At 42.9% G+C, this 124,020-nt stretch overlaps 3 protein-coding genes across 8 annotated transcripts; 2 read left to right on the plus strand and 1 right to left on the minus strand.

Annotated features, from left to right (window-relative positions):
- Positions 1–1,147: 1,147 nt before the first annotated feature.
- On the plus strand, positions 1,148–11,034 carry LOC147894640 (uncharacterized). 4 transcript variants are annotated; one of them, XM_087384995.1, is made up of 7 exons: positions 1,148–1,605; positions 1,804–1,891; positions 1,969–2,048; positions 2,178–2,234; positions 3,081–3,275; positions 3,354–3,431; positions 10,524–11,034. In XM_087384995.1, the coding sequence occupies exons 1-7, from the start codon at positions 1,504–1,506 to the stop codon at positions 10,665–10,667; spliced, it is 744 nt and encodes a 247-aa protein (XP_087241121.1). In that variant the 5' UTR covers positions 1,148–1,503; the 3' UTR covers positions 10,668–11,034. The 4 variants fall into 4 exon arrangements, with proteins under 4 accessions (XP_087241121.1, XP_087241122.1, XP_087241123.1 ...); XM_087384996.1 differs by having other exon boundaries at positions 10,576–10,920; XM_087384997.1 differs by lacking the exon at positions 10,524–11,034 and adding an exon at positions 10,276–10,475.
- Positions 11,035–46,640: 35,606 nt separating this feature from the next.
- LOC147894641 (light-inducible protein CPRF2-like) lies at positions 46,641–51,373 on the plus strand. Of its 3 annotated transcripts, none has more exons than XM_087385111.1 (8): positions 46,641–47,590; positions 47,687–47,868; positions 48,705–48,780; positions 48,978–49,194; positions 49,393–49,468; positions 49,593–49,718; positions 49,856–49,892; positions 50,020–51,373. In XM_087385111.1, exons 1-8 carry the CDS (start codon positions 47,044–47,046, stop codon positions 50,250–50,252), a joined length of 1,494 nt encoding a protein of 497 aa, XP_087241237.1. In that variant the 5' UTR covers positions 46,641–47,043; the 3' UTR covers positions 50,253–51,373. The 3 variants fall into 3 exon arrangements, with proteins under 3 accessions (XP_087241237.1, XP_087241238.1, XP_087241236.1); XM_087385112.1 differs by having other exon boundaries at positions 46,641–47,458; XM_087385110.1 differs by having other exon boundaries at positions 46,641–47,868.
- A 24,137-nt stretch (positions 51,374–75,510) lies between these two features.
- LOC147894642 (DEAD-box ATP-dependent RNA helicase 20-like) lies at positions 75,511–115,755 on the minus strand. The gene is made up of 14 exons (XM_087385094.1): positions 115,144–115,755; positions 103,997–104,089; positions 103,698–103,862; positions 103,493–103,588; positions 102,533–102,607; positions 102,251–102,412; positions 101,862–101,942; positions 101,654–101,752; positions 95,645–95,740; positions 95,414–95,545; positions 76,622–76,696; positions 76,344–76,433; positions 76,184–76,258; positions 75,511–76,069 (listed from the first exon to the last, which is right to left on the minus strand). The coding sequence occupies exons 1-14, from the start codon at positions 115,486–115,488 to the stop codon at positions 75,887–75,889; spliced, it is 1,767 nt and encodes a 588-aa protein (XP_087241220.1). The 5' UTR covers positions 115,489–115,755; the 3' UTR covers positions 75,511–75,886.
- Positions 115,756–124,020: the final 8,265 nt, after the last annotated feature.

The following is a 124,020-nucleotide window of genomic DNA, read 5'->3' on the forward strand; positions in this document are numbered from 1 at the left end:
TCTAGCACATCACTCATCCGAAAATCAGGATCCTGTACTTCCTACTTGACTTCAACCAATAATTCTCCACCTGCACAATCGCAAAGAAATTTGTAAGCTAAATACCATATATAATTGCACGAGATTGCTAAGATTACTGCCTTCTAACTACACGCGTACGACGAATCCCACCAATTCTATTTTCCACTTTTTCTTCGCCACTTCGCCAACGGGTATGTTACCAGATTCCAAGTACTTTTCGAATTCTGCAAGGAAGGAAACAGAAACAGATATCAGACTCTGCATTGAAATGTTTATCTGAAGTAGAAGATGAAATTCAAAGACAAACTACCCTCTTCAAACTTGATGCTATCACTGTCCATGGATTCTGAAGGGATGACTGGCTCCAAGGCCATCGCAAGGATACGGAACAGATTTTTGAAGATCAAAAGTCGATTTCGAGGCAACGTAACGACTGTAGAACAAGGTGTATGGACTGACAATTCGTAAGCGAGGCACTCCCTGTTATATCTGTGCTTGTCGAGACGATCTTCGAGTAGCTCTTCGCAAATCCAGGTCGATGTTTGCTGGCAAGTGCAAGGTTCTACCAATAGATGAATGGCACAAACACAGAATACCATAACGAGAGATCCAACAGCGCTGGCAGCTCGATCCACCCATTCATGGACACCTCCGAACGGAAAAGCAGGGATAACCCAACAAAATAGGTGGCCTCTCCCCTTCATAGCATTCACGGCTTCTTACGTCCACGAAAAGCTACCAAACCTTCGATTTTAATTCGTTCTTCGACGTCTGAGCTGCCAATCGACTCTCACCTCCACGAAAAGCTGGAAAACCTTAGACTTTCATTCGTTCTTCAACGTGAGACCTGCATCGATGCACTGCAATTGGGATGTTCCCGCTTGAAGTTTCCGTCGTGTCTGGATACCGAGAAGACGGAGCATGTGACTCTCCTTCTATTTGGAGAAGCTGAATGCATGCAGCTTTTTCCGGGATTGGAGGACAACTCTACCAAATGACGTGAGAGTTTACCTGGCAGTAGCAGATCATGGCAGGAACAGACGCTTGCCCAGAATACAGCGGCGCAGTAGGACGAGCACGTGCTTTGTGATTGGTTGTACGATTACGATAGCCTCTCCCTCCAACGAGTAAAGCTCCGAACGTTGCGGCTATGGCGTCGTCTCTCTCCATCCCCTTTCCTAATTCCTGCTCTCCTACCCTCTGCTCTTCTCCATCCCACTCGCACCATCCTTTTCCCTTCCCTCTCTTTCTCTGCCTCTGATTTCCCTTCTTGCCGTCTCCTCCGCAGTTTCATCCGTCCATAGTTGCATCAGTTTGTGGAATATACACTCCCTTCGTCGTCTTCCCTTCTGAGATCTCATTGCTTCCGACTCCAAATCTTCCCCTCTTCCAATTTGTCGAAAATTCCTGTCCTGCAGCTCGCTCCTTTCCTCACTGTACAGTATTCGGTCACTTCGAACGACTGACCTGACTCTGCTCTTGATGGAAGGAAAAAAGACGGATGTCGATTTGTATACCGTCCTCGGTGTGCAAAAGAGCTGTTCTGCTTCGGAGGTCCGAAACGCGTATAAAAAATTGGCCATGGTACATTTCTGCTCTGCGCTTGTGAGAAATACAACACAGACACACACACACACACACACACACACATACACACATACAAAAAAAAACAAAACCTAGCACGCACAAGAAGGGACTCCTTGAGAGCTCGAATGCTCCGGCAGATTGTTTAGGTTTGGAAAATGTGACTGAACAAGCGTGACAATTTTGTATCATGGGTAGAAATGGCATCCCGACAAATGTTCTGCTGGAGATTTAGCACTTGCTGAGGCGAAGCTCAAGTTTCAGGCCATACACGAGGCATACATGGGTACGGGAGTCATTTCCTCAGAGAAATGTCCATGTTCCATGAAGCTGAATCTCGCTTCTAATTTGCTCGTTTTTCAGTACTCTCGGATGACAACAAAAGGTGCTGGTACGACGCTGGACTGTATGAAGCAGACGAGACACTCGAAAATGCAGATTACGTAAGTTTCTGCTTGCCGGCTGATGCTGCTTCTGATAGTTTGTAGGTATCCTTCCTTTTCTGTGGCCTTCGGAGAGTTTAAGAGTCGCTGTTCACATCAAGGTCGTATTATGCTTCCGTTGCTATTCAGGGAATGAAGGATTTTATCCAAGAGCTCGCGGAAGTTACGAGGAAAACTCAATCACAGGTTGGTTGGCTCTTGTCTACGTACATCATCGCCCTCGCCCTTTACGGCATGGGTACGGATGTTTTTTCTGAAGGCGCATCCCACCGCGGGCTCTGTATCTATCCATGGGTTGCAGGAAAAGTCAAGTTTGATAATTTAGTTGCGTGTTTTGGTTTCGGTTTCGAATACATTCTCAAAACAATGGGCTTGAGCGTCAAACCTAAAGAAATCACTTCCTACAAATTTTTATTCAAGCCCGCATTTTTTCTCCTGCGCCGAAGTAGTATGTTAGTTGTAGTGGCTACATCTTCCTCAGAGAACAGATGTGAACGACCAAGAACAGTTGTGAATTTACACCTAGTGGACGGTTCTTGTTTCCCCCCGCGCCCCCGTTTTGGGTTCTCTCTCTCTCTCTCTCTCTCCCTCTATAACTGAATATTTCTTCCTTCCAAATACTCTGTACTCTCATATGTATGCAAATACGTACGTACGTACGTACTCACATTTTTAAGTGTGCGTGTATGTACATACATCTCTCCCCCCCCCCCTTTGTATGTGTGTGTTTTGTGTGTGCGCGCGCACTTGCGCCCACTGCCACCTTCACGAGAAGAAGCCCTTTAGCTCAGTTAGTTGCTATATTCTACATTCACATAGTGATACTCTTTTCATGTGTAACTCTGCTATTGATCATTTGCGCAGGATCGATCGTTTCTCACACCTTTTGGGATATCTCAAAGAGATTACTTGTGGCTATATTATCCCCTAGAATTGCTGTTATGGCATGAGATTCCTTGTACTCAATTGAGATTTCATTTTTGCATCTGAGAGAATTTGAGATTAATTGTTGAAGATGGCTGGCATATGCAGAGAAGTAGATGTGAGAGTCTTGGGGAACTAAGAGACCTTTTTATGAATATCTTTGATGGAGACATTTTCAATCAAGTCCGCGATCAGAGGGCTTCATCGTCAGACCACTCTTCTTCCAAAAGAACCTTACAAGAAGAGCACCTTTACCACACTGCCAAACTTGGAAGCTTCCAGGCAACTGGCTTTTGTGTCGGAGTGAGTACTTCTCAGATTCACCTTACCAACTTTGCGAAGGTCATGTTAATTATGTACTTATTGTCTGCTCTATCTCAGTCTAATGGAGCTTCATCAAGCGGAGCACGTAAAGGAAAGCAAAAGTTTACCAGGAAGCACAAGTCTGGGCATTTTGAGGTAAAGCTTCTCACATTTGTGTTTGACTATGAGGTCTTCTTGCAGGAATATTGTCAATGAAAAGTAACTAATGATCACCTATATTTAAGTCTCATACTATTTCAAAGTGTTAGGAACCCTGGCATGCCTTTGTGTGCACTCTTATGCAAGTTTGAGCCTGAGGGTTCATGTGACAAACTGTGTAGACCTGCCACCTGTAGGGAAGTGCTCTCCTAGTCAAATTTTAATTTGCTACTGAGTTGAAATGGGATTGATCTGATTTCCTTTGGGGCATCCTGGGGCGCACACAAGCATTTTCTTACACAAACGGTACCCTGCCATAGCTACATATGCAATCCATAGAGGTTATATCAGTCATACTCTGACTTCTATTGTCAGAAAAAAAAGGAGTTTGAAGAGGCTGTGATCGGGTTATGTAGTGCAAGCGTTCAGCTCAGGTTGAATGATGTGCAACAAGGGAAAATGGTGGCTGGATGGATTATAGTTATTAGTTGCATGAAATGAAACTTTTGTTTCAAGCACGTTCCAAATTTTGAAAAAAAGGGGTGTTTTTGTCACTTTAATGGGAAATTGCATGCATTACAGTTAGTGATCGAGTTGTGTCTCATGCAGGAACTTACATATCACAAATAAGATTCCTTCCAATGATTTTCGATAGCAAAAACATTGTAATGTAATGATCATACATGTGATATGAGGTGTGTGATGTGTCGATTGCCAAACTCTATCACATCCATTTGTTAAAATTTTGAAAGACTAGCACAAGCAAACCAAAAGTACCTGGGCTATGAACCTCGAAGAACCGAGTAGACACATTGCTAAATTGCTTAGCAAATCCAAAAGTCGTCCAAACTTGGAGAAAAAAACAATAGCAGTACGGGGCATTGTGTTTTAACAGTAGCTGAAGACTAAGCACACTGAATGGTCTGACCATTGAATGCAAAAGTAAAACTACTAGCTATAAAACGTCCATCATTGGACTGAGGAATTCAAGATCGAGAATAACAGAAGTAAAGACAACTATTGAGAGAATATATAGTGTCTGCCATCTGGTCCTCAGTCTGTAGACCTCCGTTAAGGGGGGAAACTCAAGACTCAAGTCCACTGATGATACTTCTACTCTGGATGAAGGTACTAAAGTTAAATTTCTTTTGCTTGTAAGCGTAGACTCTAGAGTATACACAATCGAGTGTCTCCAAATTTTTACTTAATCATGTGCATGAATGTGCATTCAATTCAAATTGCTCCTTTATAGTTGTATGTACATTGGGAGAACTCAAAAGCAGCCTGCTGCAAGGGACAGGAGCAGTGGCCAAATGTTTCCCACCTGATACTACATGTCTCTCGCTATCTGGAAGGCTAAACTCCTGCAAAGGCTCCTGCAACGGACCAAGGCATCCTCTAGTCACTGCTGTGCACTGTGCAGTAAGGAACACTCCTTAGCAGTCTACCATCTGGTAGTCAATTTGGCATCCTTACTGTCATAGCCCATGGCATGACTCAGCTGCCTGTGTGGCAGCCACAGCAGCAAAAGGCAGACGCAGCAGTTCCAGGAGCCATCAGCGAGGCAGCCATGTGACAGCAGCAGAGATGTGACAGGCCCAGAACAGGTCGGGCAGGACAGCAGAAGGCGGCATCCAGTCAGCTGCTGGCATGTGGCAATCAGATGTGCTCCTGACTAGTTCGGGCCAGGCTCGTCGGCCAGGGTTCAGATCTAGTCCACCGTCTTTAGTCTGGTCGGCCTATTTAGGCAACAGTTGTGCAATATATCTTATGGATATCCAGTCTATTGAGGAGACCAGAGATATTGGGGGGGTCCGAGGCTCAGGCGGAGTTGCAGTACTCTTCCGTTCAGCACTCATTAGTCTGATATCCGTGGTCAGACGGGATGTTCACGCCCGTTACCTATGGCTCCGCTTACGACGCCCTTCCACATGCGACCTTTTTATTGCAGTCTGCTACTTCCCCCCTTGAGACATCACACTTTGCACGGGTGCTACGCGAGGATACGGGGGTATCCCCCTATTTAGATCTCCACCCAGACATTGTGGAGTTTGCTAGACGCGGAGAGGTCCTCCTAGTTGGGGATTTCAACGCACGGACAGGCACACATCAGACATCCCTCCTGGATTTCCACTCAGATCCGGTCCTATTACCTGAGATGGACATAGAGGACTCGGGCTTCCCCCGCTCCTCGGCCAACAGTCGAGCCCCCATTACTGCATATGGGCAGGCTCTTTTGGATCTTGGACGTATACATGATCTGGTCATCTACAATGGACTAGATCGGTGGCCCACCTCCTCTGGTTTCACATGTTTCCCACATGGCGGAGGAGCCAGTGTCGTCGACTACATTTTGGGATCTCTTGCTTTAGCCTCACAGATCACTGACTTCCGTACCGCACCCTTATCCCCAGGAGCCGACCACACTTACCTTTTCTTTCATCTCCTCATGCCTCGAGCCCCTTCCAGCCACACTCCGCACTACACCACTTATCATGATATACACTTTGATCATAACCTCTCACCTGACTACTCAGCCCACCTAGCCTCTCTCCTCAGACACATAGACACCATACCCTCTCTAGATCACCGAGCCGCCCTCATCACCCACTCTCTCCACAATGCAGCCCGCCACATCTTTCCTTACACTACTCGGTCTACCCGCCCCCCACCCGTTGGCTCCACCCCTTGTAATAGCTGGTATGATGACGAACGTAAAGCCTTACGCCCCACACTCCGACTCACGACCCAGCGAAATGCTAGGGCTGACCCACACCTCACCCGGGAATATCGCCGCCTAGTCCGTCGCAAGAAGCTAGCCTTCCTGCACCAGAATGAGGATACGCTACTAAACATCCTGTTCAGTAGCAACTCCAAGGATTTCTGGAGGAAATTTCTAGAACGCCGATCCCCTACCCCCCTCACAGACACTTCCCTCTGGCACTCCTACGCACGCACACTCTATGATATCCCTGATCAGCCCCCTCTTGACCTCTCCGCCACCCCCCGCCCCACATCTTGCACCCTTTTCACAACCGAGGGAGTCACCCACGCAGCGCACAAGCTTCACAACGGCCGAGCCAAGTATCATGAGGGCCCATGCACAGAGTTTGTCACCTATGGTATCAAAACTCTAGCCCCTATCCTGGCAACGTTGTTCAATGAAGCTGTCTGCCACGGATTCCCTAGAGCTTGGACCCTGAACACTATCACACCCATCCACAAAGCAGGAGATCCCATGGATCCAGGGAATTATAGGACCATCATGATTGGACATGTTATGTCCAAGATCTATGCATCAGTGTTAGATGGTGAGGTCAGCACTCGCGCAGAGATACGAGGCCTCAGGGCATCTGGACGGGCCGGTTTCAGGACGGATCACTCGACTTACGATCACATTTTTACACTTCGAGGGATCATTGAGGAGGCCAGACACAGGAGACAGAGAGTATACTGTTGCTTTGTGGATTTCTGCAAGGCATTCGACATTGTTCCTCAGGCCCGCCTTGTCAGACGCTTGCAAGAGTTAGGTTACGACTCGGAGGTTATATGGGCGGTAGTAACTCTCCATGAGAGGGTGACAGGCCGGGTCAGGATTGGTACCAGCTGGACCACAGAGATCACGAGCACTATAGGGGTCAAACAAGGATGTCCCTTGTCATCGACTCTATTTGGCCTCTACATCGACGAGCTCGAGACCACCATTAGGACACTCGGAGGTGCAAGCTGCTCTCTTGCGGAGGCTATCATCCAGATTCTCTTATACGCAGACGATGTAGTACTACTATCCTCCTCTGCTTCTGGTCTTCAGCGACACCTGGATGGACTTCAGATCTTCTGTGATACCCACGACTTGAAGGTGAACCTTGGGAAAACCAAGGTCATGATCTTCAACACCTCCCGACCCACTATGCACTGAGAGCAGTTCCTCTTCGCCGGCGACCCTGTTGAGATAGTCGAGTCTTATACATACCTGGGCGTTGTATTCTTAGGCCCGATCTTCACGATGCGCCCGGCCATGCAGGCCAGGATCAGTCGAGGCTATGCCGCTCTTGCCAGACTGGAGCAACAGTGCTACCACTCTCACTTTCAAGACCCGCGGACCAAGTCTCTTCTTTTTTATTCCTTGGTCCGCCCAGCAGGTATGTACGGCAGCCCATGGTGGGGGGTCGACCTTTCAGACACAGAGTGGACACGCGTCGAGCGCCTACAGATACTGATGTTTGCTCGGATGATCCGCAACAAACCATCGGTACCTCATTAGATCATCTTAGCAGAATTCGGCGCCTCACCAGTACAACTTGAGGCGGCCTTCCAGGCTATCACTTATCTACACAGGGTCAGGGACTTCAGCTCCTCTTCTGACGGTCGCTTCCGCCTACCCTGGCTAGCCCTATCCTCCTCTATGGCCTTATCCGCTGATGGGGACCAGCGATGTTGGTATAGAGGCCTTTCCAGTTGGTTCACCCAACTGGGCCTCGACATGGACCGGTTGCCTCCTTTTCAATATAGCCTCGACGCTCCACCATCCCCTTTCTCCCCCACTGACCAGGAGGTCAACCAGATCATCCGAGAGGACCTGCTCCAGCTTCACACCTGGAGGACTTGGTTTCTTCATCCCGAGCTTCCTGTGAAGCTCGATTGCTATCGCCGACACTGCCTCCAGATCTCACAGGAGGGTTTCATCATGCCCCCGGGCTATACATAGATTCATCTACCGCATGCGCTCCGGATTTCACTCAGCCAGTTTAGGGTTTCGTCACACCGATTATGGATCGAGAGTGGACGCACAGAGGGTATCCCACGAGAGAACCGCATCTGCCCACTTTGCGACCTACAGGAGATCGAGTCGGAGGAGCACTTTGCTTTCAGATGTCCTATCTATTATGCCATCCGAGGCCGGTACCACTGCCTATTCCGCGACGGATTCGGCCCCCTCACACGCATGCTGCAGTTCTTGGACCAGCGGTGCCTAGTCGCTTTCTTACATGAGATGACCCGCCACCGAGATGCATCCCTCCGGGCACGACAGCATGCGCAGCCCACACAGTGTGAGGACACTCAGCGACCCATCATTGATTTCTTCCAGTCACAGGATACCTCTCCTTAGTCTAGCCGATGACGCGGACGTGAGTGAGAGCCAAAGCCACAACAGCTACGCCAGCGGATAGACTCACACATCCGGGTCCATGACATCCCTTCTATGCTCTCAGCACGCCCTATTGGGATCACTGTCGCTCTCATTCTTCAACATAGGGCCTCTCGCCGCCCCCGACGACCGAGCTCGACTAGGCAGCGTGACGTCAGAGGCCAATCATCCATCGCAGGGTTTTTTCGACCTCCCATTTGACGGGCCCTCTATGATTGGCCTCTGACGATCACCACATGCATATATATATATTTGTATCTCCCCCCTTTTGCTCCTTTTTTTTTTGTGCCATTTTTTTGTATCATCTGGAGATAGATACACATTTTTTGCACCAGGACTAGACACACCGTCCTTCATAACTTTTTTGAAGAAACGGTTGGGCGGACCGTTTTGAGACCGCCACCGTTATGCTCATTGTACTAGTTATCTTTAGTCTCATAGACCTTTACGGTCTCCCGAAGACTTTAATAAAATTTCTTTCTTTCTCTCTCTCTCTCTCTCTCTCTCTCTCTCTCTCTCTCTCTCTGCTAGCATTCTTGCTCCCACACCCAGCAGTTAGTATGGGCACCGGTAGTGAGAGAGTGATGTGAGCTTCTTACACAGTAAGCTGCCTACATTTCTGAGAGAGGATGCAAGTTCCCTTGGTTTGCAGAATCTTTCCCATCTGCCCATATAGCCCTTGACATCTGTCCACACTAGCAACACACGCTTGCCATGGCCCATGAATCATGATTCGAAAATGTCAAGTTAAAGAATTGAGCTTTGCTTGTAAGTATTGAGTCTCTCATGGCTGCCTGTCAGCAGGAAGGCAAGTGTCCTATTTTGGGAGCATGAAACCTCAAATAATCCTGTACACAAAATCTAAGGCAAGATTACGGCCTTAGATTTGTAAGTAACTGAGAATGATGAGAAAAATGTCTACGAGGACTATCCTAGCTGCTTTTTGGTGCATGCTTGGTCATTTTGCTGCAAAATTTCTCAGGTCTCTTGTGTGACAAGTTAGCATATCTGAGACCAGTTCACCTCGTCTTTCTTTGCTTAAGCGATGCTGAATTTAATATGCTTGAGCTGGCATTGTACACTAGATTCTTTGCCAACCTACTCGGTTTTTGCAAATAATTTTATGTAGATCCCTCATGTCCATAACCAAGTTTAGCAATTTTTGTAAAAACAGATTTTGCTGCGATATGCTTAGCCTTTACAGATGTGCCATTGTGGCCTATCTCTTGCAATACCAAAAGACTGCCTGTTCTTAATGGAAAATAGTAGTCTGTTATAGATTTGTGTGTATCTGCATCGCTGGCCCAGTAAGTCTATTTTGTATCAGCACTTCTAGGCAAGAGCTAGGCCATTTCTTGTGATCGAGTCTGGCCTCAATCTCTTTAGGTCCAATATCAACACTTTTATGTTACGTGTCTCTCTTGTGATTTGTGTGTCTGTGTGAGAGAACACATGCTCACACAATTGTACATACCCACTTGCTGTCAGGCTGATGTTGTATCTTATTCCCTGCTTCCTATGATGAAGTTGATGGTTTGTAACCTTTGTCAGTTCAATATCGTGAGAAACAGATTGCACTTCTGGTTCAGTTTTCATGTGATGAGTCTGAGCATACTTTTAGTTTTGTCTGGAGACACGATGGTTTGTAAGCATTGTCGTGGCTGAGTCTTCCAGTCCAGTAAACTGAAACAGGCTTGCACATGGATGTGAAGTACTAGCAGTAGCTATTGAATCAAGCAAGCTTGAAGGGTATTGTTGCCTTCAATGTTAGAGAACTGCAATGTAAGTGGTCAAGGTATGTTAGTGAACTGATATGTAAGTCGTCAAGGTATTTCTACACCAGGATGTAGTGTTCTTTATCCTGTATGAGACTTTGCTTTTCTTCTTTCGTGCTTGGTTCTTACCATCTTTCTGATTCCTTTGCTTATTGCAAAGTGCAGGCTGATTCATGTTCTGGCTGTTATCCCTGTTTCATGTTTGTGAAATATGCAGGCTTCTTTTTCAGATTCATAAACAAAGACCTGTACTATTTCGGAAAGTTATACGATATCAGGAGGAGGATGCATTTCATTGTGCACCTGTAATTTAGCGGAGTGTGCAATTTGTTTGGAACAAGTTTGCGGTGGGGAATGCACAAACTGTATCCCCCAACTTTATCTGTGTATTGCTCATTCTAAGTTATTATTTCTATGGGCTCAGATAACTCTGTTGGCTTTGTAAGAACCCTCTACCATGGTCTTTGAGTTGTGAATCTCAGGCAGGGTGGGCTTTAGTTTACATAGCGAGGTGAGAGGATGTAATTATAGTAGTTCGAGAATTCAAGTTGATATTTACAAATTGAGGCTTTGTGTAGCTGATGTACTTTTGTGGCAAATTAGTCTACTGATGGATTGTACTTTAAAGAGAATGGCTCCTCCGTGAAGGTACTTGAGCTCAATTCAAATTGATTCATGACTCTCTCCTTTGTGAAGGTACTTGAGCTTGAGGATAATAGCAATTTGTTAAGGTAGTAAGGAAGGGCAATTGAGCTTGAATGCCAATGCCAGCTTAAAACACAATTTCCCTTAAGCTTCTGAACTCTTGAAGTTTGCTAAAAAAGTTTTCATTGTGAAAAAACACATGGCTAAAGACCAATTCAAGAATAGTGACATTGTGAGGGAAAATCGTAATTGCAAAGATCACGTTCTCTTTTTGGCCTGCCACATCTCACAGGGAAGCCTAATTGATGGCGGCCCCAGCTTGGAGAAGCGAAACTAATTTCCAATCCTTTTTTATCCCCGCCCCGTATTTCCACGTGATCTCCACCTTTTTCTCGCTCTTTTTCTTTCCAAGTCCCAGCTTACTATTTCACTCCCTACTTTTCCTCTCCCAACTATTGGTGGACTCCCAACTTACTATTTCACCCATAGGGCAGGCCGTTTGAATGAAAAAAGTCATTCAACTTGTTTAAAGCAGTACTCTCTCTCCATGTACCTAAGTGTGTGTCTCTATGTATCCTTTTTTTTGGCAGTGGAGACGGTTGGCCGTGGAGATGGTTCCTAGTACTGAGTAGTAGTTTTTATCTATGTATCCTGCTTGGTATATGGAATGAAGCAGAAGATTTTGGGAACCTTTTTTTGTGGGTGGTTCCCCCACCCTTAACCCTCCTGTCCGTTGTGAGACAGGCTTAGCAAATAGGATGGGCCAGAATCTGAGGATAAGGACATGTCATCATATGGAGCCTGATGAGGTTGCAACCTGGGTGGGGGAAGGTGTTTAAGAGCTTCTTGTTTGTGGATAGGCTTTAGTGAAATAGGGCTTAAAAGCTGCAAGGGGCAGCATGGATGGAAGCAGGCCATAGCACTAGAGGGAGAAGGAAAGTGGCAATGGTGTGCAGGTGGATTTGAGAAATGATAGTGCCCAGGGGATGACGGCTTCTGTGTGCGCGAGAGAAATGTGTAGATCAGAGAGATGTAGGGACTAGCCTTCTCCTTTAGTGCTAGCCTTTGTCATGGGTGAGTCTGCCCTTGATCTCTAGTGTCGGCAAAAACTTAGTATGAAGATCTTTGTGTAGATGGAAGCAAGTACGTGGGGTGTGTAGATATGTATATGTGTGGGCATATGTTTATACTATGGTCTATGCTATGCATGATGGAGTTTATGGTTTTCAACCTTGTGACTGTCATGAGATGGAAACTGCAGTATGTGTTGTGTTTTAGAGGATGAGTTTGGGCATGTTCCTGGATTGATTTAGATATATAGATGTAGGAGCAGCAAATTGTGATTTTTGGATAGATGATAACAGTGATTTCAAAGTGGATGGAAGTGGTTGTCTAAATGATGGAACAGACTTACAGATTATTAGGTTATATAGATGGATACGGACATCAATGGTCATGGAGAAAGTAGAGTATAATCTAGTATGAGACTAAATTGATGGAAAAATGAGTACGAGGATGATGGATAGGTTGGGAAGGAGAGAGAAGCAAAGCAAGATATTTGCTCATAAAAAGTGGATGGATAGGAGAAAAGGAGGATGCATGCTGTGCACTAGAGGGGGGTGGGGGGAGGATGGGATGGAGCCTCTTCTTAGGCATCTATACCGAGTTGCCATTGGAGGGCGAGTGCCTCCTTTGCCATGTGTCACAACTGTTTTGACCTTTCCATTCCAACTAAGTGAAGCGACCTACTGGTTGGGATCTCCTTATGAGAGTTGGTTTATGTGAGTGCAAGGCCCACTCATGTAAGCGCTTTGCATAAATTCCTATAGCATGTATGGGGAGTGTTTTGCATGCATAAACGTTGAATTGCATACTTCTCATATAGTGTGTGTGGAAGATGAAGTTCATTGGTTTAAATAAATGGCAAGCCTACTAATAACTTAATTGAAGAGATAGAGGCAAGGAAGAGCTATGTAGTTGAGAAGACTGTACAGAAGCTAATATGGCATAGGTGAATTGCATACTTCTCATATATAGTGTGTGGAAGATGAAGTTCATTGGGTTAAATAAATGGCAAGCCTACTAATAAGTTAATTGAAGAGATGTAGGCAAGGAAGAGCTATGTAGTTGAGAAGATTGTACATAAGCTAATATGGCATAGCCTAGAGTGATGTTTTGCTACTTGCATGCATGTATATTACTGAATGGAAAGCACATTGGAAGATTGTTAAGTCTCTATTTTCCATTGGTACAATGAAGGTCAAATAATTTGTATTTTGCATGGAAAAGCATGAGACGAGATTATTGAAGATTGTAGATTGCATTTTACACATGACTACTAACACTTTAAGAGGAATATCTGAATGGAATTTGAAAGAGAATCCATATCGACATGAAACGGTAGTACCCTAGAACTACTCTAAACTGTTATTGCATGTGATGAACGACATGAAACTTCAAGCAGGATCTTGCTTGTTGGAGGATCTAACCTTTAGAGCTACAAGTTTTGGAAAGCGAGTTGAGAACTCTAACTAAACAACCTCAACACTAAGCCATTAAGTAGAGAGTAACTAAATGCCACCAAGCACACAAGTCCGTAGAATCTATAGGAGATTAAGGCCACCAGCCATCGAAGATAGCGCGAGTCTCCATCCATAGAGGTAGCGGGGATTAAGCAAGACTCTCGGGCACCATATGTATAAACCACCACCATGTGAAAGGGTCCCATGCAAACAATCCACATGTTGCTCACCAACCTCCACACTTTTGAAGCTTATGAGACTTGCCTTCTTCCAACCATTATCTATCCACTTGTAAACTTTATGAAGGATTATAGTGGCATGGATGGACATGTGTTTTTCAACTAATATTAACTAGAGGACCACAAGTCGCGTTGAGGATAAGCAAAGGTTTTGGTCCTACTCATCAAATCTCCCATCATGCTACATCTCTCTGTATAATATGTATTGCCATGCACACATGCGTGATAGGGGCTCATACAGTAGGTTTTGATGCAAGAGTTTGGCCATGGCATTAGCTCGAAGGAGTTGAGACTGAAAATTTTAGAGATATGCTAGACAAAGAATGCCCCATTCACAAATGGAATCCTCTGTAAGAGCTAATGGGATTCATTTTGCAAGAGGCACACTCACCTCAAATTTCATGTTGTCGGGGGACTAGACAAGTCTAGGCTATGAACATGTGCCTCAAAGTAATGAGGACATTCCACCACAATTCGGAATTGATGTACAACAAACATAATGATCCTTGAGATGACCATCTACAACGTTGACAAGATGGAGATGCAAGGATGTGAGAATGCACTTGCTTGTAAGGTGGGGGCTCCATGTGTGTTGCTAGCATGTAACACCTGACTCAATGTGTATATTGATCAACACGTAACACACGCAAGGTGGGGCAATGTGTATTGATTGATATCTAGAATGTTGACAAGATCGAGATGCAAGGATGTGAGATTGCAAGTGTTTACAAGGTGGGGACGCAATGTGTGTATTCATTGAACCTAACACTAAAGAGCAGATCACCATTTTTTATTGTGTTAATGCAACTAGCATTCTACCTTTTCGAAAGAAATGAGGAATTCATAAGTATGTTGCGCAGGGCAAAGAGGGTGCCCTAAATGTGTGTGCAAAAAAAAGCGTGGACTATGAGTTAGATGTTTCTATGTGGTTGCACCTAATGGTTTCTCTCCCATATAGGCACTTGCTCATCATGGATGGACATGCTAGCCATGTGCATTTGCATGTGGTGGAGAAGGCAAAGGGAGGGGGGTTGGGCATTATAACCTTGCCTAAGCATACATTGTATAAGACTACAACCTCTTAATGTAGGTGTGTTTAAGTATTTCAAGCATCATCTCAAGATTGAGAGAGGCAAGTGGCAAGTTCGAAATGGCAAGTGTCAATTGCATGAGAAGCATTGCCTCCAAAGGTCCTCTAAATCCCTCAACATGCATGTTCTAAGAGCATATAATAGGATGGTTTCAAGAACTAGAATTTGATTCCAATGCCATTTGTATTTAATAGTACCTGCCCAAAACGTAGATCTAATTGTACAAATTGTTGAATCCATTCATACTTCAGAACTACAAAGTCAAGTATATTCCACTCTGACCATCGATGGGGGGCTCCAAAGGCCGTCACAAGCCTATAGTCCAATATGGTGAATGATCGTTTGGGTAGTGCAGATGGATATATCCCTTATGTACCTAGCAAAGAGGTCACAAAATGAGAGGCCAAGGAATTATATGTGGATTACACTCTGTTTCGAATTTTCACTTTTGAATACATCGTAAGCATGAAGGCAAAAATAGCCAAGAAGGACAAGAGTGTTCGCTCAAAGAGGAGAAATTCATAAGGCAAGAGAGTAGAAGAAGATAAAGGGATAGATAACAATGAAGGACAATATTATTCACACAAAAGAGGAGAAATAAAAGGCAAGTGAAAAGAAGAAGATCATGTCTTAGATGGCCCAAAAAATAAAAGTATGAGTCTTTCAACCCAAATACTACACCCCACATTGTGCTCCCATGGGCATTCCTTTCCCCTCAATAAGCATTCTAAATCCCCTTGCATTCTACTAATCATAGTTCTTAGAAGACCAGGCCGTCAGAAACCCTTTTAAGTAAAACTAAGGTCACACGTGCCCTAATATTTTTTCCATAATCTTAACGCCGCACAAACTCTCCTAAAACTGACAAGGAGAAAATTAAATTTGCATGCATCCAAATTTATAATCAATTACGTATTGTAGAAACACAAACCCAATGTACACTCACATGCATGTCATGCATATCGAGCCCAAGTGGTTCATAAAATCCTCTTTCCCTCCCCCCCCCCCCCCCAAAAAAAAAAAAACTATAGTTGATATATGTAAGGAACACCCCTTGCCATATATATTGAAGGAGGAAATGAAGGTAGACGATTTGTAATAACAAAGTTAGAGAATTGAAAAGCATGCATGAGTGAAGCTAGATGAGGGAATGCATTAAGTATGAGAATACAATTACTATCCCCCTCCTACTGTGTTGATCAACATATGAGGTTCCTTCTTTGGGCCATGATAACCAAGTTGTTGGTCCATGGTGGTTGTGCAAGTGGATGTAATGAGTAGCAAAATGGTGTATGAGATCTAGTGGTCAAAGGAGGAACAATGAGCTTGGAGCCTTGATGCGTGAGGAAATGGAGTGATTGCGGAGGCACCGTGTTGGAATTAGATAAAAATGTAGAGGTCTTAGCTAAGGGAAAGGTATGGAAGAGAGAAGGAGCAATGCATATGCTAGAGGCTCCATTCAGCCACATCAACCTCTAATAGATGTCAACATCAAGCAAACAATAAAATGAATTTTAATAAGAGATTTTCTAGTCAACAAGACGTACTAATTAGGAGGGGGCGGTGGTGGTGGTGTGGAGGACTGGTTGGTGGAGGTGCCACGTTGGAAGTAGAAGAAAGTGTAGAGGTCTCAGCTAAGGGGAAGGTATGGAAGAGAGAAGGGCCAATGCATATGCTAGAGGCTCCATTTAGCCACATCAACTTCTAATAGACGTCAACATCAAGCAAACAATAAAATGAATTCTAATAAGAGATTTTATAGCTAACAAAACATACTAATTAGGAGTGGGTGGTGGTGTGCAAGGGGTCAAATTGGCTATGGTAGTGGGATTTGGGGGCCATAAGGTAGGTGGCATAGAAGTAGCCCCTTTACCTTAGCTTGGTATATTTAGCTCCAAGCATCTTGCTTGCTAGCTAGTTGCCTTAAATGGATTAGGTAGCGAATATGATTAACATGGTTATAAGAGAGCTATGGTTAATATGATCAATTTGTAATTGCCATGCTTATAGGGGAGCATCCCTAACATTTGAAATGATGGGCGATATGCTTATGCAGAAGCCCATCCATAGAAACGGATCTAGTGATAAATGTTATGAGCAACCATTTGTAGCCAAAAATTATCATTCTTAGAGAGTAAAAGGCCAATTAGTGTCAAAAGACACAAAGTGTAAGAGGTAGAGATTAAATCCACATTTCTACCTATTAGGAATTCAGATTTGAGGAAGAGAGGAATAGGAATTTGACTTCAGAAAACCAAAAATACAAATAGAAGAAATCATTTTAATTCTTCATAGCAATACATGATTGAATCTCTCAAGAGAGAAGACTAGGAAGTTATGGGAAGTTGGAACCTCAAGGGTCGATTCACACCCCTTCACATCTCCCCATGTGACTATTCCCTAACCTTACTCTATGTGCCTAGTTATCCCCTCACGCTAGCACACCCGGTGGTTGGAATTTGAAAAATTCCAAGACCCGAACCCACCAATTTATTTGTAGGTTTAATCTAATGGAAGTTACTAGACCCCCTTCATGATGTAAACATTAAATCAATCCAAGAACATGGAGTTAGTAGAGTGAAGAGCTTGCTACAGTACCAAGGTTCAAACCATTCCCATACATAGCTGTCTAAAAAAACGAGATTATTATGCAGTAAAGTAAAACTAAGCTATAGTGCATATCATCATTATGTGAGTGTAAATACAATGCTACCATTTTATGGCAACATGCCAGGTTGGGAACTCATAAAATATGGTGTCATCTGTGTTAGTTCATACAAAATGAATAAAAAGAACCATGCATGAATAAGTATGTTCACATTCTACTAGCACAGAATGGACATATCGCTCCGATCAAGCAAATAGGAATATGTTGATGAAGCTCCAGCATCCGCAACATATGTCGGTGTAGAGTCCTCATAGAAATCCTTCATTTTTCTTTGAAAATTTTGAATTTGACTGTTGATTAAACAATAGGAATTCTAAATTCTGAATTCGATTGATTTCCATGATTGAATTTTGACTTTGGACTAGCATCCACCACATTCAAACTTTCTGGTTTTCTGTCTGAATTATTCGGAGTGTTTGAACAACATATGTTGAATTAAAGAACACAAAAATTACTGTTTTTCTATCATTCAGCCTTTCTGAACTTCCTCTTTTTGAAATCAGTTTGATAATCGGACTTTCGGACTGTTTGAAACATGCCCAAACTGCTTTCTGTGGTCGAACATACTTCTGAACTGTTTGTTGTTTTTCATGATTCCAAGCTTTGATTTGATGACCTTGATCACTTGCCAAGTGTCTACATATTTGTGGTATGAAGTAGACGTGATTTTGGAACTCCTCCAGTCTCTTCTGGCTCCTTTTGGGGCTCTTCTGTTGGGCTCTTCCACTTACTCTCATCTTTCACCTTTTGCATTTCTTCATTATCAACATTAAAATCAGCATTCTCATTGTTTGTATTGGTATTTGAATTTTCTGATTGTGCTTTTGCACTTGCATCTTGCCAAAGGTTTGGAACTATGCCAAAACATTGATCTATTTGTAAACAAAAATATGATCGCATTTCATCCTCATTTGCATCATAGAATTGATCCTCAAACTTAGTAAAATCATTATAAAACACTTCTGGTGTATCTTTCCTCAATTCTGAAAATTCTAGTTGTGAAACCACCTCAATAAGTGATTCCTTTGGACCATTGTTCTTACCATTTCTTTCACCCAATGATTTAATTATATTTTGCAATCTTCAAAGAGTTGGCCTTCAAATTTGTTTTCATCTGACTTCTTTTCTTTGTTTTCCTCACTCTCAATGTGATCATCACTTTGCCATGCATTGTGACTTGTGGATTGTAGAAAATCAACTTTTTTGTTTAAAAAACACACTCGGATGAATGGGTTAGCCTTATCCAAATAAAAAATTATTTTAGGAGGATATAAACCATATACATGACTAACTCTCAGCCATTCAACATCAATCATATCAGTCCATTTGACCTGCTTTTGAAGCTCCTCAAAACTGCCAACCGGTAGAGTGCACTGTTGCTCCCAACTAGGTCTGCATTTTGGCATAGACTAAAACATACCCAATTAATATTCAAAATACGATTGAAGTTGATGAGATTTTTGTCCATACATTCGTCTTAATACACCCCATCCCACTTGAAGAAACTCCATCATATCGGCATCCAAGGCAACATCTAAATCAGCCTCTTGACATAGGGACGGGTTGCAACAAGCTACTTGCTTTTGTAACATGTGGCTCAATGATAATGAGGGCTGAACTTGATTAGATACATCATCTTCACCTTCAAGAGAAAGTAGGAACTGATTTACCACTTCATCCTCTTCATTCATATGCTTATCAGTGAAGCATAATACCTTATTAATGACATCATGTTGTTGTATGTATGCTTATCAGTGAAGCATAATACCTCATCCATGACATCATGTTGTTGTATGTTCGGATTCTTTGGCTTCGGCTCAAGCTTATTAGCTACTTGGCAATTTGCAAATAAATTAATAAACTTCATGCATTGTGCCATACCTCTTATGGATTCAAATGCATCAGCATCTTGCAAACCATCGAGTCTTCTTGGTGTGAGGTTTACGGATAGAGAGGGCTTCTCTTGGCTTCTTTAGCTCTCGGGTTGCTCTTCTTCTTGTCCTCCTTCCATCACTACCTTGTCAACCCCTTTTGGTTGGGTTTGTGCTTGAACAAATCCTTCCAACTCAGAAGAAGCTTGGGTGGGGCCCTAAAAGGGTGTAGAGGATGATCCTAGAGAAGAAGAGGGTATCTGCATGGGAGCACCAGATGCTGATGTTTTCCTCTGTAAGAAGTTGGGCAGCTTGGCATGTTCATCTGAGATAAAACAATGACGTTTATGTCTGGAGATATCTGCATTTAGTCTCTGATGTTCAAGGTTGTATGCACTAATAAAGAAGTCAAGTCTTCTCTTTTCCTGTCCCACCATGAAGCAAACATAGCATCCGTACATATATCTTTATGATTAAATTGAAATTTATTTCTAGAGACGGAGATGAACCATAAAGCATGGGCCCTTATTAGAAACCAAGGCTTATGCCTTACTTTGCATTCATCCCCTAGTAAGATGGCTTTTCAATTTATAGGTTAACCACACTCAATCTGAATAAACTTCCATACTCTTTTGGCATGAGGGCAAGCAACAAATAAATGAAAAACATCTTCCACAGAGTAAAGGCATCTCATACATTTGACATCTCCCTTACCAATGCCGAGTCCTTTAGAGTTAAACCACACTACTTTGTGAAGGATTAACCAAGAAAGACAAGACATTTTCTTAGGCACATTGCTATCCCAAATTCTATGAAATCTAGAATACCACTTTGATCTAACATCATTCAGTTTCCATTTGTTGTTGAGGGTTCTAAATAAATCCTCCATATTTGCAGTGGGTGTTGGTATAGGCAGTAAGGAGGAGCACCCTACCTAGCTGAACTCTTTGTGTATGCAGAGGACTGAGCCTCCCTCCCAACTCACTTCTCCCTTCCATAAGTCCAATCTTTCCATGACCAATCTCTAGTATTGGTTGGTTAGGGAAAATTCCCTTCTGATTTCAAGCCAAGATTTCCATGTGAAAGCTCTTTATTCCACAGTTGACCCTAAGATTGGATACCTTTCTTGAATAAGATGGCTGCTACTGAAAACTGCTCATCTGTCAACATGCAAGATTTGAATATTGAGGACACCCAAATTGAGTCAATAGCCATAAATGTTCCTTTACCAGAGAATTGGAGGAAAGCTTTTATTTCTTCAAAAGCCCCCCAGATAGACTTCCACAAGGGACTTCCCTTGGACTTGCAGGGTTCAGGGTTAAAAAGAGTAGAGATAAAAGGGTAATTTTCCCAATTTGGAGCCCTGCAGGGTCTAATATGTCTCATATTTCTCAATAGTAGCTGAGCCCAATCCTCATCTCGATGAAGTGATGCTTTGATAACCCAAGTAGCAAAAAGCTTCTTGGCAGTAGAAGAGATGTCTATTACCCCTCATCCCCCTTCTTCTTTGGGCTTGATACAGTAGTCCCACCTTACTTTAGATATTTTATTGTTCCCTCTCCATAAGAATGATTTGCAGAATCTGATGAATCTGTCTAGACCTATTTTAGAAGGAGACCAACAGGAAAGATAAAAAATACCAATGGGGTAGAGGCAATGATTAAGGACCAACTTTCTTCCAGCCAGGTTTGCTTGGAAACTTCTCCATTTTTCTAGCTTCTTCTGAAATCTATCCATTACCCAATCCCACCTCTACTTCATTAACCTCAAATCCCATTGGAATGCCCAAAAGTCTAACAATTGACCCTTTTTGTATTTTGAGGCATCCTAAGTGTTGGAGAACCCCTTGATCCTTGCCACTGATTGTGTCATATCCTGTTTTGGAGTGGTTGATAGAAGATCCTGAGGCTTGACAAAAAACTTCAAGACAATCCATTACACATCTAACCGTTGTAGCATTAGTGAGTAGAAGTTTGACACTTGACACAAAAGATGGTCCCATACCCATGTCCTGTAGAGATTGAATTATAAACTTCCATTCTAGCCTGTCATAAGCCTTATCAAAGTCAACTTTAAGAAAGCAAATATCATGTTTAGTTTCTTTAGCATATTCACATCCTTCCCCTAAATTGATAATGGCTTCAAGAAGGTGGTGTGTCCCTTGATAAACCCCTTTTGCTCCGTGAGAATCTACTCTTTCATTTTGCTTGAATCCTAAGAGCTAAAGCTTTTGCAAAAATTGTATAGCTGCAGTTTAACATTGTTAAAGGCTTCCAGTTCTTAATCTCATCTTTGGGGCCCTCTTTAGGGATTAAATTGATGATGCCCCCATTAATGTGAAGGGGAAGAAAACCTTTCACTGAGCTTTCTTGCCATAACAGTAATAAGTTTGGGCCAACTAAATCCCAGAAAAACTTATAAAACTCAATGGGTAACACATCTTCCTCAGGTGTCTTACCATTTGCCATGACTGTCACAGCTTCTTTCAACTCTTTCAAACAACTGAAAGGTCTCTCCAAGTAGGGTAGATCAAAACATTTGACAACCTTCTCCCTTATGATTTAACATAACTGTGTTGCCCTTTGAGTGTCCTCATTAATGGGACTTGTACTAGATAGTAATTCCTGAAAATGTTGCTAGATGTATTCAATATTCTCCTTAGTGTTTGTTGAGAGCCATTTGTTCTTTTAAGAAGGGGGATCTTTTCTTGCAACCGTTTTCTTCTGATTATTCTGAATGTTTCCTTAGTGGTTCTATCAATCTTGCCTACCCACCAATCTCTAAAATATTCAGTTCCGTATGAGCCTCCACATCTCCAGATCTGGCTTTGTGCTCTAATGTCCTGATGCTATTCTGAATACTATCCATTCTTTGAGCTCTAATCTATGCTCTTTTCTTTCTAGCTGTTCTTAAAATATTCTAGGTATCCTTGACAGCATGTGTCCAAGTATCTAAAGCTGAGGAGTGCTGAGAGAAAGCACTATGCCAAGCCTTGCCGATAAGAGTTTGCACACTCTTTAGGTGGAAGAATTTAGGGTCAACTTTGAACCAAGAGGAGCTTCTCTCATCAGAGCCAAAATCACACCTAAATGAGACAGGTTTGTGATCTTACAAGCTTAAAGAGGAGTATGTTTCTAGAAATTCTCAAAGAAATATGAATGTTCAAACCTTGGGAGACATAAAACTTGTCCAATCTAGCTTCCCTTCTATTATCACCAACTTGACTATTGCACTAAGTAAAATACCTACTTGTACCCACATCAACCAACTGCCAGTGATCTTTGCACTCTTCCCAAGAAAGCAATTTAGAACCTCTGATGCATGTACACTTTCCTATCCATCTATCTGCCTTGCTCTCTACCATGTTAAAATCCCCCAGTAGAAAGCAAAGTACCATTTGCACACTGCAGAGATTCCCATAATATTCTCCTCTCCATAGTTGAGTTAGGGGCATATAGAGAAATAACTGAGAACTTAATCTCCTTCACACAACATTGCAGCATTAGCCATCTATTGTGGTCATCTATTATGACTTGTGAGATGCTATCCTTGTAATGAGATAAAATTCCAATAGCTATGCCCCCTTTGCCAACTTGACTGTTGCACTAGGTAAAATCCATACTTGTACCCACATTAACCAACTGCAAGTGATCTTTGCACTCTTCCCAAGAAAGCAATTTAGAACCTCTGATGCATGTACCCTTTCCCATCCATATGTCTGCCTTGCTCTCTACCATGTTAAAATCCCCCGTTAGAAAGAAGGTACCATCTGCACACTGGAGAGATTCCCATAATGTCCTCCTCTCCACAGCTGACTTAGGGGCATACAAAGAAATAACTGAGAACTTAATCTCCTTCACACAACATTGCAGCATTAGCCATCTATTGTGGTCATCTATTATGACTTGTGAGATGCAATTTAGAACCTCTGATGCATGTACCCTTTCCAATCCATCTGTCTACCTTGCACTCTACCATGTTAAAATCCCCCATAAGAAAGCAGGTACCATCTGCACACTGTAGAGATTCCCATAATGTCCTCCTCTCCACAGCTGAGTTAGGGGCATACAAAGAAATAACTGAGAACTTAATCTCCTTCACACAACATTGTAGTATTAGCCATCTATTATGACTTGTGAGATGTTATCCTTGTAATGAGATAAAATTCCAATAGCTATGCCCCCTTTGCCCTCCTCATGAGAAGTGTAGTACCAAAATATTCTTCTATCTATCACTTTAAGTCTATCAGCTAGATTATTCCTACAAGGTAACTTTTTGCAATGATAGGAAAAGAGGTGATAAAGAGTCAGCTCTCAACCAGAAAGCTAGCTCTTCAATTCTGCCAGGGTCCATAAGCCCTCTAACATTGAGAGTCAAGAAGGTCAACACTTTATCTAACATTTTTCTTCTGCCCCTTTTTAGCCCTAGGGTTGGGACTGTTCACTTGGACTGTAGTAGCCTTGGATTGTCTCCTCTTGTGTTGCACTACAGTGAAGGCCTTACCTTGGCTAGTGTCCTCTTGAGAAGGTGTAATGTCTGGAGTACCTTTCCCTTGCTCTTCCTCTGATTCTTCCTCACTCCCTTCTACCTTTTCCATGGCATCCTCTCTGTTAACATCTTCCTCAAACTCTTTGGACCATTGAGCCTCTATAACCATGTTATCATCCTGGCTGACCCTGTGACTATTCTCCAAACTCTCTTCTTGATCCATGAGGGGTCTAAAAGAATTTTTATTTGTTGATATTCTAAACATTGATCTGGTTTTTAATAGGGGGATTCTGAACTTTGGGTATCCACTTTTCAGTGGGAGTAGTCTGTTTAGCAGTAGGGGGTTGTGTTTCTTTGACTCTGGATCTCTCCAAAGGGTAGATTTTTACCACATGGGTGGACATCCCACATTAAAAGCAAGAGTGGGGAACATTTTTATAAGTTAGGGGCTGTTCTCTGAAAACACTACCATTTCTGTTGAGGATAGTGAAAGTCTTGGGCATCTCCTCAGCTACGTCCGTCTTTATCCAGATCTGAGGATTGCCTCTAGGATTAATAAAGTTCTCTTGCTCTACACCCATTACTTCTCCCAGTCAACAACATAAAAAAAGTTGGTTACACAAATAAAGAGGTAGATCAGGGAGCTCCACCCAAACAAGGATCTTGGTTGACCTAAGGGCATCCAGAGAAAATTCCTTGGACCACAATTCCAAGTACAAGGGTTGGTTTCTAATAGCCCATAGACCATGTTGCATAACCCTAGGAGCCATCTCAAGTTTCTCAAACAAAAAGACAAAAAATCCTTTCTTTAGGAATCTTACATTCAACACATTTATCCCTTTCCTAATCCAATTCATTCTAATCCAAGACTCAATGAAGGTAAGAGGATGTCTGACCCCAAGTAAAAAACCCACTAATGCATGAGTTCTTAGTCAGACTAAAGAGTCATGCAAGAAGGCCATTATAGTTTTACCTGCTCCATCTGTTTGATTCTCTCCATCAGACTGTTGTGCTCCACTAACATCTTGTTGTGCATCATGCTTGGATTCTAGGACTAATGGTGTTAGGAGATCTTCAGCTTCCTCCTCGTAGGTCGTGGGGAGCCTCGACTCTCCTGGAGTCTGCCTTGGATTCCGCCTATCTCCTTGTTCATCTTTGCGCACTGAGTCTCCACCACTGGTTGAGGGCAGCTCAACTCCGGTGGCATCTGTTCCACTGGCTCTACCTGTTGGGATATCTCAAGGTGTATGCCTCAGGCACACCTTATGTTTCTATGTGTGAGTGCTAGAGGCACAGTTAGGTGCCCACAAGCACAGTTAGGTGGTGGAAAAGCCACATAGGATGATTGAGTGAATCTAGGAGCAGATTGAGGAGATGATTGAGGAGCTTTGAGGTCATCAGTGATGTCAGTGACCTTGTATGAGGTGCCTACTTAAGGACCTCTTTCTTCTTCATTCTATATGCAAGTATTCTGATTTTGTGTCCACTCTACTTTTTCCTTTCAGTATTCCAACATGGTATCAGAGCCCTTTGATCCCCCTTGAGCCCATTTCTGCCACATCATCATCTTCTTCTTCTCCATTTTCCTCTTTCTTCCCAAAATCTTTGAGAGCTTGGTTCTCCATCTACAAACAGCCATTGCCCAAACCCTCTGAGCTGGAAACTCCTCTAGTATGGGCGAACTTCCACCTGCAAGCAATTGAAGAAAAAACGTCTGTGGTGGCTGCCATTCTCCAAACAGCGAATTTCTTCTGTTGCTCAATACTCCCTGCATACTCCGCCATTGCCTGAGCCCTCTTAGGAGTAGATGGGCGACCTCAAGACGAAGATTTTGAGCCATTTTTCAAGTCATTTGGTTTAGTAACGAGGGAGAAATCGTCAAAACTCAGTTTCAGCCTGTAGCAACTCTCCCGGGCAAAAGTGCGCACCATTTCGTCCAACCTCTGTGCTGGACCTTCTCTGGTATATGAGCTTTCTTTTGCTTCAGAAAGCCCTCTTTTACTTGCTTTGAAGAGTGAGCTACAAGCCCTCCAAGTTCAGCTTTTCAGTTTTGACAGTTTTGGACAAGTTTTGAAGATGATGCTACATAAAATGCTACTCTAGCATTTCTGGTCTTTTGAAGTTTTCAATAACTTCATTACAAGTGTTGCTTCAGTTTTGCTTTGATTTGCTAGACCTGGTTGTGATTGGAAAGTGTTCATTTCATCCACTTCTATGAAGCATGTAAAAGGAATCATCATTGTTTGAAATCTAGTCACTACTATTTGCTACATTAAATGCTTATATTTTGAAGCATTTCAGTTGTTATTCTAAGCCCTGTAAGAGAGAAGACACTACCCAATACTTGGGTTAGAGCCTCTCATGGCTTGCTTATGCCAAATATGTGAAAAGCCAAAACATAAAGCAATGTCTTGTTATGCTACAAAGGATGAAAATGCCAACCTGACTTCCTTATTGAAGATTGCCAAAACAATGGTTGCCAAAAAGGAAGCAAATACAGAGATCTACACTCTCATGGCACTTTTATTTAACTCCAAGAAAAAGATGAAGGTCAGACACCTAAGATATGCTTCTCTACACAACTATGGAGATGACAAGATAATTGTTCTCTTGAAGGATATGACTTTCAGATCCACTTGTTCTATCATAGTACCATCTTATAAGGCACTAGACACTGCCCATGTGGTAAGACCTTGCCTTGACATGGATATTTTGCCTCCACAAGATGAGGCATCTCATGAAGATTATGCATTTTAAACTCATCTCTATGTATGCTCCAGATCTCTCTTTTATGTCAAGGTACTCAGCCTGGATAGTCCTCCAAAATGAATGAAATAAACTATTGTGTTTTTGTGTGTTTTGTAAACACCTCTGGTCACCTTATGATGTAGGCCATGTGTATGTTTTGTTCCATGGTACCTCCTACAGACATTGTGTGCATGTACATGTAGGAGAGATAACCATTGGAAGGTCTGTTTGTATCCCTTTCTGTTTACCTTACACCCAAGGGAACCCTTGCTAGCATGAGAACCTAGCCATAGATTAATCCTTGACCACCATGAGATGGCATGAGAAACTATGAGACTAGATGTATCCTTGACATAGCCTGAGGCATTTCCTTGAGGGGGGGTTTGTTGGGATATCTCAAGGTGTATGCCTCAGGCACACCTTATGTTTCTATGTGTGAGTGCTAGAGGCACAGTTAGGTGCCCACAAGCACAGTTAGGTGGTGGAAAAGCCACATAGGATGATTGAGTGAATCTAGGAGCAGATTGAGGAGATGATTGAGGAGCTTTGAGGTCATCAGTGATGTCAGTGACCTTGTATGAGGTGCCTACTTAAGGACCTCTTTCTTCTTCATTCTATATGCAAGTATTCTGATTTTGTGTCCACTCTACTTTTTCCTTTCAGTATTCCAACACTACCTTTGTCAGTTTGATTGGCTCCTCCTTCACTACCTGGAGCATGTGCATGAGTGGTGGCAAGGCTACCGAAGGCTCCTATAGAAGCTCGAGCTTCACCGTTCCTTCCAATCCCGTTTTTGCTTTGGGGAGTCGGAGCGAAGTAGGCTTTGTATAGCTCTCTAGAGGCCAGGGGTCCATCTAGACTGGAAGTTCTAGGAGAAGGACGTGCTACTGGGGGAAGACTGAAGAAGCCCCCCCGTGGCTTCTGAGTTGTATGCGCATAAGAGGGGCGAACAACTCCTTCTCCTCTTCCTCCTCTCTCACTGCAGGGACTTGCTCGAGCTCCATAACGAGAAGAGGGTGGAACACATTCTTCCAAGGGATTAGCAACTAAAGTAGGAAAGTGCAACTCGTCTGAGATATTCAGACCCTCTAGCAGCTGGGGAGAAGCATGTGCTCCAAAGTCACGAGAGAATTCAGACAAGAAATTTGGCGCATACAAGCGGTGAGGTAAGTCAAAAGATATATCTAATGGGTTGATGGGAGATGAAGAGTATGGGTGTACAATCCTAGCATCACCCTCAAAAGCTCCTCTATCACTATCTCCATCATCCTCGATCTCCATCATACCTTGCAGTTCAAACTCCACCAAAAAAATATCCCCCAACATTTGAAATAATGGTTCATATGCTTATGCAAGAGCTGATCGATACAAATGGATCCAATGATAAAGGTAATGAGCAGGATTTTGTAGCCCAAGGTTGTCGTTCCTAGAGAGGAAAAGTCCATTTAGTGCCTAAAGGGGAAAAGCATATGCTAGAGACTCCGTGCAACCACATCAACCTCTAATAGATGTCAACATCAAGCAAACAATAAAATGAATTTTAATAAAAGATTTTCTAACTGTTAACAAAACATGCAAGAAAAGCCTAGGAATGCATGGAATAATAAAGGAAGAACTAATTTAAGGAGAAGCTAGCAATTTAGCAATGATTTTATTCATATTAGCTTTAGTGGAAATGACCTCAAAGATTGGGAAATTAAAATTAATTGTGGAGTACTAGGACATTGGAACTAGAATGTTGCAAAGAGGTTATTCTCAAGGACATAAGTCCAAATAGTCAAGCAATTATGCCTAACACAATGATCAAGATGAGACTAAACCACATGGAATTTTCATTTCCCTTTAATGAAAACAATGTCCAAGTTGGTCAATGTGACCAATCAAAACTATTCGTAGATTCTACTGCAATTGCACACATGACAAGCAACTTGGTAGATTCATTCAAGTGCAAATGCACACATGGTTGGTAGATTTAAGCACAATTGCACAAATGACAAACAACAAAGAATAGTTTTCAACTATATAAAAGAAATGAAATTCAAAGGAATATGTGTTCATAGCCAATGGACATCCATGCAAGTGCAAACAACATGTTCAACACCAATTGAAATCCAAAAGAAGATTATAAAAGATGTTTTGCATGTACCATATCATCAAAAGTTTCCACATCCTGGTTAGCAATAGCCATATCAATAGGCCACATCATTATGTGCCATCTAAGCACATTGTACCACAAATGAACACATTTGCATGGAGCATCATATGCACACACATAGTGCCATATCATCATGCATGTCATATCATCACTTGACCACTCCATGGACACACTTCAGTAAAATTTCCAATGGTTGCAACTTTTAATCCTTAAAGAATTTGGAGCTGCTATATAAAAAGCAAAAATTCTCAACAAATCGTGCTCTACGTAGTGGTCACATCAGATTTGATAGCTGACACCAACATAGTTTAGTTTTTATGAAGCCTCATCTTTCGAACCAAATCCTAATCCATTGTATCCTCTTCAATCCAACACATAAAATGAGCAAAGATAAATCATATATTGCATTTTATGTAGTCTAGTTATAGACTAGCATAGCCTTAGAAAATACCCAACTCCACTAATCCATGTGAGCCATTACTTCAAACACCCAATTAGTTACCCCAAATGTATCATCCATGCACACACACATACATCTAACATATTATCTCAGTACTTTGGCAATTGGCAATTCATCACATTAGTGATGCACTTGGAAAAGTTATCTTCTATTGGATTTAGAATAGTTGTGCATAGCTTACACTATATGTGCGACCATATAAAGTCCTTTTTTTAACTATTTTTGGTAGTGGTTCCTATAACATACATCAAATTTGTAAATCCTCTACTACATTGTTGTCATCATATAGTTGGCTTGATCTTTGAAACATCAACGTCAAGAGAGGGCCAAAGGCATACGTAACCACCTTGCCATGCATCCCTCATGAGCTCAGGCTACTGTTTATGTTTTTCTCATGAGGTCTAGCTTATTCTCTTGACCTCTTTCCATAAGAGCTCCCTCTCTGGAACCCTTCATCCCTACCACCCAAACTTCCCATGTGGGTCCTTCTCAAGGTGTCATGTGTCCTTGATGGACCTTTCATGAAATCCCTCTCCATTTGCACCTATTAATTAATGTCTAAGCTTAGGAATACCCCTAGACACTAGCCCTTTTATCCGCATGTGCAAGTATTTTCTAGCCCTCTTGATTTCCCGTCGCACCATAACCCAACCCTAGGCTTTCACAATTTGGTTGACTTAACATTCCCTCCCCTTAATAATTTTTATTGCTTGGTTTATGTCTTCCAAAACAAAATTGGCAAACCTCCTCTAGAGATTGCTTAACCTTTCTCATGTTGAACTCTCTTTAGGTCTATCTTTCCACTTAACCAGACATTCTTTATATATTGTATGCCTTGTTCTTTTCCCTTTTGTATCTGAAAATTTTCTTGTTCATGTGGTAAAGATGTAGGTTCAATTAGTTCCACTAGGATTTCATTTCCAATGAGATTGTTATCATTTCTAACTTCCTTTTTAGCCTACTTACAAGAAATCCGGATATGCTAAATGATCTATGATAGTAGCATGTATGCCCAGTAAAACACTACACACCCTTTGCATTGTAGGAGGTGGCAGCTCCAAGGTGAGCTTGATCTTGTTGTAATCCATAGAAATCGTGTCCTTGGACATAACATGGCCTAATATAACCCCATGTTTAACCCAAAGTTGTCACTTGAGAGACTTCGAGAAATCCTATAGAGGTGACACCTCTCAAAAAAAAGTCTGGGATTTTAAAGGTGATCATCCCATGTGGAATGAACACATGGGTTGTCCAAAAATTACCTCTGTGAAATTCCTCATGTACTCTTTGAAAGCTGTGATCATCAACCATTGGAATGTAGCAAGAGCATTGGTGAGCCCAAAGAGAATCATCTTGGAAGCGTATACATCCGCTCGGTGCTATGGATACTTGATTGTACCCTGAGACTCCATCCAAAAAGTTATAAGCCTCTTTCCTACAACTCTCTCTAGCACATGCTCTATAAAGAGCAATGGATAATGGTCTTCACATGTGGCAGCATTGACCTTTTTCAAATCGACACATACTCAGATTTTGCCATTCTTTTTCAAGACAATGACAATGGGTTCAATCTCATAACTGAATCTCGCATCGATGACTTTTTGTATTTCCTTCCTCACAATCGTCACATATTTGGGATTCATAGGGTAGGGCCTTTGCATCATTGGTATGATGTCATCCATCATTGGGATGGTATGTTGCACAACCTTGGGGGGCATGCCCTTCATGTTAATATACTTCCAACAAGAAAAGAAATCTTCATACTCTCATAGGGGGGCGATCAGGGCCTCTTCTTGCCCGTCGACTGCAAGGTCATCATCAATATAGACAAGTTTAGGGTCTTCATCTTCTAATGCAAGATCAATTGTCTTGACCTTAGCTGAATCATCATAACCATATTGGTTTCATTCCTCGACAGTCCTCTTGGATTTCTTGAGAAGTATTTTATGGTCTTGGACCGTATAGGCTTTGAAATGCTTGGGGACTTGGTGTAGGTCAGTCTATTCTCCTTTGTCGCCCTCCAAGCTTTTTGTTTGGTTTGCTTCTTCTTAGGATAAGCCTTCTTGTTTTTTGCCCTTAGGGCCTTGTCCTCATGTGGGGATTCATGTGCTAGTATAGGCATTTCCTCTTACTTTAGGGATCCTAAGGGACCTTAATTCTATCTACCTGGCTCCCTAGTTGGAAGAGAATTCATGGTGCGCCATGACAACACTGACTTATCTCAACTAGTGGAGGTTGGTCTTAACCTTTCTTATCCCCTTTCCACCTTTAGGTGCCTCATAATCTTAATCATATTTAATTACCCTTGAATCGTATGCCACCATCTTTGTTCCTGTCTTCTCAACTTTGTCTATGGTCGCAAGGACATGCATCCAATTTTGAGAGAACCTGGGTTCTGGCAACAGAGCATACTAGTGTTCATCCTAGTCTTGTCCTGCATCCTTCTTATTGCAGGCTTAGAACATGTTTATGAAGGTGGTCTATTGTATCGTATCAGACTTAGCTACAAATAGAGCAAATAGATTACCAGTCATGTGGTGGGCCTTCCAAGTTTAAAGATCGACCCTCATAATTTGATCATCCTTGTGTAGATAGATTAGGTTGGAGGACTAGTCATGGACTAGTCCTGCTACACACACAAAGGCCTTCCAAGAATAACATCGTAACCATCTGATTGGCCATGGAAACCATAATGATGAACTAGATATGGTATGTAAGTATGAAGTTTTTGATCTTGGTGTCCCTTTCTAGCATTTGAGGGTGGACCCCCTTGCTTGGGGTTATGGGCATTAGTGACCCACAAGAGTGATGGCCTCTCTTCCCACCGACTGAGGTGTCACTCCATCTGCCAGCTTGACTACCAGACTGGTGCTTTCAATTGCAGGCCATCCACACTTGACCCAGCACTATTTTGTGACTATGCTCAATCGTGCACCTCCATCCAAGATTGCCATGGCACTATTTTTTTGGTAGGTGATCGGGAGTATAGTATTAGTGTCATCCCTTTCAAAGTATTGGCCTAATTTATTGTCCAATATCTTTAGAAGGTTTGGCTCCTCCAAAAGGGCTTCTACTACCTTGGTAGGCACCTCCTTAGAGGTGACCATCTGTCCATTCATGAGCCATTCATACAATCAGAAAGATACCCCCAAAGGATTGGATTCCCTCTTAGTAGGGTTGCAATAGGCATTTTCACTTCAGGCAACAAGAATGTGACTAGCACAAACACATCTTGAGGTTGGGTGATAGGCTCTCGACCTTCTGACTGTGGCTCTTCAAATCCATAAAAGGACATAGGGTCCTCCTTTGTAGCTTGATGCCATGTGGGGTCCTCTTCAAACATTTTGTGCCTTAAGAGAGAACGTCCCACAAATGTGCTACCTGATTCATCCTCATTCACCTTTTCCAGAATGGGAGAGGCTTTAAGGGCTCTATTAAGGGCTTAGTAGTTTGGATGTATCATGTCCGTTCCCTTGTTGGTCTTGAGCCGTCGCTCAAATTTCTCTTGATAATCTCAAACTAGCTGTTGTGCCTCATCGAGACATTGCTTTTCAATAGTGAGACTGAGGTATTCATTATGGCTCATAGGAGTTGGGCTTTGCTTATAATGTGGGACCCCTCTAGCCCATCCTTGCCCTTAGGCCATGGTTTGGTTGGATTTGGTACTAACAGGGTGTCTCTTGAAGATGTGGAAGAAAATACATTAGCCATGTCCACATCGGACCCGCTTTGAATAATCACTCAGTCTAATCCTTGGGGCTACTTTTATAGAACCCATGCAGCTCGTATTCCTAGGTTGGATTGTGGCTGCTTTATCTTTCTTAGCCTAGCTACAAAGCTCCTTGCTTAGAGCTCTGCTGGCCTAGGCCCTAGTGATCACATTTAGAGACACCAAAGAAACTTGGCCTCTCTTGATACTCAAAAAATTAATGTTGGTCTTAGGATCCATGGCCATTCTAGGGGTCCTTCTCATTGGACAGTCCTTGTAAAGGTGGCCACCTTGCAGCTTGAATGCAATGGAACATTTGTGTTGTTGGTGGTTGTTGCAGGCAAGGGTTGATTATCCCTTTAGGGACAGGCCTTTAAAAAGTGATGTCATTGGTATATATAGCAAGCCACCAATTGGCTGGCTGGCATCGTGTAGGGACACTCACTGGCTTGGTGTGGTCCTTGATAGGTATAACACTTCATAGTGGGTCTACATGTCAAGGTATTCATATCCCAGGCTCTTTGCACATCGAGAGCCATTTGGTAAACTGAGATGTATTGTTCATCTTGCATGATGTAATGACTTATCTAACTGGACACCTTGTATAAGGGACTCTCAGTCATTTGTTGAAGGGGCATAATCTGGATCTTGCCACTCATTGGGTGGCTCTTCAATGATCACCTAGTTCATCGGGTGATCCAAGGTGGTGGAGCCCAATGAGGAAGCGTGGCAACAATTGCTCATTGCTCAGCCTCTCGTGAGACTCATAGCGGCGAGAGTTCAAATGTTTGTTCCTTGCATCATACTCCTATAAGGCCTCATTATCCTTCTAATTTACCTCATACAATTGGTTAATAGGGCTCCACATAGGACCAGCGGTGGCAAACCCCACTATAAAGCATTGACCTTATTCGTGGGCACTAGGGTACTTTGTGCACTTCCTGATGCAAATATTGGTGGAGGGCCCTTCATCTCCTAAGGCACTCCAGTTTTCCTTGCAAAGGGATTAACCAAATTGGAGTCAGACAAACCAAACCTCCCCATAAAGGTAGAGATCGATTCCCTAAGCCGCGAGGACGTGGTTGATGGTGTGGGAGATTGGGGTCTAATGGAGCTGGAGTAGGAGCCATGGGGCCCCTGATATTTGGGTTTTCACTCGCTTCTGCATCGAAGCTCATTGCATCCTCTGAGCTTGAGGTGTATGTGTATGTGGGACCGTGCACTAAGTATGAACTTAAGGCTGAGATCCGAAAAGGAATTGACATTGTGGTATTCAAGGGCTGCTTAGAATATATTAGAGGCATTGTCCTCCAGCTCTGGTTCAATTCCTAGTACTCTACTAGACCTCAAGTGCATGTATTGGTCACCCTACCAGGTTGCTCCTATTAATTTCAATCACCATGGAATTTGGGTCTTAAAGCAACGGGCCATTGTATTAGCCTTAAAGCAATGACTTGTAAGTTATTGTGTTATTTTGTCACTGCATTGTGTTAACTTTAAAGGAGAAACTTCTTAACCTGACGACTTTAATATAGTAGTGACTTCGTATGGCACCAACTTCTTAAAGCAACGACCTCTTAGCACAATGACTTGTTATAGTAGTGACTTCAAAGCCACACCATTATCCTTAAAGCAGCAACTCCTTAACGCAACAACTTTTATAGTGGCAACACTTAACACATCAGATTCTTAACACAGTCGGTTGGATATGGCAGTGACTTCTATAGCAACAACTTGGTGGTCACTGCGTTAACCCTAACACAGTGAGCTGACCTTGGATATGACAGCTGTCAATTTATTTAATGCCACATGGCAAGTATGTGAGGTAGGTGTCTGACAGAAGTTAAAGTAGTGGTTGCTACATTATTAACACGGTGACTTTGTGTACTCACTATGTTAGCTTAATGCAGCGACACATAGATTGGCTCTGTCACCGACTAGTTTTTTATTATTCTTTTGGGTTTTTGAGTTTTTGTGCAGGGTTTGTAAGCTATGGTGGGTGCTACTCTACCTAGTCTACTTACTCAAAGCTAAAAACAACAAAAAACAACAAATTGAAAGTGCAAAATGAGATGTTTTCAAAAGGGTGACATTGAAACTACTTCTAAATCCATTTTGAGGAGGAGTTTTTTGAAATTTTATTTCATGCTATGCATGTTGTATTTCCGCTTTGAGCTTGCTCTTACGGGTTTTATTCATACTTGATAGAAGTATCTTTCATATATATTTTTTAAAACACTTCTCAATCTGATTATAGCTTCATTTCTTAGTGTTTTTTGTGATGTTTGACTACATACATCCCTTAGCAATCATCTCTACTACCCATGACAAAACATGTGTGCCTCAGGATCTATGGAGCACTCTAAGGTGGATGGAACCTATGTGGAAACATGATGAAGAGAGTGCTCATGACATGTATCTCAAGTCAATTAGGTTCCAAGATAGATTAGCTTGGACTCATAAAGAGAATCTTGAGATAGTGCAAAGTGCTTGATTTATTTCCTTCAAATGAACCTCCCTTTTATAGGTGAGGGTACTTACATCCATTTTGCTTGCTCACATGTGGGATATCTCCTCCATGCCATGTGGCAGCTTACCCTTTGCTCATACCTTTGCTCTACATGTGCTCATGGCACCATATCTCTCAACACCTCCCCTTGGTGCCATGATGCTTTGGCTACTGCAAGGTGGTCAGATGTGAGTTACATTCCATCACCTCCCCTTAGTGCTTGCATTGCTACTTAAGGTGGACAAGTGTGGCTTTTACATGTCAATACCTCCCCTGGGTGCTTTCATAGCTACTCTCAGGTGGTCAGGCTTGATTTACAAAACATAGGCAAGGTTGGCAAGGTTTTGGTTTCTCAATACATTCCATTGATGTCACCTTTTGGCTCATGGCTTGATGACGACTCATTTGCTTCTTTGCTTGACGTAGCTTCATGCATGATGCTTTGTTCTTCCATGTGCCATGATGCTTTATGTGTGGATGCCATGCTTCCTGCTATGGTCATCTCATGCACTTGTGCTTTCGGCTTGCTTTTTACATCAATGTTCGCATTCATGCTTTGCTTTTCCATTTGTTGCAAAGGTCTTACCAATTGAATTCTTTCAATATTGGCAGTGTCTAATTGCATACAATGATTCTGACATGACAGGCATGTAGAGCTCGAAAAGACGATCACTTTTCATTTTTGAAGCATGTTCAAATACTTCCTGGATTGCAAGTTATGGCTTGTTGAAGCTTTTGTGAAGAAGAGGGCCTTTGATGATGTGGCACAGGGATTCACATGTTGAATTCCATACTGTGCTTAACAAGAGGCTGTGTGCTTAGGTGGCACTGTGGTGACCTTTGAACCCAAGTTGGTTAAACCCAAGGTTTACACAAACTTTACCATAGTTCAACTAACCAAGTAACTGAACCTAACCATAGTTAGCTTTGACACCTTATCTGCCACGTGGCCCTTTGTAGACTAACCCAAGGTGAGTTCTTATCTGCCACGTGTCTCTCCCTTAGGCTGCCACGTGTCCTAAGGTTAGGACCTTAGAACATGAGGAAGCTTTGAAGCTTCTCTGCGCTGTGACGATGATGGCGCTGCGGGAGGCTAGAGCTCAGCAAGTCGTCGTAGGAGCCGTTGAAGCTCGTGAGGCTTTGGAGGTTTCGTTGGTCATTCGGAAAAGGTAAGTGATCTGGAGCGTTCTCCAGCCAGTATTGCAACCCGTGGCTGTGCGCATAGCTAGTCCATCACGCTGAGACGGCATTGTATATTGCTGTTGGCTATGGAGCCGCTTCTATCGCAAGGATGTTGAGGCTGCTGGCTGGTGAGCAGTCCGTGAAGGTCACTAGGTAGCGTGGGCTTCTTGTTGAAGCTGTTGTTGCGCTTAGCTTCGTTGGAGGTCACGGGTAGGTAGGATTTGCATGTGGAAGCATTCAGGCCTGTTGTCAAAGGAGTTGTTTGCTGGAGGCATCGTTTGGGGGACTACTAGGATCAAGCTTGGAGAAGCAGGCAGCTTAGAATCTTGGAGTTAGCGGAGTCATTTGTTAGCGCAAGGAGCTGAGCGTGGGCCATCAGAAGGTTGCATATGAAGGAGAGAGGTTCGTTTATGAAGCCTTAGTTGAAGCTTTGGAGGCTGGGAGACTGTTGGAGGCGACTGCTAGAGCAGGGGCGACTTGTGGGAGTTGTTCACGTCCGAGAGCTTGATGGAGTATGCTGGGGGTCGTTGGAGAGCCAATAGGAGGTTGTTGAGCCGGTTACAAGAGTTGAAGCTACTGTCGATGATGATTCTTGGAATGACAATAGATAGGAAACTTTTCTCAAAGCTTTCAACAAATTGAACAATCAGAAAGTTTCTTTCTCACAAGCTCTCTCTAAGAAGAAGAAGAAGAAGAACTCCTCACATATCTATCTCACAAAATAGATCTCTAAAAGGAACTGTCTCTCTCTCTCTCTCTCTCTCTCTCACAGCAACAAGGATCACTCAAGCTTACAATGAATCTCTCATGAAATGGATGGACGGAAAATTTCTCTCTCAAGGGACAGAAATTTGTACTCAATCTACCACTAAACTAACCTAGGAGAAAAACATGAGCTCCTAAGACATACCTACAACTAATCTAGGAATGGAAGCAATCCTAGTGAACTACTAATGAGCTAAACTAAAAGACCTAGACCTAAGCTCTGATACCATGACAAAACATGTGTGCCTCAGGATCTATGGAGCACTCTAAGGTGGATGGAACCTATGTGGAAACATGATGAAGAGAGTGCTCATGACATGTATCTCAAGTCAATTAGGTTCCAAGATAGATTAGCTTGGACTCATAAAGAGAATCTTGAGATAGTGCAAAGTGCTTGATTTATTTCCTTCAAATGAACCTCCCTTTTATAGGTGAGGGTACTTACATCCATTTTGCTTGCTCACATGTGGGATATCTCCTCCATGCCATGTGGCAGCTTACCCTTTGCTCATACCTTTGCTCTACATGTGCTCATGGCACCATATCTCTCAACAACCCATACCTATGAATAAACACCAAAAGACAATGAAAAACAAGCTCTAATCAATCAAAATTCTTGTGAAAGGCAGAAAAGGACACCTTCTTCTTTTCCACACTCAACTTCCCCCTCACACTTCACCTATACTCCACAATCAAAGCTCCTAGTTAAGCTAGAAACAATGAGCAATGGGTGGATAACAGAAGAAGGCTTATGCATTGCAAAAGTATACCTTGAACTCCTGGCAATGATGCCAAGAATGTGGTCTCTAGTGATGACTCACATATCGTGGGGATCTTGAAGGGATGCCAAGGGAAAATCTCCTCCTAATACTCCTTGTGGGAGCAATGCAAGCATGAACCATCCTTGATTGTCACACTCAAGACTCCTAGATTGTTGCAATGTGTTTCCATGAGAGAGAAAGGGGGTGGGGAGATGGAAGAAGAGAGAGTGGGGGAGGGAAGAGAAGAGGGGAATGAAGAGGGAGTGGCAAACACAAGTGCACTCCAATGGAAGAAAGATAAGACTTAAACACTTGCATGAGAAAGAGAGAGCCTATTTTTGAACTTGTGCATACAACGATGAAGACCAAAGTTAAACATTTGGCCTTTTATACATTCCACCTTTTGAAGGGAGGGCCAAACCTATTCTTTCTCACCTCTCTCTCTCTCTTTTTACAAGCACTTGGACCATACAGCTCCAAGGTGGATCTTGTATTGTCTACCTCTCATTCTTCTCCATTCTATCTTCCAAAACATCCGTCCAGTTCCGCCTGATTGTTAACCATTCACTACAAGTGGAATAAGGTGTGGAAAGAAGAGTCATGGAGGGTTCAAGTCATTACTACTCTACAGTTGCCTTGCTAAGGCACCTGGCATATGGGAAAAAGATTGAGACTATCCACAAACATTTTCTCACTATTGAGCTAGGATTTAAAGCCCAAACTCCATACCCATCTTTCTTGCAAGGATAGGGATGATACCACATGAGGGGGAGGCATTGTGTTACAAAACATGAATCGGTATACTCTTAGAGAGGAAGAGTACAAAGAAGGATAGTGGAAGCTCACATAAGAGGATGAGAGAGAGAGAGACACCATGAGCCACATGTATCCAACTCCTACATTTGGATGTCTATTCCACACCACACACTTCAACTTGTGTGTGTACTTATACAAAGATTAGGATTAGGGTCCTCATCACTAATCCACAAGTCTGCATCCCATTGGCTTGCTAATCACCCATGCACTCTCTTGCTTCTACTAGGAAGAGATTTCAATATCCCCTCTCAATGCCAACATGTGAAACTTACATGTTGAGATTTCATACACGATTACATAGCATGCGGTAGGAAAATGCCAATGTACAAGCTAAATGTTCCTCTTTCACTTAGAGGATGAGAGTGCTCTCAACAGAAGCAAGAACGGAAGAGGGAGAGAGAGAATCAGAGAGCCACACAAGTTTTGGTGGGTGCAGAACCACCCTAATCTTCTTTTTCATACATTTATATATGTGTTTGAGTATTGTACATAACCAGGGTAAACGCACAGTAACCTTTAACCCCCACAACCTCCCACTTAAAGGACAATGTGCCTTTAAGGGAGAACAACCAATGAGCATACTATCCAATGCCCATCAATACATGAAAATGCTCAAACTACTGACTAGGTAGACTCTTCATCAGCATATCTACAGGGTTATCATCTGTATGAACCTTGACAAGCTCTATGCGCTTGTCCTCAAGTACCTCCCTGATGAAATGGTACCTGACCTCAATGTGTTTGGTCTTTGCATGAAAGATCGGATTCTATGCTAGCTGAATAGCACTCATGGAATCACTATGCAATGTCGGTACACCTGTATGAATCCCCAAATCTCCCACTAGCCGATCAAGCCATATAGCCTCCTTGCAACCCTCTGTGGCTGCAACATACTCAGCCTCTATGGTAGAAAAAGCAACGCACTTTTGTGCGCGAGACATCCATGACACTACACCACCTGTAAAGGTGAACACATAACTAGAAGTGGATCTCCTACTATCCACATGCCCTGCATAGTCTGAATTTGTGTACCCATGTACACGCATGTCTCCTCTACCAAAGTAGATGCACATCTCCTTGGTACCCTTCATGTACCTCATAATGCACTTAACTGCCCCTGGATTAGCCATATACCGGCTAACAACTCCCACTGCAAATGCAATGTCTAGTCTATTAGCTATCATAGCATACATAAGACTCCCAACTGCTGATGCATAAGGAACCTTAGCCATCATGGCCCTTTCCTCATCTGATTTGGGACTATCTGTATGACTCAGTTTCACATATGGAGGCAATGGAGTACTCACTGCCTTCCCCCCCTCCATATTGAAACGCTGCAATACTTTTGTAACATACTCTTTTTGTGAAAGCCAAAGGAGTTTCCTACTCCGATCACGTGTGATGCGCATACCAAGAATATGACCTGCAAGTCCCAAATCCTTCATATCAAAGGTCTCATGCAACTTGGCCTTTAATGCATCTAGCTCATAATTATTCTTGCTAGCCAATAGTATATCATCCACATATCTCCCACATATAGTGCCAAGATAATCAGGCTATTATCCTTAGCCCTTTTAGTGTAGAGGCAGTGATCAATGTCACTCCTTCTAAAACCCTGGGACTGAATGAAAGCATCAAACTTCTGATACCATTCTCTAAGCACTTGCTTAAGACCATAGAGACTCTTCTTCAGCTTGCAAACTAAATGCTCTTTGCCCTTTTCTTCAAAGCCTTCCGGCTGCACCATGTAAATTTCCTCATGCAAATCCCCATGCAAGAAAGCTGTCTTAACATCCATCTGCATAACTCCATATCCTCTGATGCCACTAGTCCAAGCATGCATCTAAGTGTGGTCATCTTCACAACCAGAGAGAATATCTCATCATGGAATATATATGGAAATAGAATTTTTATAGCTTTTTTTCCAGTGCGGTGGGTACCGGTTTGGAGGATAAGAAAAGTCCGTCAGATCCAACCTGTCAGAAAAGGGGGGTCGAAGACGAGCCATTGATTCGTCGAGATGGCGAGGTAGAACTCCACTCCGTGTGCACTGAAAATTTCATCTGTCCTCCATTCGACGGGTACTGGATAAATCAAAAGTCCACACCCTTCTCTTGCTTGAACCCTTTAGTGACCAAACGGGCCTTGTACCTAGGCACATCATCACCTGTGACCTTCATTTTGTAGACCCATTTACATGGCAATGCTTTCTTTCCATGTGGAAAAAAAAACAAGTCCCAAGTCTTATTCTTCATAAGTGAACTCATCTCTGATTGCATAGCATACTCCCACTTGCGTTGATCCTCATGCATCATAGCCTCTCTGTAGCAAGAGGGCTCCCCGCAATCAGTAAGCATCACATAGTCTACCCCTGGAACAAACCTATCAGGCGGTCTAGACAATCTAGATGATCTTCTCAAGGGCATCTCAGCTTGCTGTCCCACCTGCATATCAGCCATATTTGGCTCATCATTTCCACCAATAGATGATCCATCATCTACCCTTGATTGTATACCTGTGGGAGTACTTGGTGGTACCATTTCTTGCACATTTGGTGCATGGACAGCTTGCTATGTATCAACATATGCAGGTGGATTCACATCCTGGAAAGTGATTCTCCTCATTTCCACATCCCTCATGGGTGCCTTATGCATCTTCTTCTCATTGAAGACTACATCATGGCTGTGTATGATCTTCTTTGCTTCTGGATCCCAGAGACAATAGCCCATCTCTCCACTTTCACCATAACCCAGAAAGATGCATTTCCTAGACTTAGGATCTAGCTTCTTTTGAAGCTCTGTTGGCACATGTGCATATGCCTCACACCCAAATATACACAAATGAGAGTAAGAGGGCTTCTTGCCACTCCATGCTTCTTCAGGAATACCACCATCCAAACTCTTACTAGGTGATCTATTGATCACATGCACTGCAGTCTTCATTGCCTCAGCCCAAAAACCACCAAAAAGACTTGCATTGGAAAGCATGCATTGCAACCTTTCTTGAATGGTACGGTTCATTTCTGCAATTGGATTTTTCTCTGGAGTATGAGGGGATGTGAGCTCCCTCTTAATCCACGTGTATCACAGAAATGCTGAAAGTCATGAGAGAAATACTCTCCACCATTGTCAGTCCGTAGGCATTTAAGCGTTCTACCTGACTGATTCTCAACCAAGGCCAGCCATTTTTGAAGTACCTGGAACACATCACTCTTCCGAGCTATAGCATAAGCCCACACTTTCCTAGTTGCATCATCAATGAATGTCACATAGTATTCAGCCCCGCCTAATGATCGTGTAGGCATGGGACCACATACGTCTGAATGCACCAAATCAAGCTTTTCAGACTCTTTCTTTCCCCTTCTTTTATGGGCTGATTTAGTCTGCTTCCCATAGAGACAGTGCTCAGAAAATTCAAAATCAGAGAAACTCAAATGCGGTACATAACCCAAACGGCATAAGAGTTTCATTCCATTCTAGCTCATGTGCCCTAACCTGCAATGCCATAAAGAAGTGCTTGGCTGCTCGGTTATTGCAACAACATGATCAAATACCCCTGATACATGTAAGGGATACAAAGTCCCACACTTGGCACCCCTGGCCAAAAGCATAGAGCCCTTTTGAATTTTCCAACTCTGAAAGCCAAAAGTGGTGTGAAAAACAGCATCATCTAGCTGACCCACTGAAATAAGACTCTTGGTCAACTTAGGCATATGTCTCACATGTTTCAAATAAATGCAGACCCATTTGCAAAAGAAAACTTTATGTCACCTACTCCCACTATGTCACATGCATAGTCATTTCCAAGATGCACACAACCTGTCTTTCCACTGTCATAAGTGGAGAACCATTCCCTATGGGGAGTAACATGGAATGAAGCACCAGAATCCAAAATCCAATCCTGGGAATATGCATCATCTGAAGTGGTAAGCAACTCTGCAAATAAAATAGGCATGAAGAGAATGTCATTGTCACTATCATGTGTGACTGCATTGATCTCCTCGATCTTCACTTTTCCTTTGTCCTCCCTTGGACTCTCTTCCTTTTGATTTGCACCCCAATTTACATTCTTTTTCTTATCCTTTTTCTCTCTTTTCAGCTTGTAGCAATCCTTTTTCATATGGCCCTTCTTGCCACAGTGGTAACACTCAATGTTCCGTGCCCTGGATTTGCTATGAGACTTCCCTCTTTCTTGGGACTTCCCTCTGAACTATGATCTACCCCTTTGCACATTTAAGGCTGCATCCTGCTTGTTGCCATCCATAGACTTCCGTCTAATCTCCTCGGCCAACAAGCTACCCACAACATCATCAAATTTCAGTACTCCACTAGGTGCAGAGTTACTGACAGCTGTATGGAAGGTATCCCATGAGGATGGCAATGAACATAAGAGAAATATTGCCTTAGTCTCTGCATCAAAATTCATCTGCTGAGCTTGAAGCTAGTTGAAAATAATATTGAATTCATTCAAGTGAGAAGCAATGGAGACCCCTTGGGGGGGCATATCATGGCTCAAATTGCATTTAATCTATAAAGGAAGGACCAACTCTCATGAGCTAGAAGTGAAGAAAAGGGTAACTAGACGAGCAGTGAGAAACCACTAAAAATGCAACTTTGTAAAAGATATCCCATATAGGAGGCTAAAAATGAGAAACTTGCACTCCTCCATTGCTAAGCATAGGAGTGCTTTATGCAATCCATTGGATAAAACCATACATATTTGCCAACATACACCATTAAGCTAAATCTTACATATGGTATGTCTTGTAGTACAACTCAACCTAGACACATGCATTTAAATAGCAAACTTGGAAGCTAATTAAGTTTGTTGAAGATTGTTGAATTCCTTAGAATTTCTTTCAAACTATTGTTATAGAAATTATTGTATATATCACATGTTTATTCACTAACAAACCTAATGGCAAATCAAACCAATGTCATAATCCACAGATATTCAACACTTTGATATATCTATTCTGGTGATTCATATGCACCGATACCGCTTCACACACACACACACACAAAGTATAAGCTCCTTTAGGAAGCAAACAGAGCATATAATTCATTTTGACAACATATTCATATGAGATTCTTGGCATGGTATAGTGCTAATCAAGCATGCACCTTTTGGTGCCACAAGTATAATATCTTCTCATATCAAGTGGAAAACCATCTTGATTTCTTTGAAATCATTTTATAAAGTATAGGTTGCATGCAATGAGCGACATTTTTATTATTCACTTTCCACTCCTTTAATTGATAGGAATGTGCTTGTGTAATCCAATCCCTTCGTGGTCATTTTTTAGCACATTTCCCCAAGTTTTATAAATGAGTGAAAGTGACACAAGAGCATTGAAAGCAATATACATCGTTATTCACTTTCCACTACTATGATTGAAAAGGAAATTATTTGTGTAAATTCAATCTCTTTGATGTCATTTTCTTAGCACGTTTCCCCCTTTATATATTGAGAAAGTGACATATTTGTTTTGTTTTGAGTGTCGACTTTTTCTGTGTGACACACAATGGCATTGAAACCAACGAACGTCTTTATTGCCTATATTAGAAAGGTTCATACATCAAAATGCAACTAGGCTTTAAACAAAGGTTTTCCTTAGTTCTCATTCATCAATAGGATGCTCCTTGCTATACAAGTATAATATCTTCTCATATCAAGTGGAAAACCATCTTGATTTCTTTGAAATCATTTTATAAAGTATAGGTTGCATGCAATGAGCGACATTTTTATTATTCACTTTCCACTCCTTTAATTGATAGGAATGTGCTTGTGTAATCCAATCCCTTCGTGGTCATTTTTTAGCACATTTCCCCAAGTTTTATAAATGAGTGAAAGTGACACAAGAGCATTGAAAGCAATATACATCGTTATTCACTTTCCACTACTATGATTGAAAAGGAAATTATTTGTGTAAATTCAATCTCTTTGATGTCATTTTCTTAGCGCGTTTCCCCCTTTATATATTGAGAAAGTGACATATTTGTTTTGTTTTGAGTGTCGACTTTTTTTGTGTGACACACAATGGCATTGAAACCAATGAACGTCTTTATTGCCTATATTAGAAGGTTCATACATCAAAATGCAACTAGGCTTTAAACAAAGGTTTTCCTTAGTTCTCATTCATCAATAGGATGCTCCTTGCTATTCCCAACTCGTGTGAATAGGTGTAGGATAGGCTGAAGGCGACACCCTTATAGGAAGACAATACCTTTGTGTGACATATTTATTAGATGAGGCTCTATCATAAAGAGTGTGACGTGAGTGTTGGTTGGAATTAAGTGCATGTTATGAAGCCCCTAGTAAAAGAGATGGATTTTCATAATTGATTGCATCTAATTAATTCATTTAGGTGAGCATGCCTTGTTTTTGTGTGGGGCCTAAAGATGGGTGGAAACGATGCTTAAGAGGAGGAAGCGGTGTGAAGCAAGAACACATGTAGCTTTATTGTTTAGGGACAAACATTGTTGAGAGTGCCAACTTATGGTGCACAGGAAACAAGGAAGCATATGGGATTCATGTTGTGTAGACTAGAAGCTTAGGTTGTGCTTGGACAAGGAGGCAACAAAGTCACATAGGGAGGATGGTAAAAGGAATACTATGGGGGACCAAGTATAGGGAGGGTAGTAACAAGAATACTCAGAAGTTAATGGCAAATAGCATAATGGCATGTTGGATTATGATTAATTCCATGTACTGAATATTTTAAGAAATGAATTAGTAAAAAGAGGGTAGAGTATTGCTAAAGACTTTAGGGGAAGAACTTGGAATGACCTCCCAAAACCTTAGCTTGATGCAAATAGCATAATGGCATATAGGATTATGATTAATTCCATGTACTGAATATTTTAAGAAATGAATTAGTAAAAAGAGGGTAGAGTATTGCTAAAGACTTTAGGGGAAGAACTTGGAATGACCTCCCAAAACCTTAGCTTGATGCAAATAGCATAATGGCATATAGGATTATGATTAATTCCATGTACTGAATATTTTAAGAAATGAATTAGTAAAAAGAGGGTAGAGTATTGCTAAAGACTTTAGGGGAAGAACTTGGAATGACCTCCCAAAACCTTAGCTTGATGGATATTTGATCCCCCCTTTTAAATAAGTGTGTGTGAGCAAACTAGAACTGACGCAACATGTAAATAGATTCATCTGCACTAAATTATTAATGTGTGGGCAAGGTAGAAGGAATGCTCATAAGAAACATTTTTGCTTAAAAAATCACAAAACTTGGGGTTTCATATTTTTGAAGTTTTTTCTCGAGAATTCACACATTTTTAAGCTAAAATATAACTAGATTGCCTGAAATTTTGTAGATTGAGAAAATGTTTTTTCCAGCTAAAAATGAAAACGTTGCAGGTTCATTGTATATACGGCGTCTACATGTTTCCTGTGAACACCGCCATGGAGAATTCCGTCAGGCTCGAGATAAATGAGTCGTAGATTTACCATGGTAGATGATGCTTGTAAGATGGACCATATGTAAATTTAAGTTACCATAGGAGTTAAGGGATCGGACGGCTGAGATTGAATCTTAGCCAAAGGGGAGCTTTTTGTGGAGGATTATTTTTGGAAAAACAAAAGGGGGAAAAAAATAATTATATATATACACGTCATCATCTTTTTAACCTCAAGGCAAACATTGGATTCCTTACGGTTGTTCTGAGCAGACTGCACAGTTTTCCCGTCGCCATAGCTACCCCCACCCCTCAATCTGCTCCTCCCTTTCAATCTCGAAGGCATTCCCGAAATGGGCTCGCTTTCCTATTCTTCATAGAAAAGGGAGAACTTGATTCAACACTAGTCGGCTTCAAACGATAGTTCCCTCAGCGCTTCCCACCTTGGCACCCAGATTGCATTCTTCGCGGTGAAGTAGAGAACTATCGAGCTCCAACGGTCTCGGACGGGCCGTCAGCTCCTCCAGCGGCGAGCGAGAGTAGTTTTCTTCATCGTTCTCGGCCGAATTGCGGCACACAGAACGAGTGGAATTTCGAAAAGGTGCCTAACAGGCGGGATAAGCGGGGAGCGTGGGCGGGGCATGGAGCGCAACTTTTCCGTGGATGACATCCTTGGCACGTTCTGGAAATTGGACACTCAAGGCGAGGCTAACCACAGTGGAAGCTCCGGGGCTGCGGCTGCGGCTGCGGCTGTGGGTGGCCATGGCTCCAGCTTTGGACCAGACAGCGCTCTAGTCCAGGAAATCCCTTGGGTTGAGGTCCGTAAGTCAATGAGTCGGACTGATTCGGAATGGGCATTCCGAGAGTTTCTAAAGCAGCATACTTCAATTGCTGCAGCAAATCCTGATAGTACGCCATCCACTCCTAAGAAAGGAGAGGAAATCAACCGACGAGATGATCGCAGTCCTTCTGACGATCCTGCTATGGAGAAGCCTGGAATTTCCGAGGCACGAAGTGATAATCAATCTTCCAGCCTTCCGAAGGAAGAGAGCGAAGGTAGTCTGGTCACCTTTGGAACCGCTCGGTTGCCTGAGCAGGAAGTACCTGAGCAGCAAGTGGAGAAGCCTGGAATTTTCGAGGCACGAAGTGATAATCAACCTTCCACCTTTCCGAAGGAAGAGAGCGAAGGTAGTCTGGTCACCTTTGCAACTGCTGGGTTGCCTGAGCAGCAAGTGGAGAAGCCTGAGCGTAGTGATAATCAATCTTCCTCCCTTCCGAGCGAAGGTAGTCTGGTCACCTTTGGAACCGCTGGGTTGCCTGAGCAGCAAGTTTCGGGAGCATTAAATCCGTTATTCACTGGGCTACAGAACGAGCTACCGAACCTCCGTCACAGTAATCCGTATGAATATGAACATTTTCTAAAGCAGCAATTGGATATGGCGTGTGCGGCAGTCGCTTTAACACGGGTCTCTTTCTTTCTCCTTTTTCTTCTTACGATCTTTCTTCAAACTTCCCACCTTTGAGATTTAAATAATACTAAGTTTCCCAGTTTCAGCATCGCAAGTTATTTCTTTAGTGGTAGCCTTGGCCTAACAACTTCACAGTTGCAAAAAATGGGGCGGATTTACCACACCCTTTTTCCTTTGTGAAAATTATTGGTGGCCTGCCAGCCTTAGTAATGAAACTAGAAGCGAAATTACAATTTTTTTAATTGTTGCTTGTTAATTTTCTGATTGGCTAGCTTTTCTTAATAGTTAGCATCATTTTTTTTATCATTCACTCTTCCTTGTTGCTCTCCTCCTCGTTGGGCAGGCCCGTTGAATACGATTCACCTTTTTTATTTTTTGTCTTCTCAGAAAAGTTTTTATAGCCTTGGTTAGGCAGTTCTTGCAGTTGCAATTGCTCTATTTAAGGACCGTCGTCTGTAAGCCCACTGCATATTCACATGTTAGTCACAATTTAAAGTTTCTTTTGTCGGCCACTTCATGTGAATCGTGTGAGGGAACAACTTCTAGCATGCCATTTTATGTGGTCCATAGCTTGACTAATTATAGGCTTCAAAATGTTGTTGGGTTGCCTTTTATCAACTGAAGCCCACATGCTTTTTGCTGGAGTACGGAGTGGATATGGGTCTTTCATTGATAATGGTCTTATGATTCACATGTCTTTTTTAATGTTTCAATAGCTTTTTCTAAAACGTATGTTTGATATTTAAGCTATTCGATGATTTTGAGATAGTTTGATTCATGCTTTTCTGGCTAGCTCTCAAATACATGTCCCCTTTGATGTAGGTGTGCAACAGTCGCAAAAGTGGCTTGCCCAAGTTGGACCAGATGGTCACAGGCTAGCAGTCCCAAAAGTTGAACCTGGAAGCACTGGTACCTTCGTTGGTTGATAATTCTTTTCGGGATTTGCACTATTATACCTAGAAGAGGTCATGTTGTATTTGTTGAGAAGCATGAATTGCCTTAATACTAGCAGTTCCATCATAGCTACTACGCATTTTTCAGAGGGGTGTTTTTTTTGTTATCAGAGGTTAAAAACACATCTCATGGAGAATGGCTGTGAGCTGCAGAGGCCAGTTCAGCAGGACCAGTTGAGAGAAGAGCTTCTGGGCCCATAGGAATCCCGGCATTGCCTCCAAAGCCAAGAGCTGGAGCTACAGTTTCTGTCACAGCCAAGATGACTACAAGTGGTTCTTCTCGGGAGCAGTCTGATGACGAGGATGCTGAACTGGAATCAGGCCTTTGTGAGCAGAAGACGGACCCTGGTGATATCAAGCGAGTGAGAAGGTACTATGGTCTGCAATGAAATATTATCTTCTGATATTTCAATTATTATCTTCCTTGAGATGCAGGTATGTTGATCATCTTATGATGAGAGTTTGAAGATTGAAGGTCAGGCTTTTGCCAGGAAGTTGTTTGTTTATAAACTGTGCCAAGCAGGTCTGTGTAATACACACTCTCTGATGGTGATGCATGTAATGCCAGAATGCTGTCCAATAGAGAGTCGGCAAGGCGGTCTAGAAGGAGAAAGCAGGCACACCTTAGTGATTTGGAGATGCAGGTCTAGCTATAATCTTTGCCCTTCTCTTCCCTTATGAACGTTTTGGTTACAGCAATTTGCTCTATCATATATATCTTATCTCCTTGTCACACTCCTCATACTTCCATCCTGCTTAGTCTTACAGGTTGCACAGTTGAGAGTGGACAATTCTTCCTTGTTTAGACAGCTGCATGAAATCACTCAAAAGTTGAATGATGCTTTAGTGGACAACCGAGCTCTTAAATCAGATGTAGAGGCACTGAGAGCTAAGGTAAGATCTGGTTGTGAGTGTGTTTAATATCGTTTCGTAGATTTTTCATTGCTTCTCTGAAGCAATTGCAAGAGTGTTTCTGCCATTTTAGCCAGACATGATAGGACTAGGTGAAATATCATGCTCGTCTTTTGCAGGTCAAAATGGCAGAGGACTTCGTAGCAGCTGCTCCAGGTACAAGCTATTCAGTATCAAGCTCCTCACATTTATTCATAATTCGCTCTAGAATATTTACACCTGAGTGATTAGCTCATTCGCATGCTGACTCTAAAAAATGGATGCCGCACGTTCATGCATGTAGGGCGAAGACAAGTTCCAACACAAACTTCAATTGCATCATCTGTGGCACCAGTTGACTCTGATATACAGCATGTCGGGAGCAAGATGGGCCGAACCCCTTCTATGCAGCGTGTTGCAAGTCTGGAACACCTTCAGAAAAGGATAAGGGGTGGGATGCCACGTGGTTCTTTTCGTGGTGGTTGGGATGTGGATGGTCCCTCTACGGTGGAAGAAGGCTCGATAGGGGACAACTGAGCTTAGATCGCAATTCCAGCCAATAATCTGCATTTATGACAAAGTTCTCTGTTCTAACCGGAACTTTGTGACCTTGTTTTCGGGGATTCCGTTATAAGCCTATAAAGTAATTTGGACTTTTCACTGTAACAGACTACCAAATACTCCAATGTATACAGAAGTTGGTAGATCTTGGCAAGATTCTTAGAGGTATATGCAGCTCGGAGGTATTTGGATGGTAATGACTTGCTAACACTGACCTGAACTTGGCTGACAATTGTCAGTTGTGTCAGTTTGGAAGTACCCCCACCCTCTCTCTCTCTCCCCCCCTCCCCCGTTCTGCTATAAGTATATGTGTGCGTGCGCGCATGTGGGTGTGCACACCTATGTGCATTCACACGCACACATTTGTGTGTTTCACTCCCTACACCTGCATGGTGGGCTGAGTTCACGGGTACTTTGTGCATACTCTCTCATGATACATCGTGGGTGGTCGCATCCCTTTGTGTATTTTTCAGTGAATCCAGGCTGCGTATTGGGACAGTGGGACTGCTCACCAACAGCTGGTTGGACACCCTGCTGAATAATTTCACTGTGCAACATGCGATCTCAATGCTGGCAGAGGTTTAGATTCGTCCCTTGGCACTCATTAGGCAGTGGGTGAAGGACGCATAAAGCTTGGAACTATTGAAAAGGTGTTGAAAGTCAAGGTAGACGAGACAAAGCCATGTGAAATCATCAGGACCCAATGTGAAATCGTCCATGAGAACCCATGTATCGCGCGAACCTATGTATCGCTCTCTTGGCACTCGTTGATGCCCACTTATGGGCATGGTGACTTGTGAGTGTCCAAGTAACTTGGAACATGTGTTGCCTCTCATCAATGCTTGAACCATCATTTTTGTGTGTTGTTACTCTGTAGAGGCAATGTATTTTTTGATTTGAGATTTGGAGGGAAACCTTTGGTTAACCTTTGGGTCCTTTTGCACCGATAGTTAGGTTATGTTAGTGAGGTTAACATAACCACTTTTGTTGACTTAAATTTAACAAGGGCATTTCCATTGGTACCCACTATGTTATGCACTAAGTGGACTTGGCTAAAACTTTCGACAATGGATTTTTCTTCTCAAGGCCTTTCAAGTGAGTACCCTGTTGTATAGTTCTGAGTTGATCTTGACCATGAAAATTTCATAACAAGAATCTTGCTTAAATGGCATTCCCACTGCTCACTAGTAAATTTTTGCATTTCAACTTTCTCTCCTTAAAGTATGTCTTTTGGGGGGTTAAATTTACAAGCATTTTTAATAAGAAGTTATGAGATCTAATTTAACTAGACTCTCTAAATGCCACTATGTAAACACACCATTAATCACCTTAAATAGTGCTCCTTAAGTGGTAGTAGGAAATAGTCCTTTGTCTCTTGCATTTCAGAAATAGGAAGGTACATGGCCCCAAGGCCCTGATGTCTTTTCTAAATCGAAAACCTTGATCGCCACTAAACGTTGCTGGTTCCTGAGCTCATTTCGATTGCTTCAGTACTCGAAAAGTAATCTATCTGCCTCCAATCCAACCGAAAAGGTCTTCCCCAAAAGTCTGTCTGCTGTGGGATAGACCGAAGGAAATGCCAAAGGCCCTCGATTTGTTCATGCCCAACGGTTGGTCCATTTTTGTTGAGGTGCGGTTTGGCATCTTCCCAGATGCCTGCTATTTCTGCAAGAAAAGAGGCCATTTTGCAAGAGAGTGCCTGTAGAGGGGTGGTCTTGAGAATGAAGAAACGGAGAAGACTATCGCGGCTGGCTGGTGCGACCGAGTTGAGGATTGCTTGCTCTCCCCTGGGTGGAGGATTGCCCGTCAGATCTTCTTCACGGAGCCCCGTCCTCGAGTGTGCACCAACAGACAAAAGCTTCTGACGGAACCGAAGGTCAGAAAGGTGAAGGTGTGTCCAAAAGTAAGGAGGGTGTGCAAAAGAAGAAGGATGAGAGAAACGGCAAGCATGCATCGCATGGGCTTGAACCGACACCAAAGAAACCTGAGCCGTTGCGTGCTGTCAAGAACCGAGCGAGGAAGGGTTCCTTCGTCAATTTGTACGCCCCGTTGGCGGAAGGGATGGATTAAGAAATGCACGATGATGGTGACTGATGGGCAGAATAGAAGGCCATAGCTGGTCTTCATGTCCTGGAATGTCAGGGGTGCATGCGCTTTTTGGAAACAACAGGTCATAAGGAATATGTTGCATAAGTACAGACCATGTTGCTTGGCTTTGCAGGAGCTAAAAGCTGGGCTTAGGCCGCTTGACGAACTTCAGACATCGAGTTATGTTTGCATCAGTAATTGTCCTCAGACAGGGAAAGGCGGAACTTCTTTACTTCTCAGATTGTTAAGGTTGTGTCAATAGATAAAGATGATAACGGGGATACATTTTGATTAATGTGTGCATGCAAGAGCTTACCTTCTCAGTTGTTGATGTCTATGCACCGAACAGCTCAACTCAAAGAGCTAGCTTATGGGATCGATTAACATTGGCTGTGGCTGAAAGAATGCTATTCTCTTAGGGGACTGGAGCAATGTCAATCTATGAAGGGTCGCTCGCATGAGGGTTCGGGCATGCCTCTAAACTGGAAGAGGAGCCTGGCAGCATTTTAAATCCGTATGTAGACTAGTGGACTGGACTAGTTTTGAGATGCTAAAGAACCTACAAGTTTTCACCTGGCACAATAATCATGGAGATGATATTTGGCGTGCAGCCCGCCCCGATAGAATATACTTCAGCCAAGGTGGATGGTGGCTGAGCCCTTCCCTTCACGGTAAAGTACTTCTGGACTATTATTCCTCTGATCATCTTCCTATCATGCTAGGGTTTGATACGTTGGAAGTCGAGGCAACCAATAAAGGACCGATCCCTTTTAAGTGGATTTCCTCTTTGATGGGTTGGAGAGAGTTTGATGAGCAGATATGTGAGAAGTGGAAGGAGGGTGCGGCCTCTTCTAGTCACCTAATTCATCGCTGGAGCAAATGCATACATGCAACAGTGGTTATGGCTAAAGAATTTGGAAGGGATAAAGCAAAGCGTAGCAGAGTAGCAGAAAATGCTACCAGTATGGCAAGAGAACCGTTGATTCTAGCACCTCAAGAGAACCCAAGGGATAACACTCTATCGGCATTGATTAGTACCACTGAACTCTTTTTAAGGCCTTGAGCATAAAAGACTAGCGGCTGCTAGAGTAGATGCTAGGATGAAATGGCTTGAGGATAGGCCTACTGCATTCTTCTTTAGAGCAATAAGAAAAAAGAAACAGAGGGATTGTATCACCATGATCACTAATGAGGAAGGAAGGGAGGCGATGCCAACATAGCAAATGTCTTTGTGAAACACTTGGCCAAAGTTGCAGGAGCTAAACCAGTTATGCCTCCTAATTTTCAGGAGAGAGTTTTTGCTAACATGCCACGAAAAGTTCATGCTCATGAAGCTTTATTCCTTCAAAGGCCCTTTTCAGACTGGGAGATTAAATTCACAGCTATGCAGTTGGCTAAGGATAAGGCCCCTGGTCCCAATGGTATGCCAGCAAAGTTCTTCCAACAGTATTGGGACACTTGCAAGAGTCAAATGATTGAATTGATCAATTGGTGCTATAACAAGGGTGAGCTACCTAGTGGACTAAACACTGGAATTATTAAACTGATTCCAAAAAGTCATAATAGATTGAGCCGCCAATGGATACGCCTCTCCATGCTCAACAGGATCTATAAGATAGTAGCAAAACTTCTAGCCAAGATTTAAATTCATTTAGGGTAGATTGATACATCCAAATCATTTTAGATTTGTTTCTGGGAGAAACATCCATGAAGCTATTTTGAATGCTTTGCTGGTAGTAGACTATGCATTGGCTCAAAATGTGAAGATGGTCTTGCTCAATTTGGACCTAGAAATGGCCTATGACAGGATTAGCTGGGAGTTTATTTTAGGTACTATGCAAGCCTTAGGGTTTGGAGATAGGTTTGTAGGCTTACTAAGATGCTATTTACAAATGCCTCAATCAGGGTGTCAATCAATGGTTGTCATTATTAGAAGTTTTCACTTCAAAGATCAATAAGACAAGGCTTCCTGTTGGCGCCTATGCTTTTTGAAATTGTCACTGAACCTTTATTGGTACAGATTGATCATCAGTTAAACAAAGGGAATATCAAGGGTTTGAGGCTGTTGGATGGACTTATTTTTGTTCACAATTCTTTGCTGATGATAACACCAATTTCTTGGAAGGCACGAAGAAAAATATCATCAATTTTTTGAAGCTATGTAATGAATTTGCAATCTCTCAGATGCTAAGATCAATGTTGATAAGACTACAACTTTATGGATCAGTTGGGATGAACCCCCAGAGGGGTCATATATGTTTCAATTCAATTGGGTCCCTAAAGGCCAATTGATAAGGTACCTTGGTTGTCCTCTAGGAGTAGGTATAAGTCTTAAGGACAAGTTTGAGTGGGCATTTGACAAGATAAAAGGCAAGCTTGACATTGTTTGGAATTTGTTAATAAGGAAAGGCTTAGATTGATAGAGGGCACGTCACTAGCTGTGGAAGCTAATTCAAATGTGGAAGGGGTTGAATAGAGCAAGGACACCTTAGCCAAAACTGAAAGGGATATAATACAGCACAAGAAAAAGAAGATGACAATTTCTAACGTTGCTCCCAGACTGCAATCTCGTCCATCTTCTATGAGGAGGTTTTAGCCTCAGGTTTGTTGGCTAGAGGCTTTGCGATAATGGTCAAGAAGCCTTTTGCCTCGGGACTGATAAGAACCATGGAAAAGTTGTTCAATTGCATATGCTCTCCCACTACACTGGAGTCAGGCAATGTGCACGAACAGGAATTTCAAGCCTTGGCAAGCTTCAAAAAAAAAAAAGAGAAGCTAAGGAATTACAGGATGCAAGCTAAGTCTCGATAAAGGTGAATTTCTTTTGGGATTCATAGGCGTCCAATTAGACTTCTCATCTGACTTTAGCATGTATTTATTTGATCTATGGACATGTGGCCATCCGGCTACTGGGAAAAGCCAAGAAAAAAGCTTTTTCACATCTTGCAAGTTTTGGTTCAACAAATAAGGCTCAAGTGCAGTGATCGATGTGAAAGTGGATGAGCAACATAGGATTTGAAGAACAAGGGCTACCTCTAACGATTGTTGTTAGGCTTCTTGTTAATGTATATTGGCTCGTCACTGTAGAAAAGCGTCGTCTTGTAGAACTAAGTGTTGGAAAGGTCACCTCCCTATCTGTAAGCCCCCAAATGAGGAGAGCGTGGGGGAGGGAGACCTAGGGCAGAAGATGCCCAAAGAAGAAAGAGAGAGGGGGCTGCCACACGGGCAGCACCTCACAAGAGAAGAAGGCTGCAAAGAACAGAACCTGTGGAAGGAGCAGAAGGCGGGAACAGCAAGCCCTAGATCTGACCTGGCAGGGCGCGATGACATCAACAGTGTACGGCGTTGCACACGTGGTTGGGAAGAGAGCCTGGCAGAGGCACAAATATGGTAGGGAGTGCAGGCCCAGATATGTAGCAGGAAATGTGACTGTCAGTGGACAGGAGGCAGGCCTTTTATAGGCTGGATACCTGCCTTGAATGGAGGGCCAAAGGGCCCTGGAAGTTTGGGCCAAAAGCCTTGGGGAGTGTGCCCTTTTAGGGCTGGACCAGCCACAAACTGGTCGGCCAGTCTCGTCGGCCAGTCTGTAATAGGCTGGTCGGTTTTTTTGCCAGCTCCCTTGGGGCCTATAAAAGGAGAGGCCTTGGGCCTCATTTCACATCCAACAGTTCAGCAGAACCAGCAGCAGACAGGAGCAGCTAGAAGGCATTTTCTTGGGCCTCATCTTGGAGGTGAAGGAAAGTAGAAGGTGTGCTGCAGACTGAGCTCTCAAGGGCTGAACCTTGGCTGTCTCTCATGGTAGCAAGGTGTTGTGATTTGGACGGAAAGTCTACAGAAGCTCCAGGTGGAGAACGCGGACTCGAGTCTAGAGATAGCCAACAGATAGGAGAAGGACCTTGTGGTAAGATCAGAGGACCACACCATTGGTGGGACTCTGGATCTGTCTCTTTTGTATTGTGTCCATAGTTGTGGACGGAAATATATATTTTGGTGGTTTCTCTATTCGATTGGTTCATTGTCTATTGATGAGTCTGCACACCTATTGTATGCACATAAGTAAAGAAGTTTGTGATTCCACACCCACACCGCACACTGTGTGAGCTCTTGGGCATTACTATAAGTCCTCCGCTCTGCGTGTACCCTCTGTTGGGTTATTTCTAACATGGTATTAGAGCGCAAGTAGGAGGCTCACAGGTGTGGGAGCCTAAAGGCAACCTTGCTGAAGGACGACCTAATTTAGAAGCTCTAGGGAATCGACTTCCACGACTGGAGGATTGTGCCCTTGCGAAAAGGAGGGTGACTCAGGTTCAGTCAGGTGCGTTCAGAGTTCTGGTTTACTGAAATTGAGTTTGGTTGACTTTGCTGTGTGGTATAAACAGCAGAGATGTCGACCTCTACAGCCTCTTCAGCCCTTGCTTTCCCTTCCTCCTCCCCAAGTTTTCTCTCTTTCACTATCCCTAATTTTGGAGAGCCTGGGAACCTGGACGGGACTAATTACCCGATCTGGAAAGTGAAGATCCGGAGTCATTTAGTGGCTCGGAAGTTGTGGAAGCTGACCACGGGAGAGGAGTCGAAGCTGGAGGACAGTAAAGGGGAAGTACTCATGGCAGTAGACAGAGAGGAGCTTGAAGCTTGGGAAGAAAGAGATGCCCATGCCCTGGCAATAATCATAGGAACTACGGCGGACTCCGTTCTTCTGCATATCCAACTGACCGAGACGTCAGTAGAGGCGTGGGCCACCCTGAAATATCTGTACGAGACAGACAATACCTCCCGGATTGTGCTTCTTCAGCATCAACTCTACAATCTTAATATAAAAGAAGGAGATACGGTGCATGATCATCTGACAAAGGTGAAAGTTGTGCGGGACCAGCTCGCAGCAATTGGTCAGAAGACAGACTCATGCCATCTGGCCTTGATGGTACTGAGGAGACTACCTCGGAGTTTCAAGAGCTTTGTTACGGCTGTGACAGCAGGACAGAGGACCAAACCTCTGATGTTTGAGGAGTTGTGTCCATTACTGCTACAGGAGGAAGCTCGGGAGAAGCTCTACAGCGAGGATAAAGATGACAAGGCGATGCTGGTGAAGGATTCCGCTAGCAAAGGAAAGGGCAAGCCTAACGGTGGCAAGTCCAATAAAGACGACTCTGACAACGAGGGGACTTCGAAGAGAAAGCACAAGAAGAAGTGTTTCTATTGTGATATGCCCGGACATTTTGCAAAGGACTGCAGAAAGAAAAAGGCGGATCTGAAAAACAAACAGGAGTCTAACTCAGATTCAGAGAGAAAGGCCAAAACAAATGTGGTAATCGAAGAGTTGTTCCTAGTGACATCACCGAGTGTTACCGAGGTCAGATATGTTGATCCAGAAATCACAGTAAAGATGTCTAACATAGAGATGTGGGTCGACGAGGAGTCAGATACTTTTGTGAAGGTGAAGGACAGCATGGAGCGCTTGGTACCTTCCAGGTGTGTGGATGTTGACACTGACACGAGGGTGGATTCCATGGAAGGCCTTGAGGTCTCATGGTCAGATGGATGCTGGAGTTCAGAAGGGGACAGTACAGGATTACACAAGCGCTTGGTGGGTGCCTCATTGAGGTACAGGGTTTGCTTTCAGAGCGAACATTCAGGCTACAACAGTCTGGTATGTATTTGATATTCTGCATTTGAGCCTTTATAGCATGCTGTGGAGAGACTCTGCTCTTCATTTGTCTCAGGTGATAAGAGATTGGAAGGAATTGGCCTTCTTCGAAGGTAGAAGGGGAAGTATTGGTGCTTCTTCAAATCTCGGACGTAGATTGCTAGAAGGTGATGGACAAAGAGTACTGAAGCCAGAAGCATACCTGCTTGAGAACTCAGCGAGAGTTCATGGTCCAGGTTATCTAGAAATATTCATTGGTTGCAGACCGTGCCAAAGGAAGGATGGGTTGAAACAGACCCTCAGAGCATGGTGCCTGGAAGACTCCAGGTTGTTCACTCATTATGAGGGGGACGATTGGAAGATCGTGATGGCTGGATTGCTCGAGTTCAGAGGCAGGAACGTGACTAAAGGAGGTGGTACCAGGAGGTGCTACCAAAGATGGACCTGTGTACCAGGATGGTGTGCGGAAGCGAAACTGGACCTGGTGGAGCAGGAGCCACTGGATGAAAAGCCAAGAAAAGATTTCGACACCGAAAGGTTCCAGAGGTCTATGACCAGGAAGTTACTGGAGCATCTTCATCGACGTGTTGGCATTGGGCTGAGATGTGTCGGTGAGAGGGGGTGTTGGAAAGGTCACCTCCCCATCTGTAAGCCCCTAAATGAGGAAAGTGTGGGGGAGGGAGACCTAGGGCAGAAGATGCCAAGAGAAGAAAGAGAGAGGGGGCTGCCACATGGGCAGCACCACACAAGAGAAGAAGGCTGCAAAGGATGGAACCTGTGGAAGGAGCAGAAGGCGGGGACAGCAAGCCCTAGATCTGACTTGGCAGGGCGCGATGACATCAGCAGTGTACGATGCTCCACACGTGGCTGGGAAGAGAGCCTGGCAGAGGCACAAATATGGCAGGGAGTGCAGGCCCAAATATGCAGCAGGAAATGTGACTGTCAGTGGACAGGAGGCAGGCCTTTTATAGGCTGGATACCTGCCTTGAATGGAGGGCCAAAGGGCCCTGGAAGTTTGGGCCAAAAGCCCTGGGGAGTGTGCCCTTTTAGGGCTGGACCAGCCACAGATTGGTCGGCCAGTCTCGTCGGCCAGTCTGTAACAGGCTGGTCGGTTTTTTTGCCAGCTCCCTTGGGGCCTATAAAAGGAGAGGCCCTGGGCCTCATTTCACATCCAACAGTTCAACAGAACTAGCAGCAGACAGGAGCAGCCAGAAGGCATTTTCTTGGGCCTCATCTTGGAGGTGAAGGAAAGTAGAAGGTGTGCTGCAGACTGAGCTCTCAAGGGCTGAACCTTGGCTGTCTCTCAGGGCAGCAAGGTGTTGTGATCTGGACAGAAAGTCTTGCACACATGGCTGGGAAGAGAGCCTGGCAGAGGCACAAATATGGCAGGGAGTGCAGGCCCAGATATGCAGCAGGAAATGTGACTATCAGTGGACAGGAGGTAGGCTTTTTATAGGCTGGATACCTGCCTTGAATGGAGGGCCAAAGGGCCCTGGAAGTTTGGGCCAACAGCCCTAGGGAGTGTGCCCTTTTAGGGCTGGACCAGCCACAGACTGGTTGGCCAGTCTGGTCGGCCAGTCTGTATTAGGCTGGTCGGTTTTTTTGCCAGCCCCCTTGGGGCCTATAAAAGGAGAGGCCCTGGGCCTCATTTCACATCCAACAGTTCAACAGAACCAGCAGCAGATAGGAGCAGCTAGAAGGCATTTTCTTGGGCCTCATCTTAGAGGTGAAGGAAAGTAGAAGGTGTGCTGCAGACTGAGCTCTCAAGGGCTGAACCTTAGCTGTCTCTCAGGGCAGCAAGGTGTTGTGATCTGGACGGAAAGTCTACAGAAGCTCCAGGTGGAGCACGCGGACTCGAGTCTAGAGATAGCTAGTAGATAGGAGAAGGACCTTGTGGTAAGATCAGAGGACCACACCATTGGTGGGACTCTGGATCTGTCTCTTTTGTATTGTGTCCATAGTTGTGGACGGAAACATATATTTTGGTGGTTTCTCTATCTGGTTGGTTCATTGTCTATTGATGAGTCTGCACGCCTATTGTATGCACATAAGTAAAGAAGTTTGTGATTCCACACCCATACCGCACACTGTGTGAGCTCCTGGGCATTACTATAAGTCTTCCGCTGCGTGTACCCTCTGTTGGGTCATTTCTAATACTAAGTGGCAAAAGCAAGCAAGATTTTGGCAAAAAGAAAAGGCTATCCATGAAAGCCGCTCTAGGTTGATGCTTCCAATTCATACAGAAGCTCTCTCTCTCTCTCTCTCTCTCTCTCTCTCTCTCTCTCTCTCTCTCTCTCTCTCTCTCTCATGCAAAATAATGAGCAATGATTAAAATCTTGGTTGGGGTAAAACCTCCATAGAAACGCTAGCTAGGTGGAGAGTGAGAATGTTATGTGCTCTTCTTCGGACTTCCTCTAATGATAGTTGTCTTTTTGTGTTGTCTAGACTCTGTCGAACGATATGAGAATGTTGGAATCACCCCGCTCAAGGACACATGCAAAGCCTCTCAAGCTCACATTGGCAAGTATTTTGGATAGTGTCCATAAGATCAAATAAATCGCCAAAAGACGATGAGAATTTGAATCGCACAACTTGTAATGATTTTACTAGCATTCGACTATGATTACAACTATTGACTTTCAGGTAATATGCCAGTTTCTTATCCATTCGCGAGACTTACTCTTGGCACTAATTATTCTCAAAATTTATATTCTCTGCATTATCTCAGCACTCAGGGAAGGGCCCATTCCCTCAGATTATCACTCTTTGGGAAAGGAAGCATGTCGCCTCCCCATCCACACTATGTGTGGTTATAATAATTCTATATTATATATTATCATATAAATATTTTCAATTACTTGTCTATTCAAAATTTCTTGTTTTCAATATTAATCATGTTATCGATGCAAGGGAGCAAGGAAATCCAAGATGGATGTAAGATTGAAGGATTTGACACCTTTATTCATATGGTTATACTCCATGTAACAATATTGTATTAGACTTCAACGAGGACCACTTATTATATCACCTTATTCATGTATTTAAAGTTAGACTTTAGCTACCAAAATATAGACATCACGAAATTAATAATAAATCACCACCCCTGACATTTGTAAGGAGGATCTAGTCCTAAAGGACCCTGTGCCATGTCTCATGTTCATATTTTTACTTGTTACTTGGTTTCCTTTAAAAGTTTGATAAAATGCTAGGATTGAGGTTCAATTTTGACTTAGTAATTATGTGTTCCATTACGGAAAAGCTACCTGCCACACCTCTAGTTGGAAGTACCAGAATGACTTAGTTTACAAAAGAGTTAGAGTTGAAAGACAAATAGTGCCTGAAGTAGTTCAGGATGTCAAGAGGATTCTTCAACATTTTGGTCATAGGAACGATACCTTCAAAACTAAAAGTTTTGTTTGGATGTATATGTCTTGTGTTGATCTTGCCTTTCTTCAAGGAAGTCGGCTTTTTCTTTCATGTACAATTCTTTTTTCTTTTAATACAATTTTGAAATTCCCCTGCCAAAAAAAAAAGAGCTTTTTGAGAGACCGCTTTACCTATGAGTTGACAACCATAAGATCCTTAAAAAAGGGACCTTAGAAAAACATTTTATCTTTAGGTTCAAGGAATCTTCCACTTAGCCAAAAGAGATTTCTTTAAAGAAGAGAAACGTGAAGGCTTCGTTGTCGTCATGGCGGCAGCTAATAAAAATCCTTAGTCATTTGAAATTCCCTCGACATCAAAGAAGGCGTTCCAACCTTATCGAAAACTTAGAAAACAAGACACTTAAATCCGTCGACTGTCTCAGGGCTAGGCACATAGAGACGTCATGGATGAGATTGTTGAGAAGAAGAAGAAAAAGGCAATTCGTCTCTCTATATCAAAAATTATTGTAGCAGCACTCCTACCCAAAGGCTACAGCATAGAGAGGTTACATTCTTGAAAAGGGACCTCTTGCACCAGGCCATCAAGAACCACATCTCAAGATGAGCAAGCTGAGAATGTAGTAGAGGAGATAATGGAAGCAATATGCATCGGTGCTTTCGACAAATGACCTTCCAACATATAAAACCTTTGAGCATATAAAAACCATCAATAGTAGTTTATAAGAAGCAAGACGAAGCAGCAAACATGAAGATCTCCTAGCAAATGACAAAGGGTCAATCTTGTTGCTTGAAAAAGAGTGTTCTATACAAAACTATAGTAGCACTACTCTGGAGACATGGTAGAACGATTTGAATCCTTTGGATATCTTCCGATTGACCCTTCAAGAGAAACAATAATTGTTCTCAAAAGACACATTGGAATACATATACCTTTAGATAACGCACTTCTGGGGGTATTGAGATGGTAGTAGGGAAAAAAATTAATCTTTTGAAAATAAAACCCATAGCCTCCATAAATAAGCGTCTAGCACCACGACTATCACTCGATTATTGAAAAGGACTTCTAGCAACACGGCATTGCAAAATTTGCTAATGGCCATGCCATTTTAAATGAACTAATTTGAATAACAGTGCTGAATCTTCTTCTTGACAAAACAATTATAATAAGTTGTTAACCTAATTATCAACTTCTTAATGCTTTGAAGCTGCAACAAAGAGGTCAACGAATAGGATATTGTTACTACTGCTAGCTAAAACAAAGAAGAAGACTTGAAGACTAGTTGGCAGAAGAGGAGGACAAGAGTGTAAAGTAAGAGCTCAAGATTCTTGGCATTTCAATCGGCTCTTTTTTTGGAAAAAAAAGAGAGCCCCTTACCATGCAAATGTCCCTACTTGAGGTGCCTAAAAAGCCTTATGACTTTGTGGTACTTTTGTGGGAATGGGAAATTCTATGCCAAGGTGGCAAGTGGTCCCTTACCTTTTCTTTCCATTTTTTTCCCACAAAACTAGGGAGCACTTGAGCTCAATGGTTTTATGGGAAAAAGACTTTGTGAAGCATTTAGGGGCTGAAAATGACATAAAATGAACGTTTTTACTAATCAGTATGACATTCGACGTGGAAAATTTGTTTTTCCCATGAAAACCCTTTTCCCACCATGTCATTAGCCCTTAAGGAATCGGGAGAAAAGTCATTGCTGCATGGCAGTGGGCAAGCACAGGCTCTCAAAGTGAGCAAGGGTAGTAAAAGCCTCCTCCTCATCCAAAGACCAACAAGAAAAATTGGTAGTTGTTGATGAAAACGATGAAGACAACAGAGGAGCTATTGTGTTGATTTTGGCAGAGAGCGCCTTATCAAAAGAAGAATGAGAAGTAGTTATAGTAATAGTAGCAAATGAAGGAGCTCCATTGTCTTGGAAGAAGCTTTAGAGGCCTTGGCTATGGTGGAGGAAGCCCCTTCCTTGTTCTTGTGTATGACAGAGAGACACTTCACATGGTTACCACATCCATTATCGACATGTTTGGATCCTCATGGGATGTGCTACCTCCCCCAAAATCACCACCTTTCCCCATACCATCTTCTTCAATGGCACCCTGTCGTTTTAGATTGCCTATAGAAATGGCAATGGGCATCACACTGTCAAAGCTGCAATCTTCCTTGCTTGCAACACAACCACATCAAATCTCCTCAACAATGTAGCTGTCTCTCCTGATCAAATTCTCAATCTACACACCCGATTCTTCATTTATACCTTGAGTGTTTATTCTAACTTATTGACATACCACAGCCAGTCCAACCTCCCTTCTAGTATCTCGAACATGGCACACTGAGATTTCCCCCATTGGTCATCTTGACATAGATTGTGCCCCCTAAGGTTGGGGTATCAATTCCTCATCTACATGAAGACCTTCTTGCTTCCTTCCATAGCAATTAATCTTGCTTCTCCTAGTGGAGTACCCCGAATACTTGCATAAGGAGCAATCCATCATGGGCAAGGGGGAAAGGTGAAGGGTCAATCTTCTACCATATTTACAAACCTTCCTTTCCTTGGGGAGGAAGTGTGCCTGAATTTGTGAATTACACCCATCTACAACAACCAACAAATCCCCTTAGAATTCAATCATGTCATGTGTTTCGATATGTCTCACAACAAGCTCAACTTTTTCCCCATCCTTGATCTCATCGAGCACTTCAACTCCATGACCCAAGTGCACGATGCCCTTGGGTGTGATGCATTGTATAGAAACGTGTGCAGATCACTCCTATGTAGAGCTTTGGAATTATTCAAGAAATCTACTGCTAGAGTGTACAAGAACTTTGTTTTTCTTTCTACTACCTGATTCTGCAAAGGATAAAATAGTTTTTTTCAATCTATCGGCCAAACCAACACATACCAAATTCCAATCCATTAGCAACTTATGGAGATTGATATTTTAACTCAAACCTCTTCTATAGCGAGGAGAATTGCATGTTGTAGAAGAGTCAACGAAGCCCCACTCGTGCAACAAAAGGTAGCTTTCTACGTCATCCAAAGCAATCCAATCCCTAGGGAGCAATAGTTCTAGCTTTCTCGAGCACAACAATGCTACAGCTAGCTCGGAGGAGTCTATGAGTGCAACTGAGGCCCAACCATGATGCCGCCTACAATGAGCATGCTGAGTTTGCTAGAATTGGAGCTAATTTGATGAGAGATAGTGAAGCAAAGATTACATAACTCCATCATGACCTCTCCGAACAAGAAGCTACAGAAAGAAGCTATAGCTAAGGGAATTGATGACCAATCCTAATGCTTTCTTGCTTCTGGATGATTGCAGTAAGGCAAAAATGCTAGAGAGAGAGAGGTTGAAGAGGTGCAAATGCTTGAAAGCTTGGGAGATGCGAAGTGGACCAGCTACTTACTCTCTTTCTTTTTTGGCAAAGCTTCCTATGAGTTTCAGCATTGCTTCTTGATGTGGTCTTGCATAAGAGCTTGGATACTATAGAGGAAAGTAACACACAACTCAAAAATATAAGGAGCCTAAATAGACACCACTGCAAAAAAGGCTATTTTTGGTGTCATAATATTCTACGATGTTTCATGCCCATTAAAAACTTAATTAGTAATTACCACTAATCACATGCACTTCCAGGTCAAGAGATGGAAGGAAGAGTAGAGAGGAAGGAACCGTCGCTAGCAGTAGCATCCTTTACTAAGCATACTTAGCACTAGCCACTCACCTAGATTGTGTTTACCACTAACCACCCACCTAAACACCTCATAATCAAGTCATGTTTTTCTCAAGGAGAATCAAGCATCTACACAATAAGTTGGATTACATTCATAAGGGTTGCCCAAAGGAAGTGGTTGAGGTAGGAGTAGGATTGTGTTAATTTCCTTATGAATGTAATTCATTATTAGCCAAAGTGTATAGTAATTAGTGTGGTATAAATTAGTGAGTGGTAATACACAAAGATGGTTCCCTTGTTTTCATTTATACTTGGCACATTTGTCCATGTATGTTTAAGCATGGATCCATGAATTGTTGTGGATAGTATAATTAGTTGCTCCATTTTTTGACTTGCCATACCAAATTATCTAACGCCATTGCTTAGTCAATGAGATCATCAACCATGCTCTACCTTGCTTCTTTATGCGACCAAGCTGTATGCGTGGTCAATGATATCATTGGCCGAGCAAGCCAAAATCTTTAGCTCTAAATTATTTGAAAAAAATTAACAATTTTTGTAGATGCATAATTTTTCTCTTTTGACATTAGAAATGCATTCATAATGCCTCAAAACCCTAAAAGCAATTGTAAACATGGGTACCTTTTGAAGATCTTTTGAAAAACCCCACCTGTCATTGACTTTGCATGCTTGGTCGATGAAACATGAATGAAGTGCACATTATTTAATGACATCATCAACCAAGAGCATGCCCGATCGATGATATCATCTACCGAGCGCTAGGTGCATGATTTCCCATCTACTTTTTTTCAAAAAATCTCTAGAAAGGCACCCATGTTTGCAGCCATTTTTAGGGTTTTGGGGCTTTTGAGCTCATTTCAGATGTCAAAAGAGAAAAATTATGCATCTACAAAAAGTTTTAAATTTTTTTCAAATAATTTAGAGGTTTTGGCTCACTCAATCGATGCTATCATCTATTCTTTCTTTCTTGTGAAAATAAAAATTTTCCATTCTTTCTTTATTTGATTTAAAAAAGAGAGTGAAAAGTCTCATTTGGACAACAATGAGTAGAACATGAATGACCTAAGATAATAAAAGTTGTTTTTTTAATAAAAAATACAAAGGTCAAGGGAAGGAAAAAACTTTTAACTTTGAGTATACAAAAATCAAAAGATATTTTGCAATATAGTGGAGGTCTTTGTTAATTTATAGGCATGATGTTTGAAAAATGCATGAATTTAGCAAGTTTTAGTTTTTGACTATGCAAAATATACCTACCATATATAGTTTAGTTCAAGTGGTGTCCTTTGCGAGTTGCAATTATGTATATTCAATGTTGCTAGTGTAACTGTGACATAAATTCATCGAGTAATGATTTTATTTTTATACTCCTCGTGGCATTCACACCCAAAAATTTGATGAAGTGATTCTAACTCCTTTATTTTGAATTTCTCAAGTATGGTTTCCTTGTAGTTAGTGCTAAATTCTTTGTTTTGAATTTCTTAACTATGATTTCCTTGCAATTCAATTCAATAACTTTATCATGCTACTAGACATGAGAACCATCTCATTAAAAAAAATGCTCATTATCATCTACTTGCTTCATGCTTGTTGGACAATCTCAAGCTTACTTAGCTATGCTTTTTGTATAGTTCAATAGCATTGTCTTGCTACTGGATATGATTGTCATACTTCACCCTCATGCTCGATGTAGACTCAAGTCTATAATTCCTCATGATTGCAATATTTCACCCTCATACTTGATGTACAAACTTAAGTATAAGGTAAACTCTCATTAAATAATGATAATTTCTCATACCATGCCATTGCAGCTTGTTTGCACTTACTAAATATTTCAAGTCAAGATACACCTTCTCACTAGGATTAGAGCTTACATTAATGGACCCAAGTCAAGAGACAAAGGGGTTGGACAATATCGTAACGTTGTGAAGAAACTAACCAGCCAATACATGATTATGATTAAAACACTTCTAAGCACATGATTGCAAAGCCTATTCAACATGCCATTAATTTCTCTTTCAATGTTGACACCCCCGACAAGAGCCGTTAAAGCATCCAATCAATCTCTCGAAGGTAATCCAAGGGTCTACATTTTCTATGTCTGATAACTCCATCAATCTCATCTTATTGATGTGCTAATTAGTCTCACTCCTAGTCATGATGATGATTATGGTACTTTTTACTCCAATGTTAACATGCACAAGAGGACATCGTGATGGTACTTGTATTATGACATGTATCATGGCTATACTAAAATTAAGAAACCGTAGCTGGTGTTTCAATAACCATTTGTGTAGCATTTACGATCAATGGATCATCAATTATTATCTTTGTATCTCTCGATTATCCCAAACTCGAAAAAGGAAAGCAACATTGGTCCTCTTACCAGGACACTGCGAACTTGGTTTGCTTTCTTGAGCTCCTTACCACGGATTGCAATATTTCCTTGAATTTTCCAATACATTAGACTTTCCTTGCATTGTATGAAATTTTTGGTTTTAATATATTCTTCCAACATGATTTTTTCCAAGAACACTTTCTAGGTGGCCTTAATTTTCAAACTTAGGTTTGAGCATGGCATTGTTACATCTTATAACTCTCCACCTAGCATGTGCTTCAAATGTAGTGTAAATATAAATGCTAGCTCCCATCTATCTCGTGGTGTGACTATTGTTTGATTCCATGTCTTCAAGATTCATTACTTTCCATGTATACTTTGCTTGAATTGAGATCATGCCCACAACAAGACAAATTTAAGATTTGGCTATTAACATGTTGCTTTCCTACAACACTTTCTAGGTGGCCCAAGCTTGAGCTTAATTTCAAGCATGCCTTTGTTGAGACATGGCATTGTTGAGCCACTAAGAGGTGATGGTGATTTTTATTGGAAATCCCTTCCTAGTGGAAGCAAGAGAGTGCACAAGTGAGTGGTTGTTAGCAAGCCAATGGGATGCAAGCTTGTGGATTAAGGATGAGGACCCTAATCCTAATCTTTTGTATAAAAATGCACACGAGTGAAGTGTGTGGTGTGGAATGAAATCCAAACTTAGGAGTTATATAAGCTTCGTCTCTCTCTCTTCTTGTCACTCCATGTTTCCTTGCAAGTCCCCTCTTGCATTTTAGAGCTTCCACCATTGTTTCTATGGGAATCTCTCTCTCTCTCTCTCTCTCTCTCTCTCTCTCTCTCTCTCTCTCTCCCTCTCTCTCTCTCTCTCTCTCTCTCTCTCTCTCTCTCTCTCCCCCCCCCTCCCCCCTTGAGCATAGTGATCCTACTTTTTCTATATGGTATCACAGTCGTGTGGCCCTTGTTCCACATCCTTTACCTTTCCACTTCAAGCTCTAAGCTTGGAAAATTTCTTCGCTTGAGTACTGTTTTAATTTGCAACATATCTAATACGCAAACTGTTGGATGCTAAGTCAGATTTTCCAAATAGAAAGTTTCATACTCAGCTGACTATTTCCAACAAATCTTGGTAGTCCTATTATTAATTGCAAATTTTCTTCTCAAGGTGTTATGAGTCTCATGGTTTAGGTTCTTGTTCTCTAAGTCTAAGAGTGGTTTTTGGCCATTGTCATGTTTCTATCAAGTAAAGACGAGTTGTTGCATGGTTCTTGGAGAAGTTATTCCATCACAAGGAACTACTATGTTCCATCTTCTAGATCTACCAGTTGTAAGGCGTATTTCATACTGCTATTGTCAGAGGTTCGAAGTCTTGCTTTCCATGTCTACGTAGTCTCTTGTATAAGCGATGACAAATTTCTTCTTCTCTAAGCAGCACAACAAGCTACGGCGGTTATTACAAATCCATAGGAGGCTCTCAATCTTAGAAGATCTTTATTGCAAAGTGATTTCCCATCACTAGTTTTTGCAGAGAAGCTTGCTTACCAACGCCTTCATTGTGCGCTACTCTAAAGGTCATCGACACTCTAGTGCAACAAATCGTTTATGTTTTCCATTTTTTTAAGCTAAGGGTCCAAAGTCTCCCAATATTATAACACGTGGCATGTCAATTGTGGCCCATAAGCCCCGTCCAAAGGTTCTTTTGAGAAATTCATCCTTGTAGTTGACTAATCCTTTCCTTCGCTTGATCTAGTTTTTTTGAGCCATTTATTAGCTGCTATTGCCTTCATCCTTTCTACATATGGACCACTTAAAGAACTTGTATTCCTTTTGAAATGATGATAAAAGAAATTCTTTTGGGCATGGCAAACCATTTTATGGGGAAGGGTTTCATAAGTGGCAGATGCAAGTCAACTATTTGTTGATGTACAAAGTTTGTGGCCCTATTTAAAAGGCACAAAGCATAGTAACATCACTACGGATGAGGATGACATTGAAGAGAAAGCATTGGTCTTCATTGCTCCAAACTCTCATCCCAAACTCCTTCATTTGGTGACAGGAGCTATGTCATCAAAGATAGTATTGGAATGAGTTGGAACAACTCTATGGAAAGAGTGGCAAGCACTCCTGTATTGCACTCAAAGTCAAATTGTTCGGTTTATGTTTTTTCTACAATGAAAATTTGAGTGACCTTTTTTAGTGAACATAATATCACAACGCAATTGGCTCCTCCTTGGACATATTTGATGCTAAGATGGAAGAGCAAGATGTTATTGCAGTGCTCTTCAAGAGCATGTCTATGCCATATGAGAACCTCGTCACAACCTAAAATCATCTCCCTGACTTCAATTTGGAAAGCATTATTAGCGCTTTTCTCAATAAACAGCACAATATCAAGGCAAGGAAAGGAGAGGGTGCATCAACATTGACTCGCTGCTGGTAGGCCCTATCCATGGGTCACCGAAAGATGAAAAAGTTCTTTTATGGCTTCAAATGTAATTTTTATAAGAAGAAAGGTTAGGATGAGGCCCATTGTTTTTTGAAAGATCCTTCACGAAGAAAGTGTTATTATTAAGTTCATCTTGCCAAATATTACAAGAAGCCACATAAAGTGGGCAACGTTATAAGCTCATCAAATGACACCTCTAATGGAATCCTCTACGTGAAAGAGGAATATGCATCTTGTACATCGGCATTTTCCTTCCGCATGCTATGTAATTGTATATGCAATGCTCAACATGTAAATTTCACATATTAGCATTAAGAAGGGATGTTGGAAATCCCTTCCAAGTGGAAGCAAGAGAGTGGATGGGTGAGTGGATGTTAGTAGCAAGCCAATGGGATGCAGGCTTGTGGATTGGGGATAAGGATCCTAATCCTAATCTCTTGTATAAGAACACACACAAGGTGTGTGGTGTGGAATGAAATCCAAACCTAGGAGTTGGATAAGCTTGGTCTCTCTCTCTTCTTGTCACTCCACATTTCCTTCAGAGTCTTGTCTTACACTTTAGATCTTCCACCATTGTTTCTATGAGAGTTCTCTCTCTCTCCCTCCCTTGATCATATCCATTCTAATTTTTCTACAATTTCATGTCAAAAGGATACTTAAAACTTTCTAGATAGCCCTAGCTCAAATTTAAGTTCACTAAAACATATAGAATCAGCTTTGTGACATTTAAAAGTTAAGGTTATTGAGAAATACTTCCAATATGTTGATTTGTTTTACTGATAGTATTTTGGTCAATGTTTTTTTTTGTGTCATGTCTAAAAAGAAGCAAGTTTTATCCACTACTATGGAGGATTCATTGCTCAAGGAGACAAAACACATGCCATCACCATTGATCTTGAACAAAAGTAGTGGACTTTCTGGATGCTTATGAGCAAAACATGAAGCCATTTTGTTGGTTCATGGAAACGTATGATTACAAAGGAGATATACACCATGTCTCCTCAAGGGATGCAACATATGAAGATATGGGGATAGTCTGGAATGTGGTGGAGGAAAAGGAAATCATGTAACAGCTTGCATTGGAGTGGTTGTTCAAAATCCAAATAATTCAAACTACATGCAATATGATCTTCTTCTCCAAGGACAAAAACTTTGGGACATGCAGGAAAGCGTGGATAGAATTAATAAAGGACCTTGGAGGGGATTTGTTTAGCTATGATAGCCTTAAGGATGCAAGAATTGAAGAGATGCTAGACATCATAAAAGGATCTGGTGATGCAAAGGAAATTTTGGATTTTGCAAGGGATAGTACAAGAGAGCATGGAGTGGACAAGAGGAAAAGAGGAGTAGGAAAGGTAAGAAAAAAGGGTGATGTTGGAATTGAAAAACAAAATATAAAGAACAAGACAATTGAGCTAACTATGTAGAGAACTTGGAAGAGGAAACATATGCTTCGATTCTACTTGCAAAAGTAGATGCAACATTGGATGGTGGAAAGCATGTTAGTTGAGTTGAAGGCACCCAGCTATTGGAAAAGAAAAAGACTTACTATCCATTTGGCATTGTCACATCAATGTCAAATGTGGTGTGTATGTTTTAAAGCACCAAGATAGAGGGTGTACATAGGACTTATAGTACCACATGTCATGGGTCTTGTTAAGGACTAATTACAGAACTCATAGGTTAACCCAATGATGGGCGATGTGATACCCTTTGGCCCAAAGACAAATCTTCCATTGCAATCTTTAACCTTCGCTTAGATTGATGAACTACTAGGTCATTTCAAGCACACTTCATACAAGCAGTAAAGTTGTTGACAGACATAATGATGAGAAATAAAATCCAAAGCATTAGTAGATAAGATTAAAAAGCCATACTTTTGCTAAATTGTCCTGTTAAGAATAGTCCTATGATGTCCAAGAATGCTAATCTAACGGTTGGAAAGGTCATGCAAAAAGAGCCCTTCATTGAGTAGTTAAGGAAAGCTAGAAGCATCCTCATCAAATCTCTAACTTTGGATCTAGCATCCCAAATGTTATAGATTTGGTAAGTTTTGTGATGCTAGCATCCCTTTAAATTCAACCAATGCTTTTGATTGATTCGATCATTATTCTTATCTCTCTATCATGCTGCTAGCCTAGATTTATGCATGCCTTGTTGGTTATCATCCTTAATTTTAAATTATTTTGATTGATTAATTCCAACATTAATGTTATCTGCATGTCATTCTGATAACCTAAATTTATGCATGCCTTCTTGCTTATCATGCAAGATTTGGTAGCAATTAGCATGTTATCATGGCCTTAACTTGAACTACATGGTTGTTTGATTGCATATCCATGATGTTTGCATATGTGTTTTGAGTATATAAAATTTAATGGATTTTTAACTATTCAAATCAATCTCATGTGTGCTTGTATGCACAGTACCTTGCTAAAGCCATCCAAAAGACCAAGGAGATCGATGCATTCAAAGCTTGGTGGAACCCAATGTGGCGCATGACATAGAAGATTAGATGGGATCAATGGGCCTCATTATTGATGGAGTTCTCCTTACATGGATAAAATCCAAAGGATGAAAGAATATGACTTTGAGGAGGTTAATATGGATGACTTGACGGACCTAAAGATGGTACATGTCATTGTCGACTTGGATCATAAATTTAGATAGGCATTGGTGGCACTCTTGACTTCCTTCACATAGAGATAAAGATATGAACATCATGGACCCTAAGTTCTTCCTAGCACCTGATCAATTTAAAGGTGAATTGAGAGACCTAAATATGGTGCATGTCAATGCCAGCTTGGATCCGAAATTTGGATTGGTGGCACTCTTGAATTCCTTTTAATGATGACTTTGAGGAGGTTAATATGGTTGACTTAATGGACCTAAAGATATGCTTGTTTCTGAATCGGTCTACAATGGTCCGAATCATGTCATTTTGATTACCAGTAAGTGGAAATCCATTAATAAAATCCATTGAGATTTGTTCCCAAGATTGTGTAGGTATTGGTAATGGCAGCAATAATCCTAGTGTTTTTCCTTTGTAGCTCTTAACCTTTTGGCATGCACGAACTTCGCTACATCTCTCTTCATGGAAGGCCAATAAAACTCCTTGGAAATGACGAACAAAGTAGCGGATACTCCTCTATGACCCATATAGGGTCACTGATGCATCTCTTCCATAACTTGTAATCTGTAGGGTCGAGTGATACATAGCCTTTTTTCAAAGAAGAGGTATCCATCACTATATGAATAACTAGATATAGGATTCCAATTATTTTGTTCAAGCTTAGTCCATATATCAGAGAAATCTGAATCATCTTTGTAGGAATCTCTCATTTGATCATTGGGTTGCATCTCTATCGCTGTAATGTTATGAAGTTGTGGCTTTCGGCTTAGTGCATCGGCAACCACATTCTCCTTTCCAGGTTGATACTGAATCATGGGCTAAAAACTTTGAATAAATGATGCCCATTTAATATGCCGATCGAAATCAAAGGTTGGGTCAATAAATGCCTAATGCTTTGTTGATTGGTCTTCATCAAAATTCTTGTGATAACCCCAAAGATTTAAAAAAATATATTTTGTGATAGAGTGGGGTACTTATGCATCCAATCTCATAATGTTTGGCCAAAAGAATGCTCCGAATTACCTTTCAAAGAATGGTCCAGGATATTTTTTATGAATATTTAACAACCTTCATGTGGGTTTTCCTAGAAGATTTTAGAGTTTTTGGCATGAAAAGTGAACACTTGGATCATTCGACGCAGTGTCTAACAAAATGCCTCTAGTCAAGATTGTGTTTGAACTCGGCAAGTGTGCCTTTGCAGTAGAGGGCAACATCCTATTAGGCCATGTGGTTTCAATAGCCAAAATCGTAGTTGATGAAGATCAAGGTAACAAGGGATTATATCTGCCCAAAGTTTGAAATAGTTATGGTGGTATTGTGTCAGTTCGGCAACTCTTTTGCTATCTAGCAAATGTGGCTCATCCTTTGTACAGGTCAATGAACAAGCATAATTCTTATGACTACACAAAAGAGTGTCAACAAGCATTTGATCATTTGAAGAGGATGGTGTTAGTTGTATTTGTGTTGAGATAGATCGATTAGTCTCAAGAGCTCCATGTTCATGTGGATACATCAGATTTAGCCTTTGGTAGTGTTTTGAGTCAAGTTACGAATGAAGGCTCACATCATCCTATCTATTATGCCGATAGAATGCTATCCCCACGAGAGAAGCCAAGTACTCTACCACTAAGAAGAAATACTTGGGAATTACATATTCCGTCAATAAGTTTTAGCATTATTTTCTTAGAAACCTTTTTTGGTTTCATGTGGACGGTTAGGCACTTTTGACCTAATACATAAGCCTGCACTAACAAGGAAATGTACTCAATGGATGTTATTACAAGAATTGATTTTAGGATTAAGCATATTCTTAAACATGAGCACTAATTTGATTTCAATGGCTTCATTTGCACCCTAGATTGAATGTTGCAAGAAGGCCATTAGGGCATGAAGGAAGCAGCGATGTCTCAAAAAATTTACAAGTTAGATTGTGTTGACCCATTGTGATCAGGGATGCTTTGCTTGCAAATGTGATAGCTATTAGCAGTTGGGGCAACCTAAGAGCCTTGGGCCGTTTGCTACATAATCGGTGTTACCTTTGCAACCCTTCTAAAAGTGGATTTATTTATCCATTTAAGCCTACTACACAATAGACTGGCAATAGATACATAATTGTGGAAATAAATTACTACACCAAACAATTATCTATGGCAAAATTTAGGTATCTGTGTGATGAACAAGTGATAGGTGGGAGCATCATGCATAGAAGACATGTCAAGTGGTGTCTGCATCCAAGTATCATAGAGAGAACATGCATGCATGTGCCACACATGGGTCAATGATAGGAATAGGTAGCTTCCCCTCCAATTGTAACCCCTAACCCCGTGATCGGGTCTTCTCGAAAAGCTCAGAGAGAGTAAGAGAGAGAGAGCTACCACACACCTTCATTGTTTATTTACCCATATATGTGTTACAACCATGTCTTCACGCAGAAATCTTGTGCATATATTCCTGCTATGTTCAAAGCTGACATGATAATTAAGTGCGTACTGAAAAATCTCCTTGGGTGATAAGCATCTGTAACTGTGCCTATGAATGTGAATAGAGTACTTGAGTGAAATGTAGGATTGTATGCAAGATTTGTCTAAGCACAGCAAGGCCAGGAATAGGTTGCATGAAGGACTGGAGCAATATACCCTTAAACCAAGGGATAAGGTCTATGACTGAAAGGAAAGTGTCCATTTCTTGCTTGCAGTATCTCAATGCAATCAGGAAGTACAGGAGAGAGAGAGAGAGAGAGAGAGAGAGAGCACAGAATCTTATAAGTGTTCCCTTGCCAGAGATAAAGTTGGTATCCCAAAGGAAGGCGAACTTAGCTTTTAGAATGACAAGCAAAATAAAAATACTCTTGTTTCCAAGATAAATAACACTTTTGAGCAGCACAAAATATCAAGTCATATTGAACCAACTTTATATGGTGAATTTCAAAATTTAAATTGGCATTTCGGAAATTGAGTAAAGAGAGATCATTTTACTGACTGCCAGCAAGAATCAGGAACCTACCATGTTTTCTAGAAAAAAGTTTTCCTTGACAAAAACAAAATGATATTACTGGTGGCCGCATACTGCTCTAATTTAACCAAATCACTCTCCGGAACTCTTTCTCACAAAGTGGTGTACACAACTCTTTTTCAATCTTCAGTGCTAGCCGCGGACATTCCAAGACAGTTTCTGTCAACAATTCCTCTATAACCCACCTTTCACAACACCAACCCCTACACGTGGGATCATTAAAAAATTTAGCAAAGAAGGCTCCTTGTTGTAAAGTGTCAGATGTCAAAACCAATATTAAATAAAGGCAGCACTTTCTGCCTGAATGTTACAATACATCCACAACCAAAACTCATTGCTCATAAAAGCTACATACAGTTGTCTGCACTTTTCATCAATCATCCCAGGCATCGTCTGCGGCACCTTCCCCTTTTTTAGGATCCACTGACGACACAAGCATATGTTTGTACTTGTCCTCCACCCGGACTGTTGTGTTTCCTATCTGTCCTACACCAGTAGGAACAAGCCTCCCTTCTCTGAAAGCTGCTGCTTGTTCCCTCTCTTTCTTTCGTGCAGCCTGGACATCCAAAGAAATTCAGGACACTCTATTAGAAAAAAGAAAACAGCTAGCTTGTAAAAGCTTCTGATCCTATTCAAGAACAAAGGTATGGCATTCAGAAATCCAAGTTACCCTCCCAGTTGCAAAGGCCATAGCGTTTCCTGCTTCTGCTTCTGTGATTGCTCTTCGGATTTGAGCCACAAGGAACTGCAGTATGAAATCAAATACGTTAGGCCTTTATCTTAAGCAATAATCTTGTCCATACAGGACAGGAGACGACGTATCCCCTTACCGCATCACGATCTGTAAAAAAGGAAGTCGCACGTCCAGTAGCACCAGCTCGACCTGTTCTGCCTATCCTGTGCACATAGTCCTCCATGGTCTATCCCATATAAACAGCAATAATCAATCATGTATTTTACACCATGAACATCATGCAGAATCAAAATGCTATTAGCATGTAAGAATTGCATGACAGCAAAGACTACCCAAACAGAGGGTTTGAGAGTGCTTTGATCCAGTGTGGCAAAAAACCGTAGCTATTGTCAAACAAAGCTAATGACCACATACCTTCGGAAGGTCCAGGTTAACAACATGAGCTACCCCGGTGACATCCAGACCACGAGATGCAACGTCGGTGGCCACCTGTAATGCACAAAGTTAAGCCAGGTTTAACCATCACATGATTTCATCAGAAGCCCAAATCACATGCCTGAATCATCACATGATTTCAGCAGATGGGAAAGAAATGTGCCCTAAAATTTACAAAATGCTTACTCATGTTAAATAATACACTCCATCCCGAAAGCCTTTTGAAAATGGAAAGTAACAAATACGAAGCATCCCCAAAAAACCCAAGCCAGAGCATACTATCCATATGCTTCAAGACGAAGAGAGCAACGAAGATCAGGAGGAAGGGGGGATGACAAAGGTGGAGACCCAGATCTTCACAGAGAGAGGAGGAGAAGATACGGCTCCGAATACTTCAAAGTCAACATGCAAAAGTGAGGCCCAAAGCTTGCTGCAGGGTTTGAAGGATGGTTGGAAATCTTGGGCATGGTGTCCAATGAGTCAAGCCTGAGTCCCTCATCTCTACTAAACTGTGTCATCACCCAGTGTGGTTACAGAAAGGAGTTGTGTTACAAAGAATAGCCCAAATGAGGAATATATCCTTTACAAGGAAACTAACCCCAATACTAACCCTAGGGGAAAAAACCTCCTAAATAGAGGAAAAAGTGCCCCAAGAGTGACCTCAGCAGAACTTGCTGCAGGTATAGGTACATTTTGGGAACCTGTTTTATAGGTTTACTACATCCTTATGAGAACTGTCATTGGCTGTACATCTGCGTATCCTTCATCTCTCCAAGTTCTGACAATGCTCTCTATCTATCTCTTTTGTAAGTGCAATCTGAAGTGAGATATATTCTACTTTGGCAAAATTGCAGCATTTAGATGTCTTCTTGTACTGCAAGAACGTTTTGCATTAGCTCTGCTATAGTATCAGAGCCAAACTGGTGAAGATACTTGATGGAAAAGCCTAGACGCATACTCAAGAATCTGCTTTGAGAAGGCAACTCAAGGCGCAGGCCTTTGTTCTGAGACAGAAAGAATATTTCAATTCAGAAAGTGTTCAGTCCAAACTTCAGTGAGTCTCGAAACCTGGACGGAACCAACTATCCTACATGGAAAGTGAAGTTTGGTAGGCATCTAGTGGGCAGGGAAATTTGGGAGGTGATGGAAGGCATGGATCGATGTGTTGGCACCATAGGGAATATCCCAATTTTGGTAGGATCCCGATAGCAAGAAGGAGTGGAACTTGAAGAAGGCAGTCGCCTCTCCATGATTATCACAACAACTGCGAATTCGATGATACCTCATATACAATTGGCAGATATGGCACTAGAAGTATGGAAGATCGTCTAGGAACTCTCTGAAACAAAATTGGGAGAAACCTCCTGCACCAAAATCAACATTTCACCATGATGATGGGGGGTAGGAGTGTCATCCCATGACTTCCTGAAGATTCCTCACAACCATTGGTCACAATATGGATAGCAGTTAGTTGGCAAATCTTCTAGTTCGCAAGCTTCCAAAGAGCTACAGAGGGTTGGTGATGGCTCTCACCACTGGAGACCCAGCAAGACATATCACTTTCGGGCTCACCAGTGATTCAAGAAGAAGCCTAGATGAAGCTATACGACAGAAGGGATGATGGCAACGAGAGGCTCTTGTGGCCAAAAGCAAGAAGGGAAGCCACACAAAAAGTAGGATGCCGGGAATGACATAGGGGACTCTTCTCATGGTGAAAACAAGAAAAGAAAGAACCACAGGAAGTGCTTCTATTGCCACTTGCTTGGAGATTTTGCTAAGGACTGCAAGAAGAAAAAGCTAACCAAGCAAAGGAGGACCACTCTAACATGGCATTTGCCAATGTGGTAAGAGAAGAACTTTTCTTAGTGACAACTGTACATCCCATTGAGAGAGTTTGCTGACAGTATTCAAAAAAGACATTAAGAGTGAAGACTTTGTGGTGGAGGTTGGGAGGTGTTACTCAGCCTTGGGATCTAAGGACCAGCCCAAACCACCTGCAAGATGGAGGAGCTCACTCAAGAAATGGAGCTGAAGTTGTCAAGGGAACATGATAATAGACTTACACAAAAGACATGGAAGAAGAGGGTACTTCTGCGAGGTAATTGGCTTGCTCCACAATACATCAAACTAAGTTTCCAAGATCAATATGCTTCATTGAAGATTTCAATAAATTGCTTTGGGATAGCTGTTTGTATAGGAATTCTCAATTGTATAGAGAATGGAAGTTGAAAGCCGTTTGTAGAATAACGGGACATTTCTCATTACGAAGGCTTTCAACGCCAGCTGCAAGATTACCCTTAACGTTAGTGACAAGGACTTTGACTAGTTCAAGTTGTTGATCAATGGTGATCACAAGCGTTCTCCAAGCAAGCCCAATCGCATGATATTAGAAAGATCAGATGATGATCCTGTCAAAGCCCTTATGGTGGAGACATGGGATCTCAGAGATCAAAAGATGACGAGCCTGCCAATGGAGGACCAATGGATGATTGATGTTCCAAAGAATTTTGGGTCTAAGAGATCAAAAGAGGACGAGCATGCCAATGCAAGACCAATGGGTGACTACGATGTTCCAAAGACAATCGGAGGGATTCCTATCGAGGGGGATCATGGACAATCCCACATGGATCTCAACGCATGGGGAATCAAGGACCAAGATGGAGATGGAGCCTATTTTAAAACAGACCCAAGATCTTTGGTACCTTACAAGATTTGGTCTGTTATTATCTTCTAAGGGGTACGACTAGATGAATCTATTGGTCCATTGGGATTCTTAAGACTCTGGAGTATTCGTGGTTAGGACCAAAAATTGTACCAATGTTCAATTACTAAAGGTGTGGGATACACACCCAGATGATGAAGAAATCCTTGGACCTTCAATTGTTCTTGAAAGCTTTTGCAAAGGGGTTAATGGAGCAGCTCTTGGACAAAGTGGGTGTCAGGCAATGGTGTGTCATCAAGAAGGGGTGTTGTAGGTGTAGGGTCAATGCCCCACCTGTAAGCCTCCAAATGAGGAGAGCTGATGGACTTGCCAGCTGCATAATATTGTGCTTAGATGGGTCAATAGGGGGAACGGTTGAGGATATGGCTATCACATGGGCAATAGAAAGGATTCCCTCATAATAATTTCATGGCAGCCTGAAGGGCCACATATGTATGCATTGTTGCAGGGCTAGAAAGAGCCCAACCATGAGCCCAAATGAAGGGCCATGTTGTAGTTTTTTAGAGCTAAGTAGTGTGACCAAGGTTCTAGTGTGTGTGTGTAATAGTTCTGTTCTCGTTTGTATTCTAGTGTGAACGATTTTGCTCCTATGACAATTTTTTAGACCTGCTGCCTAAGGTTTCCATCAAGGCCAACATCGTCTTGCTGCAGCTCATCGCTACCTATTTGTCCATCACCCAGCTAAAGAAACACCAATGCAGCCTTCTACACCATCTTTGATGCTACTACTTCAGTGCCTTTTTTTTTCCCCTAACATGACCAACACCCACGCCGCTTGCTGCTACAGAACAGGTTGCCCTATTCTAAAGACTCTCGATAAACAAGTTGCTGATTAACATCAAAAGCATATGCATATACTCAAATCCATTACATTGTCAACCGAAGGCTGTTTTTTTAACAACATTCAATCACGTTTTTTAATGGAGTCTACTCTAATTTCGGGCAATGGCGGCAAATTGTGATGATATATTATGCTTGCAAAATGAGGTGCCTGTCCAAAAATGACAGCAAATGTCAGGCATTGACCAACCAAAAATTGACTGCTCAAACAATGAGCTAAATGCACGTGCTATCCCCAAAAATATGACCTGCAAAACAATATCTGTCCAGTCAAAGGACCCCCCTGCCAATGATAGCTGTCCTACAAAAATATCAGCCCAAAACAAGGGGCAAATGTTTGTAAATGTCTCCAATGATCAATTGAGCTGTAAATGTCCCAGATGGAGGCTGTGTTCCTCAAATCTGACAAGACAACAAGCCCAAATCAAGGGGTGATGAAAGCAAATGTCACTGCAATGGACTGCAAATCTGGCAAAAGCCCCAAAATCTGAGAGGGCAAATATGCCAAAAAGAGGGCAAATTGGGAAAAGCCCCAAATCGTGCTGCAAGTTGCAAATGTGATTCAACATGCTGCAATTCCAAGCCAATGTCAATGTTCCTGCATGTCAATGTCTACCAAATGCCCACAATTGACTATACCAAGCCAATGTCACTGCAAATTCAACAAAATTGAGCATGCAGTGGCACAAAGAGTACCGCAAACAGTTCCTCGTTCATTGCTCCGTACTCTCCAAGAGAGCAAGCTCTCTGCACCTCTTCCGGGCCACACATATAGTGACTCTAGAGATATTTAGGATGCTCATTGAGATGGATGAAGCTGATTCCTTTAATGATGCACGTGACAATGTGCATTGGATGCAGGCTATGCAAGCGGAGATTCACTCCATTCAAAAGAATCACACTTGGGAGTTGGTGGACTTGCTTGTTGGCAAGAAAGCAATTGGTACAAAGTGGGTGTGACGCTGAAACCCAAATCAGATGGGTCTATAGACAGGTACAAAGCCCATCTTGTTACAAAGGGATATGTGCAGAGAAAAGGCATAGATTATAATGAGACCTTTGCTCCCACTTCTCATATGAATACCATCAGGTGTGTGGTTCCTGTAGCTGCATTTTATGGATGGAATTTTATCAATTGCACATCAGAACTGCATTCCTGAAAGGAGACCTCCTGGAGGAAGTTATGTCTCTCAACCCATTGGTTTTGTGGTACTTGGCAAGGAAGACAAGGTTTACAAGTTGAAGGGTTTACAAGTTGAAGAAGGCCTAATATGGCTTGAAGCAATCTCCTAGGGCCTGGTATGCAACAGCTGATGCCTTTTTGACCAGCAAAGAAATGCAAAACAGTCCAAATGAGAGCACCCTCTACATCAAGAAAGAAGGGGGTGATTTGCTCATTTTAGTTTTATAAGTCAATGACGTGCTGCTCATGGGTAAAAATGCTCCAAAATATGCAGTTTTCAAGGCTGAATTTCTTCAAAATGCCTGATTGGGGGCTGCTTCATTATTATTTGGGCATTCAATTTGACAAAGTCATTGGCCTGTTGCAGTCAAAGTACATTGGGCAACTGCTTGAACGGCTCAGATTTCAGAATTGCAAACCCATCTCAACTCGTATGGAGCCAAAGCTTAAGCTGTCCGTGCATGATGACATTACCCGTTTGATAACACCATTTACAGCTAGGCTATGGGATGCGTCATTAACTTTGTAATACGCGGCCAGACATTCGGTATGCAGTATCCCAGTTGAGCAGATTCATGCACAGCCCTGGCAGGCTGTCAAGCGTGTGTTCAGATACTTGTCTCTTGGTTTGCTATTTCCTTGAGGAGATAACTTGCATTTATATGCTTACAGTCATTCGGATTGGGCTGGTGACTTTGATGCTACCAGTGGAAATTGTTTTTGTCTCGTACACTCATGCATTTCTTGGTTGAGCAAAAAACAATAGACGGTTGTAACCTCATCCTATGAGGCTGAGTACAGGGCAGCTTTCACAACCACACTAAAGTGTGTTTGGTAGAAGCGTTTGTTGGCAGGTCTACATGCATCATTGGAGAAGCCTACTCCAATTCTCACTAAAAGTCAGAATACCATTCCTGTGATGCAGAATCATATGTTTCATGCTCGTACGAAACACATAGCACATCTCTCTGCAAGCTTTAGGATCTTCAAATTGTTTCTGAATGATTTGGCCAGCCATGGGCAAGTTCTAGCTAAGCCCAAGACTAGGTGCCATAGGTTAAGAACACAAAAACTGCAAATTCGTACACTCCACAACGGCCGATTAAGTGCAAGACACTGAACAAAGGCACAAGCCCAAAATTTAACAGTAAATTTCTGCAATTTCACAAAATCCTGTAGTTTGGCACTTCCTATGTATAAACACGAGTTATTCACTCCAAGACTGTCCTAAAACTGCTTCAGCAGTCAGCTAGCCTAAGGACACAGAAATTCACTGCTGTTTGCCACTATTAACATCTGGTATGCATTACAGGAAGTAAAATCGGCATTTTGTGTCTGATCGTTTATTGAATTTCAACATGGCTATGCAAGAGTGGAATTTCTGAGCTGTCTCAGCAAACAAAGGCTGTACCAGCCTGTAATTTACAAATGTGTAAATTTTCACATGCTTTTCTTTTGCAAAGTTCAGCAAAACCTCGTCAATCTAAAACCCATATATTGAATAACAGTCTAGAGACTTGCAATTGCAATTACGCATTTTCCACATTTCACAATCTAGAAAACGTTTGCCTTAAGTGCCAAAAATCAGCAAGTTCCTGCAGATCTGCTCTAAAATTTCAAGTGTGAAACTTGCTCGTGGATTGAGCTCGAGGTTGCTCCTTAGTGCCTCCAAGGTCACACTAGTGTAATTTCACCAGAATCCAGGGCATACAATGACTGAGAACAAGTTGAAATGCAGATTGAAGGTATGAATTCCACAGATGAGAATCATGTGTTGCAAGCTATCTTCTCCACTAACCGACTATTTACCTCAGATCTACACAACGCCAAAAAATAACAAGGACATGCAAAAATTTGGAGAGAAGCCTGCAAAGAACATGGAAATTCTTGCAGAAAAAGGCTGGCATTCTAGCTCTCCCTTTGCTGGCTGCTCAATTAACGAGGTGTTCCTGCAGATCTGCTCTAGAATTTCAAGTGTGAAACTTGCTTGTGGATTGAGCTCGAGGTTGCTCCTTAGTGCCTCCAAGGTCACATTAGTGTAATTTCACCACAATCCACGGCATACAATGACTGAGAACAAGTTGAAATGCAGATTGCAGGTACGAATTCCACAGATGAGAATCATGTATTGCAAGCTATTCACCGACCATTCACCTCAGATCTACACAATGCCAAAAAATACTGAGGACATGCAAAAAATTGGACAAAAGCCTGCAAAGAACATGACAATTCTTGCAGAAAAAGGCTGGCATTCCAGCTCTCCCTTTGCTGGCTGCTCAATTAACAAGGTTGAAGATTTCGAATTCTCCTCAGCCAATTACTTGCTGTAGGCACTGACAAGATGCTAGGATGAGATGTGGAGCAGATGGAAGGCAAAAGGGACAGAAAACAGCCAGCTTTTATCGATGCTACCCTCACAATCAAGGAAAGGAACAGTGTATACATGAATGTGAGGAATGTTAGAAACATAGTGAAGGGGGAGAGAGAGAGAGAGAGAGAGAGAGAGAGAGAGAGAGGGTGTGAGGAAATAATGCTCAAATGAAGACATGAAGAAGGCTTTCATATTTCAGTACAAGCCTTATATAGGCTACTCACTCACACACTAGCCCCTAGTGCATATGGGATAAGTCCCATGATGACACGTGGCACTCACACATGACACACACATAGACTAGTACTAGATCACCTAGTACTACACACCAACACACTCTTTGGGCTATGATATCTCCAACACCCCCCTTCAGAGCAAAGAGTATGAGACCCAACACGCAAGGGTACACCAATCCCCCCTCCACCACAATACTGCAAAGAGCAAGTCCAACTATCCAACACCTCCCATGTGATAGTGACTTCTCGGTCAGCTTGCGACCGGCAAGGGCAAACCATCACTCATCATTCCCCCTTACTCTGAACTGGGTGGTCAATACCATCAACCAAAGTAAAAGACAATACATTCATTTTTGGGGGACAACCCAAGGCAAAGTACCTCTTATTGACTCAACACAAACACACATAGCATAGGGGCCTAGAAAGCCCAACCCTGGTCAAATGGATATATACCTAGATGAATCCAGGAACATTCCCGAACTCATCCTCTAAAAACACAACATAGTGCAATTTCAATCTCACGATAGTCATTCATAAGATTGAAAACCATAAAATCCATCACGCATAGCACGGACTAGCTACTATGACATCCCCACTAACGTCCTCAGTGTCCAACAGTGGGTGTAGACCATAGTATAAAAGTATGCTCTCACACATACAAATCCACACACCCACACATACTTGAGCATCCATTTATACAAAGTCTTTGTACTGAGTTTCTGTCGGCACTCCGGAGATGAAGGGCAAACTCAGCCATGACAATAGCACTAAAGGAGAAGGCTAATCAAAAAGTAGTCCAAATCTCTTCATTCAAGCTACAACTGCTTGTGAAGTCTATACGATTTCATTTTAGTCTCTCCCAAACAAGCATCTAAATCTAAATCTAGCTGATAGGGCAACATGCCATTTAAGATAGAAAGAATTATCGCAATACCAATAGGCCGCAACTTGGATGAAAACTTCACAAGGTGAAATTTGCATGTTGGCTAATACGGCAGAAGCATACACCTAGATGAATCCAAGAACATTCCCAAACTCATCCTCTAAAAACACAACATAGTGCAGTTTCAATCTCACGATAGTCAAGATGGATCCTCGTCGTCAAGAGAGAGGCCATGAACCTCTGTTGTAACAGGTTCAGCTTCATCTTCAGCCAAAAGATTGGCATGATGCTTCTCTTGTTCCTGTTCTTTCTTCTTGAAGCAATGGGCTTCAATGTGTCTTTTCTACCATTTTTGGAGACATTGCCTACTACTACCAAAGTCCTAACCACAGCCATGTTCACTCTAACAAGCATCTTACATGAAAACCTGGGCAGGGAGGACTTCAGAGTTACTTACCAAACAGCCTTAGCAAGTGACTCAAATATTGTTCTGCCTCAGGTATGAGACACCAGCATAGGTCCTCCCTTTGGATTATCTTCTAGTAGAAGATAATCCTTCTATGAACGTGCTACACATGTGTTCGACCTTACATGCAATGCCAAATTAGAGAGCTAGAGAGAAACCTACAAGGTAGAGTGGCCAACCTTAATGATCCAAGTTTGTAGGATTCCTTAACTAATCGCTCAGATCTTGCCAAACTATTTTGCCGATCTGCTACAATTAGTTGAAAGATTGTTGGTAGTTGCAGTTATTAAAGCCACCTTAATCTCTTGGACGTGAATCATGAATGGACCAAACCATAGGTGCATCATAAGCGATATAAGTACTAATTTTCACTCTAGTGTATTGTAGATCTAGGTGTAGCCCAAGTGATTGAGCAATGGAAAGAAGAGTGGCAAATACATCCTCATGAGGTACCTGTTGGCATCAATGCCTTACATCCTCATGAAGTACCAATTCGCATCAATGTCTTATATGCCTTATACATGTTGATCTTGTACCTATTAGGTTCAAAGCCTAAAGCTTCTGTAGATCCTGTACCTCATCCACTACCTGTTTCTCTAACGTGGCAATGACCTGCCACTCAGCATGCCAAAGCTTCTTCGTCCTACAAGCATTCTAGGAAGATTTGCCCCCCAAGCTTTGAAAAGAAACTTGTTCGAGCCAATCCATAAGTTTTTCTCCACATCTATGTGGACACAAATGAAAAGAATTCAAGGAAAAATGTTCTCTCTAGGTGAACAAGTACACATCCTGAGTCCCGTTGGTTGAGCACCCAGGTGGGATCACCAAGCGCCAAGTGGCAGATACTCGAGCGGTAGGACACACAGTGAGAATTCAATAGGAAATCCAATCTGAGCCATGGTGGTAGTACAGTTCAAGTAGGCTTTAGGAGTTCAGTTCACCAAACCATTGAGTTGAATAGGAGCTCCTACGTTATTTAAGTAATGAGTCCAAGTAGAACGAACTTACTCTGTCACTCTCTATTTTTCTTAGTTGTTGCCAATCGATTCTTGTTGCTCTGATAGAGATCCTTGTGGGGGTTTGAGTCTTAGGTCAAGGTGAGCACCCGTACAAGTTTTTTCAAGAGCACCATCTTGTCGCTCTAGCTATTTGTAATGGACCAAGCCCCCCTTATTTGATATAATACAAAGTTGTGCATGGCTTGTATACATTCTATGGTTTCTCATTGAGCTGTTCCACCTATCTTCATACAATTTCTCCCAGATCAAACACCTCCATTAGTTGTTCTCAACACCCAACACTTGCATTGAGTAGGTACATGCACTAGGCAACCCTATAAGTGCAAGAGAGAGAACCTTTGCCAAGCGCTTGCACTATATATTCTAAGAGCTATGTACATGATCAATGAGGGGTGAGGGAAAAACAAATTTTTCCATTAAGGCATCCTTCACACAAATCTCCCTCTTTGTTGTTGCTGATGATAAGAGCCCTTTCACCACGTTCTTGTTTTCAAGCAACTACATGTGTCTAAAGTTAAGATGCCATACTTTTGGTGCTATCACTAATAGTTTGTATGTGCAACCATGCATACTCTCTAACCAGTTATTGTCATCGTCAACTTATAAAAACACAATCTCTTGTCCCATGTCCAATGAAGGGGTCAGTAATGGCAAAGCGGTTCCATGGTCCAAAATAATCTATTTGGCATAGCCGCCCCTTGGGCATTCAATTGCGCTATAGGGTGCCCATCGACATCCATTTTTATAAAAAAAATATGTTGTAAAAGACTACAATTAAAAAATGAAATGTAGTAAAATCTCCACACCACCTTTAATGCATTACATTGTGCATACTAAACATAATTATGCATGCCTCCAAACTCTATGTGAAGTAGAGACCCACAATTTGATGATTGAAAATATAATTAATATTAGGAAAACTCGTCAGTATTTGGATCCATTTTAATTTGCAACATTCAATGAGACTATGCCATATCATCACTGCTCCAAATTCTATTCAACAACCAACCCAAGTCATACAAATTGTTAGAATCAATGCTCCACTCTCATGTAATTACATGGGTACTGACTAGCTATGCTTGTCATCCCCTCATTATGAGGAGGGGGCATTGAGTGGCATGGTCACTCAATAGGTCTGGGTTTATCCTCAGCCCATAGGAATGCTCACCATATCTATCTACTTCTGGCCAATGGCACCTCTTAAAAATTACAAACCAAGGCAACATATGTTGTAGTGGTTGCTAGAATGCACTGAATGATTATGGCACAGGTAGTCCACCCTAAACTCATGCCATACTAGCTGTAAATATTGGACTTAATCCTTTCTTTAAGCCATCCATGAGGGTACATTTGGACTCAAAAAGGGCCTCATAAGTAGTGAATAAACAAAATGTATTAAGAACTAACAAAGCCTATAGAGGGTCCCATCGCCCCAATCTGAGTCCAAAAAGGTACATATGCCTAAGCTTTGGTGGCCCAAAAAAGTGCACCTCCCTCTCCCACTTGGAGGGACCGCCCACTTGCAAGAAGTTCACTCTCTTTATAACCCAAGGTGCTCCCCATTCCCAAAAAGTATCTCGAAGGTACCACTCCCCCAAAAAAATTGAATGTTTTCAAAGTGCCAAAATTGAGCTAAATCCCTTCCAAACCTTCCCCCAAACCATGCCTATGAGCCCAAATCACTTTCCAACCACTAAATCCTTATTTTTTCTCATGATAAGTACTTTTTGATCCCTGAAGCCTTCTTCTTCTCATAGTAATCATTTCCAACTCTTGAACTCTTCTTCCTCTCACCATAACCACTTTTCTTCTTACCATAATCTGTAAAGATATTTTCCAAACCCTATCATGGCTCCATTGCAAGATCCCCCTATGACGTGGTGCTTGTTGGTAGTTGGTAGTTGGTAGTGCAGCAACAAAGCATAGGATGCAAGCTACAACAAATTATAGGATGCTATATATACCTTTGTAAGACTAGAATAAGTCCAATCATACAAATTTAGAATTTTTGTTATTCTAAAGATCAAAAATCTACAAAGAAAATAAAAGAGAAGAAAAAAGAGGTAAACAAAAACTTTTATGAAAAACAAAAGGAAGACATACTTAGCAAGCAAAGCAACACTTATGTCGTCATCAGTGCCCAAGCATAAGCAGCTATACTGGGTTTCTAAAGTCTTCTATTGCTTTGATTCCCTAATATCAATCTCGTTTATTACCTCCTGAGGTAGGTGGTAGTGGAGAAAGCAAGCATAGGGTGCAAGCTACGCGGTGCATGAGGGCTAACTTCTAGAGATTCTTAACTACATCTTGTTGGATAAACATCATTCACAACTTTCCAAATATGTGGCAACAATATCAAATGGATTTGAAGGACGTTGAGCATTGATGGATAAGAACATTCATGCAATCAAAGATAGAAGGAAGAATATTATATGATATTCACTGTTTTTTGAGGCGGATGTAATGGAAGTGGTCACTCTTTAGCGCTTACCACTAAAGCCATTAGTACTATATCTAGCTTGTAGATGTTGATATCCCTTAGATGAAACTTATTGTATTATAGTGTGCCCTTTTGTAGACACCATATTTTGGCTCCCCCATGGAGGTTTCTTGTACTTTCTCTTTAAATTGCAATTGATCTCTTTTCAATCTAGAAAGAAAAATTGTTACCATTATCCTGAGATAAAGTAAAATCATAAGCATGTGGGTGTGCATTTGGGATAACAATGTCACTAATGTGCATTTCGCCCAAATGTACACGTGGCCAAGAGGCTTTTTTTATTTTTTACATTTTTTGTTGTGTCTTATGACATTGCTTCTTACCCCTAATCTGCCCATTCATAGCGATTAGAAATTTTTCATTTAATGAGCACCAACACACCCCATTAACCACACATCTATACCAAAAATCAGTTGTTCTAAGAAGAACAAGTATTGTGTAAATGAAGAAAGGCAACCACTCTGACTAGAACCAATTTAACAAAATTTGCAATTTATGCGCAGGTGTATGGGCGCATTGTATGGGTGTGTACGTGGTGTCAATTAACAAGATTTTGATAAAAAGCTCTTTATTAATACAAAATATAAAAATGTGTGTGTGTGTGTGTGTGTGTGTGTGTGTGTGTGTGGTACATGTCTTGGACAGAGAGGTGAAGCTTCACCTCTCTGTCCAAGATGTCACCTTGCATCGGAGAGTATTCCGCATTTATTGTGGTTTTGTTCATATTCCAGAGACCTTCTAGATAGAATCTCCTATTTTTTATCTCTCAGATTTCCAGCACACAGGTTCTACAGGTTTTTCTGGATGTATGGCAAACTATCAGCTTCTTTGTCACAGTATTCTCTCTTCTTCCACTGGATCAGATACTGGGCATTATGGACCCTCTGGCTGCAGCGCATCCAAGCATATCTGAATTCTCCTCTTCAGCATCCTTATGAGTTTTTCAGAGCCTCATTAAGGCAGTCTTTATATGATGCCTTACATGAGGAAGATTTGGATGTTTCTTGTATTCAACTTTTCTTTTACTGTTTCTGATGGATAGGGCTGTAGCTCTATTTTGAGCACGGCCTGGATGTAAATGAATGTTTTATAATATAAGTATCTTGGTTTTACAAAAAAAAAAAAAAAAGTGTATAGTACATGTCTAGGGGTTGTGGATGAGTGAGAGAATATCTGGTCCTATGCAATGTCACTCTGAAAATAGTCAGTGCCCCACATAGCCATTCCCCAAAAAAAATTCCTATTCAAAATAGCCTATTAAAAACATTGTTTTGGGGGAAATAGCTCTCCATGTCCCCAAATAAAGTTCTCTCAAAAAACAATTTGAAAAAAAACGGCCATTCGTCCCTATGTGCTTTGAGGTGCGCATTTGGGCCAAACAACAATCTCAGTAGGTGTCCTATGAGATGAAAAATGCAAAAGGTTCCATTAATTAGTTGTGGAGAAAGGAAGAGAGGTGAAAAGGAAGAGGGGAAGGCCATGATTAAATTAAGGTAGAAAGGGAGAGGGCATTAAAGGAGGGATTTGAGATTGGGGAGGAGGGGAGAGAGGAGGTACCACTAATTAAAGAGGAAAGGACCTCTTAAAGGGGGAGGGGGGGATGAGGGAGCATTTATAATACTATTATAAGGAAAAGGGGATATAATATTACTTTATAGCTTATTGGTAGGGCTCACGCATGCGAAAAGTAAGGTTTTGGGTTCAAATCTTTTCCCCAACATTTGGGGAAACCCCCCTTGGACATAGTATATATATATATATATATACCTTTGAAAGACTAGAATAAGTCCAATCATACAAATTTAGATTTTTTGTTGTTCTAAAGACCAAAAATCTACACAGAAAATAAAAGAGAATGAAAGAGAAGAAAAAAGAGGTAAAGCTTAATTGATGCAACATAGCTTAATTAAGCCTCCATGCACCAAAACTAATTATTTAATGGGTTGGGATATGAGAGAGTGAATCTCTCTCTCTCTCTCTCTCTCTCTCTCTCTCTCTCTCTCTTCCTGCCCTCCCTCAAAAACACCAAGTCTCTCCCCAACACACTCCTCCTACCCTCTATCCCTTACACGTCCCTTTTGAGCAACCCAAAAATCAATGTGGTCCTTCAAAATGTGTCCTACACAAGATTGAAGTGATAGAGTTGGCCTAGGGGAAGGGTGCTTCACCAACGTAGAAAGAATGGAAGAAAGAAAAGAGGAAAAGGTTTAGAGGATGAAGACCTTCTCAAGTGCACTCATCCTATGAGCACTACGTCACAGACGAATAGGGATGTAGTGCCGACTACAGTGTGCAACTGAGCACTGAGGTACTAGTAGGCCATCCTCCCACCCATCAGCCAAGGGAACATAACAACGAAATAAGAGCCCCATCGACCCGATCATAGGTCAAGGAAGGTACCATGGAGGGAAATGCAGAGGAGGAATATAGTTCTAATAATGAGGACAAATCTTTCTCAAAGGACACCATCCAGGCTACTGTAGAAACACATAGAAATGAAGAAGGCAAGTTCCAGAGCAAATAGGTTGGCTTCTCAAGAGAAAGAAGCAGGCTCCAGTCAATTGGGTGGCCTTGTACGTTTAGTGGCCAAGGATAGCCCCTAGTTATGTTGCAAACGATCAGCCTGCTCCGAGAGTCTCACTTAAGGAACCAGAAGTCGAAACAATAGAGTCTTCCCGAAGAGAGTAACTTTGTCGCAGGGCATTCATCTAAACGGCATACAATCAGACTACCTAAGCATAGTAACAATGGGGAAGCTTTATTAGGTGAATCCAATGAGTTCCAAGAACAATTCAACACAAGGGGAGCAGTCACCTAAGGAACATAAATATCTTCCCGACCCTCCACAGGCCTCGGGATGTTATCTATGCCAATTGGTAATAGCTTTGAGAAACAAGATTGGAAGCTGCACAAAGACTGTAGCATGTAATGGCATATTAGGTTCACCTTAAGTCCTCTTGCACGAAAGGCAAAATCATAATACCCGTGACTTTTATATCGAGTTGGTCGACCTCATGGATGAACGGAAGCAACAGATGGAGGCCAAGCTGGAGACTTTAATGATGTCACATGTTGACTTATAGACTAAGTGTAAGGCATTGGCACACCAGTATCAAGTGTAAGGCATTGGCACACCAGTATCAAGAGGCCATGAGAGTGCTCAGCAGCTCTCAAAACACCGGAGCTCCTCAAATATCCCTTGTTTGATCGCTGCACCTCAACATATCGTGTCAAAAATTAGAAGGTACGACATTCTGTAGGTTTTGCAGCGTAAAATCGGAAGAGATGTTATGATCCTGCTCGGAAATTCAGCAGCTTTTGTTGTCATTTGCACAAAATAGGAGGCTTGGCAAGACTTCTGTAGGTAAATCGGAAGGGATTTTGACATGAATAGAGGCTAACATTTTGTAGATGTAGTAGCTTTTGTGTGTCTTTGCACATGAGCAGATTGGAAATGTTTGTGGGAAATTGCAGCAGCTTTCATGTCAACCAGAAGCGGTTCTTGCGGGCATCAATCTGCCTACGGAGGAGCGAGGCACTTGTTACAAAGATTCTAGTCTCTAACACCATTTTTGGCCTGCCCCTGCCCATCTGGGTAGCCTTAGCTTCGGCGTTCGTTTTGGAAAACAGAAAATAGCAATTTGTGGCAATAATTAAATCCTGAATTTTCCTATTAGTCTACTATGGACCTATTTAAAACAGTGTAATGTGACCTGCATGCGGTTGGTTTCTCCTCTATTCGAGCGTGGATCTTCTTCAACGTCGGTGGTTGTGCAGGAGAACAATCTAATCAGGTAAGTGTGCGTTTAAGAGTTGATTAGTTCTTCGCCTGCATGCAAGCTAGGCAAGAGTTGATTAATGCTTCGCCTGCATGCAAGCTGGGCAAACAACAGTATTTGGTTTCCCTTCTTCGTAGGTCATGTGCTATTTACTTCCCCTAAATGTTGTTAATGACGGACATGCTCCTCTCAACAACTTCTCTGCATGGAATATATGCAAAGATTGTGGGCTTATCGTCTTCTCCAGCGTGTACAATCTGTCTTCTATAAAATAGGAGTGCCAAATGCTTTTGAGGTAATTGTTTTCTATGCAAGCTTTAGCAAATGAAGCCTGCAGCCATGGATATTTCTGTGGATGCAATGGAGACAAATAGTGGTGCTTTCATGAAACATAATGTTCTTGTTGGTCTTCCATTTGCTTGTGGAAGCAAAGGCATGATCAATAGGAGAGGCAAGAGCGGCTTCCTTATTGTGACGATGCTTCTCAATGGGGAGGGCCACCATATCATCAAACGTAGAAGTGGCAAGGTGAAGGATCTCAAGAGTGTCCTCAAAGCGAGAAATGCCATGCGTAATCTTCATAAAGACAGCCATCTTATTTTCATCATCAGGGACACTCTTCAAACTTGAGAGTTGTTGAACAAGAGATTGAAACTAGACTAGATGATCGTTATACTCATCACTCTCTTCCATTTTCAGATCATAAAATTTGAGCTTCAAAAAGAATTTAGAGTTGGTGATTTTATTACCAAAGAAGGTCTCACCGTGACTCCAAATCTGCTTAGCTGTTCACTTGAAATCCACATGATGGATGAGAGTCCGCTAAGCAAAGACCAATGAGGACAATGGCCTTAGCATTCTCCTGGTTCCAAATCTTTTGGTGTTGTTGATCAAGTAACTCAACCTTGTCATCCTCAACAACATCCCAAACTCCTTCACGCATAAGCAGCAATTGCATCTTGGTTTGCCACGTGGGAAAATCTTCCCCCTTAAACTTCTCCACGAGGATAGAACTTGAAGACAAGGAAGTCATGATTGAAGAGGACCTCGCGAAGGCAGGCAGCAAGCTAAGATGAAGGACCAGAAATCTTCTTGTGTGCAAACTGAGGTCACAAACTCGCAGCACCAGAGGAAGAACCAGCAAGTATGACAGCTGGTCTAGGACTTCAAAACACAATAGCAGCCTCGACGTGTGCAAGATAGGTTAAAAGGTGCTCCTGTAGATAGTTGCAGCAGCTGGTCGAAGGCCTGAGGGACTTTAAAATACACACGTAGGTCCGAAAAGTGCAGGGCGGTTGATGTAGATGGCTAGGCGAAAGCTGCAGATGCTCCAACTCAGCAAGACAGCTCCGAAATGCAAAAGCAGCTGTCCAAAGTACTCCGAGGTGCTGCAGCAGGTCTTCAAGGAAAGAATCAGCTGATTTGGATGTGCTGAAAGTCCTAAAACACCTCGAAAATGCCTCTATTGATGGCGGTTATGCAGCAGCAGCTTTAGAATGGGTCAACAATGCAGCAACTGTCAGAATAGCTCAAAAAAGCCTTCAAGGACCTCGAACTTCTGCCAAAAATGCAAATGCGCACACGTGGTCGGCTCTGCTGCAGCAACTCAGAAAAGCTGATTTTCGGCCATGAAAACCTCCACACGTGCTCACAGGCGTTAAAAACTGTGCCGACCAGCCAGGTAACAGGCCGTCAACAGCGCCTAGAGCTCTGAAATGGCTCAAATGAAGGCGTCAAAACAGGTGCAAACAGATGAAAGAAAGAGGCGAATAGAGGCAGCAAGCTGTGGTGGCAAAAGCAGAAGCAAATGGGTGCAAGGAGGAGGTGAATAGAGGCGGAAATATGGCGGCTAAGAGAAGTAGGCAGCATAGACGAAATTAGGGTTAGGGCAAGACCTTAGGGAGTCAGGGTTCATTCTTTGTTCTATTGGAATAGTAAATACACCTCAGAACATATACCTAGATGAGTCCAGGCACATGCCCAAACTCATCCTCTAAAAACACAAAGAACTCATACCTAGATGAGTCTAGGCACATACACCTCAGAACATAGTACATGCGATCCGTCCATAACCCCTTCTACCAAAAGCTTTGCTTAACCCATTCATAGGCACCAATCATTAGATTAGAATTAGGGCAGGGATGAGCTTAAAACAGTCTTTAGAGCTTATCATCATGCCCTGACAGAGGTTTTAATGAGCTTATCATCATGCCCTGTGGCCTTACTTATGGCTCAGGTGCTTTCTAGTTCCTAGTCAATCAGATATTTCAGCCCTTTCTCTTCAAGGCAGATTCAATATTATCTTGATCTAAAGCAAGACAAAGGAGCTCTGAAATGGAACCAAAAAGCATGAAGCTGAAGCTTTTTACTTCATCAACAGATGCTGGAAACCTATAAACATTGCCACAAGTAGCTGTTGATGATATTGAGCTATGACTGAAATTTTGAATTTGCTTAGGTCACTTCAAGAGCATTGGACTGCAGTACCGTTACTTATCAAACAAGGGAGCTGCACTCCCAATTCACAGGTATGTTTAAGACCTATACAGAAGGAAAGCACCTTGTGCACCACCATTTACTATACATACAGTACAATAAACTCGATGGCATTGTAAGTTGATTATCCAGGCTTAAAGATAGCAACACCAGTAAACCCTACACATTCACCTAAATTCAGCACTGTAAGATTAAACATGCAGCAAAATGCAGCGTCCAAGATTCAATGCCTTTGGGCATAACTAGCGATAAGGTAAGAACAAGCACAAAATTTACCAAGATGGATATGTTTCCTTTTCTGAAGTCCCGCAACGCCGCTTCTCTTTCTGCTTGGCTTCTTCCACCATGTAAAGCAGATGCCTTCAGATCTTGGGCTACCAAGGCATCCGTAATCTCATCACACCTTGTCTAAAAAAAATTAAGCATCACTAAGCAATTGATCAAAACAAGATTTCAGTAAAAATTCAGCTGAGTACTGAAAAAATCCAAAACATAGGTTAGATATACCTTTCGCTCAACAAAAACAATAGTCAGGGGTGCAGGGTGGCCAGCCCTCTCTGCTTGATTCGATTCTTCCACAAGAAGTGCTAACAGTTTGTCAACCTGTCACATCAAGCATGCATAAACCTAAGCTTGTATCCAAACATCAAGCTTGCATAAACCTAAGCATTCGATTCTTCCACAAGAAGTTCTAACAGTTTGTCAACCTAAAACATCAAGCATGCATAAACCTAAGCTTGTATCCAAACATTCAAAGCAATTTTATACTGCAACACATCTCACTAAGCAATTTTAACACATACAAAAACAAGAGCGTGTAAAGAGAATTCTAATGACAATTTAACTAGACCGGAGAGCAGAGCTAGAGAAACCCCCCCCCCCTCTCTCTCTCTCTCTCTCTCTCTCTCTCTCTCATACACAACTGACACACATAGTTGACACAATGCAACCCATTTATTTTAAAAAACAGGATCGATGATAAAGCACTTGAATCAGACCAGCGAGCAATTTTCCCTCTGCATACATGGCGAAACAAAAGACAACAGCCACCGAGAACAAGACATCCCCCCGATCATGATAGACTGCAACAAACGCCACATGTGTCAAAACATCTAGAAAGCACCCTACATAAGCTCAAGTGGCAAGGCAACTGTGTAGAGTTGAACAACCAGCTAACCAACTCCCTAACAGAGCGCAGCCCACACATGTCTTAAAAAGGCAAAGGAAGAAGCGAAGGAATGCCCTGTAACAGCTGCCATGATATGTAATGAGAGATGCCAGACATGCATGGAACTCAGCAATAAGTTATAACAGAAGAAAAAACAGCAAGGGAAAGGGATTACAAAACACTACCCCCCCCCCCACCCCAAAAAAGGATACTCCTGCAAAGTATACAACAGGAGAGGTATGAACACTCAAGAGGGACCCAAAACAAGTCTTTGGAAAATCCATGCAAAACAATCCCAGAAAAGGAGGGGCAAATGGGAAGACATGAAAGCATCAAACAAGACAGAGCAAGGAAACAAATCCACTTTCTATCAAAGCACGAGGTATTGTGTCAATTGAGGACATAGAAAATGGACTGAAGAAACTAGCCAATGGCAGATGCCAAACCCCAATGCCTCCTCACATAAATGTTAAAATGGGGGGGACAGACAACAAGAGGGACACTCACAATAGTGATGAACAAGGCCATAGAATAGATGTTCGAAATACGCCCTATATTCCAAGGGGAAGACAAGCAAGACGAAAAAAACTACAGGCCGATCGTGGTAAGAAGCTCTATGGCACAATCTTGGAGCAGAAAATGAGTGAATGGGCAGACAGCACTAGAGCAAGATCACCATCCCAAGCAGGTTTCAGGCCCAAGCATTCTGACCACCTAGTCACAATAAGATCAATAGCAGAAGGGCATTGGGTAAAAACAATGCTCTATATTGCTGCTTTGTAGACTTCAACAAGGCATTTGACACAGAAACAAAGCTAAGGGAAGCCACACTTTGACTTTACAAAAGGGTGTTCGCTGAACTGGCAAGGCTGCCAGTAGGCTACTCAAACAAGTGGAAAGTCAGTATATGCAGTGATATAGGCATCAAGCAAGGATGTCCCCTCTAAACAACACAATCTTAGGCCTGGAATACACAAACAACTACAAGTGGGTACACCCAAAGTACTTGAGAGAGAGGGTACACTCCAAGTACTTGAGCCTGGAATTCACCGACAACTACAACTGGAAAGTGTGGGAAAGAAGGATCTTATGGAGAATGAAGGCACTTTCCAGCCTACAAAACAAATCAAAAAGTACTACATCTGATTTGGGAATGCCAAAAACTGTATATACAATGCTAAATGCAGACCATCATTCTTTAAGGATGCCAGGCTTAGGCTCTAGGGCTTGCCAAAGGCTTGTGGAAGAGTGTAGAGAGAGTGCAAAAAAGGTTTCTAATCAAAGAGCTGGCAATCAAGGTCCAAAGGCTCATGGAAGCGTGTGGAGAGAGTGCACAAAAGGTTTCTAATCAAAGAGCTGGGAATCAAGGTCCAAACTGTTGGAGGTCAACATCTCCTAAGTCACCGACCGTGGTTAACCCTCTTGGCACATGCCAAGTCTCGTTGACCGAAGTCAACACTCTCTAACCATAGTCAGCTCTGTTCTTTGGTTAACCGTAGTTAACCCTCTTGGTAATAAACCAAGTCTCCCTGACCGGGATCAGGTTTACTTGACCAGAGTCAAGTATCTTTGACCGTAGTCAATTCTTTGACCATTAAAAGAACTCTTTGACCATAATTAACCCATATAAAACTCTTTAATTATGATCAAATAAATGGTCAACTATACTTTGACTTAGGATATTTACATTTTGCTGACATCCCCTCGCCTTCTATTCAATTGACCTCAATTGAAAAGCTTCCTTGTAAACATCCAAAAGCTGTGGATGATCGGATAACATGTCTTCGTCCATCCACTTGGCATCTAATGCCGTATAATTCTTGAATTTTACAAGATACATGTAAAACTCCTTGCCCTGAGGGCCTTTGCGTACAGTATGGTACACAATCTGTTCTAGCTGAAGGACCTCCTCCAGCTCATCCACTTCCGGTGGATCCTCTGATACGGGCTCTGTAGGCTCTGGTCTTTGGAATTTCTTTAGAAGACTCACATGGAATGCATTGTGAATCCTCCAATGCTCTGGCAATGATAACCTGTATGCAACCTCATTTGTTCTTTCTATAACCCTGAAAGGGCCATAGTATATGGGAGATAACTTTGCATACACTTTCTGTTTGCCTTTAAACTTGCGAAGCCTAGCTTTTTCAAACTTCAAAAGTACGCAATCCCCTTCCTTGAGATCTAACTGTCTCCTATGCTTATCTGCAGCTCTTTTATGTTTCTCTTGAGACCTTTCGATTGGTGTCCGAACTTGGCTGTAAGCTGTCTGGAGGTCTCTCACAAACTGATCAGCTGCAAATATTTCATCCTTGGTCCTCAGAATAGGTGGCAGAATCACCTTCCCATAAATGACCTCAAAGGGGGCTTTCCCTGTAGAGCTGTGTACCGTATTATTGTAAGCAAACTCTACCAATGGTAGGTACTTTTCCCAGTCTGAACCTTGGTCACCCACGTAGCATTTCAGCATATCCAATGCTGTAGAATTTGCTACTTCACTTTGACCATCTGTTTGGGAATGGAAAGAAGAAGAAAAATTCAGATTCGTCCCCATGTTATCAAATAAAGCTCTCTAGAATAGACTGGTCATTCTAGGATCTCGATCACTAACAATGGACTTTGGCATACCATGATGCTTAAAGATCTGTGCCATGAAAAGCGTAGCCATATGATCTGCCTTTATGGTTTTGCGAACTGGAATGAAATGAGCTTGCTTGCTGAATCTATCAATGATAGTCCAAATCCCATCATTCCCTGACTTTGATCTTGGCAAATCAAAAATAAAGTCCATTGTAATACTTTCCCATGGTGCATGAGGCACGGGAAGAGGCATAAGTAGGCCAGGTGCCTTCCGTCTATCATACTTCACTTTCTGACACGTAAGGCATTCAGTAACAAACTGATGTATATCTTTCCACATCCCTGGCCAAAAGAAATACCTCTTTAGTGCTAGAGTTGTTGCTGTAATTCCTCTGTGTCCAGCATAGGGAGGTGCATGGCATTCCTCCAAAATCTTTTTCCTCATCTCCTGGGTGATGCATAGGCAATCATCTTTCATTAGATACACATCTTTCAAGGAATAATGACTGGTGGATTGCCCCTCTTTTATTTGCTGTAAAATCTCACCAAAATCTGCATCACTAGCATATTGCTTCCTCATGCCTTCTAGGTCCTGATGATAAGCAATAGTCACATTATTGACCTGGGGTCTTCGGGACAAGGCACCTGCCACTCTGTTCTGAATTCCTCGGGTATGGACAATCTGAAAATGATACATTGACAGCATGTTCATGCACAGTTTTCAACTCTGGCCATTCCTGAATGGTACGGATCTTTGCTGGATCCATCTATATCCCATTCTTGGATATTATATGCCCCAGATAATGGATTTCTTCCAGGAAACATTCACTTTTCTTGCTGTTTGCATAGAGCTGATGATTTCTCAGCTCTTGAAACACTATAGCAAGATGTTCCTTGTGCTCTTTCTCGTACTTAGAAAAGACAATTATGTCATCGAACAAGGTACCAGTGAACTGTCTGTAGGGTCAGAGATACGATCCATCATCCTACTGAAGGTAGCTGGGGCATTTGTTAATCCAAAAGGCATCACCAGATATTCATACAACCCAAAAGCAGTGCAGAACGCTGTCTTGTGCACATCCTGAGGCTGTATCCTCACTTGGTGATAGCCACTCTTTGAGTCTATCCTGCTGAAAATACATCATCAATGCGTGGAATAGGGAATCTATTCTTGATGGTCATTTTGTTCAGTGCGCGGTAATCGACCCACATACGGAATGAGCCATCTTTCTTTTGTACTAGCAGTACAGGGGAACAAAAAGGAGAAGAACTAGGTTGAATCAACCCCTTGGACAACAAGTCCTGCACCTAAGTTATAATCTCTTCTCGCTGAGTTGCACTAACTCTGTATGGGGACCTATTGGGTGGTTCGCTTCTAGGAATGAGTTCTATGCAATGATCCTCAGGTCTCTCAGGGGGTAGCTCCATTGGCAAAGCGTCAAAAAAACAATCTTTAAAATTTTCAATAAACTCAAATTTATTATGATCTGCCTCACTTGTTTCAGCATACATTTCCACATCTCTCTCGTTTACAAAAATCATGTAAGCTGAGACTACAGACTTTATTTCTTTTCCAGCAGAACTATTTGATACAATGATATTCCTAGCAACCACACGATATTCTTTGCTCCTATGTACAAACTCTAGCACTCTTTTAGGAAGAGTCAACTTCACTACCTTGCGATAAAACCAAGGCATACCCAAGACTACATCATGATGTTTCAGTGGAGAAATGAAGAAGTCTTCCTGATCCACATAACTCTGTATATGAAGACGGAGCTTCCCTATCAAGGAAGTGACTCGCACAAGGTTTCCACAGAACATCTAATCGGCATCCAAAGCCCTGCCCAACTTCTCCGTCTTTATTCCCAGCCTCAGGGCTAGGTCCTCTAATGTGAAATTATCAGTAGCCCCTCGATCAAATAAAATTAGCGCTTGCTGGTCTCTGACTTTGCCCCATGATAGCAGCAATTCTCGTTCTTTTGGGTTTGAAACATGACCCAATATGTCAGGAATTCCTCCTACCATTGGCTTTTGCTGTCCCCGTGGCTTCTCTGCCTCTTTTCCCTTCGAAGTTGAAGGCTTTTCTGGGCACTAGGCAGCCACATGCCCCTCTTTCCCACACTTAAAGCATTTCCCTTCTCTGCGAAACTCAGCTATCTAGAAAAACAAAAGGAAGACATACTTAGCACGCAAAGCAAAGCAACACTTATATCGTCATCAGTGCCCAAGCATAAGCAGCTATACTGGGTTGCTAGTATAAGCATATGCTCTAACACATACATATCCACACACCCACACATACTTGAGCGTCCATTCATGCACACGTCTTCGTACTGAATTTCTGTCAACACTCTAGAGGTGAAGAGCACATTCAGCCATGACAAAAGCTAGCAATAAAGGAGAAGACTAATCAAAAAGTAGCCCAAATTCTCTTCTTTCAAGCTACAACTGCTTGTGAAGTCTATACACTCTCATCTTACTCTCCCAAACGAGGATTTCTCAGTAAAAAATGCTGCTGGTATCCAATCCTCCCTATAAAAACGATAATGACAATGAGGCCAGCATTATCTCTTTAATTAAAAGTTAAGTTGGAGGCTCGCACTCAACTCCAGTGAATTGGCCCAAAAAACCTTCTCTATGCTTCAATAAGGTAGTCTGATTAGAATCTAGATTCGTGACTTTGCATTGCTTTCAAGACAATTGCTACATGAGATCACAGCCTCCCAACTGCTTATAATCATTTGTATGGAAGGGTTTTAGAATCTTACCTTTTCTTCATCAACGACTTTATCCAGAAGTTGGGATACATTTGCTGTTGGACTGCTCACTTTTCCAACTTTCACTCGCAAAGGACTGCTCAAATACTCCTGAAGAGACCCTCAAAAGAGTAAGCATCAACGGATGACACTCAACTTTGAGTGATGTGTGTATGATCTACAAACAACACAGATAACATGGTGAAATAGTTGCAAATACCTGAGCTAATGCTTCTATCTCCTCTGGCATGGTGGCACTGAATAGAAGTGTTTGATGCTTTTTTGGAAGATTCTTCATGACCTGCAGACAAATAGGGGGTTTCAGTACAAAGGATGTCATGACCTGAGCGCTTTATTGCAGATACAACAGCCTGAGACAGTCTAGAAGTGTGTACACATCCTTTAATATAAGCTAATAAAAAAGACCTGAACATGGAAAAAGTGTTGCGACAGCTAGGTGGTTCTTATCACAAGGCTAGGTTGTTAGAAATCCTATGTCTACAATTCTTTCTTCCGCTTATAAACAGGTCATTCTGGCAAAGACAACCCCGTTAAAATGTTCAATTCAATAACCATACAGACAGCTCTTGAAAACCACGTTAACCTCACCTCTCTAATCTGGGGTTCAAACCCCATATCGAGCATTCGATCTGCTTCATCAAGAACAACATAGGACACCCTTGACAATGAACTATTGCCTTGCTGAAGGTGATCTATAAACCTTCCAGGAGTAGCAACCACCACCTCCACCCCAGCTCTTAGCTCAGACCTCTGGATGGAAAATAAAGGTTCATCAGCTCATGGTGTACACTGTTTAACAAAGAGCAGCAGAAACATACTGCCAATTAAAAAAGAATAACAAATATACATCCAAAAAATATATTCCTTTACCTGCTCTCCAATGTTCGTTCCTCCAACGACAATTGCTGTTCTAAAGTTGTCAAGAGACCTACTAAAGGCCTTTACCTGCCAAAGCAAGCACCCAGCAATGATAAAAATAGATATGGCTTCATACACAACATCTCCTCTCATGAAAATAAGCTGCGTGAAGCACAGGATCTCAATGCAAGCCTACAAAGGAGAGACTCCTTGCCTATTTAATTTGCCTCCACATCTCTGGCCACAGTAGATTCAAAATATAAACAATGCAGCTAAATGTGTCACCCAGTTCATACACCCATGCTCACTGCCCAAAGTCTACCTGAGCTTTGCCTGGACAGCAGTCTTGCCAAAAAATGTGTTTGGGTCTGAACCAAATGCTTCCAAAAGTTATGAAACGTTTGGCTGTTTAAAAACGTCAATCTGGGTTGACCCTTTAAATTTTCTTTGCTATTTCTCAGTATACACTTCCATATAGGCGGCCAGAAGGCAACTCAGAAATATCAAAGAAAAGCTACAAAAGAGGAGGGACACGACACAAATATAAAAAGACAGACTCTCTCTCTCTCTCTCTCTCTCTCTCTCTCTCTCTCTCTCTCACTCTCTCACACACACACACACAAACACACATATCATATATCACATATGTACATGTACACACGCATACATATACATACCAAAGATAAATACATGTGTGTGTGCGCACACGCACGAGTGAGTGCTTTGTGTGTGTGGAGAGACACACACATGTATTCATAAACATGTGCGTCTGTGTGCCTCACACACACACACACACACACATGTATATGCGTATTCACACAACTCGGAGATATTTATTATTTATTTATTTACTTGTAATTGGTTACACAAAAATAGGAAAGGGAATCTAGTTCCTTCGGACCTAATCTCATAAGCCTCTGATATAGCGATATCTTCCAAAGCATAGCAATTTTATATAATATTCAACAGTACCTCTTTCTCAATCTGTTGTGCTAGCTCTCGAGTCGGAGCTAGAACCAAAGCTAAAGGCCCATCTCCATGCCGTACAGAAGGCTGTGCCAAACAATGCTGCAAGGTACAGATAATACACTAAGAAATGTCAAAGAATACAAGCATTAAAATTGTGCCACAACTCACTCCTATGCCTCAAATTTTTTAATAAATTCAGGTCAACTACCTGGATCATTGGAATGGAAAAGGCTGCAGTTTTGCCACTTCCAGTCTCTGCACACCCAAGCAAATCTCTTCCACTCAATGCCACTGGCATTGCTTGAGCCTGGATTGGTGTAGGTGTGGTGTACTCATGAAATGCAATATCCTTCATGATACTTTGATGCAAGCACTGCAAGCATACAAGGAATATCAAAAAGCTTCACAAACTAATGGCTCTATGAGCATTGCTTGGATAGCAGAGATAGCACACACATTCGAATGCTTTTTCATGACCAATTACAGACAGGGAAAGCTTCTACAAACCATATCTTCGAAAGTCTCCACAGGTGCTGGGGCAAGAGCTGTGCCCGCCGAAATCTCAACATCCACATTCAACCGAGCCCTCACCTCAGCAATCTGACACAAAAAACACGATTATCAACAACATGAGGATAAAGGAGACTTGCTAAATAAAGAGAATAGGGAAAACTACTGAAGGACATGGGACTTGGCCACTCAACTTCCTAAGGCCTTATTTAACCTTGTATTTCAAAGTTTATAACCAAGGAGCATCCAAAGACTTTGCACATTTAAAATTTTAGCATCGTCCATATAGAACAGAAGCACCAGACCTATTGCTGATGTGGGATCCATACCAAAACCTTTATCATAAACTAATGCTAGAAAAAGCATGTGCCATGAACACAAATTTATGGGGTTCTAACCCATTCTCAGGAGGCAAGTGTACAAGCTTTAACCAGATGCATACACATACCAAAACTTTGGCATGCGTGTAAACCAGATTTGCAGTACATTACTCTGACCATATTCTCAATGACAGGTCATATTTCAGAAAACAAGTTTAAACTACCACAATTGCAAACTGTACCAGCTTACTTTGCAACTCAATGAGGGTGGCCCCCAAATTCAAAAAGAGACCTCGGAAAGGCTTTACAAGCATGCCTCACCTCGCAAAGCTTCCTATCTTTGCCTAAGAATGATTCTGCCAATGTAACGACTGGACAGTTGTTTTTAATCAGTGAACATTGTTCAGCGTATGCAGTCACTGAAGGAAAAGAGGGTTGGTATGTTGACAGCAGTGCTTCAAAGCACATGTCTAACAGAAAGACTTGGTTCAAAACCACGGAAAGTACACACCCGGATTCCAAAGTTTCTGTCGGGGATAGCCGGACATGTCCTGTGAAGGGCATTGGTAGCATTCCTTTCGTTAAGACTGCAAGTGAGGAGAAGGATATCTCTGGCGTACTTTATGTACCCAACTTTTGCAAGAACTTACTGTCTATAAGTCAGATGGACAAGAAGAACATGTCAGTTCTCTTCAAAGACGGCAAGGTCATCATGACATCCAAAGCAAATGGGCAGATGGTGGCCCAAGGAGTTGAAGAAAATGGGCTGTACCGCCTCAGTGCAATGTTGGTTCATGAAGACAACGGAAAGTCCAGGCTTTGGCATGAGCGCTTCAATCACGCCAGCATGGAACCTTGGCTGAAATGTCAAAATTGAAGATGGTGGATGGACTTCCACCTATTACAGGCAATGATGGTGTCTGTAGGGCTTGTCTAGAAGGCAAGCAGCACAGGGACAAGTTCCCACAAGAGGCCTCGTTCCGGGCCAGCAAACCACTTGAGTTGGTTCATGCCGACATTTGTGGCCCAATGTCTACAGCATCATGGGCATGATTTCAGTAGAATGACATGGGTGTATTGTTTGGCTAAAAAGTCACAGGCTTACAAGAAGTTCAAGGACTGGAAGGCCAAAGTTGAAAAGGACACAGGGAAGGATGTCAAGACGTTCCGTACAAACAAGGGGAGAGAATTCACCTCAAATAAGTTTAACACATTTTGTCGCAAGCATGGGATCAAGCGACAACTCACCACAGCACATACTTCTCAGCAAAACGGGATAGCCAAGAGGAAGCATAGAACCACCACGGAGATAGGGCTTGCTATGCTCCGAGGGAGGAACCTTTCTAAAGCCTATTGGAGTGAAGCTATCAATACAGCCGTACACATTCTCAACTGGACCAAGACGAAGGCCGTCAAGGACAAGACTCCGTATAAGGCATTTTATGGTAAGAAGCCCTCTATCACTCATCTTCGCATTTTTGGTTCTAACACATGGGTGCATGTGCGCAAGGAAGAAAGGACCAAGCTTGATTCCCGAAGCAGAAAATGTATCTTTGTTAGGTATAGCGAAGAATCCAAGGCCTATCGACTCTTCGACCCAATAAAGAAGCAAATCCTTATCAGTCGGGATGTCATCTTCGAAGAAAAGGAATCTGAACCCCAAGACGAGCCTCAGATAGAGGAGGAGGAGATTGTTCAACCCCCGAACCCACCCCGCCCCAGGTTGACCATCCAAGAGGTGACGAAATCGGAAGCTGATGTTCCACAAGGTACTGAGGAAGAGCAGGATGTTCCAGAAGCAGTTCCAGTTCCTCCTCCCACTGAGAAGCAGAAGAGGTTGCCCCCATGGTAGCTACGGACATTGGAAGACTCTCGGGTCACCAAAATACTTGAGAGTAGCAGTTCCGAATTGCGACGGTCCTAACGTCTTCAGAAGACCCCATCCGTGAATTTTGCGTTGGTGGCTCAGCTTGAAGAGCCAAGGACCTTCGAGGAGGCGAAGGACAATCCAGAATGGCAAGCTACCATGCAGGCAGAGATGGATGCTATCCTGAAGAACAATACCTGGGACTTAGTGGCCAGGCCCCCACGACGGAAAGTCATCGGCACTAAGTGGGTATACAAACTTAAATACAAATCAGACGGCAGCTTGGATAAGTATAAAGCAAGGTTAGTGGTCAAAGGTTTTGCTCAAACTTAAGGCATGGATTTTAATGAAACTTTTGCTTCCACAGCTCGCATGGTTACTATCCGGACAATGATTGCCCTTGCTGCCCAATTCCAGTGGCCTATTTTTCAAATGGACGTGACGTCTGCATTCCTTAATGGAACCCTATAGGAGGAGGTATACGTGGAGCAACCACCGGGCTTTCAAGATCCAGGGTCCCCATTAAAGGTCTGCAGGTTGAAGAAGGCATTATACAGGCTGAAACAGGTCCCTAGAGCTTGGTACCAAAGAATTGATGTATTCTTTCAGAAGGGCTAAGTCGGAGTCCCTCTGAGGCAAACCTTTACTTGTTCATTGAGAAGGGGTTGCGATTGGTACTTATCCTCTATGTTGATGATCTTATCTTGACAGGTGACCATGTCAAGAAGATTTCTCAGGTCAAGGAGCTACTCATGTCTGAGTTTGAGATGACTGACCTTGGGTTATTACACTACTTCATTGGGATAGAAGTAAAGCAGGCGACAGGATCTTCATTTCACAGGAGAAATATTACAGAGAACTTCTGAAGAGATTTCAGATGGAGGATTGCAAGACAGCAGTAACTCCCATGGAGGTCGGGCTCAAGCTAAGTGTTCACAACACATCTCAACCGGTCGATACTCCTTTGTACCGACGATTGGTAGGAAGCTTGCTTTACCTTACCAATACTCGACCTGTTATTTGTTATGCAGTTGAGCTATTATGTCAGTTCTCTGCTTCTCCCAGGAAGAGTCATTGGGATGCAGGTTTACGGGTGCTGAGATATCTAAAGGGTGCTTGCACCTACGGGATCACCTACACCAAAGGCATCAAACTAGGCGGGTTCTGTGACAGTGATTGGGCGGGGCTGATACCAGAAGATCAACAACAAGGTATTGTTTTTTACTTGCATCTGGTGCCATCTCTTGGCTGAGTAAGAAGCAACCCACAATGGCCCTTTCATCTACAGAGGCATAGTACAGAGCCGCATGTACAGCAGCTTGTGAGACACTATGGTTGAGGTGGATTCTGGAGGACATGGACATGTGTCAGGAAGATGCATCAGTGCTGATGTGCAACAATCAGAGTTGCATAGTCATTGCCAAGAATCCAGTGTACCATGCACGGACCAAGCACATCAAAGTTCATTACCACTTTGTTCGAGAGCTCATCATCGACAACGTGATCGAGCTTATGTACTGCCCGACCACCGACAACTTGTCCGACCTCTTCACAAAGGCACTTCCTCGAAAACAGATGGAGCACCTCATCAAACGAATGGGGATTGGCCCACAGTTGTGACATTGAGGGGGGGTGTTAGAAACTCACTGTGCCCACCTGTGAGCCCTCGATTTGAGGGGACAAGGGGCAGTGAGAGGTAGGAGGGCTGGGGAGAGAGACACTCACGCCGGCATCATAGGCAACCAGCACACGGGCTGGTTGCAGTCTGCAATAGCAGGAATAAAGGGGCTCTAGGCCTCACATAGAGGCACCAGGAGCAGCATTGACTGGCCGCCCAGGGCGCCCTTAAATAGGGGCCTGTGGCTGGCCAAGTCGGCCCAACCAGGGCCACCGACCAGGGCCAACCCTGGTCAGTTTACTAGGGCCCATGTGGTCGGCCACCAGACAGGGGTACCGACCCTGCTGATCGGTCAACTGAAGGGGCCTGGGCAGTGACTATAAAAGGCCCAATCCTCCATTGGTTCCAGCATCCAGTGCAAGACTGAAAGCTCCTCTCCAAGGCTGTGTTCAGCACTCAGATCTGGAGCAGTTGGTGAGAGAGAGAGTCCATCAATATTCTCCAGCACTTTGCTGTGTTTTGTACTGCTCCCTTGGAGCTATTTTTCTGCCCACCATCCGGTGGATAAATATACTCTCTCTCTCTCTTTCCATCCATATTTATTTCTGAGTGAGTGTTTGTTGCATCTGTGATCATCTATCTGAGTTGAGTGTGTGTAAGAGTTGGAGAGATCTTGGGTGGAGGTTTGAGTGATTCATTCCCTCTTATTTTCCAACAAGTGCCTTATGAAAAGGCTGGGAAAGGGGCATTGTTCCAGGGTTCTGGTGCCTCAATTTGAGCTGCCAATACTGCAGCAAAGAGGCCCAGGGGTACAGCAACAGGTCTTCACTGCTTATACAGCAGCAAGGGAAGACGAGGGAGGAGGGCATCACGGGAATTTTGTGCATCGCCACCATCACAGCAGCAAGGAGGTCAAGGTTCAACAGGGCAGACATTGCCTTTCAATAGGCTGTCCAAGGGAGCAGCAGAATGACGTGTTTGCGGGTACCATTACGATGCCCACAAGCTCTAGGAAAGCAATGCAGGCTGAGTGTTTTGAAGGTGCCACGAGGAGGTAGAAGAACAGATTTTTGGTGTCACAGGGGTCTACATCTAGTCAGCACCCTGCCAATAGAGGGTGGTAAATTGTGCCCAGCTTTTGTATATGATTTGGTCCATCCTTGCACCGACGCCACAAAGAGAGACGACCCGGCAGATATAGATACGAGACATTTTCGCACCCCATAAGAGAGCCACCATGACACCTAGCTATTATTTGATTTTGACTCTGAGATTGAGTACTATATATACCTTTGTAAGACTAGAATAAGTCCAATCATACAAATTTAGATTTTTTTGTTGTTCTAAAGATTCTTGCAAAGTTTAGCATAAGTCTAGCATATCACTTTGCAAAGGGCCTTAGTGAGCCCTCTGCTTCAGCCCATAAAGGCCTATATGAGTTGCTCTGTGATTGTACTTTGTCTATAGGCCCACAAGGCCTATGAGACAAAGTTTTGTTTATCAAGGTTTGAGTTTTTTCATAAGTTTAGGATAGTACTTTGCAAAGGGCCTTTGTGAGCCCTCTGCTTCAGCCCATAGTGGCCTATATGAGTTGCTCTTTGATCGTACTTTGTCTCATAGGCCCACGAGGCCTCCCGAAGGTGGTAATACATCTTTCTTTCTTTCTTTCCTTTCTCTACAGCATTGTTCATTTACTGTCTGTTGTCACTGTTCTTCAAACCTATATCCACTTTCTTGGTAATTTTTCTTTTACATTTCTATTTATTTCAACATGCTTTGCAAAAGAAGGTGAATGTTTTCCTAGAATTCGATTAGGTCATGGGGGGCCTAGGTCTAGCTTTTGAGGCTGGACCCCCCTTGCTTGGGGTTATGGGCATTAGTGACCCACAAGAGTGATACCCTGTCCTTGAGAGCGACATCAGAAAATCACACCCCACCTAAGTGTCCATTTCTGGGACAAATCAAATGCACGATTAGAGACCAACTTCCAAGAGAATGTTCTCAAGACCTTGGGTGTGAGCCCAAAAACATGCCAAATACAAGACAAGATGACAAATGAATAAACCTCTTAGATGAGGTCAATCAAACTCAAAAAATGACTTTAGAATAGGTCAATGTCTAGGACTACCTGCTAGGAACCTGTCGCAGAAGTAAAATTTTAATTCTGACAAGTTCGAATTTTTAGGATTTTATGTGCCACGTGGCAGGCTGCCACATGACACATAGCGGGCTGCAGGCTGAGTTGGCAGCAGGGCCAGCTGGCCCACCCACTTGGCAATGGCAAGAAAAAGGGGGATAAGTGTGGGGCCAACCCACCATTTGGTGGGCTGGAAAAGTTGCCAACTTGGGACAGCCCAACCCCCACAAACTCGCCATCTTGGGCCCTGATAGGGACCCTAAGTTATCATGGGTATTCTATAGGATGGCACTTGATTATTGGGGTCATTCAGATGGCGGGCTGGGTCTAAAAAAGAAGCCAGCCCCCTCCCTCATTTCACACAAAATCCAACGTCCAATTCAGTCCTCCTCTCTCCTTGGTGCAGCAGCCGTCCTCCCTTCACCATCTTGGTGCAGCTAGCCTCCATTTCAGGCCGTCTTGGTGGTGCAGCATGTTAGAATTTACCCAACAGAGGGTACACGTAGCGGAAGACTTATAGTAATGCCCAGGAGCTCACACAGTGTGCGGTGTGGGTGTGGAATCACAGACTTTTTACTTATGTGCATACAATAGGTGTGCAAGCTCATCAATAGACAATGAACCAATCACATAGAGAAACCACCAAATAATATATTTCCGTCCACAACTATGGACACAATACAAAAGAGACAGATCCAGAGTCCCACCAATGGTGTGGTCCTCTGATCTTACCACAAAAGTCCTTCTCCTATCTGCTGGCTATCTCTAGACTAGAGTCCGCGTGCTCCACCTCGAGCGTGAGTAGACTTTCCGTCTAGAATGATCTTCTCCACCTTGCTGTCTGGAAACGAGTCTAGGTGGGCAGCTTCCTGCAAGCTAAGTCTGCAGCACAAGGCACTTCTTTCTCCTCCTGACTGTAGGCCCAAAGATAGCCCTGCTGCTGCTCTTTCTGCTGATGGAATTGCTGCTCCAGATGATGCTCAAATGAGGCCTGAATGGCCCCCTTATATAGCCCTCAAGGGCCTGGCCAGCCAACCGACTCAGTCTGTACAAAAACCAACTGAGTCTGTACAAAAAACCGACCCAGTCTGCTTGGGAAAAACTGCCCTTAAAGGGCTCACAATTCAAGCCTTTTATGGCCCAAACTTCCAGGGTTTTTGGCCCTCCATTCAAGGCAAATATGCAGCCTATAAAAGGCCTGCCACCTCCCCACTGCCAGTCACATTCCTTGCTGCAGATCTGAGCCTGCACTCCCTGCCATGTCTGCGCCTCTGCAAACAGTGCGCCTCCATGTCCTAGATCCTCCGCAATCTGTCCCAGACTGTCTTGCTTCTGCTCCGTGCTTTCCTGGCCCTGTGTCCTGCCCTTAACAGTCCTAGATGTGCTGCCCACATACCAGCCATAATGCTGTCTATGTGGCAGCCCCTTTCTCTCTTTTTCTGTTGGGTTCTGCCCTAGGTCTCCCTCCCCCATGCTCTCCTCATATGGGGGGTTACAGATGGGGAGGTGACCTTTCCAACACAGCAGACTCTCTCTCTCCTCTGCTAGGATTCTCTCTCTACAGCCGACTATCTGTCTCTATAGTTCTCTGCAGAAATCCCTCTTTCTCTTCATCTCTGGAGCAGCAGCCACATCTCTTTCTCTTCCCCTTACCTTGGAGCAGCTACAGCACTCTCTCTGTATACCATTACTCCACTTCAAGGCTTTCTCTCTCTTCCCTGCATCACTCTTTCTCAATATTTCTCTTTCCAGCCCAAGATCTCACTCATCCAAGCAAGAGGGGCTGCAAATTTCGCCAAGGCCTCCATAACCAAGGGAGCACAGTGGAAGGGGAGTTTGAATCTGAGATTTGCTTATTTGCAGTACATTTTTGCATTGAAATTTTTGCCTTTTCTAGAGATCTAGTGCATGCAACTAATGTGGGATGAAGTTGTGATTATGCAGGCAGCTTCCTTGCGGATTAAGGTGCCCCTGGAGTCCAATTCCCACTAGTTCCAGTTTTTGAGTCATTCATTGTATACAGCTCAACTTGAGCATTGTTTATGTCCTCACAATAGTTTGAGCCCAAGTTTGTAAGGTGCATTGCACCTTGGTCTTCTATCTCCATTTGAGCAATAAAAGGGCCTGGATAAGGGATATATTATGCAAACTCCATTCCAACATACATCTATGAGGATCTTAAAAATGTCTGTAAACATAGTCCATAAAATCCTTTGTCCAAATTGTTAAAAAGCACTGAGTGGTTTCATCTGCACCTCTCTCTCTCTCTCTCCCCCCCCCCCACTAGTACACATCCGAAAAAGAAGTTGGATTTGAAATTGACACTCTGTGATTCCTGAGCACTATCTTTCATCTATCTTGTGCTTGGGATCGTTGGCTCTAGCAAGCAACCTCCACCACTCTATCTTTTCTAACAATTGGCCCAGGAAGACCAACATGAAGAGCAAAAATCTCTTCATTATATTCAAGGTGAATTACATAATTCAGATAATCAACATTTAGAAGAGGGCTCTTACTAAAGAACCACTACATAGTCCATTCCCAACAAAATGTCCACCCTATATAATCTCACGACATGGATCAACAGCTCCTCTCCACACAGATTCAGGACCATCTCCTCCCAGGTTCCTGAAGCACTATCTGCAAGATTGACAACGTAGCAGGGACTCCTTGGGACCGTGGGGATGCCTACATTGGAAAATATTTTGGGGGCTTAAGCTGTTGCAGCTTTTAGAGTCTCTAGTGTAGACTCGAGGCAATTTTGGCAAACATTTGGACTCAGCGTGCGCAGACTACAAGCATTATTTGCATTTTGGTTTGCAAGATAACGAGTCAGCAAGGAAATGTTTCAGCGAGGTGGACAGCAAGCTGAAGGACCTCTAGCTCCCACACAAGACCAAAGGAAGTGGGACTCACATGCCCTAGGTGTGATATCTACATCAGTGAAAAAATTAATCTTTCCTCACATCCATTCACGCACGACTTTGCAATGGGCATGGAGGATTCTTGAGACCATGTGTCAGGCCAAGAATGAGGTAAGAGTTGCTTTTCTCAAAATGAATTTGGAGAAGCATGAAGGTGACAGCATGGCTGATCAGCTTACAAATATCCAGGATCTTTGAGAACAGCTCCTAAACAGTGATGAGTCATTCCTCACAAGCAAGTGATTTCCAAGACATTGTCGCAATTGCGAAATTCTTACCTGAATTTTCACCCTCCTCTTAATTTGCCTTTGAGGGGTAATGCACAGCACCTCCAGTTTGAGGAGTTAGTAAGCTTGTTGTTGCAGGAGAAACAAACAAGGAAGAATAAATCTTCATAAATGCATAACAATGATCAGGCAATTGCTGCCCACGATAAGGGCAAGGGCAGAAATACAAGAAAGGCTGCTTCAGAACAGAAGTCAAATCATGCAAAAGGGATGCAAGGCAGCCCAAGAAGGAGTATGAGCTCATAAGCATTGTCACAGTCCTTCGGCCTGAAGCTTTGGACATACATACAAGTGCATACATATGAGCAGAGACCATGAAGAAATTTATTGATTCTCTCCCTGTTTGCAATCTGCAATTGAATGGCCACTTGCATGAAAAACTTGATCTTGTAAAGCTCCCACCGAAGCTGAAGAAAGGAGAAGAATCATGCAACTTATGGTAAGGCACACCCAAGGTGTCGTGCTTCCAATCCCAACCCAACCCCGTTACTAGGCTTGAATCTGCAACATTACTTGCACCATGGCCAGCAAGGCCGATGGTGTGGCCCTGCATGTGGGTGTGGACACCACCTCCTCATCTCCACTGGAAGTTCACTAGCGTGTCTGTACTCGTGGTGGACCTCCGAAGCATGTTATCCCCATACACTAACTAGTCCCACGCAATCTTTGTGGATCTCCCACCAAGTACAAAGAAAGGAGGGGAGTCATCCAACAAACAAAGGGATGTCATGCCTCCGCCCCCAAGTAAATGCAACTCTGGGCGTTGCACTCTCAATCTCAGACATGCTCTTAAGCCAAGAGATGCACATCAGCCATTTAACCCACTGAGATTAGTGCTGAACATGCTTGAAGCTACTTCAAGGCCCTACACCCCGTTCTTTCTGAAAACAGCACTGATCCACCTTCGAGCAGCCTATACAGCCCATAGCAACTTCTGGTGCAGCAAGGTGCATTCTGCAGGCATACAGCAAATGTTCATAGCAGCAAGGTGCATCCTGTAGGCATACAGCAGATGTTCTAATGGACTGGGAGGTGTTACCTGGCAATGGACCTGAAGACACAGCAACCATGAGAAGGGTGATATGTGCAATGCTCCTGTCCTGCTCCTGAACTTCCTGCAGGCATACAGCAGATGAGGTGTTCCCTGAAGACACAGCAGCTATGAGAAGGGTGACTGCAGTGATGATATGTACAATTCTCCTGTCCTGCTCCTGAACAGCAGCAGGGTCCCTCTATCGAATCCTGTGCAGCAATAAGCTGCCTCAAGAACTATGCCAAGCTGAATGACTGCAAGAAATTGCCTTTAAAATAGGGACTGGGGGCAAGCTGCAAGGAGCAGGGCACAACCTTCGAAAGCAAGGCCAAGTGAGGACTCGTGATCCTAATGAAATAAGGTTAGGGCCCGATTTCGGGGTTTCTAACTTTGAAACTCTTGCCACATGTTGAATGCTTCTCGAACGCTTTGTTTTCTGAAAACCTGAAGGTAGTGCTGGCGGGCACCAATGCCCACTCGTTCAAGGAGGCATGAAGACCTCCGGGCTTGATTTTTGTCAACATGGCCAAATCTCATGTTATCTTTTGAGGCAGTAAAAACGACAGTCAAAAGGAAAGTCGAGCCCTAAAGGCTTCTTATGGCGTGTAACACCAAAAACTACAAACCTTGAACGATACGTTCCAGCTCTCGTAGGCCATGAATTCTTAACACCAAAGATTCAAAGACTAGCTAAAGGATCCATTAGTGTTGTTAAGTACGCATGAAAGACAAAGATTAGTCAGCGACTCGAGAAACCAACTTAAAGACAAGTCGTTCCATTGCATAAAAACAATGCGCAGCATTACCTTCTCGATGAGGAATTACAAAGTAGAAAAATTAGCGCCTCAGTGTAAGATACCCACCAAGACACCCGAGGTCGGCATTCCAGCAAGGCAATGCGATCCACACAACCCGCATTTCAAAGCTTCAGACAGAAGAGGATGCTCACGGCACCTACCTGCTCCTGTTGCAAGCGGCGTATGCGATCCGAGGGCTGCCATTTGGCCCAGACGACCTCCGGGGGGCCGAGGCCCCGGCCTTCGCTGCGCCGAACGCCGGGGCGGTCACGTCCAAATCCATTGTCGAGACCGCCACTGCCTCCTGAGCCGTTCAAGCGAGAGTCACGGCCTCTAGAGCTAGAGAAGCTGGAGCTGTAATCGGATCCGAAATCACGGCCGCCGCCATCGCCACGGGAGCTGGGGCTATTCCAGGCACCACCAGAAGCAGCAGCGAAGGAGGAGGAGGGGGAAGGAGGGGATGAAGCTGATGCTCCAGAGCGAAGGTGAGGGGGGATATAGGGCATGGCGATGGAGATGGAGAAGGCAATGGCGAAGAGCAAGCTGTGTGTAACCCTCAAAACAGAGCAAAACTGGTTATTTTACATGAGCGAAAGCATAAATCGTTGTGTTATCTTCTTCTTCTTCTTCTTCTTCTTCTGGTTCTGCTGCTGCTTCTTCTTCTTCTTCTTTTTTCTACTTACCACTTCCTCAAAGAAGGCACAATCTGTGGCTTTGTTTTCACTTCAAAAAAGGAGAAGGTCATGATGCTCCCCTAGTGACCATCCAAAGATAATAGGGGAAAATATCATTTTGCTCACCTCACTTTCATCACCCCTTGTTTTTGCCTTGTTTCGGTCCCACCTCTGAGGGAAAAAAGCAAGCTCGCAGGCGTGATGTGCATATAGACCGCTCCCCGGACAAGTGAGATTTAAAAGGAGCATCCTTTTTTGGCCTGCCCTATGTGTGGGAAGGGTATAGTGATGGTTCTCCAACTTTTGAAAGGTATAACAATTTTCTTTTGATTTAATGACTACATGCTAGGTGGAAATAGTTGATTGGCCATTGAGAGTGCCACATGTGCAGAGGATCCCCTCTTTAAATGCTTGCACACCTCTTGCATTCGACTTATTTGTTTTTAGGAAGGCCTCTTGAATGATTTAAATCATTCATCTTGTTTCATTCTGAACTGGGCGTGGGAGCTCCCCTGCCCGATTCTATCCACAGGACTAGGCAACCAATCACACTTGACTATTTTAGGCTCTCAACATGCAGTGGTGGGGGATTAGATGCATCCTCGGGGTTGTGAGCAGCGGTGTGTAAGCCATCGATGGCAATGCATCTCTCTCTCCCAACTCACAAAGCAAGAACTCTTTGGGCAAGGAGCAACTTAAATGTAACGAGCCCCATCTTGGATTCGTGAATCCATGACGAATTCAAACTGCAATTGGCAGTCACATGCACCCAAAAGTTTGCTTTATAGCAACAAATCATCGAATTGCTTTGGTAGCAGTGCTGCTTCGAGCTACTAGTTTGTTGCAATGAATACCCCTATGACCTACACTTTTGCCAGCTACCAATGGAGCCATGCAACTGCACTTATTAAGGGAAGCATTTTGTATGTGATCGTGATGATCCAAATTGCCCATGAACCAAGCAAGCGTCATGATTAAGCAAATTCACGAATCTAGGCCACTATGTGACCATGCTCTTATACATTGGCCCGACCCAAGCTTGGGTAGGCCATATCCGGCCAAGATTTGTTGCCCATCAAGTTTGGGCAATGGACATGTTGGGCAAAAACCCTCACTGTGTAATTGGAAAGCTTGATATTGGCAATAAAATGTTGCACTCTCAGAGCTATCATGAGAACTCGATACGAGTTGTCATGTGAGCGTCCACTTGCACTAGAGGCTCCAAAATGCAAGTGGAACCGATCCATTGTTGCTTCATATGCCTATTGGTTTTCTCTTGGGATAGTCAACATGCAATCCTTTTTTTTCCTCTTGGGATCGGACATGCAATCCTTTTTGGTCATCAATGATAGAGGGAGGCAAGTATGATGTGTCCACACACGCTTGTCGATTATGCTTGTAAATTATAGTTGATGAGTACAAATTCTATATAAATGCGACCTTTCTAAATGAGAACTCTTAATTGGTTGGGATTGACATAAAATTTGTTGCCCGTTTGTTGGCAATCACACAAGTACTTTGAATCGTTTGTCCCGCTCATGCATGAACACTTAGTGAGCTTTATGTGTCTCACTTTGCACCCATTTGTTACAATTATGAATTGTTTATCATGCATGCTAAATTAGTGAGCTTTATGTGTCTTGCTTTGCACACATTAATGAGGTATGTGCTAGTGACATGTTGTGTGTTATGAGGTCTCTCTCTTTTTAAAAGAAAGGTTAACTAGCTGGATTGTATTATAGGGGATGGTCAATCCCGAAAGACCTCAATGCAAAATTTGTGTTTCCCTTGCCCTTGCTTTCCCACAAGCCTTTCCCTTCGACAAGCTACCTGTAGCCCGCATTGCACTAGCAATCAAATATGATCTAAAAAGTACAGAGAACTTCTAGTAAACTGGACCCTAGCAAATAGTATGCAGTCCTCAAGCATGTGCCTAGATATAGCAACACGTCCTTCATCTTAGCCAACACACTCTCCAATCTTAAGCCCATCCCAATGATATGACCAAATACAAGCCCATTCTGTACCGATCAAACTGCCAATAGTACTACTACCCTAAAATACGGCCAACAAATGATTAAGGACCTTGTACCATTGGGTATCAGAGAGAAGGAGTGCCATTGAACGATCGTCCCCATTGGTTGGAAAATGATCCGGTTCATCGGTGCGCTAGGGAATGACACATCATCAAATTATGCTAGTCATAATATTCTTTGGACCTAATTGGGAGCTTATTCAATGGGGATGTCATCTGAGGCTTCTCTAATGAGGTTGTGAGCTGACCCTACTTGTGTGTGAGTGGAGGTGATGCGTTGTGATGTGTGTGGGTGTATAGAGGGGGATGGGCCAGATGGAGTAGGATCGACTGACGGATTGGATTGGTAGGTAGAAGGCTATGCAGAGGTGGAGGGGGGGTTGTTTGGTGGATTGGAAAATTGTGAGGTCGGAGTCCTAGTCCTCTTCAAACAAGTGTGTGAGGTAGCCGACGTTCTCGATTTCAAAGATGATGAAGCAAACACTTTATTATAAAGATCAATTGTGCTCATAGGGGGATATTGGGATTCATCATGACTTAGGAGATACTCTCTTGTTCATACAACCTTGTCTCTACCTTGCCAATGTAGGCCTTCAGCCATGGCGGATGGGTTGCATGGCTAGGTTGGCAGATTGATTGGTTTGTGCAAGTATAGAACCTCGTATGTGGCCAAAAACTTTGAGGATTCTTGAAGAACATGACACTAGCCCAAAAAATTATGCATAATGGGGTAAAGAGGCAAGAAGTAGATATTAGTGTCTTCTTGGAATTGGAGACCCTCACTGAAAAAATCCCTCACAAAAATGGGGCATGCTTGGATGGATTAACGGCAGAGGATATTTAAGATAGTGCTAGGTGGAAGTGGATTAGAGAGATTCATGTCATATTGTGCGAAGGCAATGGGGAGGTAAATGGAGTGGAAGAAGAGGGTGTCCTCCATTGTGTGTGGTTCAAGGAGTGGGTTTCTAAGTCTGTCGACACCCGTAGGACTCATTTCAGTTGTTCTTCCCATTGACTATTAATTTTTGGCTACTCGTGAGGCTCATTGCAACAAGTAGCTTCGACTTGTTGGCTCACTTGGAGGGCCCTCATGTGTTGGGCTTGCAATTTTGTGTGCAAGGCCTCAATCTGCTAGGATTGTACTACTTGGATTTGTTCTATGCTTCGTCGATACTCTTGTAATTCTCTCTCTAGGTCTATATTTTGTTATTGCACACCATCTACTTGGCTTGCTTAGCCAAAAGTTTGGCCTCCACATTTGGCAATCTATGTTGGGGGGCTACTACAGTGGCTCGGTCCTTCTTGGTTGTTACTTGGAGCTGTTGGCCAACTACTTGGATGGTTGCCATGCAAGCATGTTCGATCTAGAGGGTATGCTCCATCTCCATTTGGCTCTTGGCCCTGTTCTGCTCAGTAGAGAGAGTGAGCTCCATTTCTTGATTCCTCTGGTAGATGTTGACAATGGCTTGGGCATTGCACATCGAGTATTCCATAAACCGCTTCTCCATCTCTGTTGTTTTCTGAGGATTTAGGGCCCAGAGTTGTTGGTATCGTTCTACCCAATCGTAACTCATTGAGTAGAAATGGCCCATTGCTTCCTAGATATGGATCCAATCAGAGCTGGTATCAACAAGTGGTGGTGCCATTTGTTGTTTGCCCTTAATGCTATGAAGAAGGTTGCCCAAATGGTTCAGTTCATGCGATAGGCTTGGAAGACTTGAACTAGAATGGATGTCAAATTTGAACATGAAGTCATTGTCCAGGTGATTTTTTGGACCTTGTTATTGCTATTGACCTTCAAGGGTGACACTGAGGGTCAGTGGTGCTTGGCTGCTACTGCCTATGAGAGTTGTGGTCAATTTGACCTAGATGCCAAGGGTGGAGGAGGTGCCTTGTTATGTGCAATGTGCTACCATGATTCTCTCTCACATGGCTTTTGTTGCATGTTCTTATTAGGAGTCTACTTGTTGCTCGTTCCTTTGGGCTTGGCCTTCTACAGGTTGTATTGGGGAAGAAGGACGAGGTTGGGGGTGCCTATTAGCTACTCCATACTGGCTAAGGGGGTATGATGCATTTAGTAGGTGCATTATGGACGACATGATGAGCATTTGGCTGTCAATTTGTTGCATATGCTTAGCACACTTCTACTTTAGCTCCTTATAATAATAAAAATCAGTCCAATTTGTTTTCAAGCTGTATGGGTTAGTCAGTCGTAAGAGGAAATTAGGTAGGATAATGTTCTAGTGATTAGCCATTTCCACCTTGTCGTAGAACTAGAATATGTAGGTGGGTTTGACAAGCTCAAGCTTGGTAATATGTGTGAAGGGAATGCCCCCCTTGTGTTTTTTGATGTCCCACTTGACCACATGCTTGAGGTAGGCTTCTAGGCCTCTCTTCTATACCTAGGGCTCCGTCATCATGGGAAGTTGGAAGGCTCCTCTGATCATATCAACCATTAAGTGCAAATGAACCTCTCGATCCAAGTTGTTGGTCAGGTCGGTAACATCTGTGTCGTTGTATTGGTTCGCAAATTGGGCCACTAGCTTTAGGTCTAGGTAGCATGGTACTACTTCACGGTCATGGAGTGCCTCATAGCAAGGTGTTGTATGGTAGTACAACTTAAAATCCATGTAAGTCTTGTATCTGTAGTATGAGGGCACGACCTCACCACCCAATTGTTGTATCCATCGATGGCCCAATGGTGGAACGATGGACCTGCTTACTGTGGTTTGGTGAAGAGGGATGCTTGGGGGTTTCCTTCTTTTAGTCAGCCTGGTGGCAGACTGTTGGCCTGTGTCCTAAGGCTGGGGTGGTAGCATGGCTTTCAGTTGTTGAATCTTTTTTATGGTAACATGCCCTAGAAGGCCCATGGTGAAGCCTCCAAGGGGACTCCATTTCACTGGAAGGGTAGTAGTCTTGGAGGATTTCTTGAAGTCTGTAGGAGGAGCTAGATGACATATGAGGTGTAGATGTGATGTTTTGGTGTCTATTTTGGAACTTTCGAAGCTATCTAGGATTCTAGGAGAAGTTGGCAAAATTATGTTAAGATTGCTAATTAAGTGCTTTTTGGCTTGCGGGGGGGTATATGTAGTCTTCTAATTTAGCAGCCCTGAATTAGCCTTAATTCAATGCACACTAAAATAATTCACCGGCACTAAATTGGCTCTAATTCACCATTTTCCCCACATTTGGTAGTTAGGCTTTTTTGAAGATTTTGGACTAACCTAGATATTTCTTGAGATTATTTGGACATTCCAGGCTCTTGACCTAGCTTGTTTTTTAATCCCAACTTTGATGTTTTTTTTTTTTGGCAAAGAAAGGAACCTTCTATCAATGCTTGAAAGATTTCATACAAAACAGCAGCCCTGAAGGTGCTGAATATGGAAAAAAAACCAAGAAAAGGCTGAAAGGAAACCGGCCTATTCCAGAATAACCCAGCTCACTGCCTACGGAATCTCTAGTACTGGGGCTAACAACCAAGTGGGGGGACTATACAACCAGCGAATCCCTCATCAAGTGAAGATGTAGAAGACTCTTGCAGGCCAAGCCATGCAGAAATGAGCACGCTGCTCTCAATAGTCACTCTAGAGCCTAGAGTCCCATGCTCCGAGGTGGAGCGTAGAGTATAGATGACATCCTGCCAGATGGCAGCCATGGTAGCTGAGGGTGGAGCTTGATGCTCACCCATCATGAGATTGCAACGAGCCACCCAAATGTCCCACATAGTGATATTGGCTGTAACCTCCCAAACGCTGTCCTCCAGCAGAGAAAGGGGAGCTAGGCTATCAGTAGGGATTGCCTCATGGAGCACGATCCTCTGAATGCTCTAACCCTATATATGGCTCATATCTGGTAGGTTGATGAGATCTGGAACACGTGTCCTCCCTCCGTCAACTAGGCCACCATCCCCCAAGTGTAGTCCCTCTGAAGACTCTGCATGTGGGTCATGATCCTAAGCGCTTCCATCCAGATCCTCGCTGCTCTACGACAACTCCAAAGGCAGTGCGGAATCGTCTCCAGGAAACCACCAAAGCAACAATGGCATTGCCCCTCCACTCGCATCTACTCCAACCATGGTTTAATGGGCAAGCCTCCATGGGCGGCCATCTAGAAGATGGAGGATATCTTCCTTGGCTACAAGCTAGACCATAACGGCATCCAAAACTTGGAACGGACATCCCAAGGTACTCTTTGGGTCACCCAATGCTGCTCCCTCGAGGGGTCCACCTCGAAGAGTCCATCTGAAGCCTCCTACCAATCCATAAAAGTGAAGATGTGTCCGGGATGTTGAGCTTCTAGACAAACCCTGTCTGTGTGTCATGGATGATGTCGGTAAGATGGGGCTGTAACCGCAAGCTCAAGACCTTGGCGAGGTTCTTGTAAGTAGTATCAAGCAGAATGATCGGTCTCCACTACCGAATGTCTGACCTATCTCCCCCTTTCGGAATCAACCAAATCTACCCCCTACTCAAGGACTGATGGAGGGATCCCATGTCAAAAGCGAATAGTCTATGTCTATGTGACAACGTACTAGGGTGGATACCGGCTCAATGCCGATCTTCCATGCCCACTTCATCATGAAGGAGACTTCCACCCCGAACTGCTCCGCACACTTCTAGAGGGGCCAATAGTATGCATGATCCACCATTGCCTCAAGCGGCAATCTGATAACTCCTACCGCCATACGACACATCGGCTCCTCTCGCATGAAGTGCAGTTGGAAATTCACCTCTGCATAATGGGCATACCAAAGATCCAGTTCCCGTGCTCCCATCCACTCGTCCATCATGCGGCGTGAAATCTGGTCTCCCATAATAGCATCAAAAACCTCCAAGGTCCACTTCTCCAACCCTGTGGAGGCAAATTGAAAACTCCAAATGGAGTGTGTTTGAGAGCCCATTGCGCTGATCAAACCCCCCTTCCGTGGCTACAGGATCATAAGCGTTACCTCCAACGGTAAAGGATAGGATTCCGAGATCTCCAGGTAATTCCAGGGTCCCAACCTCTAAAAGTCTCACGATAAGGGGCGCTCAGGTTGGAGGTGGGGGGCGGCTGACCTAGAGGATAAGCCTCGTCCCTCTGGCTCCCTCCCTGAATGGGCTTGATGCTGTGGTGAGGGAACAGAAGGGGATGTCCTCTTACCCTAGCCTGCTGGCAGGAGTGTCGAAGCTTGGGAGGGGGGGAGGCTGAGGAACCTGCTACAGAGGTGGAGAGGGGGGTAGCGGGGGCGAGAGGAGGTCGGGGGGCAGAGGGAAGGAGGCAGGTGGTGAGAGTGAACACAGTAGGGGCGGGGGGAACCCTGGGGGGGGGAGTGGATGGGAAAGGGGGACGGATCTGGAGGGGGAGGGGGGAAAGGGGGAAATCTCAGGCTCCCCTTGCTAATCAAGCTCGCCAGGGCTCTGGATCCGCTCCTCCTCAACCACTGTCTGGCTATCGTCTGCCATCGCCACATCAGGAACTCTTGCGGGTCTCTTTTGATGTGAGGGTACCACATGAGGAACACCTGGCTGGGCAGTGTCACCCTCTAATATTAAGCTCGCCTGGATCCACACTTGCACCTGTCTCCATGTAGTCATGAGGCCCACAATTCTATCCATGAGCACCTTGTCCTGGAGGGACTTAACTCCTGCTGTACCTTTTGCTTGTCAGCTGGGGAAAGAAGAACCTTAACGGTGGCTATGGGAGTCAAGGGTGCTACCATAGAGCCCCTCATGCTAGACCAATGGTACCCACCAAGATTTTCTTTCACCTTAACAAGCACAAATGCTCCCGCTGCAGGTAGGAAGAAGAGAAAAAAAGGGGTGGGGGAGAGGAAGAAGGGCATCCAAGGGGGAGGCAAAGGCGAGGCGAGGCGAAGAGGCAGAGGAGAGAGATGGAGAGGGTGGAAGGGAAGGTAGAAGAGAGAAGGGGAAGGAGAGAAGAAGGAGAGGAGGGAGTGAAAGGGTGGAGGTGCAGGGGGAGGAGGAAGATGGGCGGAGAAGAGGGCAGGGGAAACATGAGTGGAAAGATGGAGGGGGAAGCAAAATGGCAGGGGGGGCGCACACTGGCGAGAGGGATAGAAGGCGGGGGCCAAAATGGCGAGGAGAAGGAGGGGCAGGAGTGGTGAGGGGTGGAGAAGCAACGAGATGGTGTGGAGAAGGAAGGGCGGAGTGGGGGCAGAGGAGTTACGAGGGAGAAGGGCAGCGAGGAGGAGAGGCAGCAAGACAGAAAGGGGGTGGGGCGGAGAAGCAACAAGCAGTGGAGTAGCTAGGAGGCAGTAGGGCAGTCATGCCACTAAGGACGGAGGGGGAGCTCACCGGATCCCAAACTTTGATGTTGTCATGACACAC

This window comes from Dipteris shenzhenensis, chromosome 14, assembly GCF_047967505.1.
Source record: "Dipteris shenzhenensis isolate YYH24624 ecotype China chromosome 14, Dip_SZ_1.0, whole genome shotgun sequence".
NCBI lineage: Eukaryota > Viridiplantae > Streptophyta > Polypodiopsida > Gleicheniales > Dipteridaceae > Dipteris > Dipteris shenzhenensis.

Bases quoted from the DNA above. Each gene is read 5' to 3' on its own strand.
- LOC147894640 (XM_087384995.1), top strand. From the start codon at position 1,504: ATGGAAGGAAAAAAGACGGATGTCGATTTGTATACCGTCCTCGGTGTG. The intron at 3,276-3,353 runs GTGAGTACTTCT...GCTCTATCTCAG, and splicing joins CAACTGGCTTTTGTGTCGGA to TCTAATGGAGCTTCATCAAG. The intron at 3,432-10,523 runs GTAAAGCTTCTC...TGCAAAGTGCAG, and splicing joins ACAAGTCTGGGCATTTTGAG to GCTGATTCATGTTCTGGCTG.
- LOC147894641 (XM_087385110.1), top strand. From the start codon at position 47,044: ATGGAGCGCAACTTTTCCGTGGATGACATCCTTGGCACGTTCTGGAAA. The intron at 49,195-49,392 runs GTACTATGGTCT...ATGTAATGCCAG, and splicing joins GATATCAAGCGAGTGAGAAG to AATGCTGTCCAATAGAGAGT. The intron at 49,469-49,592 runs GTCTAGCTATAA...TTAGTCTTACAG, and splicing joins TTAGTGATTTGGAGATGCAG to GTTGCACAGTTGAGAGTGGA.
- LOC147894642 (XM_087385094.1), bottom strand. From the start codon at position 115,488: ATGCCCTATATCCCCCCTCACCTTCGCTCTGGAGCATCAGCTTCATCC. The intron at 101,753-101,861 runs GTATTTGCAACT...GGGTCTCTTCAG, and splicing joins AGATAGAAGCATTAGCTCAG to GAGTATTTGAGCAGTCCTTT. The intron at 95,741-101,653 runs GTAAGATTCTAA...TTGATGTGACAG, and splicing joins AAGTCGTTGATGAAGAAAAG to GTTGACAAACTGTTAGCACT.